Genomic DNA, 104,732 nt, shown 5'->3' on the forward strand with positions numbered 1-104,732 from the left:
GCAATATTGATGTGTAACATAGCATGCTCTATTCCTGTTCTTAATTACACTTTACAGAAGCCTCAGTACTATCCACAAAGGAATTGAAAGTTCCGGGGGTGAATGGAAGCCAAATGTAATTAGTTTCCTGTGTTAAAAAAATTAAGCAGAAAGGATTCAATTAAGGACACAATATTGTAACTACTGACCAGAAGGTGGACTGCAATGAATCACTGGCTTAAAATATAAATGAAAATAAGAAAAGTATTCATTGAAGACCATCAATATAGGAGACATATGAGATGATCCAAGCAGAAAGCCTCCATAAATTGGACTGTAGGTAATTAATGTCTTTTAGTGGCTCATGCAGAACAATTAATAGTCTGACATAAACATGCTATGGCAAACTCTGATCTGTTTAAGAACTTAGGTTGTATTTCAGTGAGTTCTATGTTGAGGGGAAGGATAGGTCTTATTATGAAGCAATACAAACTATTCACTTCAGGCAGCAGATTTCAGAAACAGATCCATTTTATCAGCACAGGAGCCAGTGTAATATAAAACGAGTCCCAGTCCAGAGCAGAGGAAGAATATCAATTTGCTTTTCAGCTGCAGGAATGAAAGTATCTAAACCCAACAAACACTATTTAGGGGTGACCAACTGTTGTTGTTGTTAATTAAATTTCTATACTTCCCTCCCAATATGGCTCAGGATGGTGTACAAAGTGATTTAAAATTAATACATTTAAAACAGTATAAACATTAGCAGTATAAAACAAACAAGGTAAAGGTAAAGGTAAAGGTATCCCCTGTGCAAGCACCGAGTCATGTCTGACCCTTGGGGTGACGCCCTCCAGCGTTTTCATGGCAGACTCAATACGGGGTGGTTTGCCAGTGCCTTCCCCAGTCATTACCGTTTACCCCCCAGCAAGCTGGGTACTCATTTTACCGACCTCGGAAGGATGGAAGGCTGAGTCGACCTTGAGCCGGCTGCTGGGATCGAACTCCCAACCTCATGAGCAAAGCTTTCAGGCGGCTGCCTTACCACTCTGCGCCACAAGAGGCTCTAAAACAAACAAACAATGTAATAAATTAGCAGAATTAAGCAATAGCAGTCTTCAGATATCAGTTCTCTTTGGAGGGGCACTGGCCCTCCTATCTCAAACCCATACAACAGTATTTACACAGGTCACCACTGTCCCCACCTTCCCATCCAACTTCACATTTTCCAAAGTCTAGGCCTGTCAGGCTAGGACTGTCAGGCTAAGACCATAGGGGGCTGCCTTTTCCCCAGCTACCCCCACATCTCCCAAAGGCCAGGCTGTTGGGAGAAGTGCATGGGGGATGGGCAGCCTCATTCCCACCCACCTCCATCTCCCAAATGGCAGGCAGGGAGGGCCATAGGGTAGTTAGCTGTCCCCTTCCCACCCATCCTGATCTCCCAAAGGGCAGGCAGGGATCAGTCACCATAGAATAAAAGGACTACTTGGGAGGGCTGAACTTTCTGGCTTTCAATCCCACGGAGGTGCAGGGATGCCAGACTCCAGGTTGGAAACAAAGAGAAATGTTGTGTGGCGGTAATCACTAATAGCAATAAACCTCAAATAATTCATAAACTTGTCACAGTTTCTTCCTTCAGTGAAAATATTTAATTGATAGCAAAATTTTCTTGAAGAACTGAAAGGCTTTCAGTCTGTATGTTTTTCAGTTCAGTTGAATATCAAAGTAAATAAAAACAGTTGTATGTTACAATAAACACTGAAAACATTGGTAGGCAAAGAACTTACAGAGGGTTTCTTAACTGCAGCCTCCATGTTAGTTTTTTTCAACTTTTTTACCTTTGAGAACCCCAAAAAACATCTGCAAGCTTCATGAAACCCCAGGTCCCAGCTGGTGGCTGGCATCCCCATCACTGTTAAGGGATGCCAGCCTCCAAGTGGGACCTGGAGAACCCTTAGAATGAAAGCTCCTCTCCAGACTGCAGAGATCAGTTCCACTGTAGGAAACAGCTGCTTGGAATGAGGGCAGGAGGCTGTGTAGCACTCTCCTCCTATACACACACAGAGAGAACACAGAAGACAAAAGCATTCTTCCCTTCTCAAATTGCAAACCTTATGAACACAATCACCTCTCTATGTAGGAAATACCTGAGTGTCTCCCTCCTGGGATTGCTCAGAGAAGCCACTGACCAGAAAGTCCAGATTTAAAGGGAAAGGATCCCATCACTGTCAATGAGCAAGTAAATAAAAAGATTCACACCATCCTTCTGCAACAGCTGTTTCTGCCTGTGCTCTAGTAACATCTCTTTAAGGCAATGTCAATATGTACAGCTTGGTGTAGTGGTTAAAAGCAGCGGCTTCTAATGTGGTGAGCTGGATTGGATTCCTTGCCCCTCTAAATGCTGGGTAACCTGGGGGAAGTCATAGCCCTGTTAGAAACTGCTCTTCCAGAGCAGTTTATCTCAGAGCTCTCTCAACCGCACCCATCTCACAGGTTGTCAGTTGTGGATAGAGGAAGGGAAGGCTATTATAAGCTACTCTGAGACTCCTTTGGACAGTGATAAGCAGGGTAGATAAACCAACTCTTCTTCTACTGGGAAGGTGCTACTGGAAAATAGCCCCACAAATAGCCCCCCCTACCCCCACATGTTCCCATGGCCTCATGGTGCTTTTGTGCCCTGTCTACACTTTCCCCATCTTCCATGCCATTGGTCTCAAATTTGTTTTGTTGTGATGGTCTTGGAAAGACTGCAGCAATACCAAGGTGGTAACCAGATATAAAGGGAAAGTCAACATCTACCCAGGCTCACCCAGCATTATTTTTCCTGCTGCAATTGCCTGTGGTGGCCACCCCAAAGCATTCCTCCCTTCTCAGATTTCAAACCCCACATGACTTACTGATGTGTAAACATTCCCAGGGCATAGGCTTTTCCTGGGTGCCTTAGGTTCCAGAGGGCTGACAGGAGACTGCTTCCAGGCCTCCCACAACCCCCCCCCCTCCAGAAAGCATGCAGAAATTGTATCAGAAGAAGGGGCAGATCCTATGTCTTTTAACTTCATAGAATCATAGAATGATAGAGTTGGAATGGTCCTCATGGGTCATCTAGTCCAACCCCCTGCACTATGCAGGACACTCACAACCCTATCGCTCATCCACTGTAACATGCCACCCCCTTAAGCCTTCACAGAATCAGCTTCTCCCTCAGATGGCTATCATGTCCAAGACCAGACATCTAAATGCTCTCTGTTTTGATACTGCTGTTGCAGTACTACACTACCACTACTTGAGCAGAAGGCAGCCAGGGCTACTGGTTCAATTTCCACCACCCACTTTGCTAGCATTGGTAGCCTGTCTTGGTCAAATCATAAAATGCTGCCAATATCCCTTTGTGGGGGCACCATCTCTTATCCCCAGTTGGGAGGGTGACAAGAAACTCCCACAAGAGAGGCAGATGGTAGTAGGGCATGCAAAGGCTGTGAGGAGTTGTTTAAGCTCTCAGAGCTAGAGGCCAAGAAGAAGGACACTGGGACTCCTCCTTTCTGCAGAGCTGATAATGCTGTGTGAGAGAGTGGAGATGTGCAGGGAGCAACCTGACAAGAGAAGGAGCAGTGTGAAATGGAACCTCCTTTCTTCCCAGCCTTGGATGTGTGGAGGGAAAGGACACTCTTCCAGCAGGAAAGTAAGTCGTCTTGTGCCCCACCTTTCAATTCTAGCTCAGGCAGGCTCAGATATTGGATTGCTCATGATGGCCTGTATTGCATTTGAACAGAGTTAACTTTGAAATAAATGTAGAGATGACAGATCTGGCTTTAATAAGATTGACCTCAGTTCCTTGCAACTGCAAATTCAATTAATTTCATTGTACTTTACAAATAGTTCTGATAAATAAGCAATGTCATCACTGAGCAAACCATTTGTATCTTCAAAAAAGTCCAAAATAATCAAAAAGGTAAAAATAAATTCATACAGTTGCCTTTTGATAGCCAATGAACTTCAATATGAAGCAGCAAACATTCAATATCTTCAACATTTTCATGAAAGTTAGGGTATATTTTCAGAAGAATCAATGTACAAAATTGCTACATGTTTAAAATTTTAATAAAAGACATTAACCCACATAGTAATGTAAATATGTTTATGTAATATAAAAATACAATTGATAGTTACTGAAGAAAACATTGACATGTTTGACAAAACAAAATGGTAATATTGATACAATTGCTGTTGATTCAGCAGCATCATTTTCAAAACAATCATATGGTTTAGTGAATCATACTTTAATAAATTAAAATGTGTTGTTGGTCACAACTGCAAGAAATATTTACACTAAAGCCATAGGAGTCTATGGAACAGCTAGTGACACCAGGATCACAGGGACTCCCCCCTTGCTTTGAAGTTTGATAAGGATCTCGATTGTCTCTGCTCCATCTATCTGGAAAAGTATCCATTAGTAAGCCACAACAAACCTCTATGAACAGCTTCAAAGTTTATGAAAACTTTGTGCCGGTTGACCTGTCATGAAGCTTGAACTACCCCAATTGTGTCATGAACTTTAGTTCACTTTCAACAAATAATTATTTGAAAAGATTCAATAATATATAATAAGAATAAAGAGGGTATTGGGAGCCAATATCTCACCCTGACTCAACCCTACCCTGAACCCAAGATGGCTGGGAACCTGACTTACCTATTTAAGGAGGGAGTGGTGGCTGGGACCTAGACAAAGAGCTCTGAACCACCTAAAAGGCAGCCCTGTGTAGCAAGGGGAAAGAGCAGGACAGAGAGGCAGGCAACAGGAGGAAAAGGTGGAGCAGATGCAAAGGTATTGGATCCAAGCCCAGCAGGGGTGGGGCTAAGGAAGACACCATACTCATTAAGGGAGGTACAAAGACTAAGCTCCCAGGAGGTATGAGAGGCCAGAGAAAGACAATCTAAGGAGACGAGGATCAAGTTGCCATCCAGAACCCCTTCTCCTTCCAAATGGTGATTAGAGCTTTGGTGTTAAAATTACTAAAAACTCTAATAGTTTCCACCAGATTTCACCACTATGCAGAGGCAGAAACTTGCTAGCATCTAGAATCTAGCCTGGTCAGTCGTAAATGTGAACAATGTGGTTGAAGGGACCCATCTCCGGTGTCCCCTGCCACTTCCTTGACTTTTAGTACCAACCTAAGTAATCCCATCACCTCCCAGATTACTAACAACTCTGGCAACCACCATGTTACACAAATGAATATCTTTATTCCATTTTTCATGTATGCATGTATGTGGATATCATCACCAAGACAGTCATACACAATAAGCAATAGTCCATTAAAACATACAGGCAAGATACTCCTCCAGTGGGGTGTTTTTTTTTTTTTTTTAGTAATCACTCATTGTTTATTGACATATCATTGTTAATTGTGTTTGAATTGCTCTAGTATATCCCTCTGAAAGTTTCCATTCCCAGTTCTAATATGGAATGAGGTTTACAACTGAGTTTAGAGTATATTTATTCTGTGTGACTATTTTGATATGGAGTCACCATTTGACGTTTTATGTTTAAATATCTATTAATCCTTTGTACCCTACGTTATTTCTAATCTAGTGTATGCTTTTGCTATGATTAATGCTTGGATTGATATCTGAGTTAAACAAACTTTAAAAATAACTTTCCTGATCTGACTGGTAAAATGTGGCATGTGAACATTAAAGAAAACATAGATGAGAAGTGTCAGCACTATATATATGTGTGTGTATATATATATGTGTGTGTGTGTGTGTGTGTGTATATATATATATATATATATATATATATATATATATATATATATATATATATATATATATATATATATATATATATATATATATATATATATAATGTTTACATGTTTATATATATGTTTATATATATATAAACACAACATAATTTTATTTTAGTTAAAAAGACTCAAAATCACTAATATTATTAATATTATAACATTATTAATCCTGGAATAGCTGCAACAAAACTATACTTTATGTACAGCAACATGAATAAAAACCAAAGACCTTTAAGTCTTGCTTCAGTACAGTTGCTGCTGTCCAATATGGATTGCTTTCCTTCGGCCTTTATTATCTACAACTAAAGGATAAAAGCCTAAAAGAAAGCATAAAGATATCCCAGGCACTCCTTTGCAGAGCAATTTGATCTAAGTCACATAGAGTTACATACACTTTTCTCCTGACAATATTCTCCCCATAAGAACATCTTTCCTCTTTGATTAATACAACCACATCCATCTATGATCACTTTTTATTTGTTTAATTAATAATTCTTCTTGCATATTAGATTCTGATGCAAGAGAAAGGTTCATTTCACAATCTGCTTGTAGCAACATGATTCAGTGAAGATAGAAGAAACAAGTGGAAAACCACAAATGAAAAATGGACTCCTTCATTTATGATGTTTGCCATTTCAGCAACGGATACCTGTATCTGGGGTGAACTAGATTATTTTCTATGGAACAAGATCAGGAGAGATGAAAACCACCTAGAGACATTAATGACCAGTACCTTCCAGGCTGTCACTGGCAAAATCTGTTTTAAAGCTCTTATCTGCAGTTAGAAACAATCAGTTGTGCAGTCCCCACTAGTAGAGGATCAGAATAAAATGGTATCCCACAGTGTTCTTCTTCCTCCTATGAAACCTTTCAGAGTGGCTGTGCAGTCCTATCATTCACTGGCCAAACAAGGATTGATAGGACTGTTGTTTACATTACATTACCTTACATTAATATAAATCTAGATCACAATAGTGTAGGAAGTTAACAATGGAATAGTTTTATTATATTTTTCTCTAGCACCTTCTCCAGGAAAATTTAAGAATACAATAATTAGTTCATCATAAACATGAATCCTGCCTGTGAGGCACAGCACCCCTGATTCCTTCTAAGGGTTAATGCATATAATAAAAGCTTCATTCCATTTTGGCAGTGTTGCTCATTAGTTCCTTTTGCCTACATCTTCATGGCAGTGTTGCTCATTAGTCCCTTTTGCCTACATCCCTTTTGCCTTATCATCTTCAGGGCTAGGATCAGGATAATTAAGGGATTAAGGAATAGGATAATTTTGTTGTTAGGTGTGAAGTCGTGTCCCACCCATCGTGACCCCATAGACAATGATCCTCCAGGCCTTCCTGTCCTCTACTATTCTCCAGAGTCCATTTAAGTTTGCACCAACTGCTTCAGTGACTCCATCCAGCCACCTCATTCTCTGTCGTCCCCTTCTTCTTTTGCCCTCAATCACTCCCAGCATTAGGCTCTTCTCCAGGGAGTCCTTCCTTCTCATGAGGTGACCAAAGTATTTGAGTTTCATCTTCAGGATCTGGCCTTCTAAAGAGCAGTCAGTGCTGATCTCCTCTAGGACTGACCGGTTTGTTCACCTTGCAGTCCAAAGGACTCGCAAGAGTCTTCTCTAGCACCTTCTCCAGAAAAATTTAGGAATACAATAATTGGTTCATCATAAACATGTGGGCCACAGGATGGGAGAATCAGGAGGGGTGTGGTCATCTTCTAGAGGGTTCTAGCAAAAGCATGCCCAGATTGGTTGGTCAACATCACCTGATCTCACTTAGCCAAGAATTATAATTAGGCCAAGCTTGGATTCTGATAGATGAAAGGTCTTGACTATGATTGGCTCATTTGCAAATGGATAACTATGTAGAGAATGCCTTTGATTTCATGACTGTTTGTGCTATCTAATACTTGTGTTGGACAGTTAACCTAGGTCTATTCCGCACAACTTAAATGTAGCCAACTCTTACCTTTGTAAACACTATGGGGCTTTTCGCACGCCTTCAAAATCGCACAATGGTTGCCAATTGAAAACGCTACTGATTTGCCATTATGCACAACGTCGCTGACAATCTGCCACACACCTGAAACCGATCCGCAAAAAGCGCTTCCTTGTAGCGCTTTCAGGGAAATCCCCAAAAGTGGATTCACCCTCCGGAAAGCACTACACTCCTGCAACCAATCTGCAACACTAGCGGGAAAGTTCTGTGCGTTACCATTGTTGTGGTTTCTACAAAGTCCCTCCCCCTGGCTCTCTCCTCTGATCTTCCGGCGAAGCGATTGCCATTTTTTTTTCTCCGAGCGAGCGAAGTTCAACCCACCAGCAAGCCTGTTTAGAGGCTTCCCCGGCTTCAGTCCCTCCCCAGAGCTGTTTAGTCACTAAGCACAAACAACAGAGAAGCCCGTTTGCTGATGTATTTTCCCTTTATTTTTTACACTGTTTTCGGCCGAAAATCGGGCCCGTGAGGGGGGGGGATTTTTTTTTTCACTTGGGGGGAGCGTGGCAACGATGAAACGACAGCTCAAACACACCTGCCAGCTGATGGGTCTCTCCGTTGCAACGAATCAACACATATTCGTTGCAATGGGTGTGTGTGTTTTTTTTTAAACCTTTCTTAAAGGGAAAGGGGCTGTTTGGGAGCATGCTAACGGCTGCCCATTGGCTGCTTGACGGCCAGGGGCGGGACGAGCTCAGCAATAGCGCTTCCTTTCTAGCGATTTTTGCTGAGACCGGAAGCTTGTGGGAAACGCAACTGGATTCCACTACAAAGTCAGGTATGCATAATGACAAATTGCACTATTTTAAATGGCGATTTTTCGTTCAGCAAACAATTTGCTACAAGGATCCCGGTGCGGAAAGCCCCTATTAATTTAACGTTCCGAATGGCGTTGTAAACAAACAGCAAAACTCCCACGGAACTCCAGCAATAATCAGAATTTTATAGCGCTTAGGGGGAAATCCAGAAAAGTGTATTCCCCCTGAAAAAACCACTACACATCTGAGCACATGCCACAACACATCAGTGAAAGACATGTGTGTTCTCAAAATAGCGGTAGAAAGAATGTCCCTCCCTAGCTTTCACCCCCAAGCTTCCAGAGACGTGATTGCCATTTCCCCTCCCCCCCTTAAATCGCCTTTAAACCGGCGAAAGCAACTAATAAGTGAGGCTTCTCCAGCTGAAGTCCCTCCACAAGCAATTCAGAAGTGCTTAACAGTAAAACATAGCTCCCTTCTGCAATTGTCTTTAAAGTTCCCAAGCACAATACAGCCCCCTGTTCGGCATTGCCCATAATTTCAGCCAGAAATTGCACCCATGGGGGGTGGGGGGGATTTTTTTTTAACTTGAAGAACATGTAAATGATTAAGCACCAGCTCCTACGCCAATGAAAAAGGTCTTGAGACATCAAATGAAGAAATACTCATTGCTACTAGTGTTTTCAGGTTTTTTAAAAAGAGTGTTTAAAGGGAAAGGGGCTTTTCGGGAGCACGAACACTACAGTTCATTGGCTGATTGACAGCCAGGGGTGGGAAGAAGCGCAGAAAAATATTGCCTCCTTTGTTGATTCCGGAGAGACCGGCGAGACCGGCGAGACCGGAAACCTGTGGGGAATGAATAGACTGCTACTGGGACTTCAATATTCCACTAGAATTGAAGGTATGAGGAATGATGAAATTCCACTATTAAATATAGCGTTTCTACATACTGCAAACATTTAGCAACATTGGTCATTGTGTGGAATGGCCCCTAGTTTTCTGTGTGTGGTAACATTAGGGGACTTACACAACAAAACAGAAAGAGCTAATAACAAAGAAAGGAAAAGCACATTATTAGCATTCTCAAGACTCTTACAGATATTTTGCCATAGGATTCCAGATACAAACAGCCAGCAAGAGCCTCAGCTCCCAAGCTGCAATGGGAATTGCAAGGATCAGCATCATCACCTAATGAATGATAGCTTTTCAGTTTGCTAATGTAAGTAAACAGAGAATATCAAAAAAGAGTTATCCCTCCTGCATTATCCTCTCCAAGTCAGTCGAAGAGGTAATTCTCTCCTATATATTTGTAAACATTCTGCATGTCCATTGATCTGGCAGGAGGCAACCAAATTAAACCAGTTTTTCCCCTCCATTTTTCCTAGCACAGGGATTTGTCTAGAATTTGGACAGACATTCTCCCACTCAAGCTGCTGTTAGAACAGCAGTATTAATATTAAATGTATTTGTGTGCCAAGCTATATGCATGCATGGGTACCACAAAGACATGTCACTGAGAAAAAACATATTTTAATGGGATCTCAGGAGGGTGCCTGTGTCCAGAAGTTGCTTGACACAGGACTCCACATTTGTTTACTCACCTCCATGTTCAGGGCTGCTGGTATTCCAACATGCACAGCATGGAATTCCATCTTGCTGAAATCTTATGAGCTGGTGCAAACATAAATTGAGCAGTGCCTATATTTTAAGCAAATGTGGCATGGAGCACAAGAATAGTTGAATTGGCTGCTGGTATTTACAACTCCTGTAATACTTTTTCGATTGATTTGAGAGACTTGTTTTCTGTATTCTGTTTTAAAGATGTGTTGTTGCTACCTGTGCTGGGAAACTATGGAGTCATTCTTGGATTCCTTGACACTGCCCCAGCTAGATTATGCTGGTGTAAGGGACAGGGTGAAATGGGTGGCCTTGTGGACTAGTATATGGTTTGAGAGACTTTTCAAAGACTCTTGTTACTGTAATTCTCAAGTGGTTCCCATAAATAGAACTTGCACAACAGTTTTCACCATGCTTGGCTTGTTAACAGTGCATACTCTTAACTTTGCTGCTACCTACTTTTGTGATGCCACAAGGTGCACTCATTATAAGCAGCTGCATGCCTTTTCCCTACATCTTTGTACTTCAAGGGCTTACTGGCACTAACAAAGAGCCATTTTTGTCTACTTGGACCCAACACACTGTACTAGAAAGACCATCTTTTGTTGATTGGCGGTCACAAATGTCACAAGCGGCATACCGCCTCTTTGAAAACAGCGAGTGTAAGGTTCTTCTGAAGCCATGCTTTTATCGGTTTTCCCACTGCAGAGAAAATGCATATTGAGAAATAAGTGTGCCTGGTGCTTTCCAGTGCAAGATCACATTGTTAGAGAGGTTCAGAAATGCTGGACGCTTGGCTAATGAATACAACAGTATGACTCCTGCCCCCCAAAATTGTACCACAGCCCACAGCTTCAGCAATTAAAGCTTCCCTGGGGTCTGTAGTGCTATAATTCTGCTTCTTCTCAGTTGACTCCCAAACAGTCATCTGTGGTGACGGTTCCACAAGTTCAGCTCTTGCTGCTGGTGATGATATTGCTTGGCATGATGCTGATGTGCTGTCCATGGATGCTGCTGATGCCGTTCCCTTCTTGGACAACACACACCGAAGATGATGCATTCCTGACATTTCCCATTTGTCCTTCGTTTCCTGCCTCTTAGTGCTATGTAAAAATTTTTGAGGGGTTCAGTTTTGGGAGTGAAAATTGCCATTATGAAGGGGGGAAAGTTTCTGCCAAAAGACCCCTCATAGGAAAAGTGTTGCTCAAGACACACACACATCCCTTGTCTAACAGGCACTTGAGAAACAAATAATCTGAAAGTTTCCACTGCAGTGAATGCTTCCTTTGGTCTTAAATTGCTGGCTATGTCCACTTTCCTCTCACTGATTGCAGTCACTGAGAAACTGAGCAGACAAGATAGAGTGGTGTGCTTCATAAAGTCTTACTTCAAAGTAAGTGTGGTGATTGTTTTAGGAGTCATGGCACGGCTGATGGTGAAATTGAGCAAACACACAATCATCAGGCACAGATGGGATTCTAAGTCAAGAAGGTTACCATGCTGTTATCAGAAGAATCCCTAGCACATTTTAACATGTTAATTTTACCCTTCAAAAAAAGGCAAACAAACCAAAACTGGGGAAAAGTTGTTATACATGTCCAGATTGTAGTGGGGAAATTACTGTAATCAGATAGCATTACTGATGCCAATCACTTCTAATTAATATTAATATTTAACGTTGAGGCAGTGCTACAAAACGTTAAGTTGTTGAGAAATGCGATTTCCAATTCTTTGCTTTGATTTTTTTACACCCATCTACCTAAGGACCTCTAGGAAATACCACAACGAGTGGAATATTTTGTGCAGAGAAATGCAAAACAATTTTATTTTCACTTTATTATGCCAATATAATATAATTGCAAACATATATCTGGGGCCCAGTGACACTTCTTGGCACTATAGTTCCTGGATAACACCCAGAGACAGCCTTAGCCAGGCTCTCAAGGCTCACTGGGACTTTCCCTTTCCACTGGCTGTCGGGAAAGCTCAGTGGAGGAGTCCTGCGGGAGCTTCTTCAGCACGTTGCATGGCCCTTACAAGCTCTTACAATTTTAGGGAAACATGCACTTTAAAATTAATCTAATATAAACTAATTTAGCTAAAGAACACCATAATGTTCTTTATCCAAGATCCATAAAAGCAACTTGGGAAGTTCTCTCTGGAGATAAAGGGAGAATATAGTTTTCACTGGTACAGAAATTCAGATCAGTCATAATGCTGTGAAATTGGTTCCTGCATATTCATTAGGATACAAGTTTGGAATGTGTTAATAATTCCGTTCAATGGGTTCAGCCTAAAGCAGCTTGCCTCAGGAGAGCCAAAGCCTATGACAAGACATGGTAATGTTTCTCAATGACTGTGGATACCTCCTTGATGGACCTTAATATTAGGAAATGGTTTGATCCAAGTGCCCCTGGAGGCTGCCAAGAGGTGTATCTCTGTGAAAAGAAAGTAGAATTTAGATTCTGGCAGTGACAAGAATTGAATGAAGCACTTTGGGGCTGCAAGATCTGCTTGGCTTTTGAGATGCATCTATGGACTCGTAGAAATGCCTGTTTGTCTTCACCTGTATATTTGGCAATATAGCCACGCTATCATGGGCACCAGCCAGAACATTGCATGGCTGAGGGAGGTGGTGCGGGATCATGGTGACAGCTGTGCCATGGGATTGCCATGAGTTGGATGCAACTGAATGGCTGACAACAACAACAATGTAAATCTCCACTGCACCAAAGGAAACCAACCTAGGAAAGTGCTGTTCCTGTAACTTTTATCATTTGGGCCCATTGGATGTGAATGATAACACAATAATCATTAATATGTCTAATTCCTGTGTAGCCATATCTATGGATATTTAAATTCAGAGACTGGAACCATGAACAGACAAGAGAGATCTTTCTATAAACCTGAAAGAAACCCCAAGTTTCCAGAAAAATCTCTCCTTAACGTTCCCTCTCTCTCTCCTTCTGAGGGGAGGTATTTCAAGCCATAAAGGAGAATGACCACAGAGAAATCTTCCACAACTACCCAGAGAAAAATTATCAATGAGAGAAAGAACAATGACTGTAAGAACAGCTCCACCGATTTGAAATTCTGCCCCTATTAGTAGGAGCGGCCCGTGGCTGAACAGGACAGCAGTTGATGTGGTGATGGGAGGGGCAGAAAGATGGGATGGCATTTAGCCTGTTGAGCGTGGTCACGCTGCTGGGCACATCACCAGCGGCGCAGAGAGGGGGGTGCTTTATAAGCGCCAAGTGAGAGATTGCCCTCTCTGGTGCCTGTTGAGCCAGATGACAGGACCCTCCCTCCCGCCCTTTATCAGGAGTTTGTTTATTTGTCACAGCTATGGAATAGGGGCACAAGATAGAGTATTTGTTTCAAGGACCAGTTTGCATACTGGGACCTGAGGAGGGGGTCTCCGTAGGAGATCAGCTTACAATGAGCATGGCCTTGCCCAGATGGGATGACCAGGGGCTCAGAGCCAGGAGGTAGGGATGGTTGTATGAGGTGGATGCCCAACAACCATGACTGGCCTCCTCCCTGGGGAGGGCTTCAAGGGGCAAGGGAGCCTTCCTCCTGGCTGGGAGGAAGAGGGACCCAGGGCAACCCTTGAACCCATGTTAGCAGTCGGACAGCTGCACGGGGATTATTCTATACCTCATTCCAGGCCAACCCTGGTTTTGGTTTGTTAATAAAGCTGTGGCCTTGTTCATGCCAAAAGCTGACTCACATCTTCATTGGCCATTTACATCATGCCAGTCAATGACATTTTCTTTACAATTATAGCAGGCCCTTTAATACTATTTAAAGCTGATCCTCTTCAGCTCTCACAGAAAATTCGAGAAAAATGGGAGGCTTCCTTAGAAATGCAGGAAGATGCCTGATATAATCCTAAAAAGAGTTACATCCTTCAATCTGAACCCATTAACTCAAGTGTGTTTTAAGATTGCAACTCCCTTTATGATTATACTGCACATTTGTCAGGAATCTGTGTAGATTTCAAACGGAGGCCCAATATTCAAAGTGTTTGGAATGTGTTGTGAAGGGTTTAACATAAAAGAGGCTACAACAACCCACTGATGGTTTCACTGTCTCCTATCTCCTATGAATGCTGGCTTTAAGTTGTTAATCCTACTTTTCTTTGCAAAATCCCCGCTCAGCTTCAGTTGTTGATCATACAGAATTGTCCTTGACAAAGCTTTGCAAATATTACAGCATATAACTGAATGCTCTGAGGTTCTATTTAAACATGCCTCTAAAGCTTCAACATTGGTTAACCCTCACCACATGCACATACACAAATACTGATGCCTCAAATAATCACAGAGAACCTTATCAAGCCTATTCTAAAAGTGATCAATTGGTCTTTTATGGCCATTGCCTGCAGTAATGGCTTTTGTGTACCCTTTTGTGTACTCAGGGATGGAAATTCTTGGCATTTGTGTATCAGGGACACCCCTATTGTAGGGGGTATTCTCCATTCAACTTTTTCTATTCACTAGAAGAAGTTCTTAGATTAAAAATTTAGCCTTATATACTCCTTAGAGTTTCTACAGAAGTACTGCCAATATATTTTCCACTTCTACTAGGAAAAGAAAAATAATTCATAGTGGATTTCATGACTTGTGAACAGTGGTGATAAAAGGAGATAGTCAAGAAATGATTAACACGGTCACATAAAAAATGGAAGGAGAATTGATGGCCAAATCACATAGCAGAAGGAAAAATATTGGATGTTCTCTTAATTTTCCATGTAGCCTTGACCATCACTTGAAAATGGCAGAAGAAGAGGCTGCTGTTAACCTAATCCCTAATGAGCAGTAGCAACATGCCTGCTAAGGGGGCTTTCTGTTTTAAATAAATCTTTAAAAAATCCATCCCATGGTTTATTTTTCCTACATGGCAAATTACAGTGCAATCCTGAAAGCGCTTTCCTGGGAGTAAGTCACATTGAATCAACCTGTGAAGGACTGTGAGTAGATCTGCTTAGAATGGTACTGTTATAATAAAAACCCAGACCAGGCTACAGCGTGGTGCCTAAGAGATACAGGCTGTATCCAACCTGCTTTCGATCCAGGGGTGGGTGGGTGGGTAGGGGCTTTTTGCTCACTATAAAGGCAGTGGTGACTGAAGCTACATGTGATGGGCAAGACTGAGCAAAAAACATGACTAGAGCCAGTCATGGATAAATCCTCTCTTCTGTAACAAATGAGAGCAGAGCAATACAAGTGACCAACGACTATGTCACTACAGAGACCGTGGATATTCTGTTGCAAGCTGTGATCACTTCTATGGTTGCATCCATCTGCGTCTGAATTGCTGTCATGTGCTTGATTAGTGGTGGCAGTGGGGGAGATGATTGTGCTTTGCTACCACAGCTGCCTCCTCTTCCCCACTGGCCTCTTCATTCTCAGCTGCTCTCTCTCTCCAAGAATTAAACAGCATACTGTATTAAAAAAAATTTTTAAGAGGCATCTTGATATGAAATGTGCCTACTAATTAATGTATTCAGTCCTTTATTACAATGTCACTTGGTGTCCACTGGTGGATACAGAGGTGTCCAGATACGAATACATGTATGCAGGTACAGTCTTAGACTATCTCATGAGTGCTGTTGTTTCCCTATTCCCCCCTCCCCCCGAACATCCTGAAAAACCTTGCTTTTAAAATAAGTATGGCTTTGGTATTTTCACTGTTGTTTTTGCAGCCTCACTGGCAAACAAAATCCACATTGAAAAGTGTCCTGATTGGAATAAATTCATTCATGCAAACTCTTGCATACTGTGTAGCCACTGCAGGTCACTTAAATTATGCATCTGACTTTCCAGATGCAAAGAAGGCAGAACTGCAAGTAATGTTGTACTTGACACAGTAGATCTTTTAATGGGTCATGAATATATGACTTCTTCTCTATTGATTGAGAATATTTAGTTCAACAATAGCACAGGTGTAAAAGTGGCAACCAGCTATGCGATATACATTAGAAACACAGCTTATATACAGAGCTAGTACACAATAGTGATTAAGTGTGTCCAACTAGTATCTGGGAGACCTAGGTTTGAATCCTCACTGGAGCCTGGGTAGCCCTGGGCCAGTCCTACTTTCTCAGCCTAACCTACTTCACAGGGTTGCTGTGAGGATAAAAGTAAAGAGCAGAGAATACTGTAAGCTGCTTTGCCCTGGGGGAGAAAGGCAAGGCACAAGATAGATAGACAGACAGACAGACAGACAGACAGACAGACAGACAGACAGACAGACAGACAGACAGACAGACAGACAGATAGATAGATAGATAGATAGATAGATAGATAGATAGATAGATAGATAGATAGTCTGTTTTCTGGAGGTGGGGAATGAGCTTGGAAAAGGGGGGAGGGTGATCAGGCTGTCTTTTCCTGATCATACAGAGGTCGGAGCATTTGTTTGAAAGCCAACCATTTATACAAAATGTCTTTTAGGCTTCAGTTACCTGTCCAGCCTTCTAACAAATCAGGCAGGCAAAAACAGCCCTGTTTGCATTTTCTGGAGGTGGGAAATGAGCTGGGAAAGTGTGTGTGTGTGTGTGTGGGGGGGTGATCAGGCAGCCTTCTCCCAATCATACAGGGGGATGAGCACCTTGTTTTAAAGCCAACCATTTACACAAAATGTCTTTTTGGGGATCCAGTTATCATGTTCAGGGTATCAGAAATCCAACCAGACAGAAATAAACTGCAAAAGAACATGAATTCCAAAGAAAGGGGAAAATTAAAGACATTAAATCTAAATTGGAAAATTTGCCTAACCTGCAGTCAACTTAATTTGACAGAATTATTGTGAATCAAATTCTTGTTCTTCTGAAGTTAATCTTTTTGGTTTGAAATTTTCCTACTTATATCTCAAATGTTGATTTGAAAAAATGCCAGAAACTTATTTTAGATTCTATATGGAAGGGAAGTACTGAGGGCTGACTAGAAACAAGCGCAGGGAAAACATGGGAGGAGTCTCCTGTGAGGAGGGCTGCAAATGCAAGGTTTATCATCCTGCGTTTGCAAGCAGGAAGCCACTCACGTTTTACCCCTCCATGTGGAAATGGTCTTTGAATCCAATCCATGAGGTATAATTTAATCCCGTCCAAGGAATATTCCTTGATACCTACTTCCGCCTTCAAACACTTCAAAAGGATGGCACAATTTAGTGCCTCAAATGCTGCAGGTAGTTCTATGATCTATCTTTGATCTATCACTTTTTGAGACTTAAAATGACCTTGTAAAGTGTTTGTTCTGCCACAGTATAATTTAATCTTGTTAGTCTGCAGCATCAGTTGGGGGAAAAAAATCAAAATTAAATAGTGTTGGAGTTAACATTTCAAAAATCGAATTCACTTGACTGTCATTGAAAAAAAGACATCAGAACATGATTGTAACCATTTTAGAAGGTATCTGGTACTGTTATATGAGACAAAATTAAATTGCCATTTCAGTGTTACAGTCTGCCTATTTATCAAAACCTTAAACTCTGCATCATAGCCTGAAGTGTGCCCAATGTTCTTCAGCTCTTATAACACTCTTAATTCTTGATATCTGCTGTGCTGAAACATAACTGGCACTTGTTCTACCACCTCACTAACAGAGAAAAGCAGAACCTTTCCAAGGCAATTGGTACAATAAATTTTATATATCGATAATTTTTTAAGGACCAACCAAGGTCCTTGTACCAATTGCCTTGGAAAGGTTCTGTTTTTCTCTGTTTATGTTTTGAACCTTTCTTCCTTTTTCGTATTGTAACTACCACCTCACTAAGCAAAGTCTGAGCTTTTCTCCAACCTAAGGAAACTTCTTTAAACTTGTGGCCCTTAGTCCAGCAGAACAGCCGCTTAAGTCTGAAGAAGACTCCTTAGGCTGGATCAAAATTCTGTGCACGGAAGCAAAACTTCCCAGCCTCCCATCTCCTGCTGCAACCTCAAATGGGATAGTGGCCTGCTACGAACAACAGGAGGATAGAATTGTAGGATTACCACAGAATGAGGAAAATTATACTCCACCTTGCAGATGCAAATCTTTCCCATCAGAATGAGCTTCCTAAAATAGGTGTGAGACTCCTCTTTCCTCAAACTGGGTTCTCCACTCTCAGCTGTTCTGCTTGCGGTAGGGTGACTTCCTTCTGATATTAGAATGGAAAAGAGAGGGCATTCTGGCAGCCTGGTCCCATTCTTTCATGGGCTATCTCACTCTGCCCCCTCTTTCTCATTGCATGTGTTAAACCCATTCTTTCCTTTCTGGTCACGGGTTGAAGCTGCCCTTTCATAGCCCCCCTCCCAGCTTGGGCCCAATCTTGTCACAATACTGCCCTCCTCCAGAGGTGATTAAATGAGGGGGGTGCACTCCCTTTTCCTGAGTTACCTGTCCTCCCCTTCCTTTCTCCCTGATGTTCAGGGGTAGTGTTCACCCTGTCTCACCTCTGTTTTCTTCCTGCCTAAGCTTGGCCCTGTTGCTGACCCTCATCTTCCCCATGCCACTGCCAGAATTGGCCAGGTACCAACCTCTTTCTCTGCAACTGCTACGGGCTCTCTTAATCTCCATTTGTCATCATCACTGCTGTCACCTGGCTAGGACTGCCTTTGCCATGAAGGCCCTGGTTCAGCTGTCAGAAGTCAATGACATCATGTCCCAATTGTCTGCTTCCCCAAAGCTCTCCAGGATGGGTTGAGTTGGGCCACCACTTGCCTACATCTTGCTCAGGGGCAGTTGGATCAGGTCAAAGCTGAAGCCTGGCTTCCACCAGTAGAATACTTACTGGGTAGTAAGTCTCATTTTCCATTACACCTTCTTATCACCTAGGTAGTAAGTCACATTCCTATTACATTTCCCATATTGCTACTGTTCCCTCCAGTTTTGTTTTAATTTATTTTAAAATTCATTATCATATACTTCAGAACACAATAAAAATGTGAAACCAAAGTTTACATTGTGAATGACATTTCTTTTTCTTACAGCTGAGTATAAAATAGGGTTTTCAATGTTTTCTAACTAGTCTCCTCCACATTTATAAGATGTTAGATTTCACACCACACAACAATCAAAAGGCATAGGAACCTGACAGAAATGTGGCAATCCTCTTAAATGTCTCTCTCCTGCTACTAACCTGGTTCTGGACAGAGTGCAATATCAAATGATGACAGTTTATATTTGTGAACTGACTAGGGTTGCCATCCCCTTGGTCCCTGTCACCAATCAGCTGCCCAGTGGAGGGACAACAGGAACAGGGAGGAGGTCCAGGCTACATAGCCAGCAATGTGGCAATGTCACTTCCAGTGTGTATCATCACATTTGGCCAAATATTTTATGGTAGAAGCCACTTTTTCCATAGTTTTTGCACAAATACCAGAGCATCATTGTGATGGCACAACGTAATGATGTCACTTACGATTCACACTGGATGTGATGTCACTGCATCACTGGCAACAGAATTCGGACTTCCCTCCTGCTCCCTAAGTACCCCTACCCCCTGCCTGTTGCCAGAAGGGACTTGACGACCCTAGAATTGACCATCACAAGTATCTTTACATTTCATGTTGAACCCAATTTTAATGAGTTCACATATTCATCAAGTGCAGAGAAATCTAATCATGTGTATATAGACCAGATCTTAGACTATTCTTCCCACTACATTGCTCATATTTAAAGAGCCAAGAGAAGTATAAGATTAAGAATTGCATCCATTCTGAAACTCTTAATTATGTGTTGTAGACCTAGCAGAAATTTTACATCCACTAAAATACTGGAATATAATTCTGATCACAAGGCAAAGATTCTCTTAGTATGAGTCTTCTCTTTTTCACCTACGCAAGAACTGATCCCTGCGGTGGATTTATTTGGAAGGCTTTTGTAGCTTCCGTTGAATTCCAATAATTTTTTAAAACTTCAAACAATTTATAGTGTCAACTGGTTATTGACTCTGACCATCTGGCTAATTTTACATCTGACATCAAAAACGGTGAGCACAGATGGAAAAGCATTTCTTCTCCAAACTAGTTTTTCTTCTCTACATTTGTTAAGCCTTACTATTTCATGGGGGAAAGGCTTCAAACTGATATTAAATATTCTGTTTTTATTAAATATATGGTATACTATGGCAGTCACCTACATTTTCAGAAATAGTTTAATGATTTTTTAAATAACATAATTTAGCACTATTTAAACACAAATAGCACTATTTTAGCTTTGTTTTTATCATGTGCAAGCAAGGGAAAATGTGGAATGCCCCTAAGAAATTTTGCCACTGTTATCAAAACTCTTTTAAAAAATGATCCTCACAGTTCATCTTGATATTCTACAATAAACAAATCTAATGCTGTAACTTGATGTTTCTCTATTTAAAAAAAAAGATCTTATTATTTAAACCCTTGCACAGACATTCCTTCATTAACCTCTGGACTTCTAAATGGATGCTGCCAAAAATATAACACACCCAAAGCACAGTTTAAGAATCTGCATCACTTAAAAAAAAAAAAAAACTCTTAAATAGTCTTATCAAAACTGTTTAAAATCTCTTGTGTAACACAATTTCTTACAAGTAAAACCCAATTGCACCCTATGTGTTTATTCTAGTTGCTGAGAATTGCCCAGACCCCCTCCTTCCTACTAATGGGCAAGTAATGATTACTTGAATCATGTGATTAGTCCCAAGTCACTTTCACTAATCCAGAGGTGGTGGTAGTATCAGAAGAACCTGTGGGAAATGATAACTGTGGAACTAACACTTTTAGACATGACTGATGTGACATGGAGCCTGGCCAAGTGTGATTAGACATGCCATAGTTACAGCTGTAACAAAAAGGAGACATTTGAGTCCCTTCTTGTGTGAAGAATTCTGAAATGCTGTGGGGTGAATTCAGGATGGGAACTGAAATAACGATGCCTTGGCACTTGACCAAGAAAAACAGGACTCTGCAAGTTCTAATGAGGAATATGACATCCAACAACAAGGCTTAGCGTAATTTACAGTGCTTTAAATTTATTATGTGTGCTGTCACAAAAATCAACTATTTGGTATGGTCCAAGAATTTTGGCTGTTATGGGACAGGAAAGACCAGGAAAAACTATGTAGATTTTCCCTCGTGATTACAAAAATACTACCAAATAGCACCTTTGGGTGGTTGTTTTTTTCAGTGTCTAGAGATGCTTTTTTTTGGTTATTGATTGATATAATGAATAAAGTCTAATCTTCTAATAAACAAAAATAACAATAGTAATCTGTGTCTTAAAACAGGTTAATCAACTGTAATCTACTATGGATCTGGCCATAGCAGGTACTTTTAGTTAAAATTGTAATAGAATGGTGGGAGTAAGAAGATATTAGAATGAGAGGTCAGCCTGAAACAATAACCAGTCTAAAAGAAATATCCATTTAGAACCAGTGAAGACACTCCCAACTTTGGATAGATGGGCAGAGTAGAATTAACATAAAATTTGATCTAATTAATGAAGGTGCAGTATGAAACATGGTTAACTAACATCTGAAAAGAATGGTTCACAATAAGCTGGTAGCATCTATCCTTTCCTCACTCATATACCAAAAAGCATACATAAAAGCATAGTACAGAAAGGATTCTCTGCATTAGCTCTATAACTCTACTAGATTTTATAGATCTCCAAGAGTCATTCTGCACCCGATTAAAGAACTGGGAGTCTTACCCTTTGCAACGCCATATTTTTGGCATTTTGCACAACATCGTGAACATCCAGCACTACATCTGCAAACCGGCTGCTACATCCTCCATTTTAAAGCGCTTGCGGGGGAATCCACAAAACTGGATTCCCCCTGCCATGTAGCCCTAGCAGGATCAGAGCAGCCAGCAAGACACTCACACAAGACACATGCATTACTGAAGTAGTGAGATTTCCAGCTCCAGTGCCCACCGTCGAGCCCACCTCCCTCTCTCTTGACCCAGAACAGGGCTTTCTTTAAAAAAATAATAACACACAATCGCCCAGGCAGAGCACAAAATAAACTTTTCCCCACCATGTGCCCATAAAGCATGCCACTTCCCCACAAAATAACAACCCCAAAAAACACACACACACCCATTTTTTTTTAAAGCTTGAAGGCTTCAGATTGGAAGGAAAAGGATCTAGGAGTCTTAGTAAACCATACATTGAACATAAGTCAGCAGTGTGGCTTGGTGGCTAAAAAGGCAAATGGGATTTGTGGCTGTATCAAATGGAGTATAGTGTCCATATCATGGGAGGTGATGGTACCACTTTACTCTGCTCTGGTTCGGCCTCTCTAAGAGTACTGTGTTCAGTTTTGGAAATTTTTAAACAGAGGCTAGATAGCCATCTGATGGAGAGGCTGATTCTGTGAAGGCTCAAGGGAGTGTCAGGAAACAGTGGATGAGCAATAGGGTTGTGAGTGTCCTGCATAGTGCAGAGGGCTGGACTAGATGACCCAGAAGGACCCTCCCAACTCTGTGATACTATGATTCTAGTGACAGGGAAGGAGGGGCTGTGGCTTAGTGTTAGAGCATCCACTTTGCATGCAGTAGGTAATGGGATTCCCCATCATCTCCAGTTTAAAAAGGACCAGGCAGTAGGTAATGGGAAAGAGCTGCTGCCATTCTGAGTAGATAATAGTTCTTTTGGTGGACCAAGGATCTGATTCCGTATAAGACAGCTTTGTGTGTTCATGTGACAGGGAATGAGAGTGGCCGCAATGAGAACAAGCACAGAGTCAGTCTCTGCCTCTTCCACCTTCTGTCTACAGGTCTGGCCCAGCCATTGTTCTATGCAAGAGTAGGTTAGGCATCAATGGAGAGTGCACCTTTTGTTCTTAGCTGCAAAGGTGATGCCAAGACATCTGCTCCATGAGAAAGATGCTAGGAAAACATTACGATAGATATCAGAAATCTTTATTGGCACATCATTCGGAGGAGAAAAACTGTTAGTGTTCTGCTACTGCTAGGGATACTGATGGTTTAAGCCTGTAAGTAAGAAATTTCTTAATGTACTACCATTAAGGAGCACTACAAATTTTGTGGCAAACATACTCAACAATTAAACTGATGATAAAATCCAGAAATCCATGCTTGATCATAATAACTGATCAAAGTATACTTGACTGGAGAGCACATTTGCTCCAAAAGTCATGACATAAGAACATAAGAAGAGCTTGCTGGATCAGACCAATAGTCCATCTAGTTCATCATTTTGTATCATATAGTAGCCACCCAGTTCCTCTGGAGGGCCAGCAGCATGGCATAGGGGCCATGGCCCTGATGTTGCCTCCTGGCTCTGAGTTTCATTAGGTTCCTGTATGTTTTGTATGGTTTTCCATGGTGGGGCAAGTCACCATTTTTTGTTATATATTGAACATATGATTTAGACCTGGAGAATGGCTCTGAGAACAAGGTACCACACTACTAAATTGAGATAATCTTTTAACTTTGGCTCTGAATATTTGAAATATATATATTTTAAATCTTGAATCTTGGAAGCATCATTGTTTGTATAGGATTCATGTTTATGCCTACTCCCATCTCAAAAACCTTCCATTTTCTTTTCTCTCTTCCAGCTCCCATAAGGTTTTATACAAACCTGTTTACCCATTTTTCACATCTGATTAATTTTTAAAAATCCTGTGTCTTTATTAGTCTTATTTAAATGAGGACCTAAGAAACTGGTGTTTCCCACTCCCCCATCTATATATTCTGACCCTACTCACTACGGCGTAGTGGGCATAGCAGCAGAATTTGAAGGATCCTTTGGGAATGCAATGGGAGGGGGAAGGCAAGAGAGGAAGTCCCATTCTAACAATGGAAACCCTTCTGTCTGTCAAGATTTACTGCAGGATCTCAGTCTCAGTCCTCATTAAGTCATGTGCAGCCTTTTTAAAATTATTAACAAAGCCATATTTTCCTGCAAACCCAGGGAGTCCATTGAGTATGTAAAAACTTCTGCTATGTCTATAGGGGATCTGGTTTCGCCTCTTTCAAAACTGGCAGAACAAGGCATCCAGATCGCTATTAAATAGTAAAATAAAATATCATTGTATGATAACATACGGACATGTAATATTAGTGGCATTATAGTATTCACTTCTTTTGAGATCATGGAGATCTCTACTGCCTCTGCAACATCAACAGTTCATGCCATCTGTCCTCGTCTGTCCATACTAGCATGTCATTGACCATGTGCTTGGCTGCGATGCCCCTACAACAGCTTGTTTCTCATTCAGGGGTTGTACACTTTGTCTAGCCTTTGAAACCAGGCATTATTTTTGGCCACTAGCAACAATTCCCTCCAGTGTTTAAAAGCAGTGACAGAAGCTTTGACTACCCCTGGATGTCTCTAAAACCCATTGCAAGGAGAACTGCTCCCCCTGATTTTCCTTCCTGTGGCAGAGAAATCAGAGAAGAAAGAGATTCTGTCTCTGTCACCTGGTAAGATGAGAGGCTCTTATTCCTTCCACGTTTCTTTGCTGCAAAGTGCAATGTGTGGGGAACTTGGGGAAGGAAGAAGAGGACCATTGTTTTATACATATAAAACCAGTTTGTTTTCTGTCTGAAGCATGCCTGGGAGCCAGCTTAGTACAGTGGGGTTAAGAGCAGTGACTTCTAATCTGGAGTGATGGGTTTGATTCCCCACACCTCCACATGAAGCCAGCTGGGCAACCTTGGGACAGTCAAAGCCCTGATAAAGCTGTTCTGACCAAGCAGTCCTGTCAGAGCTCTCTCAGCCTCACTAACCTCACAAGTTGTCTGTTGCAGGAGAGGAAGGGACAGAGATTATAGGCCACTCTGAGACTCCTTCAGGAACTAAAAAGTGGGGTGCCAAAAAGAACCCCTCTTCTAGTTGGCAACTCACATATTAAAAATTGCTCTTAGTAATTAAAATTGGCTTGTGCTATTTAATCAATTAACTCCTATGTTTCCAATGGCAATACTTGCAAAAGGGGAATGGCAGATGCTCAACAATTTTTCCCATCTGGCCTAGGTTTTGAACATTGCTGCTTTCCCTTTTCTTCCTCCTCACAGTTGTTTAAGCACAGTTTAGATAGGACTCTAATGGGCTCAGAGGGCTCCGTATGGTGGGAACAGGAAAGTCACTTTGTTGTCATTGTTCAGTGTCCCCCTTCACCACCTTCAAAAACACACAAGGAAGCAGGAACGGGAGATCCTTTGCTTTCTGTGTTTCTTTGCCAGTCTCAGCAATTGAGTGGACACCATGTGGCAGCGGGAGAAATGAAAATGTCTAATTTGTAGTCCTGATACTGTGTGAAGAGCAGCAGGGAGCCAAAATCTTTTCAGTATGCGCCTACAGTTTGGTAGCTCTTCTGAAGTAGCAGGAGTCTCAGCACAATGTATAGGAATCTGCCAATTTCTGATACTCCCTGCTGCAACTACTGCGGTTAAGTGCCAAAATGGAAACATGTTAATGGCATATTGCAGGTACCATGAAATGTCATTGCCTTTAATTCAGACTTGAATTTTGCAAGTAGCCTCTGCATCCTTGTCGAAAGCAACAACAGCTGTTTTTTGCAGACATCTCCTTCCTAGCCTGCATGGTATATTTAGCTGTTTTCACAAAAATGTTAACAGCAAACCCGAATAAAATTAGTAGATATTAATCTGTCTTTCAGGTTCCACTATCTAATTTTTAAAGATATAACCTGTTCACTTTAGCCATTCTCATCTCCCTGTTGATTAGAACTATAGTTTTTCATATCTAAGCAAAACAACCTGTTTCTTGAATTGTTAAGCATTATAATGGGCTCACTCATTTGTTTCACCCACTAATTCTGTAATTCATTCTTAGAAAAGCAATCTCGTGGGTCCTTTAATTTGTTCTTTATAGATCAATAATCCTTAAGGCTTATCGTTCTCCTTTGTCCTTCTGTGCTAATGGATAACTTAATTAACTTGTATTAGGAGTGCATAAGTGACCAATTTCCATCACTTTGCCTGATTTCCATCATGCTAAGCTTGCAAATCTTGGTCCTAATTTTCAGAGAGCAATCTCTCCCCCGCCCCCCATCCTTCATGAAAACATGTCACAAATATTATATTATACAAAGGCAGATCTGTAGGCTCAAAATACAAAGGCCAAGGGGCAATTTTCAATTTAAGAATAATCTTGAGAAATGAAACTTTAGGGAATCTGGACTAACTGGGTCTATAATTATAGCTGGAAAGAAATGTACACACGATTACCCATCCATTCACACTCACTCCCTTCTCCCACCACGGTCTTCATTTTGTATTCAGCCAGCACCAGCCTCTTCCAACTCTCCTAGAAACCTATAGAACAAATCACTGCAGCAAGGGGTGGCGATGACTTCCACAACTCATATCTTAGAGAGAGTAACTGGAACAGGCTTGGAAGTTAAATTACCTTCAATGGATTTATGAGAGTGCAATTCTGTTTGGGATTGCTCAGTTTGTGTGAAATCAAATGCAAGACTGGGAAGCAGGTTCATTCAGATGCCTAACAATACACATGTACAGCCTTTGCAGGGGTATTCAAATTGTGGTTCCATTTGTCCATCATTGGACCTAAAATAGATTGGAGTGGTTGCATTCATTTTTTCAAAAGTTGCCTAGTTCTTTTAAAGAAAAAGTTCTTTTAAAGAAAATAAAATACAAAATCCTGCTTATAATTTTTTTAGCAACAAAAGAACAAGAAAATATACAAATATCAATGCACAAAAATCTGCAGCTGTAATATTTCTAAGGAAGCTTGTGGAATTATAGTAGACTAGAAACAAAGCCCATTGCAAGTTGGAGTGCAATGGGCACTAGGATGGGCTTTGAAGGGGCGGGGCAGCCTGCCTCTGCCCCCCGCCTGCCCCCCTCCCCCCGAATCTGGTGGCCCCCTTCCCCCTGGTCTTGATGCCCTCTCCCCTCTCCGGTCTCGATGTCCCCCTCTCCCCCAATTCTGGGTGATGGAAACAGTACTTTTGTCCCAGGTAACTTCCCCACCCCCAGCCAGCCAGTGTCCTTCTACCCTCCCCACCCCTATTTACAGTCAGAAGATGCCTGCATAGGATGTCTTCGGCAAGAACTTCCCAAAGAGATCAATGTCTGATTGTGATTGAAGGGGCACTCAAAGATGAGAATGGTCTGAACAAGGTGGGAACCAAGATTCTGCATTTTTAAAAGCCTTAACTCCTAGCCTACTTTTTCTGTCCCATGTCCTCTGCTCCCTCAAACTGTAAGTGGGATGACTTTTATCTCTTCATCATGTGCTCTCATGACTGTTGCTAGGACTCATTGTCTTCTGATTCATTTTGCAGAGAAGAGAAGGAAAAGCTATACTGCTGCATGCTGTGTCCAAGAGTTTTCAGGAGCTCTGAGCCAGTCTGGGAGCCAATGAGAGTGGCACAGCATGAGACAAGATTCCCCCCCCCCCAACACACACATAACTAAGGACTGGTATGAATCACTTTGCAAATGAAAGTTTGTGATGAATTTTGGACAGTTCACATGAACTGAAGAGCTGCCACAAATTTTAAGACAGTCCATGGTGGTTTGTGGCAGTTCACAAAGAGCATGAAACAAGAGTTTAAATGGCTCACAGCCAATTTACCCTTTGCTTTCTTTTCTTCATGAAAAACAGCTGAGTAGTGGAAAGCAGAAAGCAGAATTTTAAATGGCTCACCACCATTTAAACCTCTGTTTTCTGTTCCTCACCACTTAGCTGTTTTTCACAGGGAATAGAATGCATTGATTTATATGGCTTGGAGCCCCAACATTTTTCATTGGAAACCCCTGCTTTCTGCTCTCTGCAAAATGTGGCAGGGAGTAGAAAGCAGAGGTTTAAAGTGATCCATGAAACTGTCACCTCCAGAATAGATTTCTATAACTCGTTCTGTATTCCTTAATCTGGGAGTTATAGCCAGTGAAATTATCGGCACATAGTTTACGATGAAAAAACAACCAAAAACTCTTCTAGGTACAGAAATAGAAATTGAATGACCTTTCCCATGTTGGTACTTGGAGAAAAACATGCTTTCTTTTGCTAATGTTATTCCTCTTCTAGTTCCTAGGGAGGGGTCCCCCCCCCTTTTTCAGAAAGCATTTAAGTACTTTGAAAATCATTTAATTTTGTTTTTCAGGCTGTTAAAGCTTTTAACCTTTTAAACCACATATCACAAACTACATAAGCACATAGCAAAAAAAAAAAAAACCATGCTGAGCAAAGGAAGACACAGAAAATTCCACTTTGATTCTCAAAGCCACTCTGGGATTATAATTTTCTGTAGATATCCTACAGTTCTGTCCTTAGCAACTAACAACTAGGTTAATCATTTTAAAAGCCTATAGAATAACTGCTAGGAGACATGGGGGAGCTTCTTGCCATAGCGATGGATGTGGGTAAGGGATAGAGGCTGCTGGGGGACCAGTCTGAGTCTCCCTGAGGGGCTTTGGCAGCTCCATGTCCCTACCCCTCCTCCTGCTGTGCCCCTGCTTGGAGTGGCATGTGGGTTGGCATGGGGATGCCCTTGATGGCATGGACATCTTGCTGGACACTGCAGCTGGCAGTGGGTGGAGGGGGGCTCACTCACATCCATGTTCCTGTCCATTGTCACCCTCCAGATTCCTGTGCACCACTGAGGGGTGCCTCTGGCGCTAACCAGTGATCCCTCCCTCCCTGCTGACAGGTGGCCAAAGTTGGTACAGGTGACTGAGGTTTGTAACAAGAGGTGTTCTCTTTAAAGGGGTATGAGTACCAGTGGAAGAGTATCACTCCTGTGGCCCACCCCTCTCTGCAGCCTGCCAGCGATGGATGCTTGGCTTAGCCTCCTCAACTCATGTCTCCTGTTGATCCTGCCTGCCCTGTCTACCATGGTGCCCCCACCTTGTAACAATGTCAGAAGGGAACACTATGGTGGGATTGCCACATTGCAGCAGTGAATGTTGAACTGATGCAAATTTACATTAAATAAATAAATAAATCATTCTTCTGAGCTAGTAAAAAAAATTAAAACAATATTCTATGAATTGCTAAATTCTCATAGTGACCATAGGATTTCTGTTTCAATATTTGCAATTATGAATTTTTATTACTAAAAAACTACCTAACAAAGAGTTGTGGATTGAGATGAACAGTTCTGGATTTGTTTGATGCATAATCGAGGGACAATATCAACCTATTATCCTTATCCATTGTTGTTCCTCTATATAGTTATGAAACAGCCTAGGGGGTGTGACGTGTCCGGCTGTCCAAGTTGGAATAGGGCCAATCAGGGTGCAGCCAGCTTTGCCCTAATTGGCCCTGCTCCTGCAGTTCCCGCCCTCTGTCCCTGGACTCTAGCCTCTTTGCTCTCAGATGCCTCAGTGCTTGGAGCCAGCAGCAGGTAAGGGAAGAGGCCCTGGGCAAAGGATCATGGTGGAGGGCCTCCTAACGAGGGCCTCTTGGCCTGCTAGGCTGGGCCTGCTGACAATGGCCTTCTATTTAGAGCGAACATTTGTAAGATGCAGCATCAGTGGCTCATTTCACCCATGAAGACTGCAATAATGTATAGAAATAGTAATGACTGCTGTTGGTTTTATGGTCAACAGGATGCTAACTTCTTGCATAAGCAGTGGCCTTGTGTTACACCAGACATGTTCTGGGAGCTGAGAGTGAATTCATTGTCCTTGGCCTTTGATTTAATTTGAGAAAAAGGTAGCAATTGTTTTGCATAATTATATAGTCCCTATTCCAGAACAATATCAAATTATTGCCTTATGTTTATTGACTGCTCTATAGCTGGTTTTTTTGCAAAAGTTTGGAAATCAAAGTCCAGACCATGGTAAAATAAATATAGCAAAGGAAACATAAACTACAATATTTATTGCAGGAATCTGAAGTGATAGTGAGGATGACAGGAACAAGGAATTTTGTGTTGCTGAGTAGGGGTAGTCAACCTGTGGTCCTCCAGATGTTCATGGATTACAATTCCCATGAGCCCCTGCCAGCAAACACTGGCAAGGGTTCATGGGAATTGTAGTCCATGAACATCTGGAGGACCACAGGTTGACTACCCCTGTTGTTGAGGACTGAAATGAGTTCATAAACTGGCTATTGTATCCAACTCCATATGTGATACTGGTATTTTTGATTTATTCAAAACTGTAAACATGAATGTACACGTTTAATGAATGAAAACAGTTACAAAAGTGAAGCATACAATATTTCTCAGCTATCAACTGTGCTGTCTGAAGCAGTTTGGAAATACAGAGAAGTATGATTAGGTGTTACACTGTATGTAATATGTAGTTTGGCCAGCAGAGGACCTCTTTAAGTATGTAGAAGAGCTCATAAAGAATCATAGGGCCATTCCGCACTCGTTCAAAATTGCACAATGGTTGCAAATTGAAATCGCTACTGATTTGCTGTTATGCACAACGTCGTTGACAATCTGCAACACTCCTGAAACCGATCCGCAAAAAGCGCTTCATTGTAGTGCTTTCAGGGAAATCCCAAAAAGTGGATTCACCCTCCGGAAAGCGCTACCCTCTTGCAACCAATCTGCAACACTAGCCGGAAAGTTCTGTGCGTTACCATTGTTGCGGTTTCTGCAATGTCCCTCCCCCTGGCTCTCTCCTCTGATCTTCTGGCGAAGCGATCACCATTGTTTTCTCTTGGAGCGAGTGGAGATCAACACACCGGCAAGCCTTCGTTGACCCAGCGAGGCTTCCCCGGCTGCAGTCCCTCCCCAGAGCTGTTTAAAGTCACCAAGCACCAAGCAACACACAGCCCCGTTTGCTGGTTTATTTTCCCTTTATTTTTCACTCTATTTTCGGCCAAAAATCGCACCCATGCGGGGGGGGGAGCGTGGCAACGATGAAATGGCTCGGGGGGAGCGTGGCAACGATGAAATGGCAGCTCAAACACCACCTGCTAGCTAGATGAGTCTCTCCGTTGCAACGAATCAACGCAGATTTGTTGCAACATGTGTTTTTTTTAAACCTTCCTTAAAGGGAAAAGGGCTTTTCGGGAGCATGATAACGGCTGCCCATTTGATTGACAGCCAGGGGTGGGACAAAGCTCGGCAATATCGCTTCCTGGCTAGCGATTTTTGCCAAGACTGGAAACCTGTGGGAAACGATAGAAACGCAATTGGATTCCACTACAAAGGCAGGTATGCATAACGATGAATTCCACTATTAAAAATGGCTTTTTTTCATTCCACAACCAATTTGCTACATAGATCCTGGTGCGGAATGGCCCATAGAATTGGAAGGGGCCATACAGGTTCTTATAACTGCAGTTTTGCCAAAGACCAAGCCTGAGGTCTGAGGTTGGGTAGAAGCAGGCAATAAAAATTGACCAATGTGCAGCTAGATCCCGTCTGCCAGATCCAGTCAGTTTAAACCAAAACTGACCAATAGTGCACACTGGTGGGAAGATCCATTGTTTGCTACTGCATATATGTTGGAGGGTTTTCAGGGACTGCTCAATTCAGTTTTGGAGAAAGAGTTGGCCTGCCATTACAGCATTAAATGACCAATTGTCCAAATAGACAATGTAGTTGGCAACCATATTAGAGATAACTTGAAGCTCTTGTTTGTTAGCTCATATTATGATCAACAACACTGCTTTCCCACATATTGTGTATTTTTCTTAAATATGTTCCCACTTCAGAGATGGAAATGCATTCAGTTTTTTTTTTCATTTCTACTGAAGAAAAAGGTTGCTTAACAGTATTTAGTAAGGGTGGCCAGTTAGAATATACTCTAATCCTACATAAAAATGGCAAATCCTGATGCATATCCAAGGTTTCTTGTATGCTTAGTTATAAAGTATGAATGAATCTCTGTAAACAGCTATGGCAGTTATATCAGATTTGATAGAATCGTAACAAGCAGACGTTGTTGTTATCATTTATAGTTGGAATTGCAATCAGCAAGCAATTTGGTGACGTCAACTCTGAAGGGTTGTTGCTATAAAGTTGTTAGGTTGCCAAGCTGTACCTATGCTTATCTGGCTGGAGGACTGGGGCAACCAAAGCTAGGCAAAGTCCCCAGCCCAGTCCTCAGGGGATTCTGCTGTTGCTGCTGCTGCTGCTCTGGCAGGGCTCAGTTGAACTCAATGAATATCCCTCCCTAAAAGTATCTGCCATTCAACTTCAGCAATGGGTACCCATTGTGATAGGGAGGGATTCTTTACTCCTAGGCCACATTTGAGTTCCAATTACTCCTTATTCTTAGCACTGGTGGACAAGGAGGTAGGTAGGAGAAAAGTGGCAAAAGAACTCCATGACTGAATATGCATGGCAGAGGCTGTGCTGGGCTGCTGCCAGTTCCTAGTGGCTGTGCAGCATGCCCCACCACTTCCCGTGAACGCATGGGGGACACAAGCAAACCTCCAGTTGTGCTGTATCTTGTTGTTTCTTAAGGAATGATTATGTGGTTGTGGTACAATTTCAGCACTTTGCCTGCTAATTACCATATTGAAAACCGAAGTACCCAAAACTGATTATAGGACTGAAAGGTTGATTATGCAAGATCAACCCATGTGAGTCAATAGCAATAGATTCTATTCTTAAAATTTTCCTGCAGGTTAATGGGGCTTAGTAAGTGGGAAAAAATTACATTGCTCTGGGAGTACAGTCATTGGGGGAGAGAACATAAATTACTATACAGCAATTTCTTGACTACTCCAAGAGCGACACTTAATTAAAACATGTTGTTTATAAAAACACAGCCATACTGCATGTGATCATGTTTTACTATAGTACAAATAGTTCACAACTGTACTGGTTTATTAACTTTCAGATGGGAGACTATAAAATATACAAGCAACTTCTACAGTCTGCATAATAGCTTTTTTTAAAATAATGGAATAATTCTCAAATATTGCCCAAGATAAATATCCTATTCCCCAGCAAACACCACAAATTAGTTTTTAAAAAGAAAAGATAAGAATTTGCCATGTCTGGGTTGTTCTTTTATACTCTGCTGTTTGTTGTACCTGACCAAACATCACCAAATGTTTTCTCTGGAACATTCCTGGCAAATAAATCATTTCCTCCTTTAGACTTTCTCGGGCTTCGAGAGATGGGCACAACATTTAAGGGTGGTATGCAGCCCTCCACACCTTTGGAGAATAGTGGGTCTTCTTCCCTGTAGTGCCAACTGGGAACAAATCCCTCAAATGGTCTTGTCAGGGGACCTACTTCTGGCTTTGAGCATATTGGCAGCCAGGTTCCATCACCAAGATGGCTGCCTGCGAGACAACAGCCTTCCCATTAAGGGAGTGCTGGGTGCAATCCTAGACTCAGCATGACTGCCAGGTGATACTTGTACTAGGAGGCTGCTCTGAAAAGTATAGAAGAGGAAGCAGAAGCAAGGGAGCTTTCGCTGGAGCTGCTGGGAACAGCGGTCACTATAGCAAGCCCCAGTGATCAAGCAACATAATAAATTGTCTTTATGTATATTGCAGCTTGTTTTCTTTTCTGTGGAAAAGTATATTTGTATTGCCAAGGTACTTTGCCTCACTGAGCTTCTTTAACCAACCAAATCCATTAAAAGAACCCTTGCCTCAGACAAAACCAGCCTTGAAAGTGAGTTTGATGTCCTGGTTAAGAGTGGTCGCCTCTCATCTGGAGAACCAGGTTTGATTCCCCATTCCTCCATATGAAGCCAGCTGGGTGACCTTGGGCCAGTCACAGTTCTCTCAGGGCTGTCTCAGCCTCAGCTACCTCACAGGGTACCTGTTGTGGGGAGAGGAAGGGAATGCGATTGTAAGCTGCTTTGAGACTCTTTTGGGCAATGAAAGGCTAAGTACCAAAACCAGCTCTTCTTCTTCTGGCAAAACACCCCCTGTTCCTCCAAAAAAAACAGGGTTGAGAATATGTCTCATTGTTCTATACCAATCTCTTGTGCCAGAATGTTACTAAGTTTTTCATATCAAATATTACAGTAACCATGTTTCATTCCATATCCATACCTCACCTCCCCCTTACTCCTTTTTGGCTTTGTGACCTTCAACATATTTTAAGCCTATTATTTAGTATGCTTCAGTTGGTAGCAGAAGGAGGCGTCTCATAGAATTCTGACCTTCAAAGCAGAGAAACATTTTTGTAAATGTATGGGCAGTGAATCACTTGGCTTTTTTCTCCTTAAACATCTCATTTAACTGGTCTTCATCTATCCCTCATTAGCTACAGTATTTTTTTTAATGTCCAATGAAATTCTGTCCAATGAAATTCTGTTAGGACTACATGAGTGATAACAGAAATTTTAAGTTGCTCAACTAAAAAATTCAAAAGCCAACCATAATTTATAATACATTTCAAAGGAACACCAATACTGTGCACAAACCCATATAAAGCAAATTCAGAGTTTCCCCATACCCGAGACAAAAAGTTAGGAACAGACTGATTGCCAAGCTTCGGTTTTCCAACCTTTTTCTTCTCTTTTTGAAATCTCTGAAAGTTCACTTTGATTTTATTTTCCCTTCAATTATTATTATTAATTATCAAGTAATTATTGATAATATGGTATAGCTAGCAAAACCACATTTTACAACTGGGACTCTGCACACTCCTTCCCCAAATCCTAGAATTCACAGTGATGGTTAGTGTAACAGGAATTCTGTTTGTTCAAGCAACAAATAGATTGCCAACACTGGGTTGGGAAATTCATGGATATTTTGGGGTGGAGACCGGGAAGGATGCGGTTTGGAGAGGGGGGTAAGAGTCCAGGAGGAATGTGAAAATACCCCCAAATAGAAAATATCCCCAAATACTGTCAAGGTATTTTTTTCAGTATTTTTGTTGTTGTTGCTGTTTGGGTAAACGGAATGCAAATGCCTAATAAATCCATTCAGCTACTAATCCTCAAGTGTACAGGATTCAAGTGTTGGCATATTAAAGATGTATGTTCATGTGTGTCCACCCTCAGAGACTCGGCTCTTTATATTAAGGTTTCTTGGTGATGGAAAAATTCTAATTGTATTGGATACTCAAGGCCTCTATTTGGCTTCCAAGCTCAGCACTGCTGCTACAATGTCTGGAATGCTGCTTTCCCCGGTAACTCTGGCCAGCATGCTGCAGTAATGGGCAAGAGCTCTCTGCAAGACAACCTGTAATGCAGCAACAGTAATTCCAACAAACTACCTCAAGTACATGATTGATCTATTATTCTGTTGGCTGGAAGCCTACAAGCCTTGTACTCTTCTTGGGGATCAGCATTAGCACTTCTTGTAATGCTTTTATACATTTAATTAACTAAACGACAACAGTGGTTCATTGAATGACCTTAACTGAACCCTTTTCCTTTCCTGGATCCCACCAGTTTTTTCGGTGAACCTGGAATGTTGTTGTTTTTTTTTTTAATCCCATTGTGTATCATTTTATGAATTTCATTTGGAGCTGTTTACAGCATGCTTGTACAGCAAAGAAAGGCAATTGTAGCAAGTGAATCCCTGTCATGTAGGTCAGCAGTTTATAGACACAAGGAGTCCGTAGACTCTATAATACAGTAGAATTCTGATGTATAAAGAAATATAATACACACTTTCTGAGTGAGACATATTGGTTCTGCAGTGCAACTCATGAATACTTGTCAAATCAAGTATGACTTATAAGTCCTATAAGAAACAGTCTAGCTGTGGAGACATGGCCCAGATTCCCTTTTCATCTGGCTCCAGCAAACAAAAGAAGCATAATTCTTATCTCCTTGTAACATAATCTAGCTACATTAACTGCTGTATAATACTGTCAATGTATTTAATGTTTTCATTTACATTTATAAAATATTCCCAAGTCAAATATTGCTGAACCAAATCATTAATTATTTTATATGCAACAAGGCAAGAAATCAAAACCACTAAAGACAGAGGAGAAGTGGATTGCGAAGGGAGAGACTGCACGGGAATGGGATTTGGGGACAGATCTAATGTTGCCTTCCAAAAATTAGAAGGCTTAAGAACAATCTTAAGAAGAGGTGCCATTTCATAAGGGATCACCCCAAATCCAAAGGGGTGACTCATAGATACATTCAAAGTTCAATTGTGAGGAAAGGGAGTGCATTTTAAGAACATTGGTTGAAATTACTCTCCATCTTTCTTTCATGCTGCAAAATTAAGTGTAGCATTTGGTCAAAAATCCATGATCAGGCAGGGCCAGATTATCTATCTAGCACATGTAGCATGTGCTACAGGCCCTGCACCCCTTCATCCCCATGAATCACGGCCATCGCCTCTTTAAGGACACTCAGAGTGACACCACTTTCCACTGTGGGGGGTCCCTCTGCCCCCAGTCTGGCTGCTCCCACCTAAACTGTGCTCTACTTGGGCCCCTCAAATTCTTAAACTGACTGCTATGGACCCCACAAATCCCTAACTGCTCCCGTGTCAAAGAGATACAGGAGAACCAAGTTGGAGCCCCTTAGACCTGAGTCAATTCTAGCACTCTGCCAGAAATGGGAGTCATTTCACTTTTCACTTGCTAATTTATCAATAATGGATGAGATTTAGCTTTTTAAAAAAACCCAGAGCAAACATGTTCAAAGAAGTCAAACTTTCCTTAGAAAGCATTGTTAAATTATAAATGTGTAGCAATTTTAAGTGAGCATAGAATGTGGATTTTGGTGTTGGAAGCGGTGGCAGTGGATATCATAGACTGCCAGAAAGACAAATAAATGGATCCAAATTTAGACTGAACTCTCCCTAGAAGCTAAAAATCACTAAACTGGGGCTGTCATACTTTGTTCACATTATGAGAAGATGAGATTCACGGGAAAAGACAATGGTGCTAGGAAAAGTTGAAGGCAGCAGGAGAAGTGGAGGACCCAACATGAGAAGCCATGGCCTTCAGTTGCAAGACCTGAGCAAGCCTATTAATGATATTTTGGAGGTCATTAATTCATAAGATGACCATTAATTCAGAAGAAACTTGATGGCACATGCAATTGTGGGTTTAAAAAAATAGTCATTAAGTATGAAGAAGAACTGTGCTAGCCAGAGACAGACAGATAGGGTCCCGAAGAATGTATGTAACTTAAAATATGGGAGGAAAGGTGGAGGAAATCAATCTTGTTTGTGATTTGTGTATAGTTTAATAATAGATCATGCCCTGCCTGCCCACCTGGTGCATTCTCCCAGTTTGGCCACTCCAACAGAATGCTCCTGAGGCCTCAGAAATAGAGGGAAGGGAGTTAAGGCTCACACTGGTCCTCCTCCCAGCTGGACTGCTGCCAAGCCATGAACACTCCTAACTATAGGAGGCTTCTTTTCCATCCTTCCAGCTTGGCCTACCCTGACCCCCAGGAGGTCGGGCACCTGTCAATCAGCCCTGGGCCTCCTCCATTGGCCCAGACCCTGGACCTTTCAGCTCCGGGCCCAAGTATTCTCTTCCTCAGTGTGCATGCATCATTGACCATGGCATCTGGCCTGTCATCGGCCTAGTCGCCTGGGGCAATGCCATACCACCAGATTTGGAGGGCAGCGAGCATTCAGCAAGGGTGGTCCTCTCTTCCAGCTTCCTGCTGTCCCCCATTCGTGCCACTGGGTTCACTTGGCCCACCGTCCGTCCCACTGCCTATCTCGTCATGCCTGGATCCCCGAGCCTCAATAAATCTGACATGTGGGGTAGCAGGTCTTGCTGCAGGTTGCTTGAACTGGTCCCAGCGGCCTCCACCTCCCAGTAAGGCAAGGCCTTCCGAGATGTCTGGTTTAGGTCTGGGAGTGATGGCTTGGCTGTCCCCAGATGTCTGATTAATAATGACAATCAAGAAGTATGTTTAAAGTAATTATCAACAAACAATAAACAATAAACAAATTATCAACAAAGTAATTACCAACAAATTTAGTTCTTTTGTTTAATATTTTTGTGATTCAGTGAATCAAAATTTAATCCACTCTTTTATCATAGAAAAATTCATGAGATAAATGTATTTTATTTTGCTGTACAATAAAATGTATTTAGTGAAAATGTTGTTCAATATCTTTCCTAAGTAGCCCAAAGCAGTTTACAAATAAACTAGCAAAAGAATCAAACATCAAACCAAACCAAATATTGCTAGAAAAGGCAATAACAGTGTTGTTATATCCTTCTTGGCCCGTTAATGTCTATGAACTTAGGGTTCACATTTGTTTAGAATTGTACTGTCAACCAATAATAAGTATCCAATCCTGGCATTTGAAAGAATTGTTGCTTCATATCCAAATTGCAAATTATATTTTTGTTCCTTTCAATGACCAAATTTTCATTTGTTGAAGACTGTATACAGTAACTTTGAGCTTTTGTTGCCATCTTGTGGTTAGTCTTTTTTACATTTTCATGTATACAATCAAATTTGAACCATAAAATATGGACATAGAAGACACCATTGCCTTCTATATGGATATACTGTAAGATATACAGTTACTTTGAAATAGAATGTGCTCCTTTTCAGAATTAGTTTAGGCCTAATTCACACCAATTGCAGGTGAAATGGTGATGCTGTTCCTGAACTAAACCACCAAATTACTTGATTAGGAACCCCAAAGTGGAATGCTTCTCCTACCAAATAAATAAATAAATTCTCGCACACACAAAACTAGCACATCAGTGAAAATGTTTAGAGTAGAAGTCTTATCCCTAATATATGGTTATATATTGTCCTTTTGTTTTTGTGTGAAGAGGCCTCAGTCAAGTATTCCTGTCATCTGTAATGTAAAACCGTACAATTCATGGACATTTTTTGTAGCCTATGTGCTGTTTGCATAAATTGAGTCATGTGGAAGATTGATATTTATTTAGTTAAATTTGTATACTCCATATCCCATCCAACTCAAAAGAGCTTACAATTCCAAAATTTAAAACTTACCAAATACATTAAGAGTCAATTAATTCCAGCAAGAAAAGGTCTGCAGCTTAAATTCCATTGTGTTAAAGTTTCTGGCAACCTGCCCTTGATCCTGATCCAGAAACCGCAACTGTTCCAGAATGCAGTGGCTCCGGTCCTCACAAGAACATTTTGGAGGGCCCACATTTGGTCAGTCCTTAGGCAGTTGCAATGGCTACCAGTTGAATTTTGGATTAAGTTCAAGGTTTTGGTATTAACCTTTAAGGCCATTCGTGGTCTGGGCCCACTGTATCTGAGGGCCCACCTAGCTAAGTATGCCTCCCTGAAGAGCACTTTGTTCAACCAATTCCAACAGGCAGGTGATCCCTGGCCCTAGAGAGGTATGTTTGGCTTCAACCAGGCCAGGGCCAGGGCCTTTTCTGTTCTGGCCCTTATCTGATGGAATGAACTCTTGGAAGAGCTTAGGGCACTGTTGGAACTCGCTCAGTTCAGAAGGGCCTGCAAGATGGAGCTGTTCCACAAGGCATTTGGTTGGGATCCATAAGGACATAACATCTACCAGGTCTGCATACAAATACACCTCCTGGATGTGAGAAGCAATTAGTGGGCAGGGCGCCAGAAGTTTTAACAGATACTAGTGGTTTGACTGGTCTATGATTCTATACTGACTTTTATTGTTATATTATGGAGGACAATATAAATTTTGTATGGTTTTAAATGCTGTAAACTGCCCCAAGCCAGCTATGCCAGGAAGGGTGATATAGAAATCAAATAATAAATAAAATTTAAAATATAATGAAATGCACACACATAAAAGTCGTGCCCCTCTCATTTTTCCATGGAGTTCATTCCAGAAGCTGGGAACTAATATAGAGAATGAAAGGCTCCAGGAGATGCCCAAGTTTAAGAAGGTGGACAAATAGAAGCAGGTAGCTAGAAATGGGCATTGATATTTAGGCCTCAAATAGAAATCAAATATACTGTATTGGTATAAATATATATTATATGAGTGATATTTGGGATTCTCAGGAATACTGTATATCAATTTTAAAAAGAAATCCAGAAATATTTCAGGACGGACATTTTCTGGACAACAGGAGGGAGAGGGATGGATGCAGTTGTTAGGGGGAATATTACTCTGCAGAAAATAAGTACAGAGGCAAAAATGTTTCTTCTTGTCACTCTCATAAAGAACCCTCTTCCCAAATATCTTTGGAACAAGAGATAGTAGGAAAATAGCCACAAGCAGACCCTGCAAAAGTACCAAAAGGAGTCTCAAAGTGGCTTGCGATTGCCTTCATTTCCTCTCCCCACAACAGGTAAGTAGGGGTGAGAGAGCTCTGAGAGAAACTGCTCTGTGAGAACAGCTGTAACAGGACTGTGACTAGCCCAAGGTCACCCAGCTTGCTGCATGTAGGGGAGCGGGGAATCAAGCCAGCTCTCCAGATTAGAAGCTACCATTCATAACCACTGCACCAAACTAGCTCTCCCCTTTACCACCTCTGCAGGACTTTTGAGTCATTTCTTTGTATATATGCGAGAGAAGTTTGCATATTCCAGCAGAATTTTCACACAGCAAATCAGCAAAAGGTTTTCTTTTTTTTTAAAGCATATACAAAGGTTTTCTTTAAAATATACACACTGCAGTAGTCTGCCTCTGGGCAGACAAGAGCATAAATGAGAGTGCTTAGATTTCATTTTAGTAGGAAAGAGCCCACTTGATCTACAAGTGGCAGAAAGCAATCCTTCAATTGGATTCCTCATAAAGAGCACATTTCCACTTTTAAGGGCATTGACTTTTGCTTCTGTTTTACATCAAGGCTGAATTTGTAACATGTAAATTATATGAAGTTAGTTAAAATCAGACTTGCACCCCTGTGCTTCCAACCCAGAAACAGAAACCACGTGCACAGGGCCCGGTACTAGCACAAACCAGGCACACGACAGCCATTACGTTTTAAACGTATCAGCTGTTGTTTTCTGTAAAACAAATTCCCAAATGACTTACAACTTGTGAGTCTGCAGTACTAAGCTACAATAGGGACCCAGGCACACAGAGCTCCACTTTCTGTGTCACTGGAGTGCAGTGTGTAACAGTCAAAGGAATGCAAAATGTTTCAGCATAACAAATCCGTTGTTTCCACAGGAGATGTTTCAGTGCTAACTGGTAGACTACAAAGTGCTCAGCGTCCACTTTGACAAAACTTCTAATGCATTAAAATATGATGCTGCCAAACTTATCTTGAAATATAACTCCACTAACATTGGACTTTATGTCAGGAAACAGGAAAGCAAGTTACTTGTCTGATAGATAGCCGTGCCAGTGAACAAGACCAGGGACTCTCTGTTGATTCTTCTGGACCTTTCTTTCAACCATAGTGACCTGCTGGGCCACCAGGCCAGGGCAGGTGGGGGACAGTGCTTTTCCTGGTGGGCATCTTCCAAATGTTCTTCCTTTTGGTTTTTGGGGCTCCAAGGATTTCATCTTGTCCCTCATACTATTTATCTTCTGCATGAGAAAGGTGGGGTAGAATGCCATTAAAATACTGTTCTCACTGTCTCTTTTCTCTCAGAAAAGCACGGAAGCATTTGAAGTCCTCAGCTAGGGTCTGAAATCAGTAAAGATCCACATGCGGGAAACAAAATGAAACTTAATCCACACAAGGCAGAAATACAGTGAGTGATATAAAAGGAGGGGTACAACCTGTTTTGGATGGGGTGACATTAATTCGTCTTTTGGAGTAGTGCTGGAGTAGTCTAACCATAGTGCATTACTTCTTTAATAATATTGAGTTTAAATTACTGTAATGCTTATACACCAGGAGCCAGTTTAGTGTAGTGATTAGGAGCACAAACTTCTAATCTGGTGACCCGGGTTTGATTCCCTACTCCTCCACATGGAGCAAGCTGGGTGACCTTGGGCTCACCACAGCCCTGATAATGCTGTTCTGACTGAGCAGTAATATTAGGGCTCTCTCAGCCTCACCTACCTCACGGGGTGTTTGTTGTGGGGAGAGGAAGGGGAAGGCGACTGTAAGCCACTTTGAGACGCCTTCAGGAAGAGAAAAGCAGCATAAGAACAATCTCTTCTTCTTCAGCAATATCAGGGCTCCCTCAGCCTCACCTACCTCACAGGGTGTCTGTTGTGGGGAGAGGAAAGGGAAGGTGATTGTAAGCCACTTTGAGACTCCTTCGGGTAGAGAAAAGTGGCCTATAAAAACAATATCTTCTTCTATCTGCACATGGCTCCCTCCAGAAACAGTGTGGAAACAATAAATGGTTCATAATGCGGCAGCTACTGTTCATCCTACAGGGGACTCAATACAGGGAATACATAACTGCAGTATTAGGTCGGTTTAATCAGTAACCAATTTATTTCCATTATCAGTGCTGGTGGTGTCCTTTAAAACCCCCAATGGCTCAGACAGGTATTCCTAAAGAACAGTCTGCTTCATATATGGAAGCTCTAGATCTTCTGATTCATGAGTCCACACTGCCAGATTCAAGGAAGAAGAGGGCTGTTCTGGTGACTGTACCCTGTCTATGGTTATTCATCTGAACTCCTCCTCTTTTCAGACATCAGGTTAACATGGTTCTCTTTCAAACGACATTTGAGGAGGAATGGGTTTCCATTGAACTGGAATCTGCTCTGAGGCTTCTTGATAATTTCATTCCTTAAATGCTAATCAATTTTAAGTGATATTTGATGCTGCTGCCTTTGCCATTAGATTTTGTGAAATGTTTTATTGCTAACTTTTTGTTCCTTGTGAATGCTCTGCATAGCATTTATTTAGCTGAAAAGCAAGACATGAGTGTTCTAAATAAAATGCCAGTTTTAAAAATGGTACCACAGAGATGATCCTGGAAATTATAGGTCAGAATTGGGATATTATTTGGGGCTAAGGTTTGTTCAATAGTGCATTGCTTCTACACCATATCAATCATTTGTATGTGGATTTTCATCAGGGGGCAAGGTAATCCAGTAACAAATGCTTGCTATGGCATAATGTCCAGTGATGTAAAGATACAGCCACAATGACTTCATAAATCAGTATTATTAAACATTGAAATGTACATGCATTTCTCTGTATGCCACAAAACATCTCTTTTATATCCATGAAGAATTTTTTATTGTACTGAGATATGAGGAAAGGCCAAAAAAACAAAACAAAACAAAAGCCCTCTAACATTGTATGCAAACAGCACAAATATCTAGTGGTCTTATACAACAATTCGCCGCAAGGTGGCATCTATACCACATTTTTTAGAAACAGGAGTATGCTTGTAAAAAGGACTAGTCATCATCAATACTGAAATAAAACATAGTTCAGGCTCATTGAAATTGTGTCAGTATTTTCTTATTACTTCAATAAAAAGAAAAAAATGCTATCAAAACTCCTATTGCATCTGTGAGGCTTTCCTGGCATTCTAATGGATAAAAGTGATTTACCATAATTTTAGATGGGTAGCTGTGTTTGTCTGAAGCAACAGAACAAAGTTTGAATATACATTTCTGCACTTGAAAGCTTATACCCAGAATAAATCTTTATTGGTTTGAAAGGTATCACTAGACTAAATTTTTATTTTAACAGTAATTTTGTTAACTTTTGATTTCAAACATGATATCAGCACATATTTCTCAAAGGCCAAGCCCTACAGATCTGTCTTATGGTCCAAAGTAAGACTGGCCTCAGTTTTATATACTGACTTAGCAAGATTAATATTCTAAGTTCGGAGTCCTTTTGGAAAAGATCCTGAGGATATACAGTTCCTCAGTCTGGAAATCTTGCTTACGAAGTCACAACCAAAAACTGAAAAATTATAATTGTAATAATGCAGGAATGAAATGCTAAATACAAACACTGAGAGAATTTCTTGCTACCTGATCAACCCTACAAGACTCCATCAAGGTGTTTAGCTCCCTGGTAGGCACAGTTCAGTGACATCTAGTCCATGTGATTGGAGCTGCCTGCTAATAAGAGTATACTGTTGTTGCTATCCTCCTGTTTCTGTCATTGTGGTCCCAATGAAATGTTGTCCTTGTCTATTGCACTTAGTACGTTGACGAGTAACATAAGCAAGCAAGCAGCTAAAAGAGGATCTTACCATCTGCATGTCAAGAAGGGAAGAAGGAAGGCAAGAGCAGGAATGAAATGAATGTGGCCAGAGCTAAATTTTGTGTTAAATTTTGTAAAACGTTTCAGGGTAACCCGGCATGTTCTCAGAAACATCCCCTTAAAAAACAAAAGGACCTGAGCACAAGCTGGCTTTGTGCCAACTGGCCACTATTTACTGACTCAATCAGGGGCTGCTGGCTGAATACCCGTTTTTCTCCCTGTCTAATTGGCCTTCTTACTAGCTACAGCGACATTGTCAGTAGTCAAACCTGATTGGCCACATGACAATATGACTGCTGCTTGGATAAAGAATGCTGGTGTGAAAAACAAAACATAAGGTGGAGCACTGAAGCAGTAACCAATGGGCAATGGAAACATTTCAGCTTCTGAAAAGCCAGGTAGCAGGAGGTGGATGCTGGATGTGTGTCGAGGGCACAACCTCGTGAATACTCCAGCTGCCTTCATTTTGCCACCTCTTGGGAAACGGCCAAATTTACAGTGTTCATTGTGTAAAGGGGGGAGAAATTTGTGAAATCGTCCGACTCCAGTTTTAGGCTCTGTACTAGACTGAAGGGGAATGCAAACGTTTGATAGCAGGAATATGCATGACAGTAGTATGAATATTTCAACTTCTCCTTTGGGAATTTTCAGGCACAATAAATCAATATATTTAATTCTCAGCTAGACACATCTGAGCGTATTTGAATCCAAAAACTGGAGTCATTAACAGACAAGAAAGCTCTTTCTATTTATTTATGTTATTTTTATTTAATTCATTTGTATCCTGCCTTTCTCCCCATATGGGGACCCAAAACAGCTTGCATTGTTTTCCTGTCCACCATGTTATCCTCACAGCACCTGTGAGATAGGTTAGGTTAAAAGAAGGTGACTGGCTCAGGATCACCCAGTGAGCTCCCATGGCACTGGTGGAGATTCAGACCTGTGTCTCCCAAATACTTATGTGACATTCTTAACCACTATGCCACACTGGCTTCTCTGCAAACCTTAATAACACTCTAGGTTTATAGAAAAAAATCTGCAGAACATATCTATATATCTACATAGTGATATCTGTCTACTAAAGGAGTGATAGTGTGGTTAAAAAAAGAATCAGACTGATACAAAGCTTTAAGAAATACCCTCAATGTCCATTGCTGGGCAATCATGCGTTTTTGTCAGGCTTCTAGGCTTTGTTTCTGTCTATGAAAACAAGAGGAAGCAAACAGCATCCTTCCTGGGCTGCTTTGGCCCAGGAACCTGGGTAGAGGATGCCAGGGCATGCAAAGAGAGAAAACTGAAGGTGAGGGGCAGATAAAGATAGGTGGACTGGTGGGTGGGAAGCAGGGAAGGAAGCCCAGGAAAAGGGAAAGGCTATAGGGACTTTCCAGGAATGGAAAGTGGAAAAAGTGAAGGATATGGAAATGAGATACCCATCATGCAAGTCCTTGTGGGTTCCACTTGTAAAAAATTAATACCTGGAATCGGCTAGTTTTTCTGATAAAAGACAGAAAGCAAATCCTTTGAGACAGAGTTTGCCAAGGAACTCAGCTTCTGCACAGTTATAAACAAGCACAATTACAGTGCCTCTAAAGGGACAATTTTGGATTTGACAGGTCTTTGCCAGACCTGGAGAACTGGAAACTATGGATCCTATGTTTGCCCAATACAATCAATTAATCATTTTCTCTCTACTGCTTCTGGGTTCTTTCTCTGCTGCAAACCGAGAAATTATTGTGTTAGTACATGAGATCACAGCCTCATAAAGAGAGGGCAATTGGAAAGTTCCTTTGGCCTGTGAGGTCCATCATCACAAAGCCAACAAGTTATTGATGAAGTTATTTTGAGTATAAAATAGATAGCACAATAATTATTTTTAAAATGCCTTGCTTATTAGCAATTAATCTTGAATATAGTCAAGAGTTATCCTTCAAACATTGCTAAAAGTATCCCCTCTTGTTAATTATTCTCTAGCTCTTATGGAAATCTGGAATAATGTCTCAGTGTGAAACCAAACTTCTGTTGATAAATTTAATTTTAGGCTTCAGTGTGGCTCAGTGGAAGAACCTCTGCTTTGCATGCAGGAAGTCCCAGGTTCAATCCCTGGCATCATCAGTTCAATGGACTAGGTAGGAGGTAATGTACTGGAAACCTGGAGAGCCACTGCCAGCTTGAGCAGAGAGTATTGAGAGTATATGGACCAATGGTCTAATTCAGTATAATGCATCTTTATGGGTGTCTCTTAAAATCTTCAGGTTAGCTTGAACATGTCATCTGGCCAACAAAGCACTACCACAGCCTCACCCAAAAATTCCTGGCATGTGTGTATGTTGGGATTTCAAAGAATATTTCAAGAAGCCCCAAACTAAGAAGGGATTGACAGGAAAGTGGGTAAAATAAAATAAATGACTGTCATTTGATTTTCTTCTTTGACATGGCACACCAGAGGGAGAAGGTGGAAGAGAGAGGAGGGAGTCACCAATTCTTTTAAAGGACAGAGCAGGAAAAAGCCTGCCCAGGAATTCAAAACACATTGAATAACTGGAAAACTAGCAAGTGCCTCGTTTCTAATGGAGATAATTTGATTATGGATTCCTATATCATTTCCATACAAAAGCAACCCTTCATTAGAATTCTTAAAGAATTGAACAACGCAAAATTTTCTGCACAAAATTTTGCCTCCCCAGGGTAGATCTGAATTTTATGCCCCCTTACCCTGCAGTTTCTGAATACACCTTTACAACAATAGTTTTTTCCCCCCTCCATATCTTGCCATTTTCCATTGAGGAATTCTTGAATTCAAATTGGGTTTCCTAGCAGATCACCATTTTGTGTCATCAATGTAACAAGTCCACCCAGCCTACCACTTTCCCACCCCCACTCAGGTTGTCCCATAAGCAATCCAATTATAACATAAAGGTAAAGGTAAAGGTATCCACTGTGCAAGCACCGAGTCATGTCTGACCCTTGGGGTGACGCCCTCTAGCGTTTTCATGGCAGACTCAATACGGGGTGGTTTGCCAGTGCCTTCCCCAGTCATTACCGTTTACCCCCCAGCAAGCTGGGTACTCATTTTACCAACCTTGGAAGGATGGAAGGCTGAGTCAACCTTGAGCCAGCTGCTGGGATCGAACTCCCAACCTCATGGACAGACAGCTTCAGACAGTATGTTGCTGTCTTACCACATTGCGCCACGAGAGGCTCCTAATTATAACATAGCAATGCTACAACGTGGGGACAAAACAGGCAGTCAGGTTTCATGTAGCCTTCTCCATACAATTATCTGTCCATGAAGTTCCTTTCCATTCCTGTTTCTTTTTCTTTTCTCTTATTTTGTGAGTAGGTTTTGATGCCACATACTTGTATTGATTCTTCATCCCCCCCTCCCCCCTTCTTTTTCATTATAGATCCTGGCATGTGAGTTTTTTACAATGTTATGATATAGCATTATTGCATATAAAAAGGTGCCATTGCTGAAAAGCACATAAGGACACATTTAGAATGCCTCATAATTATTGAACTGGGGTATCTAGTTTGACAATCACAAGGAGGAGCAGAGGAGCACTGAAATAGAGGTCCCCCCCCCCAAAAAAAACCAGCCTTTTTTTACAAGGGTAAACTGTATCATTGCACAAGCCAAAAAATAGTGGTTCTCTGTCACTGACAAAGTACATGAGGACACATTTAGCACATTTCATAATTATTTAATTGGTACACCCAGTTCAACACTTGACAGGAGGAGCAGCAAAACTTTGAAATGGCAGCAATCATACTTTTCCTCATGATTCATCCAGTCTTTTAATGTTATTTCACATGTGCAAAAAAAGAGGAAAAAAGGAGGTTCCATCCCGGCCCTCTCAATTCCCGGCAAATAGATGGGGAAGAAATGGATGTAGTAACATATTTTATTTTTCTGGGCCCCAAGATCACTTCAGATGGGGACTCCAGCAAAGAAATCAAAAGACACTTGCTCCTGGGGAGGAAAGCTATGGCAAATCCAGACACCATCCTAAAAAGCAGAGACATCACCCTGCCAATGAAAGTGCGTCTAGTCAAGGCTATGGTCTTTCCAGGTGCAATGTATGGTTGTGAAAGTTGGACCATAAGGAAGACCGAGCGTCAAAGAATTGAGGCTTTTGAACTCTGGTGCTGGAGAAGACTCTTGCGAGTCCCTTGGACTGCAAGGCGAACAAACCCGTCAGTCCTAGAAGGCCAGATCCTGAAGATGAAACTGAAATACTTTGGCCACCTTATGAGAAGGAAGGACTCCCTGGAAAAGAGCCTAATGCTGGGAGCGATTGAGGGCAAAAGAAGAAGGGGACGAATGAGGTGGCTGGATGGAATCACCGAAGCAGTTGGTGCAAACTTAAATGGACTTGGAGGAATGGTAAAGGGTAAGAAGGCCTGGAGGATCATTGTCCATGGAGTTGCGATGGGTCGGACACGATTTTGCACCTAACAACAACAACAACAACAACAACAGTCATTGATAGAGCAGAGGAAGCCAGGGCCCCATAACCCATTTTCAAAGGGAATGCAGAACAAATGGAGAGGGTCAGATCTGAATTCAAGAAAAAATGTCCTGAAATAAATGCTCTTTTCTCTAAGGGATGCTGCATAGCCAGAGCATCAGAAGGGGGTTCAATTCACCAGGAAACTGCAGCATCAGGTGCTAGACAGAAGCCACTATATTTAAGCAATTGTCCAGACTAACAGGTTGCTTGGCTTCTCAGGTTCCAGATCCACCAAGCCCTGCGTGGAAGGGACTGAATCAAAGGAGAATTTTATTGAAAGAAAGAAAGAAAGAAAGAAAGAAAGAAAGAAAGAAAGAAAGAAAGAAAGAAAGAAAGAAAGAAAGAAAGACAGTAAGCTTTTACAATTGGATATTAGGAGGGAGGGACTTACGTCAGCCATCAGGTTTCTGTGACAGTTTGTGGATCCGTATTATCACCTACCACCATTCATAACCACACTGGATGTGTCACATTTCCCCAGTGGAAAGCCACTGCAATCTTACCCATATCCCAGACAAATATTATGGAGATCACAAGCCCTTAAAATGTGAATTGAAGAGGCACCTGAAATATAGATCTGGGATGCATAAAAAAGGAAGAGGGGACTCAAGCATTGCTTGGTTTTGCTAATTGAAATTAAACTCCTAGTGGGATTATAAACACTTTTAAAGGAAGTGTCCATTTAAAACTTGCCTTCTCCCCTTTAAAATGTGGGAAGCCTGATTGTAATGAATAAAACCAAGTGGGGGAGAAAGGGTTAAATCTTCTCATCTCTCCCCCCCCCCCCTTTGACATTCCTGAATCAAATTTAGGCTGCATGCATAATTTGTCATTTACAGCCTGATGGAGATCTCTAATTTCCATCCAATCTGGTTTATTTTTCTCAGCCTAAAAATCTCATTAAGAAGCCACTATGAAAGTAGTTCTCTAGGACAATACCATGCTACCTTGTCATTGAACCTCCTGAGCCATGGAAAAGTAGGATAGATCAAATTATGAATAGTGCTGTTTCTCCATAGCTCTCTCCTTGGGGAAGGGAGAGGGAGAACAAGGGAGAGTTTTTCCTTCCAGTCCTCTAGTTAGTCCGGCAAAATTAATGCAGCAAAAGGCAGAACTGTTCATGAAAGCAACAGACCCTGCCTACACTTACTTGCTAGCAGGAAGATGTAAATTAATAGGTAAATGGCACTCAGAATAATCAAAGCAGTCCCAATCAAAGCAATATTTTGAAAGCCATTATTTGAAGCTAATTCACCTGAGAACCATTGGAAATGGAAAAGATGTATCAGAAAATCTTTCTGCCTACAAAATTAGAAAGAGATCCCCACAGAGGTCAATGTTTTTGATGTGAACTGTGCATATCCATGTAGGTCAGATGGTTCTGTTTGTTATATTACAGGCAGCAATATAACAAAAGACTTGGGTCCAAGGTAAGCTGTCAAACTGGACACCTGCCAGGCTGAGACAGCTGTCACCACATTTAATAAAAAATAAGCCTGGCTTTTTTCCTTCAACAGCAGAGATTCATCATATGAATATCTTTCTTTGCCTAGCCAAATATTTACAACAATGGCTGTTGGCTGCATATAGAAATGAAAAACAGCTTCATCAGGCATGGTTTGTCAGAATGTTTTATATCAAATGAACAGATGGTGGGAAGCAATGAAATAAAGATGACAATATTAATGGCAGTTTCGTTATCAATTTCATTCTCTTATATACTTTTTATTTTGGCATGTGTGTGTGTGTGTGTGTGTGTGTGTGTGTGTGTGCATGTGCATGTGTGCACATGCATGTGTGTAGAGGGAAACCAAGAATAATTTTCTAAGTACTCTTATTTAGTTTTCATCTTCAAAACTGCTGCTTCATATTGATTGCCAGAGCTTGATTTTAGAAGGCATCCCTGTCATGTCTTATATATTTTAACAACACTGCTATCAAACAAAATGGACTCAAGACACGATTTTAAATGGAGCTGCTCTATAGCTGCTAGTCAGGATATATAGAGCAATGGTTCAAACATTTCTTTTTCTAAAGCATCATCTTTGGATCTTGAATATATAAAAGGCTGTCATGAAAACTGGTAGCTCACACAATAATATTTTATATATTTAACCCATTTACAGACCAGTCTATCAAGGAGTTCAGGATAGTGCATATATACAAATCTTGCCAATTGAGACATGAGACATAATCACTGTGGAACAGATGATCCAAAGTTAAAGCCAAAAAGATGTTCTGTCTCTCATTAGTACCTACCACACCACTGAAAATAAAGGCATACAGAACATGGTCTCCAAATATTACCTTAATCAGCAGGCAAGCAGCTAGGGAAGCAGGCAATCTTTCCATACTTGTTATAAATTCCCCCCTCCCATGTGTGAAATGTGTGAAACTAGTGAAATGATTGGTCCTTGTTATGATTACAGAAGCAGTAAAACCAGTATAGCCGGGACAAGAGAAATTGTTCTAACTATCTGGGAAATGCCTCAAATATGCATAAAGATACAGCTGGGTGGGTGGGAGAGATCTTCTAAAATAAATAGAAGATAATAAGGGCCTTATGCCAAAGCATCCAGGGGAACTGATCTCTGTAACCTGGACTGATTCTGCACTTACTTTGTTTTTTCTGGTGAGAATCCTGCTGAATCCTGATTGATTTGAACTCGGGTCTTCCTCTCCCCTCCCCCCCATTGAAATAGAAAAGTGTTCTGCACTTGGTCAAGGGAGTTCAGAAGAGGAGGGGGGAGCCAAGCACAGCTGGAGACTCTTTCTTTCTTTTCTTAAGGGGGGGGGGGAGAGGACTGGAGACAGTAGAAGACGGAGAAAAAAAACCAAGAGGCAAATCTCTACTGACAGAAGTTAGGGCTTCTGGGAACTTCTGCTGAGAGAAATTAGAGGCTTCCCCTTTAAAGCAAGCTTGTCACCTGGGCATCCTTGGCCAATCAGGGCTCTCTACCATGGAGTCAGCAACAAATTCAAAGCAGCCAGAGCTCCGCATGTTTTCTCATGCTTTCTCAATCCAATTCTTCAAATATTGAGGGTTATATCCAGTCTAGGTTATTGCAGGATAAAGGTAGGGTCACTCTGGATCAATCATGCTTGTCGGAGAGGAAAAATTTAAATCGGACAAAATCAAAATGGAAATCGCATTCAGTGGGGATGGCAGGGACTGAATCGACCTGGGATTGGAATAAAAGCTCTGTACACACTACACCCTGGAGATTAGTTATAATTCCAGGGGATCCCCAGGTCCCAAATGGAGGCTGGCATCCCTACATTTTCCACAACTTCCTCTGGGAGCACTGAGCAGTACCACATTCCCACAAGATGCCCTGCATGCTGCGTGGGATGCCACTTTCTTAGAATACAAAGGTACTTGCCAATAAATTTCTGCAGTGCAGCCAACATGCATTCCCAACCATCCCTCCCCCGGCCAATCTGTTCTATTACATATAATAGCCCTTGTTGCTGTCATATTCACTGGTGCTGGGCCAGCAAAAATCCTAATGACCCAATAACATTTGCCACTATAGACAGATTGGTCCAGTCAGCCATACTATAGTGGTGGATTTAAAGGAAGCTCAACATTAATTCTAGAATCTCCATATCTGTTGATGCTGATCTTCTGTAGCATCAACAGATTTTTTAACATTGCTCATTTTGAATATCCACTAATGAAAAGTTCATTCTCACTTTTGGTGTCTATTTAATGGAGAGATGTCAAAGTCAACGTTTGCGCAGAACACCACAAAACTTTGAACTGGTCCTGTTTAATACTTTTGGAGGTTTATCTTTTTATCTGCTCATTGTATCTACTGGCCAGAGTTCAAAGAACTGCTAAATGGTGTTAGCAATTACACTTTGTTGCAAGGTCAGTGATAAATCACTGATTTATATAGCCACGTTCTTTACATTTATAAGAAGTAAATCCCTAGTTCAATAATACGTTGCCATAAGGATTAGAGTAATGCTATAGGAGGCTGCCCTAGTAATGCTAGTATAGGATTAATGCTATAGGAGGCTGCCCTAGATGATCATTCAGAATCTTCCGCAAAATTAAGCACTTCTTACTGGAACCCATCAAAGTGACAATATAAAATTTATCCTTCCACAACTGCATTTCCTTCCCATTTGCTTCCCAGTTTAATACAATACGTGATTTTGACCTTTAGAGCAGTGGTCCCCAACCTTTTTATCACCGGGGACCGGTCAACACTTGACAATTTTACTGAGGCCTGTGGGGTGGGTGTAGTCTTTTGCCAGGGGATGTTGGTGCCGCCACCTGAGCCCCTGCTCCACTTGCTTTCCCGCAGGCACCCCTGACTTCCCGCCGCCCACTGGGGGACGCTGCCAGCAGCAGTTGTGCAGTGCCATGCCACGGGGGAGCCCCAGCCATGGCGGCCGTTGGAGAGCACCAAACGTGATCAGGTGGCAGAGTGGCAGGGCAGTCCCCGAGGCAGCAGGATGAGGGGGAACCGCAGCCTGGGTTCCGACTGATCAACTGACCGGTCCCGGTCTTCGGACCGGTCCCGGTGCCTGGACCAGGGGTTGGGGACCACTGCTTTAGAGCCTTAAACACTGACCCACAAATTGGACCTTCTTTAGACCTGAGTTAGCAACTTGCCTGAATCTAAACATCAATAGATTAGACAGAACCTGTTGTCATAGGTGAAAGTGGCAGGGAGGGATTTATGGGAAGGCCTCCTCATTTGATGGCCCTGAGGCTATAGAATTCTGCCCCCTAAAAATGACACTGGTGCCATCTGTGCAGGTTTCCCAAAGATATATGAAGATTTTGTTGATGTTGTAGTTTTGGAAAATACTTGAACTGGTAGACTGATCGTCTTGAAAATGGCACCTTCTTTTTAAATTGATCCCTGTTGATTTGTAAAATGTTTTATCCATTTAAATTTTTTTATAGTTTTAGTTGTAAGCTGCCTTGGGAGCCCTGCTTTGTACTAAAAGCTGGTTTTAAAAGTGCAAATAAATATAAAGAAATATAAGTGTACATAATATTGAAGTTCTGTTCCATATTTGACCTTTAGAAATGTCACCCTAATGACTGTGTCTAAGAATACATCTTGGTTAGGATAGCCCCATGGTTTAGAGTCCTTCATAAGTAAAGATGTTGTAAAGGAAGAAACACGTAAATAATATAACCAACTGAAAGGCTTTCCTTCCTTGAATCCTTAGTTCACTTTAGTAAACTTTAATTTATCACGATACTGGGAACAATTTCAAGAGGAACTGAGGTACAATCAACCACATGATTTTAAACATTTAACAAAGACAAAAAAATGTTCTGTTGGAGTCCCACCCCCCTTTTAGCACATATCCTAGTCAACTGACAATGCCTCTTAATGACATTCTCATTTTGCACAAGCAGGCAATTGTTCTTGCTTCCACATGACTGCCATGCTTCTACAAGTGCCAAAATAAATCAAAATCGTTCATTCATGAATCCGTAATAAGGGTCTTAAGTTCAGCTCAGAAAGCAGCCTGAAAGGAAAGATTGCCGTTGTCAAAGGACTAGCCCTCAGTAACAGCCTTCACTGCAGTTTTGAAGCACTCTCCTCCCATATTTCAGCAAATTGTTGTATCCCTCTCTGGTTCTATTCCACTAATAATGAATCGGTCAAGGTCTAGTGGCACAGGGCAAACTCATGCTGTTGAATAGACAGTATCATTTCCTTAATAGGACTTGCTAGGCTGCATCATATATGCAAATGAAATCAAAGGCCTGAGCTTGTTGAAGGCATGTAGGAAAATGAGAAAACTACTCAGTATTGGGTTCTTTAAATTCCCCTAACAACTAGTAAGTCTATATGCATTAGTCCTCAACACAGTGGTAATTTTCTCCTTGGGAAAGAAGAGTGATGCCTAGCACACAGCTTCCCCATATGAGAAGGGAAAAGAAAATTATTCTGATAGGTACACTTTCCCAATATCAGAAGGTGTATTTTTTTCCATAAAAGTTAGCATTTTATTGGAACATGCACGTGCAGCTGCTTTACACTGAGTCAGACTATGGGTCCATCAGAGTTAGTACTGTTGTGTCTCACTGGCAGTGGTACTCCAAAATTTCCAAGGTGGAAGTCTTTTATATGATCTATTACTATCCTTTTATCTGAAAATGCCAGAGACTGAACCTAGGATTTTCTTCATGCAAACCAGATGCTCTACCATTGCTATGGACCCACCACATTGTGAGGTGGATGCAGTGTTAGTTTTGTGGGAAAGAAGCATTGAAATCCCAAATCTACCAGTATATATTCCATAGATACAATGTCCTCAGAAACCTAATGCATATTGTGCTCCTTTTTTATTTATCTTGGGTTTCCTGGTGGTTTGAGATATCATCCTAAATATTTTTCACTGTCTTATTGCCTTATTACTGCTTGAGTGGATACAGTTTAAATGTTTCTCTATCTGTACAAGCATTGTCATCAATCTCATCGTGGATAATGGTAACATATTCTGTAATTGATCTTTTCTATAGCACCATTCCTGGCTTGAACTTGTAAGTCACAGTGACTGTCTCCTTGGATAACAGAGGTTACCTTTCTACCTGACATGAAAATTTACTTTTTACATCTGCTTAATATTTGAGGATTTGCATTATTTGTAAAAGTTCATCTTGAGTACTAAGATGCCATCACAATAAAAATATTTTAAATGATGTAAAGCTATCCAGCTACCATCCGTTGAATTCACAGCATCACTTTATAATTTACCTAGTATAAAGATACTGAAGGGGGGGGAGTGTTTGGATCTTAAATTTTGTATCTTTAAAATACTCCTTTCAATGTTTGTACATGAAGGGAAAAAACCAAAAAAAAACAAAACATATTCTGATGATATATGGCAGTGATGTCAATACTCTCTGGGAATCACCTGGAAAATGATAGTTTTCAACAATTCCTACAGAGGAATGAAATCACTTCTTGGTTTTTCCTGGAAGTGACATCATTCTATTGCCCCACTGGTCCCCTATAGTCAGGAAGAAGGGTAGGCTCCACTCCCTTGTGCTAGCTTTCCACAAGTTTTTCACATGGTAAAATATTCAGATGGAACAACCAAAGAAAAAACTCCAAAATCATTACAACTAATATTAATGAAAGGTTTCTGGCATGTTTTGAGACTCGACTCTTCTTCAGGGGAATATATACAGACATTCATGAATCTGCCAGAAGAAACTTGAATATACATTACAGATTTCCATAGCAGGTTGTTTTCAGAGGTTCAAAACACATCATGATTCTTTTTAAAATATTGATTTGCACCGCTCACAATTTCCCCCCTTTTATCTAGGTATATATTATATTGTGGGTTCAATATTCAGACATGAATGCAGATCTCTAACAACCAGCTCTTTTATTTAGCAACTAGAAAACACTGAACATTGAACAACAACTGAGAACTTATATGCAGTTTGAGATCATCTTGCCAAAACCCTTGATTGGCCCTTAACTGCTGCCTCAGATAGGTCCAAAGAACAGTCCAATAACTGTAGGGATTCAGGGTTTCAGCAAATCAGGACTCAGAGTTCCCAATTCCAGGCTGTGGCTCCAAGCTTGCTATCTCTGTTAGGGCACATATACAACAGTATATCTCATATATCACCAAGATTTGTCTGCAGCTCCATTCCCTCCTGCTGGTCAGAGCCTGTTGAACATCTGTCTGGGCTAAGCTCTCAGGTTCAGAAAAGCTTTATTGGCATAAAAAAGTAAATCCATAATGCATAAAAATGCTAAGCTCTCATCCAACTGAGGCTCAAGTGAAGCTGGGAGCTCCTGGCAAGGCTTTTCCTCTGAGGAGTCCTCCCTAACAGGACCTGGGCCCACAACACTTCCCCGTGGCCCTGCAGCTGACCATCAGAGCACTCTTTGCTTTCCTTCAAAGTAGCATTTGCTGTTGCCATTGATTCTACACTGGCAAATAACTGGTTTGTTTTTTTACCATTGCCACATTCTCCATTTTGCAGCCATATTCAATATGCTTACAAAAAAAGAGTACGCAGCATGCTTGAAATTTCACTAATAGTAGTTTTGTAGGTAAGGTTTCCCAAGAGCCAGGCCAAATTTCTATCCTTGCTAGGGATGGAATGCTGTATTAACTTCTGTGTGCACAGTTTAGAGAATGAAAAATGCATCACACAAACCAAGCCATTAGAAGTCTGTGAACTGGCATGTGGATAGGAGACAAAGTGCCAGACATCTGGTCATCAATTGCTGTCATACTCTTTAGAAAAGAGCTGTGCTCTGTTGCCAAGCTAATGTATACAATTCTGTTTTCAAAAATGGATTAACATAAGGTAACCCTTGCAAAACAAGCCATTTTGATCTTAATGTATGTGTAAGCTTTTTTAAAATACTGTCAACACTGCTTGCATCACATCATGTTTCATCTTATAAAGGACAAGTTCCACTTCCTTTTTTCCAGCCTCAAGAAAGTGCACGTACACATTTGGTATTGTATGTGTTAATGTTCTCGGGGAAGAAGATTAGAAGTACCAAAGCCTTTTGTTAGTTTGCTCAGTGTACATATCTTAAATTGATTACTGGTAGATTACATTCAGTTGTTTCATCTAAACTGCAGCTGCAGACCTGCAGTTGTTACTGGCTTATTAAGATTAATTTTACTTCTGTTAATGTTCCTGTTGCTTGTATTGTTATTGGTGGTACAGATGTAAAGAGGAAATATTATCAAGCAAATAATGTATCCAATCTTGCTGAGTCCTCAATTTGGAATGTAACTATTGCATTTTGTTAGACACTATCAAAAAGGGCATAAGAGCAGCTTTGTGTGTTGGCAGGAGGGAGGATTGGAGGAGAACATTTTAGCTTTTTATTCGTGCTATTTCCCATGCTTTAATTCCTCAGTTTCCAAAACTGCTATTTTCCCCATGGAGTGAAATGAGTTAAGTGTCCTGTCCCCCAGGGTCACTTTCCTGACCTGACTGTCAAAGCTGCTTTTAAGTTCAAAACAAACAAAACATGCATAGAATTCATCTTATAGTCAGTTTTTACCCATAATCATCCAAGCAGTCATATAAATATAGGATTTTGGACTTTGGCTTGAGAAATTCCTGGAAATTTTGTGGGTGGAGCCTGGGAAAGGGCAAGATTTGAGGATGTGAGGGATGCCATGGAATGCACACACCAAAGTTCCCGTATTCTTCAGGGGAACTAATCTCTGTGGTTTGAAAATCAATTATAATACTGGGAGATCTCTAGGCCCCCACCCAACTTTCTCCCCCAGGATATTTGATCCTTCATCAACATCAAGCCAAGGGATGTGGGGGTAGAGGTGATCATTATCCAAGACTGTTTTCTGTTCCGGAGGAACACTGCACCAAACATTACTGGGACTGAATGTGTTGGTCTGACTTGGGGTGTTGGGGAGAGGATAGGAGTCCTGCTGGTGTACTGTTCACCTAGCAGACTCCCTTCAGGGGCTATCAGAGGCAGTAACTTATTTCCTTAGACTGTTGGTCTTGGAAGACTTTAATGTCCACACAGAGACTTCCTTAGATGGTGCAGACTCAGACTTCATGGCTGCCATGGCAACACCAGGTTGTATTGACCCACTCATATAAAGTGGGCTACATGCTAGATTTGATATTTTGTGCAGGGCTTGTTCTAAAAGCATGGTTGCTTGCGAACTGGAGTCATGGTCAGACCACTTCTTCATAAGGGTTGGTTTGGGGTTGACCTGCAGGGGCAATGAGCATATTTATGCTCACCAGCAGAGACTAGTGGATCCTGATGGTTTTCAAAAAGCCCTACAGGATTTATCTCGACCTGTTGGTAGTCCCCTCGATGGACTGAGATTTGGAATAGTGGTTCTCATAAAGCTATCAATCAGATTACTCCCTGATACCCTTTATGCCCTTGTGTCTCTTTGACTCCTCAGTATAATGACAGTCACAGAAATTTTAAAGTTGTTCATACAACTAGAGCAGATTGGCAACAAACATGTTAAGTCTCCTTCTCCAAAGCTGCTAAAAGGTTCTGGTGACCATCAGTAGCTTCTGTGTATTTATGGAAGCATAAATTGTTTTTTTTTTAATTTCACTGGCTGTTATCTGCATTTTTAACTGCATTATATGTGTTCTGGAGGAAGACCCATTTGGAGGTCAAAATACATTAGGTCTAGCATTGAATGGTGTTTATGATATTATTTCAGTTATTAGCCCATGGGCTTTGTCACTATTTTTAACTTTATATATTGCACAGAATAGATGTTAAATGTAATTTGAACATCTATATTTTGTGGACACCTGACCTCTTGGGTCCTAACTAATTGTTGGTTAAGTTTGTTACTTTTTGCTTTGTAACACTATCCCTTTTTTGTTTACTTTTTTTTTCTGAATGGGACATCTGCCCTGGATCGTTTCCAATCAAGTGCAGGCCTGGCTTAGGAACTGACACAGCACTGGTTGCTTTGGTTGACAATCTTTGTTTACATCTGGATAAGGCATGTTGAGCCTTTTGGATCTATCAGTAGCCTTTGATACAGTTGACCATTTGATCCTAATTGACCACCTTACCTCCCTGAGGATAACGGTCATTGCCCTTAGTTGGTTCTCCTTCCTCCAGAGATGACTGCAGAGGGTTGCTGTTGGGGAGGAAAGTTCTTCCTGACAAGACTTAATTGTGGGTCTTGTCAGGCACCCTCTTGCCAAGATTGTCAGGAAGTGGTTTGGAGTTGGTGCCATCAATATACTGAAGACACTCAGCTCTTCCTCCTGCTTAGCACTATCCCAGTGTCTGGATGCTATAGTCCAGTGGTTAAGGGGGAACTGGTTGAAGTGGAATTCATCCAAGATGGAGGTCAAGAAGCTTGGAAAGACTGGGCTAATAACTGTAGGGTCACTCCTGAGACTCAATGGTGTTCAGTTGGTAGCTGTAGACTCTGTAAAGAGTCTCAGGGTAAGGCTGGATTTCGCATTATCATTGGATAAACAAGTGTCCATGGTAGTGCAATCCACATTTTTTTACCTGCTCCAGACCCATCAGCTAGCTCATTTGTCTGGGTCAGACCTTGACACATTCATCCATGTCACCTACAGATCGGATTACTACAATTTGTTCTACATAGTTACCCTTGAAAACACTTGGGTTGCTGACTAGCACATCATGATCAGTTACTCCAATTCTGTGGCAGCTGCACTGGCTACCAATTAGTCTCTGTATCCAACTCAAGATGTTGGTGTTAACCTTCAAAGACCTTGACAATCTGGTATCCTTGTTCCTACAGGACTACCTCTCCCATTACAACCATTCCGTTCCATTCACTCATTGTCAGGGGGCCCCTTGCTGGTGCATGGCCCCAGTATAGCTTGCTTAGCTGTCAACAGGAGAAAGCCCTTCTCAAGTGTAGCCCCTAGCCTGTGAAATGCGCTCTCAGATGACAACCATGTCCTGCTGAACTTCTTTAGATTCCACAGGGCATGCAAGGCTGAATTAGGTTGGCCTTTAAAAGGTAACCACATATTTTGGCTGTTTTAATGGTGGTATGGTGATAGTCATATATGTTAATATTTTAATATTTAATGTTAATATTTTGTAATTATTGTTTGTTTCTTCTTTATTGGTTTAAATGTTGCAAGTTGCCATGGATGAGGGGTGATTTAAAAAAAATCAAATAAATAAAAATAACAAAATCGCTTGTGCATAATCTTAAATCAGCAAACTCTGCATCTTCATTGTCGAGCCATTACATCATCTCATTTTGTTTGGTTATGTGGTGAAAATGCTGAAATGTAGGATGTTGGAAAGTGTTGGGACAAAGGAAGAAGCAAGATCTGATGATATCAGTCCAAAAGATTTATTGTTTGGGGGATGGTTGTGGCAAGACAGTAAAATATCACATTTGTGCCATGTCCATGCTGCTGTTAGACCAAAACCAAAAAAGGAACACAATCCAACCTTTACATGTAGGAATTCAGAAGTTGAGCTGTACAATAAAATAATGTAAAAATGTCAGGATAGACGCACATGAGATACACTCTCAGCACAGAATTATATAATAGCAAAGAGTGGTGAGCCTAGGCATATGCCATAAGAGGTGGTCTCCAAAAAGTCTAAAATTTACATATATTGGTTGGAGCCATAATTTACAGATCCCATTCAACCACTCAACTACATTTTATAATGAGTTTAAATATTTTATATAGAGTGTATTGTCACAGTTCTGACCACTGACGAAGACTCAGTAGGGTCGAAACGTGTTTGGTCTTATGTGCTGTTAGTTCTGTATAGTTTTTATGTAGTTTTTATTTTAATTGTGCACTACAATAAATAACATTTTTACATTGTTGCTGTTAGGCCTAAAATCTTTGTGCAAATGCACAATACCCAAAATAGCAAAAGTTCCAATAGTCCAAAATAAGCCAGGCAAGAAAACTTCTTGATGAATCATAAAGAAAGGTTTAGAAATCAAAACAGAACAGCAAAGATGGCTGAAAGTGTGATCTCCATCCTGCAAGAGCTGGAGAATTTTTAATACTTTGCATTCCCATACTTTTACAGTATCCATCATTTGATTGGCACATGAACAGATGCTAAATATTTAGAATGATATTGGATTTGTCAGATACCAGATCCATTGTTTGGATTCTGCTCTGATAGGTCAATAGAACTCTGACTCTGGTGCTAGGGATGGACATTTAGAACATAATTTCCAAACCGTTTTTATGGGAACAGGAATTACCTTTGGATAGGTACATTCTTTGCCTCCAGTTGGTAATATTGTTTTGTTAATCTGCAAAGTTTCATCAAACTCTTGTTTATGTTGGCCACAAATTATCTCTGGAATCATTCTCAACTAAGACAGCACAGGACTGAACAGAAACCTATAGGGACTGCTTCTTTCTTCACCTCTTTATCTTGGTTGTGGTAACGACACAGCTGTGAGATTCAAGGCACATGAAAAGACTGCCAACCGTGGGGATCCTATTTTGTTAGAGTTGGACCCACTGAGTTCCTATGCCGGTCTCCAATGTTCTCAACTGCTTTTCACCTTACACTTCTTATGGATGCTGCAGGAACATTTATAACAACACAGTCACCCAATCAGTGGACAAAAGAGAGAAAGCGAGAAATAACAGAACCTACTATTTATTTACCGTACGGAACCTGGTTTAACGATGACATGCAGGGACATGACTGTGAGTAGCAACCCCCTCGGTACGCCGCACTGCGCATGTGTACTCTATCCGATGCTGTCTAGTTGTCATAGTCCGGTTTGCGCCTGCATGGCCAAGAAGAGGGGTCTACTAGACCTTCTGATTGGCTGAACCTGTTTCCCCTCCCGCTGCTGATTGGTTAAATGGAAAACGTTATGTTCACTTGGCCCTCCTATTGGTCCTTGCCTCTCTCTTGCCAACCCGCTGTGCCAGGATTGTTGTTGCCTTCAGCGGTTACTACCCTGTACTCGCTCTCTCGCACCTTTCCGTCGCAGCGATTGGCTGTCCGGGAAATCCTTCCTCCTCCTCCTCCTCCGAGGTGTACACGGGCCTGTTACGGGGAGCGAATGAAGTTTTGCGGCTGAAAAGAAGTGGGTCCGTCCCCCGTCCTTGGCCACGCCCCCAGCCCTGATCACTTGGGCTCCCGGCCGTGAGCCACCCCTCTCTTTCCTTCAGTTGCTCTGGCGGCGGGCAGGTCGGGGGAGAAGGAAGGAAAGAGAGAGAGAGAGAGGCGCTTTTTCTGCCCACTTGGGGAGAACTGAGATTCCCTTCCTTGCTTCACAGCTGCCTTAAATTCCCCCCTACCTCGCGACTGTGCACGCGCCTCTAACGGCTTCGGAGTAACGGTAAGTGCTGCGGCGCGGTTGGCCTGTGCGCGCGCATGCATCCCGGTGAGCGGCGCCTCCGGAGCGACGGGACCCCTCGCGTGCTGGAGGGCAGGGGCGGCTCGGAGCACCGGCGGGGTCTCGTGCCCCTGCCCTTCCCCGTCGCGAGGGCAGTCGGTTGTGCGCGCGCACAGATGCCGGTCTGCTGGGACCGAGCCTAGGCGTCCCTCGCCCGAGAGTGTGCCCTGACGGCTGGAGGGACGCTGGTGCCGAACTAGTTGGGAGGAAGGGGTGGTTTAATAAAAAAGAACACGAACCAGTCCGCCCCCCTCTAGAAACAGGCCCCATTTTTCTCGGCTGGCCGCTCGTGACCCCCGCAGCCTGAGGGGGGCTGCACTGAGACCGACTGTGCTGCTCGTGTCTTTCTGAATGGTGAAAGATATTCTCATGTTTAGTTTTTCGTATCCCATCCTTCCGGGCATCTCTATTTTTCTGGCAGGGTGGGGCAGTTTGAAGTGGGCTGTGTTCTCTTCCCTTGATAACGGAATATGGGGATTTAATCCATAATTTTCATTGAGTGGGGGATAAATCTGCTATAATACACTTTTTAGCTAATCCTTCCTCTGCTACTCCCAGTGAGATAGCCAGCGGTCGTCCATCTCCTGTTCTTCAAGTGATGACGTTCCTGAAAATGGGGAATGGAAGGGTTTGATTTTAAATAGTACACAAATTGCTTATGTTTAGCTAAGTCACCTAACATTTAAGGTAGTACAAAGTTCCCTCCTTGTTCTTGTTGCAGTGGGTTCTCTTACCCTGCTGGATGATGTATTTTGAGAGTCATTAGGATGAGGAAAACCTAGGCAGTTATGGGGCAAATAATGACGAGGGGAGAGCTCACATTTTCTATTAAGAAGATTCATTTTTGAAAGTTTGTGAAGAAAATATAAGCATTTTGTTCATTTTCTTGACGTTTCTGTCACTAATGTACAACTCCTATCATTGGAGGACAGCTTGTTCACTTGCTGGTTGCATCCTAACCATCATCCTGGAAACTATGAAATTAAAAAGTAACTCTGGGCTCTCCCTTGCTTTGATCCTTAAACATTTGGGAGAATTTTTTTCTCTTTTATCCCCCTCCTTCAACTTCCCATATTATGGATTTTTTGTTGCTTTATTCCTTTTCCTTTTTGATAAGCAGAGAGTAAACATCAGTTTGAGAAATGTGTGGTGTTAGATTATCATATTTATTTGTCTTGACTGCTCCAGTTGTGTGTTTCAAGGTAAGGGGAGAAACATGCCTTTTAACATCCTTGTGTGCATTTATCTAGAATGCAGTGTTTTCCAGTTGAATTTCAGTGAAAGATAATCACAGTCTCACTTCTTTACATGATAATACCATATTTTAAATATAGGTCAAAGATAAGTCTGAAGGTCTGAAAATTGCCCAAGTGAAATAAGTACCTTGTTTGTAAGATGTCTAGTTATGCAGATCTTCCCTAGACTTAATCATGACAAGACGAAGGTTCTTTAGGTTAGTTGAAAAGCAGACCTGGAAACTTCAGTTCTCCCCTATCTTGGATGGGGTTATACTCCCCTTGAAAATTGAATTTTGCAGCTTTGGAGTAGCCTTAGAAAACCAGGTGGGTGGCTGTAGCTTGGAGTGCATTTGCCCAGCTCCATCTGTTCCTGGGTCAGACCTAGCCTTAGTTACATTTATACTGGATTACTGTGATGCACTATACTTGGAATTGCCTTTGAAGAATGTTTGGAAGCAGCAGCTAGTGCAAATGCTGTGACTAGATTGCTGGTTGGGGCCAGCTATTGGGAGTATCTGCCCCCAATACTACAGCAATTGCATTGGCTATAGATCTGCTTCTGAGCCCAATTCAAGAGGTTGATTTTGTCCTTTAAAACCCTACAAAACAATAGGACAGATGTATTTGAAAGACAATATTTTCCCATACATCCTGTCCAGGAGATAAGATTGTAGGGAGATGGTCTCCTGAATCAGTGGTCCCCAACCTGCGGGCCGCGGCCCGGTGCCGGGCCACGGCTCCCTCTCCCTGCCCCGCCCCCCGCAGTAAAAAACTTCCCAGGCCGCAAGCTTGCGGCCCGGGAAGCTTCTTACTGTGGGAGGGCGGGGAGAGGGAATCAGGGCCAGGCCGCGCATTGTGCATGCGCGGCCCGATGTGCGGGCGCAGCCTGATGCGTGGGCATGGCCCGAAAGTGCGGGCCGATGTGCAGGCATGGCCCGCGCGGGCGCGGCCCGATGCCCTGCCGGTCCCCAGCCTCAGAAAGGTTGGGGACCACTGCCCTGAATGTCTCACCAATTAAGGACACTTGTTTGGTAGTTACATACGAGAGGCCTTTTCTGTGGCAGCCCCACAGTTATGGAGCAACCTCCCCCGAAAGACATGCCTAGCTAAATGAGGCAGTCGATCTAAAGCAGTGGTCCCCAATCTTTTTATCACCGGGGACTGGTCAATGCTTGACAATTATACTGAGGCCTGGGGGGGAGTAGTCTTTTGCCGAGGGACGTCGCCGCCTGATCCCCTGCTCTACTTGCTTTCTCACCGGCGCCCCTGACATCCCACAGCCTGGGCAAATATTTTAATGAGAGAGCATTTGCAGACCATTTGTTGCTTCTGCATCTTTACAGAGGCTTTGGCCTTTTTTGCACTTGTGGTTTCCTTTGCTTTTGCCCTACACTTCCCTCTGGTATATTTTCTCTTCTGCATGCCAACTCACTTTCATTTTGCAGAAGTGTTGGGCTTTCTTTTTTTTTTTCTGTTTTGCTCCCTACCGAGCCCAGTTTGTTTTCCCCCACAGAATTCAAAACACAGATTTAATTTACTCTCTCTCTTTTGCATTTGAAATGCTCATGTTTTAAATATGGTGGTACTACATTTTAACCCCCCCCCCAAAAAAAAAGGAAAAAGAATTTCAAAAGGTCTGCCTGAAACTGACCAATAAGCAGAGACCAACCAACAGTACCAAAAAAAACTCCACCCTTTGATAATCCAGTTTTTCTCATTAGTATGCAGAGTTATACTCTACAATTTGTAGGAGAAAAATGGAGAAAAGAAATGTGCAGAGTGTTGGAACAGGATGAGAATTAAAGGGATACTAGCTGAGCCTCTTGTGGCGCAGAGTGGTAAGGCAGCCGTCTGAAAGCTCTGACCATGAGGCTGGGAGTTCAATCCCAGCAGCCGGCTCAAGGTTGACTCAGCCTTCCATCCTTCCGAGGTCGGTAAAATGAGTACCCAGCTTGCTGGGGGGTAAACGGTCATGACTGGGGAAGGCACTGGCAAACCACCCCGTATTGAGTCTGCCAAGAAAACGCTGGAGGGTGTCACCCCAAAGGGTCAGACATGACTCGGTGCTTGCACAGGGGATACCTTTACCTTTACCTTTAGCTTCAGTTCAGTGATAATCAAAATTAACAAGTAAATAAATGTAACAAATAAATGAGCTGTCCTGAAAAAAAATTAAGATGTCCATGCAGAAAGAGCCTTAATGTCTTTGGGTTTGGAACTCTTTATCATTATCATAGGATGAACTGAAATTATTTTTTCCTGTTTCTGATTATGAAGGATAGGATATCTTCCTACCCTGTAACATGTCTGTTCCAATCTTCTTACTACTTGTTAGCACAGCAGAGTTAACACTAGACTATTTTGGAATGGGCAACTGAAAGGAAATTATTAATGACAGTAACCTGAGGGAAGAAATGTACTTGAATTTGTTGCTTGTTTAATCAATGGCTTAAAGGAAAAATTCAGTGAATTGATCTGCTACTGTTGCAAATGTATAAATCCTCTAAATTTCCAGAAGTAGTTTGTAATTGTTACAAAGAACAGGGGACAGAGTTTTGAGTTCTGGTTTTACCTTTGCAATGTAGCAAATTGTTCCCAAATTAATAGTGAACCAGATTCAGGAAAAAAACCGTATTTGCCTTATCTTTTTCCATCGCTTCATACTTAAGAGATGAAATACATGTGTTCTAATAAGAAACTTCTAAGGATAGTCCAAGCAGAAGTGTGAATAGTAACTATAATCTGCTGATGTTGGGCTGTTTTCAGATAGGAATCTATACATGGCAAAACATGCTGTAGTTTGAGCTTCTGAAATGTGACTTCAAACAGGATTGGGCTACCAAACTATGACTACAGCTATTCACTTTTATTTATTTGTATTATTATTTATATTATTTACAACATTTTTGTTTTGCCATACCACTCCAGCAGGGTCCCGAAGGCAGAACATATCAAACATTAGAACAATTTAAAACAGCATGAAAACTATAAAATAATTCATTAAAACCCCTTAAAAACAACACCAGAAAGAGGAAAGAAGGCCAGTGCTGATTATTTAGGGGATATGACAAACAAAAAAGACTATACCTGCTCAGGGAAGGTGCTGATACAAGGAGATTATTCTCCCTAGGGAGGGAGCTCCAAAGTTTTGGTGCTACAACTGAGAAAGCCCTTTCTTGGATCACTGTCTTTATAGCCTCAGACTAGTAATAAAGCCCGCTGTATGAGGAATACAGGGGGCGCTAGCAACTTACAGTTTGCCGTTTCCCCCTGCGACGGCTCTCTGGGGCGGCAGCTGTGTGTGGCGGCGGCCTGACGCAGCGAGAGAGGCGAAGCGCCTCTCGCCGCGTCAGGCCACCGGGCAGGGAGCCCCTCTCCTTCCCATCCCCTTCAGGGTCAGCATTGGTAATTTTGGGAGGAGGGGGCAGGTTGATGACATATATGATACTAGCAAGAAAGCCCATTGCAACCAGGAATGTAATGGGCGCTAGGACGCAGGGGACACCGGCAGGCACAGCTCTCTCGCTCTGTCGCAGCAGGAGGCAATCAGAAGAAGAAGAAGAGTTGGTTCTTATATGCCGCTTTTCCCTACCCGAAGGAGGCTCAAAGAGGCTTACAGTCACCTTCCCATTCCTCTCCCTTTGCTGCAGGAAATCAAGGCTCGTTAGCAGTTTGTCTCTGTCTGTCTCTTTCCCTCTCAGCAGGAGCCATTGTAGGTAATCAGGGGTCGTTTGCCGTTTGGCAGGGCTCTCTGTCTGTCTCTCTCCCAGGTGTCTGAGAGCAAAGAGGCTAACATCCAGGGAAGTAGGGTGGGAGCTGTAGGGGCAGGACCAATCAGCTGGCTCCACCTTGATTGGCCCTATTCCAACTCAGACACCTCGGACCCAATCCACCCCCCCCCCCAGGCAGTTTCACAAATATTAAGAGGAACAATGGATGTGATATCCATTTGATATATATGGACATATATGGTTTTATCACCCAATACACTTAAAAAAATTATTAAAAATTAACTTCTACAATGTTGATGAAACCCTTCTGGGGCCATCTCAAAATCCCAGGGTTTTTATGAAACTCTGGTTGAGAAAGTTGAGAAAGGTTGGTTTAGTAGAATGTTGGTATGCGCACCAGTATCAATCACCCTTGACTAGAAGAAATCTCTTCCTTGCCCCATCTCTTGCATGTTCTTTTATTACCTTCTCCCTATCAAAACTGTATTGATTGTGGCAGGAGGAGTTGGGAGGGGGGGAGGTGCATCAGGAAGCAGGGGACTCTCCTGAACCAGGGGACGTAACAACTCTATAACTATTATTTGAAGGTACACTTTTTTCAGTGATTCATGTACAACCTGATTGGTCTGAAAAACATATTTTATATTTTTTATGTGTGTATGAGTACAATTTAGACTTCTGAAGATGGCCTCTGAGCTGAAACACGTTTGGTCCTGTGGTTATTATATCTATCGAACTATTATTGAGTGTTCTTTATTAATGAAGTGTACTTCTTCATCCTTGATGTAGTTGAAGGACTGATGTTAATAATGGTTTTATTTAATTCAACAGATGCAGTTTATGTTGCTTTTTAGTCGTCAGGGGAAGCTGAGACTTCAGAAGTGGTATGTCCCGTTGTCTGACAAAGAAAAGAAGAAAATCACAAGGGAACTTGTTCAAACTGTCTTAGCCCGTAAACCGAAAATGTGCAGCTTTCTTGAGTGGAGAGACCTGAAGATTGTCTACAAAAGGTTGTTTTTCCTTATAATTGCAAGTCACAATAAAGGATATATTGTACTATTTAAATGTTTCTTCTACTACCTGTGAAAAAAAACATGCCTTTGTGATATCTCTGAACAGCAATTTGGTTATGTTGTAGGAACTAGGGTAATCATTTCTGTAAAACTGTTTTTTCAATGAGATTTTTAAAAATTGTATACCTAGTTCACAATAAATTAAACAGATTGAAGATCATGTATATTGTAAAGGCATGCTTTAATATGGAGTCTTGATCTGGTTCAGTTTAAGTAAACTAGAATAAAAATTTGCATATTAAAAAGATCTTCAGGTACAGCACTTAATTTTTCTAGTACTTTGAAGTCTAAACTAAGAGCTGTTAAGTATTTATAACAGACCATTGTACCTGAATGAATGAACACTTTTCTTGCTAACTTCAGTGAAATTATTTCTACACTTAGTAACAAGATTAAGTATTACTTTGCGCACTTGTAAATCTCTCTCAGGTCTGAAAGTGTCTAAGTGTCTACTCCAAACTTGTTTGCCACCTGAAATGCACCATGATAAAATGTAGGCAAAATATTGGGTGTTATATTGCTTTATTATGTAGATTTTATAGGATTTTAAAGATCAAGCTGTTATAATTTGAAGTATGAACTGAGAAACTGTGATATTCAGAGTCAGGAAGGATTTTCTGTTTTCAAATTAGACTGCCTAGTGACTTAAGCTTCCAGTCTTCCTGTAGCATATGATTTATATGAGACATCATGAACTGTATCCTTATCTGTTCTCTCCATGTTGCATGCTGTTCTTGATATAATGCACTTAAACTATTGAGGACTGATGGTTATACGACCCTGCCTATAACCAAGGTGGTATAAATTACATTAGCTAATAATTAAGCAAACAGGTATGAACTTTTTTGGGAAAGGTAACTCAGATACCACCTTTGCAAGAAAACTTGGGGAGGCCCTCAACCAACACCTGCATGTGTACTGCTCTCATGCTGCCGGGGTATATTAGTAACAAAGTGTGAGTGAGAACTGTGTTGAACACATCTGGGAATTAGGATGAAGGAAGAGTTACTCTCTTATTTGCCTTCAGCTTGGGAGTGCCTGTGAGACATAGAAGGTGCCGTTAGGTTTAGATCAGGAGTAGTCAAACTGCGGCCCTCCAGATGTCCATGGACTACAATTCCCATGGACTACAATGGGGCTCATGGGAATTGTAGTCCATGGACATCTGGAGGGCTTCAATTTGACTACCCCTAGTTTAGATGATGCTCCACAATGTCCAGTTTTTTCCCTCCATTGATCTTTTAAGCTATGGACTATGATGAGAATTGGACTTATTATGCTAGGAGTGGTGCATAATGTTCATGGAATCATAGAAGTATAGAGTTGGAAGGGGCCATACAGGCCATCTAGTCCAACCCCCTGCTCAACACAGGATCAGCCCAAAGAATCCTAAAGCATCCAAGAAAAGTGTGGGCCATTCCGCACTCGTCCAAAATAGCACAATGGTTACAAATTGAAATTGCTACTGTTTTGCTGTTATGCACAACGTCATCGACAATCTGCAACACTCCTGAAACCGATCCGCAAAAAGCGCTTCGTTGTAGCGCTTTCAGGGAAATCGCAAAAAGTGGATTCACCCTCCGGAAAGCGCTACACTCTTGCAACCAGTCTGCAACACTAGCGGGAAAGTTCTGTGCGTTACCATTGTTGCGGTTTCTGCAAAGTCCCTCCCCCTGGAGTCTCTCCTCTGATCTTCCAGCGAAGCGATTGCCATTTTTTTTTCTCCGAGTGAGTGGAGATCAACGCACCGGCGAGCCTTCATTTACCCAGTGAGGCTTCCCCGGCTGCAGAGCTGTTTTAAGTCACCAAGCACGAAACAACACACAGCCCCGTTTGCTGGTTTATTTTCCCTTTATTTTTCACTGTATTTTTGGCTGAAAATCGTGCCCGTGCTGGGGGGGGGTTAATTTTTTCTTCACTCGGGGAGAGCATGGCAACGATGAAACGGCAGCTCAAACACCACCTGCTACCTAGATGGGTCTCTCCATTGCAATGAATCAACGCAGATTCATTGCAACATGTTTTTTTTTTTTTTTTAACTTCCTTAAAGGGAAAGGGGCTTTTTGGGATCATGATAACGGCCGCCTATTGGCTGCTTGATGGCCAGGGACGGGACGAGCTCGGCAATATTGCTTCCTGGCTAGCGATTTTTGCCGAGACCGGAAACTTGTGGGAAACGATAGAAACGCAACTGGATTCCACTACAAAGCCAGGTATGCATAACAACGAATTCCACAATTTAAAATGGCGTTTTTTTGTCCCGCAACCAATTTGCCACATAGATCCTGGTGCGGAATGGCCATGTGTATCCAACCTTTGCGTGAAGACTGCCAGTGTGGGGGAGCTCAACACCTCCTTAGGCAGCCTATTCCACTTCTGAACTACTCTGACTGTGACATTTTTTTTCCTGATATCTAGCCTATATCGTTGTACTTGTAGTTTAAACCCATTATTGCATGTCCTTTTCTCTGCAGCCAATGGGAACAGTATCCTGCCCTCCTCCAAATGACAACCTTTCAAATACTTAAAGAGGGCTATCATGTCCCCTCTCAACCTCCTTTTCTCCAGGCTGAACATTCCCAAGTCCCTCAACCTATCTTCATAGGGCTTGGTCCCTTGGCCCCAGATCATCCTCGTCACTCTCCTCTGTACCCTTTCAATTTTATCTACGTCCTTCTTGAAGTGAGGCCTCCAGAACTGCACACAGTACTCCAGGTGTGGTCTGACCAGTGTCATATACAATAGGACTATGACATCTTGTGATTTTGATGTGATGCCCCTGTTGATACAGCCCAAAATGGCATTCGCCTTTTTTACCGCTGCATCACACTGCCTGCTCATGTTTAGTTTACAATCTACAAGTACCCCAAGGTCTCGTTCACACACAGTGTTACCTAGAAGCGTATCCCCCATCCAGTAGTCATGCTTTTCATTTTTCTGACCCAGATGCATAACTTTACACTTATCTTTATTAAATTGCATCTTGTTCTCATTTGCCCATTTTCCCATTGTGTTCAGATATTGTTGAACTCTGTCTCTATCTTCTGGAGTATTTGCCAGTCCTCCCAATGTTATGATTTGCAAGGCAATAGGCACCAATGGTACATGGCAAATATAATGGAGTGGGATCACTGGTAGTCACTGTGAACTGAGGTTGTGCATCCAGAGTCCCTCATGTGCAGAAGAGGAGATTGAACCACCATAGACATATGTTCACAAGCCTGTATTTGTGTACCAGCATGATCCCATATGTCTTGACAGCATTCCTTGACAGCATCATGAGGCTTATCTCATGATTCAGACCCTTGAACCAGGCTCCCTCCAGACTCCCAGACAAACGTTCACATCACCTGGCCCTTTTAGCTGTAAATGTCAGAGATTGAGCCTGCAACTTCAGCATACCAATCATAGATTCTCCCACTGAGCCATAATCCCTCTCTGTTTCTTGTAGATGTTAAAAAACAAAGGAGGTATGATAGAACTATTTAGAATCCTGCAGGCCAAATTTGTGGGGACATGCAGCAGTCTCCAGGAGATATTATCTGTTTGCTGCCCTTCAGGAAGTACCAAAACTACTGTTCTTGGCTAGGCATACCTTAATTGAGTGATCCCTTGTGTGGTGCACATCGGCATCCTGATACCTGATGATATGTTACTAGGGTCTGCCTACTTCATGAATCTTGGATATAAAATATAAACAGTCCTGATTGAGGAAGACATGTCATAAAAGGTACTTCACCCTCACATTTTCCCTGCTGAATTTCTCCTCAGTTCTTTTCTCATCATTGGCTAGAGAGAACCTTCTCTAGTTTTGCTTCCATTATTAGGGTTTGTTTTTCTTCATGTTCTCTTTAAAATCTGTTTTGTTGTTTGGAGCCTGCAACCTCATTTCTGAAAGTTTTGTTCAGAAAAGATGCCCCAAACTGATCAGCGTGAACTCTGAAAAGGCATCCTCCTCTTCACATCCAAAACAGTTTGAGAAACTCCCTCTGGTTCCATTGGCTCAATTACTTGAGGTTTTGGAGTGTTCTGTTTTGATGGGCTTAGACTGGAATAACCCTGCATAAGATTGTACTGGACATGCATGTTGTTGACAAATTTTATAAAAACAGTTATTATGAACAATATCAGAAATATGTTATTACTGTTATAGCATTGCTTTTGAACTCAGTTTGTAAACACTGAGGTTTAAAATAAACAAAAAATTGCATGCAGCTTATTATTGTATTTCTATACCACCACTCCCAGAAACTGGCTTGCGGCAGTTCATAACAGTAGCAATAAAGTTCACCAAAAAAAACAGTAAAATGATACAAAATATAAATACAAATACAAGTTCAAGATGGCAGCATTTTAAAAATTGTTCCCCATATTCCAGGCATCGATCTTCATGTATATGTAACGGCTGAGAGATGGAAACAGCCCCCTGGCACAATCTACCACCACAGTAGGAGCCGGGAGGGGGGGGGAGAAGGACCAAATCTAATACCCCAGGCTTCCCACCCGGCCTCAACCAATGCAACCTAGATTTATTTATTATAATTAAATGTATAAAATTACAAACTTCATAACAGTTTTAAAATTGGAAGCAGAACAGTAAAATAGCTTTAAAAAACAAGAATGCATGAGTCAAATATCTGGATTAAAAATATTATGACTTACTGTTTTAAAAGAGTAATGTTGGGGGTGAGGCAGGTCTAAAGTGGGAAAACATTGAAGGGTGAGTTCCTGTGACTAAAAAAGGCCAGCCTCTGATTGTCACCCACCTCACCTTTGCAGACAGGAATAATAAAGGCAGGGCTTGGGAAGAAGGTCTTAACGGGTGAGCTGGATAGTATAGGAAAAGATGGTCCTTTAATACCTTGGCTGTAAACTATTTAGGCCTTTGGACAGGGCAACAGAGCATATCTCTTGTAGTGGTTCTCTCTGTCAGGAGGGGGGAGATAAGTGAATGTTGAAATGTGGAATTATATAGATCATAAAATTAATGATGCATGTTCTGTGTATCAGTGACCACCTAGTATGTTTAAAATAGACATACTGGCTCTGAATTTTACTTGGTTTTAAGCTTTTTTTTTAAATTTCATGGTTTCCCATCAACAATATGTTGTATATTCTTGAGTTTACTTTACAGCTCTTTATATGTGCCCTTGTGTGTGTGTTTTTGGCGTAGTTAACATCCACATAATATGTGAGGGAAATTAACTTCTGCAAAAAAGGAAAGAAAAAAAAAGTCTGTATTCCTGTGTACTAAATTTTACCGAGGGAGGCGCAAGACTGTATAAAATACTTCCTACAGCATTTAAATTGACTTTTTCTTTTTTTTACAGATATGCAAGTCTTTACTTCTGCTGTGCCATTGAAGATCAGGATAATGAACTAATAACACTGGAGATAATTCATCGTTATGTAGAATTGCTTGATAAATACTTCGGAAGTGTAAGTTATTAACTCTTATTTTTAAATATTGCTTATAGGTTCAAATTAATGACCTTTGTTTTATGCATGCACAAAACAATATACTTCTAGCGGGGGGGGGGGAAAAGGAATGCAATTTTTTAAAACACACACACACATACATAATCTGGTGAATTCCATCACTGATCTGCAGCCTAAATAGCACTATGTACATTGCACGTACATGTGGAGGCTGGGTGAGAGGGAGCTGTTACACAAAATCAGGCAAGAAGATCAAACACTGAAGGGTGTTGTGTTGTTTGAAAGCACATGAATAAACAAGAGGCAGTAAAAATATGACAATAAGACTGCAGTCATTGATATACTTACTTGGGATTTAGCTTGGATAACTTCACCAAGGTTTATTTCTGAATAAACATGCATAAGATTGCAATGTAAATTTGTTAATCTTTAGGCTGCCTCTAGGCAGTTTATTGTTTTGTTACAACAGGGTAATGTATATGCCTCATCTGAATACAGTATTTGGGGTTTATTTTATATAAAATAATGTATAATACATATCATCTCCATGCAAAAATGAATGCTATGGATGAAACATTGACTATTAGGTAAAACAAGTGGGAACTCAAGGTCTTGTGGGAAGCATCTCATTCCCCCCACACACTATTTCCTCTTTCCCTTTCATATAGCCCCCCCATAGCCTCTCCCATTTCCTTCCTTCTTTCACCCCTTCCCAACCAACAATCTATATCTGCCTGCTTGTCTTCAGGTTTCCCTCTCCTCCCAGCTGCCTCTACCTAGCAAAAGTTTCCAGTTGTTTAGAGTGGCCACTGGGCCGTGGCCACTTACATGATAAGACTTGTGAGCAGACTCCCCACTTTTACCCCACTTTAAGAATTTGTGAGGGGGGTACCTTACTTTCCCCTCCTTTCCATACTATTTCCTCTTTCCTTCCACTTGTCAAATACCATATTCTTTCCCATTTCCCTGCTTCTTAGGATACAATCATAGAATCATAGTGTTTGCTACCCCTCCCAGTTTACTATCATCTGCAAATTTAATAAGCAACCCTTCTATTCCTTCATCCAAATCATTTATGAATATATTGAATAATACAGGGCCTAGGACAGATCCCTGAGGCACTCTGCTCATCTCTCCAGGAAGATGATGAAACATTTACAAGCACCCTTTGGTTGCGCTCTGTCAACCAGTTCTTGATTCACGTAACAGTAATAGGATCCATACTGCATTTTACCAACTTGACAATAAGAATATTATGGGGAGCCTTATCAAAAGCCTTACTGAAATCAAGATAAGCTATGTCTACAGCATTCCCCTCATCTAGCCAAGGTAGTAACCTTCTCTAAAAAAAGAAAATGATAAGGTTAGTGTGACATGACTTGTTCTTGAAAAAGCCATGCTAACTGTTAGTAATTATAGCCATCTGCTCAAGGACCAACTGTTTGATTATTTGTTCTAAAATTTTGCCAGCTATAGACATCAAGCTGACAGGTTGGTAGTTAGCCGGATCCTCCTTTTCCCCCTTCTTGAAGATGGGGACAAAAGCAGCAAGTATCCAGGTCTCACGGATTCATGCAAGCAGGTGGTATCATGTCACCCAGAGTTTGGAGATCTCCCAGAATTACAATTGAACTCTGGACAATAAAGATCTGAGCCCCTGGAGAGAATAGCTGCCCTGGAGGGGTGGACTCGATGCAATATTATTATTATTATTATCATCATCATCATTAATTTATTTCCCACCACTCCCTAAGTGGCTTGTGGCGGGTCACAATGTCTTAAAACCCCATTAAAACTCCCATTAAAAGACTTAAAATCCATCACAACATGGAAGCAAAAAATTCCCTTCCTACCCCATTGCTAAGGGGGGGCGGAGAAGAAGGAGGTCAACAATGTTCAAGAAGCCTGGGTGGGGAGCCGTCGATGTACCTCGCCAAGTCCAGCTGAGGACTCTTCTTTCCCCAAACCTTGCTGTCCTTAGACTGTACCACAAAATCTCGAGGAATTTCTCAACTTTAACTAGGCCTGACCTCTGTGAGTTCTCTTTCACAGGCCTGGAAAGGTTCCTGCCCTCTTTCCCTGGCTTTTGTAGACAGGACTAGCCACTGTGGGAATCCATTACTTAAACCCATAGGTACTCTGATTTTGGGCTTTTAAAAGCCTTCAGTGGTGGTGTTTTAAGATTTTTTTGAAAACATGGGGTATTTTTCTGGTTTATAGAAAGACTAGCAAGAAAGCCCATTGCAACTAGGACCCAGCGAACTGATTCTCACATTGTGGCTCAGTGGGGTGAATCCCATATCCCACCCCAAAGCAGTAAGCCAGGCCCAGCTCTGTGGCTCCCTCCCTCCCTACTAATGAGCTGAATGTTCTCTGCTGGGTCTTGTGCAGCTGCTGGGGTCTTCTGTTGCCAGCTTCCTCTTCTGCTGTGGCCAAGCCAGAGTGGCTGCCAACATAATCCCTCACCATGATTTGACCCAGGATGGTTGATAATATCCTCCTTCACTGCTGCCAGGCAGAGGTATCTTCCAGTATTCCCTGATGCTGAGGCCAGACCTCAGCTGCTAGTATCTGAGCTGGACTGAATCAGCTCCATTCTGACAAAAATTAATTTGGGGAGGATTTTAAAAAACATCATATATTTGAATTTTTATTTCACATTTTTCAGGAAGGCTGGGAAGTCCCTCAAAGAAAAATCTGTTTAGTGCCAGTGGGGCCCCTGTCCCTAGATGGGGGCTACACATTATTATAGATTTACCAAAGACTTACTAAGAAATTTCCAAAATTAAATAGTACTGATTTTTTAAAAACTATTATGCAGCATCAGAGCAAACCAGTTCATTTTGGAGTTTTGGTTTGGCTCAAGTGTTTGGTTTGGGAACACCTCAAACCCTGAACTGAACCAGAATTATCTAGTTCATGCCTATCCATAGTGTGCAATTTTTTAAAATTCTTCATCTGATTCTATGGCCACTGAAGATTTTCAATAATGTTTCATTATTTTATCTCTTGTTGCCCAACTATGTGAGACCATTTAAGAAGGGAATAAGTAGTGCTGTATTTGCAGCTTGCGGTAGTGGTTAGGAGTGCGGACTTCTAATCTGGTGAGCCGGGTTTGATTCTGTGCTCCCCCACATGCAACCAGCTGGGTGACCTTGGGTTCACTACAGAACTGATAAAGCTGTTCTGTCCGAGCAGTAATAGCATGGTGTTGTCTGCACGGGGCTTTTTACCCACTCCCAGTCCCAAAAAAATCCTGCCATCTACACTGAATTCGATTTCTACTTTGATTTTGGGTGCTTTAATTTTTCCCTCTGAAACATGCATGATTGATCCAGAGTGACCATACCTTTCCCCCGTGATATCCAGAAGTGGATATAACCCTCGATATTAGATCAACCAGCATCAGCTTTCTGCTTTTTTGTGAATTAACTCATTTCTCCATGCCTGGTAGCAAAGAAGTCTTTCCTGATTGGCCAGGATGTCAGTTCAGAGACTTCCTGGTTCGAGGTTGCAAGGATTGTCTTAAAGTGACTGTGCTCCAGAAGCCCTAACTTCTCTCAGCAGAGATTTGCCTCTTGTTATTTCCCTCTCCTCTGCTGTCTCCAATCCTCTCCCTCCACCAAATCCTCTCCCCCCATTTAAGAAAAGAAAGATATTCCTGCTGCGCTTGGCACTTCTCTCCATTCTGAGCTTCCCCAATCAAGTGCAGAACACTTTCTGTTTCAGTTGGGGCGGGGGGGGGGGATAAAGGAAGACCCAAGTTCAAATCAATCTGAATTCAGCAGGACCCACAATGGAAAAAACAAAGTAAGTGCAGAATCAGCCCAGGGCTCTCTCAGCCTCACCCACCTCACAGGGTGTCTGTTGTTGGGAGAAGAAAAGGAAGACAAATGTAAGTCGCTTTGAGACTCCTTCGGGTAGAGAAGAGTGGCATATAGAGCCAACTCTTTTCCTCTTCCTTATTGGCACATGTCTTTAAGTGTCAGTTACTGATCTACTTTTGATAGTTTATTCATTTTACCTTTACTAGTTCCTTTTGTTTTATAATTTGTAACTCATCTCTAAGTGATCACATGAGAAATGATGAAAATGGGTATTTTTACATTGCATAAGAAAAATGAAATCTTATTCTAGCACCCTTCCAAAATACTGAATTTCAACATTGAATTTTTATGCTTTTTAGGTATGTGAACTTGATATCATCTTTAATTTTGAGAAGGCTTATTTTATTTTGGATGAATTTCTGTTGGGTGGGGAAGTTCAGGAGACCTCAAAGAAAAATGTTCTTAAGGCCATTGAACAGGCAGATTTATTACAGGAGGTAAGTCAATGTTCATCATTTGCAAAGCACACTAGCATGCTGTGCTCTGTCTAGGAAAAGCTTTTGTTTCTTCAAAACTGTAGAAAAAGCTTTTCAGCATGTCTAGCATGGTGTTTGTAATTAATGTTCCCCGTTATCAGTATTGCTTTGTCCGTTTCTGACTTAATTTCATGCAGCATGGTAACTCAAAAATAGACTCTGTTAGAGTTTATTTCATGTCGTAGATATTACTGGACATGCAGCTACTGTCTCCATGTGCTTTTTTGTTATCTGCATTTAAATTTTGTCCAATTTAATTTTAATGATTTTCTTAAATTAACTGACTGATTATCACTAGTTTTTGTCACACCTGATGCATGTATGCCTCTTTACTGTTTCATTGCTGAAATGCAGAAGCTAGACTCACTACTTTGACACACTTTCAGGTATAGTTAACATTAACTGTTTTAAAGACCAGTCATGATACTGTAGCTAAAGTAGATGTGTACCCTGTGTTTAGAAAATAGTTATAATATTAGTCTTAGAAATGCTACAAATGAACTAGATTGGGGCAGAAACCTCTCAGTTGCTAACAAAATGCATAAGTATTAGTGCTAGCTTTAGTAACCTGCTTAGTAATAAAGTTAATTAAATTCAATAGTTGAAATTTGCTGGAGGAAATAAAATTCCTAAAATAATACTTTTCTTACCAGCACATTAATTCCATTATTAGGTACCTGTAATTTTGAAATGATAATGCAGAAATTGGTGATATGCATATCTTGTTTGAACTGCAATTATTTGAACTGGTCAAATTAATGTGGGTTAAGGCAGGATATGTTTTGTCAATGCATTGTTTTAAAGTTCTTCTGTCTTTTAAATACTGCATGGATAGGGTTCTGAGTTGTGTATTTATTTTTAATTTCTGTTGATGGTTAATCTTCAGTCTCATGTTCATCAGTATCTCTCCTTAGTGAGATTTTCAAGACAGCAGAACAATTTTCTAATTCCTTGTACTGGAGTAGAAGTCATTCAGATGTGCATTAGATATGAGAAAGTATACTCAGGAAATTTCAACTCAGAATGCTCCTGAGAAATGCCTTATTTGAAAACAGTGTCAAAAATCTTGCATGTAAGTTATATCACATGAATGGTGATAATGTAGGAATTGAAGTTCAGTATCCCTCTAATGCTGGTATGTCTTTTCACCACACAAGACACAATGCAAAAAAATAGTAAGTAATAAGTATGCAAAATTAGTAAGTATGCAGAAAATTAGTAAATAGTGATGAGGATGATCCAAGCTCTATAAGGAAAGGCTGAGGCACTTAAGAATGTTCAACCTAGAGAAGAGAAGGTTGAGAGGAGACATGATTGCTCTCTTGTATTTGAAAGATACACTTGGAGGAGGGCAGGGAATGGTTCCTGCTGACAGCAGAGGATAAGACCCATAGGAATAGGTTTAAACTACCCATGGAAAAGTACCAGCTAGATATCAGGAAACAAAATTTCAGTCAGAGTAATTCAGCAGTGAAATAGGCTGCCTAGGAAGCTGGTGAGCTCCCTTTCACTGTCAGTCTTCAAGCAGCAGCTGGACAGTTACATATCATTGATGCTTTAGGCTGATCTTGCATTGAGCAGGGGGTTGGACTAGATGACCCGTATGGCCTATTCCAACTCCGTGATTCTATAAACGGCAGAAATTATACACAAATAAACCAGGGTAGATAAATCAGGGCACCTTGATTTATCATGAAGTATTTTAAGCATTTTTAAATCTCATTTTTTCACAAAATTATTTATTTTTATTTATTTCATTAGACATATAGGCCGCCATTCCAGGCTGGCCGGCTCAGGATAGCTAACATCAGAATTCCAAATGCATATATAAAAACAACAAGCATATTACAATAAACAAACCCTCCTACCCAAATCCCTATCCCCTCCCCAGCTGCCAATACCCAAGAAGAAACTGCAACCCAGATGGGGAATAATGGGGGACAGTTTAGGAGGAGGAGTCTAAGATGTCCCCTCAGTCTGGCCTCAATGAGAGGCCTGGTGGAAGAGCTCCTACTTACAGGACCTGTGGAACTGCATTAGTCCCTGTAGGACCTGCAGCTCTTGTGGGAGCTCATTCCATCTGACCCTGGTCAAGGCCAGACAAACCACACGCAGGCTGGAGATCACCAACCTATATGTATTCAGAGAGGGAAATGCCCTGTGAAGGGGCGTAGGGAGTAAGATGGTCCTTCAGATACACTGGGCCCAGACTCTGAATGGCTTTAAAGGTCAAAACCAGAACCTTGAACTTGATCCAGAATTCAACTGGCAACTAATGCAGCTGCCTCAGCACAGGCTGGATATGGGCTCTCCATGGTGTTCTAGTGGAAACCCTGGCGGCTGCATTCTGCACCATCTGCAATTTCCAGGTCAAGGAAATTCTGTTTCATTCATGAAGTTTGCTACTCAATCACGTTCTGCAGGTGGATAGGATATTTTTTGTTGCTTTCAAATGATAAACATGTTGATTTGCATTTGTCCTTACATGAATATCTCTATATAATCACTCTAATGGTTCTCTGCAGAGAAGTTTCATAACTGTCCATTCTTTCCTACTCTTCCTCCACTTTCTATGAGTATTCATGCAGGCTTAGGAGTAGTAATGCTTCAGAAATATTTCTCTGCTGTTTTTCATTGTTGAATATTAAACTGTTGCTTTGGTATTGGCGGCCTGTTTTGCTTCCATTCATTCCTCCTATGCTCTGAACTGCTGTGGAAGCACTGCATGCTGTGAGGTTAGCATAAGGATTTCAAATAATATTCAGCATTAGTGAGAACTTTTTGTTAGTTATTAGGGTGAGGTCATGCACTCTTTTAAAGTTTTTGTAGGCAGTTGTCTTCCTATGAAAACCATGCACTCTGGTCCGGAGAGTACAAAAGCTTCTGTCATTCATGATATTTCAGTGCCATTACTTTCACAGTTGCAGAACTGCAGAATACAAATATAGAACATTGCATTTTATTTTGTATGCAGTGGTCTTTGAATTTTTTCAGTAAAAATAAAAGATTTAATTTCAAAAACATTGTGAGCAAAATGTAGATCTTACCAAAATTAATGATTAATGAGGCCTGTTATAACAGCAGGGTTTTAAAAAACTGATTACATCTATTTAAAAAAGAACAACAAACTTTGTGCTTAAGTCGGCCTCTTATTGTTTTACACTCAATAGTGCTTTGTATATTCTCTATATGTCTTGTCTTTTTTTAGTATCAGAATATTTTAATAGTATCAGAATATTTCTATTTACTTTTGTAGTCTTTCTGATGGATCTCTTACTAGTGAGCAAAGCTTATAGCAGTTGAACTAAATTAATTTTTTTGTAATTATTTGAGTCACAGCTTTACTCCCCCCCCCATACACAATAATTATTCAGCACATAGTTTCCGTATATATTCACATATAAGCTGACCTGCATGTAAGCCGAGGCACATAATGTTACCACAAAATCTGGGCAAAATTATTGACTCGCATATAAGCTAAGGGTGGGAAATGCTCCGTCATGACAGGCTCTCCCATCCAGCCTCCCCCCCCCAACAAATACAGAAAAGTCAGAGGATGAATAACTGCTGGGTTTTGTACCCTGCTTTTCACTAACCAAAGGAGGCTCAAAGTGGCTTACAGTTGCCTTCCTTTCCTCTCTTGATGCCAGACACCCTGAGAGAGCTCTGACAGAACTGCTCTGTGAGAACAGCTCTGGCAGGAGAACCAAACAGTACCCCCCAGGCCAGCAAACCAGAGCAGAACAACAGTACTTGAAGTTGATAACCTACTACAACAAGTACAACAGCTACCAAAATGGGAGAATGGACAACTCTAACTACAACTGCAGTGCCCCCCCAGAACCAAACACTGAAATACAGAACTGTAAAACTGAACACTGAAAGAAAGAACTGTAAAAATCAACTTTTAAAAGAAACACAACCCCAAGAAGAAAAGGCAAACAATGCTGCCTCTCAGATAAAAGAAGAAACACTAGGAGAAAGAAACAGTAAATCTCAAAGCACCCCCAAAACCCACCCCACCCATAGAAACCAAAATAATAGTTTGGAAGAAACACTGCAAAAGGCAATGCAACGATTGGCTGGCTGCAGCAGGCTTTCATTCCAATTTCCATAAATCCCTGTGTATAAGCCAAGGAGGTCTTTTTCAATGTGGAAAAAGGTGCTGAAAAGCTAGGTTTATATGCGAGTATATAGGGTAACTTGTATATAATGCATGTCATTAATATGCTTTAGGCTCCCTTTCTTTAACTATTGTGGGCATCTGCTGAAGTGTAATCATTTATTCAATTAAACAGACGATGGGAATTAAAACACAGCTTTTAATTGGGACTTCCATAGCAAATACTATGTATTTCCCCCTTCTGTCTTAGTATCATAATTTCTCTTGATAAGCTTAAATTATGATGCACAAGGACAAAAGGACAACGAACTGCAAACACAGATGTATACAATTAATAAGGCCTTGGGTGAAAAGTAATGAGAAAGTACAGTTTGAAGGAGAAAGCAGCAGGGAAAGGAAGGATGTTTTAACACTTCTCTCACAAGCCATTTTCTCCATGGTACTGTGGCCAGAGAATAGCAGTTAATGAAGGATAAGTTTGACGGTAAAGTTATAGTTTGTTTCTTAGTAACAACTAATAAAAAGGAAGCTCCAATGCTAATTTCTTTAGTGTACTTCTATACAATTCAGTATTTTCAGTTAAGAGATGACATTGGGCTGTGTTTCTATTACACAGGAGTATTTAGCTGTGTCACTTGTAGGCCCTGGCCCTGGTTGAGGCCAGGTGCACCTGCTGCAGGCCAGGAACCACCAGCAGATTCAAACCCACAGAGCAAAGAACCCTGTGGGGGCATAAGGAGACAGGCGGTCCCTCAGATATGTGGGTCTCAGACTGTGATTGGCCTTAAAGGTCAATACCCAAACCTTGAACTTGATCCGGAATTCAATCCGCAACCAATGCAGCTGCCTCAGCACTGGCTGGATATTGGTCCTCCAAGATGACCTATTGAGGACCCTAGCAGCTACATTTTGGGTCAAGGACAAAGGAAGGTGTGTGTATAGTGAGTTACAGAAGTCTAGTCTGGAAGTTAATGTTGCATTGATCACTCTGGCCATGTGCTCTGAGGACAGGTAGGGCACTAGCAGCCTGGCTTGATATAGGTAGAAAAACGCCACCTGGGTTACTCTCATTATCTACACCTCCGTTGACAAGAAGGCATCAAAGATCACCCCCAATTTCCTGGCTGTGGGTACAGCCACAAGATGTGCCCCATCCAGGGAGGGATGACGTGTTTCCTGGTTTGGTCACCTCCTCCCCAAACACAGGACCTCCATTTTGGAGGGGTTGCGTTTCAGGCAGCCACTGCATCTGGTGAATGTTTCGGGGTGGGTGGGGGGGATCTGTTCATCCATCAGGAGCTGGACTGTCACATATTGGTGACAGTCCATCCCAAAGCTCTGGACCAGCTGTGCCAGAGGGCACATATAGATGCACTTCTGTGAATATTCAGGGGAGACAGACATACCTAATTAGCACTATACTTATTCTCCATTTGTGCTTTTTAAATTCATGCTTTGCATTGTAGATTCCTAGAGTACTCAGAAACTTGTATCTGATGTGTATTTCAATAGCTCTTCAATAATGGTTTATAAACACTGCTATTGAAAACAAAATGTAGATTCTTTTCTATTTTGATTTTTAATTATTTATCAATAATTTTAATAGAATATTAATTAAAGCATTATATAAATATTTTAATAAACTAGCTACAATTTTAGGTATTATTAGAATGAAATATTTGCAGATGTTGTACAAAGCTAGAAGTAAAAGACCTGAATTTGAAATTGATCTTCAAATGTTAACAACTTTCTAAATAATTGCTAATCTTTAAAGTTAATAAGCTTACTTCAGGGGTGGGGGCTCCTATATCAACCTGTCCTGTGGTTTTTTTGTGTGGAGTCTGTGCCTCCATTGCATATTTGTTAGCTTCTCCCTCAATAAGGCCGTGTAATGAAGTCACTGTCTGTAACATCCCTCTGAAAGTGTTACAAGTCTGTGTGATAGTGGATTTCCTGCTTTTATTGTGGCAAAAAAGTTGTAATAACTTTTTGAAACTGCAGAATATCAAATTTTCAATTGTGCTTAATTTTATTTGTAGAGCCAGAATGAAGACTGGGGAGGTTTGTCTGAGGATATCTTATGATTAAGGCAGTCTAAAGCCTTAGCCTTTTGATCCGCATCCATACGATTGGTAACTACCAAATCTACCATTTTGGTGGCATGGATTACATGGGTGCTTTGCAGAGAGGAGTTTTGCACGTGTCAATGAAGCCCTTGCCTGAAAAGTAAAAGGGAGAGCACAAAAGTGACTGGTGATGGGCTTAACTCTCTGCAACGTTTGCATGACAGTATTGAAGTGTGTGTTGGGTGCTGTGTCTTCTTTTCCTTTTCATACTAACAGCATCAGTTTGAATTGTGTGATGTATGGTATTTGTTCTGGTGATGTTAATTTGTAGGTTGATAGAATTTATAAGATTTCCAAGCAAATGTTTGATCTTTATTGTAAAAACATGTTGAAATATTATCTGAATATCTGATACCTGCTATGAAAATTGCATTGGCTTTCTACAGAAATTATTCAGCTCTAGTATATTGTAGTTGATACCAAATTATGTGTAATAAAAAAGTCCAATTTATACACATAAGTTATTACAACATACTTTCTGTACACTGTTACGCAAAAAAGGTAAGTGTGTGAGTGTTTAATTAGAAAGTGTTCTTCGAGAGCACACAAATGGAGAAGAGCTATCAGTAATTTTTGTAGCTAAATTATACATTTGGGCTAGAGTATAGTAGCTTTTCCCTTTTCTTTAAGGCCTAATCTAAAGTAACATACTATGTTTCATCCTTTTGCACTTCCGTTTCCCAGATATGTACATACGGATAGGGTTCTTTGGATTTATTTGTTCGCAATTAAAAAAAATTAATTTGGGGGGAATAATGAGTTACGTATCAGAAAAATGATGGAATTATATTGTACAATTTATCAACAAAAAGTGTGGGTTGCTAGGGACCTGGGAAATGTCCACATCTTCCCAAAAATCCTTTCTGATACCAGGAAAGATTATTCTTGTAGTTGCAGGACCCAGAGTTGTACAGGGGAGGGGAAGGGTACATTGAGGAGCAGGACAGGAGCTAAATCATCTTCCTGCCTCTTGTGTCAATGATGCTAATGCTTTTAGGATGAATTTCGCCCCTTTGCACCTTCTCAGGGCAGCCCCCAACCTATGTATCTATTAGTCCCTGTGGGTCCTGGGAACCCAGGAACTATGGGATTATAGTATACCACCATGGGTTATATATTGATGGGGCCTATTGTGAATTATTATGACTCTCAACCAAATAGCATGATCATCTAGAATCAACTGGAGATAAGCAATGTGGAGTCCAATTCCATTCACTGGTTGAATAGTTTATACAAGAACTCCAAAGGGACATTTGGTAATAAGGATTATGCATGAATAAATTGGGAGTACTAGCATTCTCGCACACTGGCCCCCACTCTCTATAGTTCTGTTCCATTTCCCAGAGTTCCTCAGGCTTAATCCTTATTACTGAATGTCCTATTGTTGTTGTCCACTGTTCAGTCGTGTCCGACTCTTGGCGATTCCATGGCACAGCTGCTGCCACAGTCCCTGCTCCTGCACTCAGCCATGCAGTGTTCTGGCCAGTGACCATTCCAATCACATCCAACCACCACACCCTTTGTTGGCCTGGTTTCCTTTTTCTACTGATGAATCCTAGCACAATTGCTTTCTCCATTGCGTTGGATCACATGATATGGGTAAAGTAAATGTGCCAGAGTTCTGTGATTATGCCTACCAATGATATATCAGACTTTATACAATACTAGGGGCAAAGCCCGTTGTCTCCAAGAATACAATGGGCACTAGAGCTTGGCAGTGGGAAGAGGAAGGGGAGGAGTTGTCCAGTCTGTAAGGGCATGGGGTTGTCTTGTGTGTTGTGTGGGAGGTTGTGGTGGCATGGTGGCAAATGAGGCCATGGGTGTGGAGATATGGGTGTCAAGAACCTGTGGTGTGGAATGTTCGTTGATTGTGGGAGAGGACTGACCTTTGGGAATTGTGGCATAGTGGTTACAGATGAGCTTTCCAGAGCCATGTCCTCAGATATGTGAAGAGAAAATCAGACTGGAGACTCTTCTTAGGGGAAGATTACATGGCAACCAATTCCCCCCAGTTCTGCGTCATTTCCCTTCTTGTGTGAATTAGGCCACATTCACCGAAATGCCCCTCTGCCCTAATACACATAGGGTAGTCACAGTACACAGGTGTCCACCCTGTTCCTTCTGTCTCCCATATTTTCACTGTTGGTAAAATGTTATGTGCCCACATGCTTCTTTCATGGTTGCTCCTTAGAAGAACGGATTTTTGTACCCTGTTGTTTACTACCCAAAGGAGTCTCAAAGTGGTTTACAAACACCTTTTCCATTCGTCTCTCCACAATAGTCAACCTGTGAGGTATGTGTGGTTGTGAGAGATCTGAGAGAACTGGGAATGGGCCGCAGTGACCCAGCAGGCCTCAGGTGTCTCAAAGCATTTTCCAATCGTCTTCCCCTTCTCTCCCCATAGCAGACTCCCCATGAGGGAGGTGGGGTAGCGAGCCTCACAGGGAAGCTGGCAACCCTAAGAGGAAGTCTCTCTGTGCACAGCAGTCTTGACCTTAGTAAGGTTTTTAATACTGTTTTTTTTTATTTGCCAGGCCAAGGTTATTTGCCAGTTACTATTTCAGTTACGATGTGTCTCCAGACATTTACTTGTTCTCTATTTAGTTTCAGGCTGTAAATATTTATTTAGATCTTCCTGCACTTTCCAGACTCACAGGACTGATGCTGGTCTGCCTGTCTGAGCCCCAGAATACAAACAGTTGCTGGTAAGGGCTGGCCATAGCCCATAGGCCAGGAGGGGACACCCCTGCAACACTCCCTCCCAACTGCAGGCAAAAATGGCTCATTTGAAGGCTGGACTCTGAGGCATTGTACGATTATGAAGTCCCACCTCCAAACCTCCAGGAATATTTCCAACCCAGGGGTAGCTAACCTCCAGGTGGAGCCTGGAGAGCTCCTGGAATTACAGCTCACCTGCAGAGTATAAAGATCAGCTCCCCAGGCAGAAAGGGCTACTTTGGACAGGGTTGTGGTAGAGAAGAAACATTTAAGGCTTCCCATACAGGTTGTTGTTGAATTGAAAGACTTGAGGCCTACTGTACAGGGTTGTTGTGCAGAGGAAACAGGAGACAAAAGAGCCAGCTTCCTCTGCAGAATAACGCTGTGCTGTGGCCTCAAATCTGCAGAGAGTTGCAAAGAAGAAAGACACATGGCTTGGCTGTGTCTAACCCCTGGCCAGAGCAGTATTTGAAGTGAGAAGGGGCTTTTCTGTGGCCTCCCTGTCAGGCAACTGTTTGACAGAAGGGGAAAGTCCCCCCCCCTCAAAAGGAAGGCCCTCAGGCTCCCCTGCGTTGCTCTTGGAAAGGCCTCCATCCCTCAGTCAGGGCCTGTCAGAGGCTCCTTCGCAGCTGGCCTGAAGGGTGGGGGGGGAGCACTCATCAGCCTCCTGCCAGCTCTGTCAGGGTTCTGAGGCAATTTACAGTTGGACATGACAGTTAGGACAGCCTTGGGGCAAAAAGGGCTGGCACAGACTCTGTTCTCATCCCCCTTGGCAGCCCTGCTGACCTCCTCTCCCTGCGGTGGTCAGGAGCAGACTGGCAGCCAGACTGGGCTGGGTGAATGGAACTTTGCGCACCTTCCCATTGGCTGCTTGGCCCTGGATGGACACTCAGAGGGCCCAATCAGGAGCCGCTTCGCGGCTCCTGATTGGGCCCTCGAGTTTTTATCCTGGACAGGGCCTGCCCTAACTCCTCCCCAGGTGGCCTTACTCTTTTATTTAATAGGACCCTGTCCTATTTAAAGATAGTATTTCCTTATTTGTGACTTTTGCTGTCCATGGAACCCACAGAAGCCTTCTCCAATATCAAACTTCAAAGGAATCGATTATTTCCTTGTCTGATTTTTTCATCTTCAAACTTCAACATCCATAAGTGTTTATTGGAAATATGATATGATCTCAACATACAAGTTAAACAGGAAGGGGGAAAGAATACAACCTTGGCACACTCCTTTCTGTTTTGCACTAGTTAGTGTTACCAAATGGTACATGTACAATGGCTTCTTGGTTTGCTTGGAGTGCCTACATCAGTTTATTCAAATGCACTGGCACCCCAGAATTTTGCAGGGCTTTCAACTATTTGTTGTGAGCCACATAACCCAAAACTTTATTTTAATCAATAAAGCAGATATAGAAATCTTTTCATATTCCCGCGACTTTTCCAAAATCTAGTGTAAGTTTGCTATGTGATCACGTATACCACACCCCTGTCTAAATTCAGCTTGAATCTCTGGTAATTCTCTTTCAATGGTTGTTGCTATGTGTTGTTGTATGATTTTCAGCAGGATCTTACTAGCATGACAAATGAGGGCTAGGAAAAGTTTTTTGAGTCACGCTTTTTGGTAGTGGGATGAACACAGATCATTTCCACTCCTTTGGCTAGTTATTAGTTTCCCAGCTTTTCTAGTACAAAGCTGTAATGGTATTGATTAGTACACATCTCAGCAGTCCCATAGGTGCCTTGTTGTTTGGCAATGGACTGAACACAATTGATTTAAGACTTCCTCCTCAAGAATGGCTGGTTCAAGTTCTATTTCTTTTTCATTTCGAAGACAGCAAACTTCTGTTCTTCATGTGTACAGTTCTGTGTATTCCTGCCACCTGTTCTTGATGCTCTGTTGGTCAGTCAGTTCCTTCCATTGTTTATCTTTGATAATGCCTTGCAAGCAGCAATTGGCATTTGGAACCTCTTTATTTCTGCGAAAGCATTTTTCATGTGTCCCTTTTTGTAACCTTCTAACTCCTTTCATTTCTGATTCCAGTAAGCTTCACTGTCTATTCTTGCTGCCCTTTGAAAATCTGCATTTAATTTCCTTGCTTCCTCCCTTTTGCCTGCAGCTTTTGCTCCTTTTCAGCTATTTTTATAGTTTCATCTAAGCCATTTTGATCTTTTTTCTTGCTTCTTGTGCAGTATGTGTTTAACTGCTGTTTCCACAACAATTTATTGAATTTCCTGCCACAGCATCAGTCATCTTTTCTTTTGTGTCCAGTAGTTACAATTATTTTTTTTACCTCCACTGCATATGTGAATAGAATTTTATTTACATCAAACTTCCTTAACTCTGATGTTCTCTTGATGTTGCGGAGCTTTGTTTTGATTTTAGCCAGTAACAGTTCATGATCTGAACAGCAATCAGCACCTCAATATGTTTTGACAGCAAGGATTGGACCATTGTCAGCTGCATAAGATATAGTCGATTTGGTAATTGCAGGTATTTAGGTGATGTTTATGCTGTTTAATCCAAGTGTTTGTGGTGTGCTAGACGATAACCTGTATCATTTCCTTTTCTCAGTCCAAAGTTGCCAGTTCTGTCTCTCCCTGCTTGTGTGTCAACTTTTGCACAGTCACCCATTATATAAATGACATCCTATTTGGGTACTTGTTTTAAAGTGTCTTGAATAGCAATATAGAAGTCTTCAATTTCCACTTCTGTTGAATCAGTTGTCAGATATTTGGACAACTGTGAAATGTATTGGCTTGGCACAAATTTGGATTGTCATGATTCAGTCATTGATCATTAAAAACTTTCCACTGCTCAAGAAAATTTTTTGCTTGCAGTGAAAACCACATCATTCCTTCTTATGCAGTTGTGTCCTGAATAGCAGATGGTAAAATCCTCAGATTGAAAGAAACCATCATCTGTCCAATGTAATTTACTGATTCCAAGGAAGTCAATGTTCAACCTAACGATTTCTCTTTTAGCAATTTCTAATGTTCCTTGAGTCAGTCCACAGTGCTTTTTGGTGCATCTTCATAAAGCTTTCACCATTGGCAGCATCAGCAACATAGCATATCTTCTTTCTTATGTAGTGACTCATTTTTTACATGTGATAGGCAAATCATAGTAGTTCAGAATACTTCAACATCACAGTACACTTTAAGTGGGTATTTTTGTCTTAAAGTATACAAACATCTAAAAGATAACAATCACCATTAATGTTGGAGGGAGGGCAGGTGAGGTAGTTGAGCATAGGTGAAGAAAGGTTCAGCAGTGGATTGGGAATGTTTAATAAGGAATTAAAACTTTAACACAGAGAAGATAAAATAATTACGAGTAACAATTGTTAATAAAACGCTTGTTTCTGGAAAGCTCTCGGAGTATTCAGGCATGTGATCTGTCTTAAATCTCAATACAAAAATGTGGGCTATGAATAAATTACATAGTGATAGTTGTAAAACTTCCCTGCTGTATGTATATTTTTACAAGTTATTATGCACTGCGTCAGACTTGTGAATGCTTTCAGCTACCTCTTTCAACAGTTCTTACTGCAATTTCTAAGAGAATTGTATAATCCTACACTTCATAATTGAAATGCATTTGTGAGGGATTGTTAGCTATCAGCTGTTCTTACATCTCTGTTCACCAGAATATTGGGGCATTAAAATCTGAGATTGGACCTAACCTGCTTTTCTATTGGTGTGAAAAAAAGGAGACTATAGGAAGGAATCATTGGAGCTACATGTACAGAAGACGTGTGTTGGGAACTGGAATATGGAAGGGAATTGTGTGATTTAATGAAAAAGCTGACTGTATCCCAACCTCTGGGCTGATTCCACATGGAGGTTTTTGTTTTTCTTCATGTCAATAACTGTAGTTATTGGCTGCATTCTCCATTCCTGTTTAAGTTGTGAACTGCCCATTTTTTCCAAAAACACTCTTACAAAAAAAAGACCCTTTTTTCAGTCATTGAAAAAGACCCTCGTCTTTCCTGGCCTTAAGATCATGGTCTGGCAGGGAAGGAAAGCCTTGCAACTGAGTAAAATAAATGACCTCTTACTGTACATTTTCACAGTACATCACTATGATATCCTTGCTGACACCAACAAAACTTTGAGGGGAGAGGGGAATCAGGACAACATATTACCTTACAAGTGACAAGTGTTTTGCTCTGCTTTCTTGATTAGCATTTGTCCTCATGTGCACTTTCCTCTTCCTTCAAGCAGTAGGAAGCCAATTAGTCTTCTCAATATAGATGACTGCAGTGGGATACTGAGTACCTTCCAATAATTCATATTACCAACAGATTCAAGTATTCTATTCATCTTCAGTCTTCTGTGAAGTCCTTCATTGAGACTGCACTTGTGCAGGCCAGCCACTGGAAGTTCTGTTCCATCTAATCTGGTGCTTTTTAATTGTCTAGGGGGAGCTTCTTCCCTGTAGAGCTCAATAGAGGCCATTTTCCTGCCCAATGGTCACATCCTCTTGGCCCATTCTTCCCTCAGTTCTTTCTTTGCTACCATGTGGTTTGAACATGCTTCTCTCCAGCTCTGATCTTTGAAAGTATGCAGAATGTGGTGTTTAAAAAATGTACCAAATATGTCAGATGAGCATTTACTTTGCCTTTTTTGTTTGGGTGATGCCCATTTGCCTCCAATTTTCTTCTAAGGCTCACTTGGATCAAGCTTCATGTCTTAAGGCAAGTTTATGGGAGAAGGCTCTTTTGTGTAGTAACAGTCCATCAGCAAAGCTGCTTTCCCCAGTGGAAGCTGGCTTACCCAGTCCCTGCCATTGTAATCATTGGCAAAACCCGACCATTTTGTGAGTCAGTCCTTGAATGTCTCAGTTTTGGTATCAGAACTGATATCACTGATATCAGCCTCAATCACCAACCCAATCATCAGAGCCACCACCTTAAAAAGTCCTGTTCCAAATCAAGGCATAAACAAAAACATTGCTTGATCTCAAAGACATACCTGGACCGAAATAGTTCATCAGTTCCAGATGAAATGCCTTTTGGTTTGGTGGAATGGATCAAGGTACCTCTGAAAATGCTCTCATCATATGCCTCTCCTATATCTTCTGGCTTGGAGGAAGAAATAGAACCTGGCCAATGTGCACCATGGCAGAGTTCAATATCACCGCCCCTGTGGTGGAACTATTATTTTCCAATACAGATCACAGGAATGGGAAGACTGACAATTAAGTCCTTCCAGAACAGAGACCTTCTTCACGAGGGTGCTGGCAATCCGGTACCCTCCTGTGGGTACTTGTCAACCCCTCATTAGGCATTTGGACTTGAAGGAAGAAATTGTTTCTAGAACTGCCTCCTGGTTGGATCAAGGCTCAGACTCGCCATTAGATTGTTCCCCTGATGACACCATAGGGGATCTGGATCCAATATCACCTACAAGCAGATGACCTGAATAGCAAAATCTCTGGACATAGAATGTATCCCCAATAATCCTAAATCTAAGGATGAAATCTTGAGAAAGCTCTATGCAGAGTCTCCTGGCATAATTTCTTTTCCCATATTGAAAAGTATCACTAATATTTCTTAGGCTCTGTGGCAAAAATCAGCCAACATTGCAGCCACATCCAAGAAGATGGACAATCTGTGCAGAATAAAAACAGAAAGGTCACCTTTATCTGTTTAATCATCCTCCAGCTTCATCCCTCATAACTGAGGAAAAGCAGGTGAGGCAATTCTCAGGCACACATTCTTCACCAGCAGACAGGGAATACCACAAGATCGATGTTCTTAGCAGAGAAGTTTTTTCTTTGGTTGCACAGCTAACTATGGTGCAATTTGGAGAGGATGCCAGTTATTTCTTGGGGGGGGGGGGGATAGATCAGTAATTCTATGCCCCAGAACAGGAGTTAACATCCAGCATAGTGTAGTTGCTAAAGGGTGGTGGACTCTAATCTGGAGGATTGGATTTGATTGCATACTCCTCCACATGGAATCATCTGAATGAACTTGTGTTAGTCACAGTTCTTTTAGACCTGTTCTCACTGAGCAGCTCTCTAAGAGTTCTCTGAACTGCCCATACCTCATGGTTTCTGTTGTGTTTGGGACTCTTTTTGGGTAGTGAAAAGCAGGCAATAAAACCTGCTGTTATTAAGAAAGGAACAGTATAGAACAGTGGTCCCCAACCTGCGGGCCGCGGCCTGGTGCCGGGCCGTGAAGGCCATGGCGCCGGGCCACGGCTCCCTCTCCCCGCCCCCCCGCAGTAAAAAAACTTCCCGGGTCGCAAGCTTGCGGCCCGGGAAGCTTCTTACTGTGGGAGGGTGGGGAGAGGGAATCGGGGCCGGGCCGCACATCGCGGATGCGCGGCCCATGCGGGTGCGACCCGCGGGCGTGGCCCGATGCGCGGGCGTGGCCTGATGTGCGTGTGCAGCCCGCGAGGGCGCGGCCCGATGCATGGGCGCGGCCCGATGTGCGGGCACAGCCGGTCCGTGCGGGCGCGGCCCGATGCCCTGCCAGTCCCCAGCCTCGGAAAGGTTGGGGACCACTGGTATAGAAGGTTCTGAATCTGACCTTGTTACAGGGCTCTGTTCTATATTTTTCTTGGTACCCAAGAAAGATGGAGGCCTTAGACTAATCTGAGTTCTGAAGGGTTTGAATTTTTTTCTGCATATCAAAAAATTAAAAATATTTTCATAATGCTATATATACACACTTGTTATCATAGATACCTGCAATCAGGTTTTCTACCAATATATGGCTTTTCTCTTTGGTTTAGCTATGGCCCTAAGGGTATTTTCTAAGTGTGTAGCAGTAGTGCTGTAGCTACCCATATTTTGATGTCTGGCTTTCTTACTGCACAATCCATCAAGCAAATGGATTCTCAGTTTTCTCTATTTCTGCATTCATGCCAGGAATCGGGCTTAGTAGTCAAACCAAAAAAGTCACAATTACTACTCTCTCGGAGGTTTTGTTAACTGGAGCTGTGTTGGATGCTTTGGTTGCCAAGATCTTTTTACTTATTGAAAGAGCATTGCAAATCAAGGCTTCTACATGGTACGATGCAGCCACATATTCTGCATCTGGTATCTTTGCAAAAAAATGATACAAAGTGTTTTGCATACTGAACATTTCTAGGCTCCACCCATCAATGCAAGTGGCTTCCAAAGTTACTGGTGAGGTTGCTGCTGCAAGGAAAAGCATTCTTCCTTCCACAGCAAGAGCTGGTTGCTCTGACTTCTGGCCTTGCTTGCGTCTGCCTCTCCTCACTCACTCCAGCTAGGACACTTCGTATACATCTTTGATTGCAGGAGTCAGTGAGTCAAACCTTGAGTACTCTCTTAACAAGGAAGCTTATGGCATTCCTCCAGCCAAGTTCCCCTCCCTTTGGCTGCCATTATACTTACCATGATTCAGGCACCCTGCATATAATTTGAAGCCAACTTAATGGCATAACCTCTGTTCCAGGTGGAAGGCTGCCCTCATTTGGCATTAGATGAGAGCAAGGACATTATAAACCCTTCTGAACTACTGTTTATCAAGGGGATAGATTCCAGCTTCAGAATTACAGAAGAGTTGTGTGCTCTGCAGAGTTTGAAGACACCACAACTGCAGAAAACATTTTCTTGGAGGTGTGTAAATCAGTAGAAAATCTTCGTCTGAGTTGGGATAAATGGAAAAGCATCACAACTGATGGTGCAAGAAATATGGTGGGAAGTAAAACTAGTGTAGTTGTAAAAATCAATGAAGAGATACTGAAATTAAATGGTACACTTCCCATGCAGTTTTACTGCATCATCCATCAGCAAGCCTTGTGTAGTAAGATTCTTCAGTGGGAAAGTGTGATGCCTATTGTTGTATATAGCATTAATTACATCAGCCATCATGGCCTTGCTCATCATCATTTTCAAAATTTTCTTTCAGAGGTAGATGCAGAATATGGGGATGTATTGTACCATGTAGAAGTCAGGTGGCTTAGCAGAGGCAAAGTCCTCAAACATTTTTTCAGGCTTCATAATAAAATTGATGTCTTAAGGAGAAAGGAAAAGGTCAAGAAGCATTTTCTGACCCTGAATGGATTTTTTATTTGGCTTCCTTAATGTATATCAGAGCATCTGAACACATTGAATCTGAGGTTGTAGGGAAAAGGAAAGCTCGTGTGTGACATTGTATACTGAGCTGAAAGCTTTTGAAGCAAACCTAACATTTTTGTAACGCAAGTTAGTGAAGGTAACTTTTCAAACTTCTCATGCTGCAGTGGACTAAAATTTGAGAAAGATGGGAATTTACAATTCAATGTTGAAAGACACATCAAAGCACTGAACCCATTGCAGGTGGAATTTCAGAACAGATTCACTGATTGCCATAAGCTTGGAAAGGAAATAAGAATGTTTCAGAATCTATTTGAAGTAGCACCAGAAGATGCAAGAAACTTTTTCAGATGGAACTAATTGATTTGCAAGTCAGTGATCATCTCAGGGACATTCACAATGAAAATAGTCTGTTAGATTTCTGTTCTGGTCTACCTGATATTTTTTATCAACCTAAAGAAATTTCCTAAAGGCATGTTCAGTCTTTGGCACCACATACACCTATGAATAAACCTTTTCTAAGATCAACATTTTGAAATTGAAGTGTAGGTCAAGGCTTACAGATGAACATTTACATGATATTTTAAGAATGTCACAAACCTTGACCAACAGAAAACAGCCACAAAATCACAGTAACTAGGTAAACATGTATAGCTAAATAAAAGGATTCCACAGTAAAATATTCTTCCAAAATGGATTGCATTAGAGTTAACATTTCATTTACCTTTGAATATTTACTTTTGATCTAAATAAGTAGTTTTATAATTTTGTAACATTTTGGTTTAAGATGTGGCCCTCTTTAGGCACTGGGCACGCTAATTCAGCCCCCATGTGCTAAAAGGTTAGGGACCTCTGACTTACATAACTCAGCAAGTGTGCACAGTCTCATTAGTCTTGTGCAGGGAAGCCATTTTTATTTGGGAGATAGCTGTTGCAATGTATGTATTTGGCACTGCCAATACAAGAGTGGATATTTTGAGCAGACTAGGCCAGTTGGAACACAATTGGTCTCTGGGGGAGAGTTATTCAGACCCAGTATTTTAAAGTGGGGTTTCCCAGAGGTGGACCATTTTGCTACCTGGACCAATACAAAAGCTCCAGTATTCTGCTCCAAAGCAGGCTTTGATTAATTTTCACTCGGAGATGCTTTTCAAATCAGGTAGATGCATTCCTGCCATTTCCATTTATTCACAGGATACTGACAAAAATCAGGAGGAGAACACATGGTGTATTATAGTCACCCTATTCTGGCCCAGGCAAACGTGTTTTCCAGTCGTTTTGTTGTTGTGCAATAACCATTGGACAACTTTGATACTCTTACCTAATTCTAATTAATGCACACAGGCCCTGTACTAGAAGGTCCTACTTAAGCAAAAGGGTGTGGTTTTCAAAGTGGTTTAGGGTACAACAATGGATATTCAGAAGACAATTACTTGTGGAACTGAGGGCTTCAAGCAACAGTGAGTAACTATGTGATCCTTCACCAGTCACCTGAGTGTCTTTACAGGATATCCTCAATAGATTTCACATCTTTCCTAATTGCCAGTGCCTCACACCTGGCCCGTGAATGCCAGAATGCTGAGGTAGTGAGATTCAGACTGCTAAGTTGTATCTATATTTTCAATGTGGAATCTTACTTCAAGATTGAATAATGTCCCACAGCTAGCTAGAATCTCTAAAACTGTCTGTGAAAGCTTGGCAAATTCTGAATATCCAGACAAAGAAGAAACAAAAAATATTGGAAGAGGCTACTCTGTCACCATCTCTTCCATATTCCCAAGTGGGCTAGGTCAGTGGTCCCCAACCTTTTTATTGCCGGGGACCACTCACCGGGGACCACTCAACACCTTTTACTGAGGCCCGGTGGGGGGGGGGGTAGTTTACTCCTCTACTCTCAACCACTACCCTAACGCTCTCTGATCGCTATGGTAATGTTTAAACATCCCTCCAAAATAAGATACAGACATGCCACAACAATGAACATAAGGAACATTTTATTTTCATGGAAATTTTAACTCATGACAATGACAAATCAATGGGAACCCTGAGCTTGTTTCTCTGCAACGAGATAGTCCCATCTGGGAGTGATGGGAGACAATGACACCCAAAGTGTGTTGTAAAGGGCCGGGGAGGGGGGGGAGAAGATGTCCTTTGGGGCCCACCTCCAATTAGTCGAAGGACCACATGTGGTCCATGGCGCACGGGTTGGGGATCGCTAGACTAGGGAACAGGAAGCTGACCCTATCATCTTGGTATGCAAATAATCAGGTCTGGAGTTGCATCCCTGGAAATGCACTTAGCAATTTCAGCTTTCCATTGCAAGACAGGACAGGACACTCTTTTCACATCCGATGTCCAAAAGTGTCCTGAATGGTTTATCAAATTTGTTCCCTCCTAGACCTCATGCAGTAGTTTTGTCCCAGCTTATGTTAGCCCCATTTGAGCCATTGGGCTCTTGAAGCTTGCAACTTTTGCCCTTTAAAGTTGCATTTTTAGTGGCTGTCACTTCAGCCAAGAAAGTAGGGGAAGTTAGCAGTTTTGAGAGCTGATCACCCATTTATTAAGTTCATGTAGTGTCAAAGCCTAGTCTACATTTTTTAACAAAGTAGTTATCTAGTTTTCACCTTTGACTGCATTATACCTTGAGGCAGGGTTTCATTCTGTATCTAGTGTAAAATGGAAATCATGGCTAATCAGTAAAAATGGATTAACATCTCAGTTGCAACTGTGAAGTGAACAGCATTTGCACTGGCAACATGACCAAGGATGTGTTTGTGTGTGCGTGCTTGTGTAAAATGGTAATTTATGTGGAATAAGCCTTGTTCCTGAACATATAAAGAAATGCCAGCATACATAGATCTTTGGGCTCATTCTGACCTAGATGTAACCTAAATTAAATTCTCAGTCTGACCATTAGAAGATAGGGAAAATAGATACTGTCCAGGTGCTCTTCTGCTTGGGTTATTAACCCTGTAATACATGTGCATGCTTGATTTTTCCCCCTTGAAGAATCTGGAGTAGCCTTCTCACAATTTGTTTTATGAGTGCTCTGGTTATTTTAAGGCTGTCCCTTGAATAAACATAAAGGAATTTAAGATCTTGTTAATTTGGCTTTGGGGATTTCCTGCTACTCAGAACTAAGTCGCCATATCTGTATAGTTAATTAACTGTTAGCTGACTTGGAATGTTAATACTTTATGAATGTATTAAATATTAATGCAGGTGATTTAAAATGGATTAAGAGGAATGTGGTCGTTGTGTGATTGAGGCATTAATACACTTAACAGGAGTATCCTTTATAAAGTGTAAATGTTAGCCAACCTCAAGTGTAGAGATTGCCTCTAAGAAACTAGTTATTTGTATTGTTGGAGCTGAAAATCTAAGTAGTTCTATTTATTCCACTGCATTTCCCTCCCATTCTTCTCAAATAAGCTAGTCTGAAAGTAGAAATGTGGTTTGAAAATGCCTGTTGTTAATTTGGTTGTCAACTTTAGTCAGAAGCATGCAGATGAAACTCTGCTGCCTTTAATAACTCAGACATGGCCAAACAAAATGTCTAACAGTACCCATGCATGGCGTAAGCTTGCCACAAGTGTTAATTGACGAAGTCTTTTTTTTTTTAATTGCAAGTCCTGAAAAGCTGTATGGAACTAAACATCTATGATGTGATTTTTGAGCCTCAGTAAAAACATGTAATTTAGTACAAAAAGCTGGTTTAGTGTACTATGCAATAGTAGTAATTTTTAAAATCATTTGTAGTTGTGTGCATGGAAACATCTGTACTATTTGTAAAGAATGTACGTATTTCTTTTGTAGCCACGTCATGAATACTTTAATGTCCCAGTATACTAAATGACTTCATCATGCATACAGAGAGGCGATAGAGCTGACTTACTCATGGCAGAACACTTTCCTCAGCTTGGTGAATCCAATCATCTTGAACAAATTAGTGCATATCATGCTGTTGTTTTTGTTGTGTATATTCTCTTTTCCTCTCATTTGCCATGTTTGTTTCTCCTCTTCCATATGTCATAATTTGATATGTCTTGTCAGCATGCCATAATTCTATGTTAAAACATCTGTGACAGCATGTACTATTCAAGTTGAAATACTTTACTAAGTTTAACTTTACACTTTAAATACTCATCCATTGGTACAGCATTCCATTAAACTGAATATACATTCAATTTTTGTAGGATCCATTTGTATGACTTGCCCTAAGATCTAAATTAAATGTTACTTTACAAAAGATACCATTATGAAAACCACTGAAGGCTGCAAAAATGTTACTCAAATCCATATTACAGAAACTACTTTGTAGCAATTTGCCAGTTGACCCACCTATTCAGTTTTAATTGAAATACTTTGATCTTTGCATTTCTAGAATGTACATAGATCACAGTATTTCTTGAACACACAGACCTCCAGTATATGCCTGGGCTGTGTCCTGTTTATTATCGTATTGGAGTAGCTCTGAGTTCTTGTCTCTAGTATGATAAAAGTGCTAATCCCTGCACTGCAGTTATATTCACTGCTTGTTGGTAAACGTTAGAAAAAATCTACAGACCTAGATGTGTTGTAAATAAAAAGGAGCATTGCTACCTTCAAACTTCTGGGCTAAAAATGCACAGAGTACAAACACAGGAAAAATTCTGCTTATAACACTAAGAATTGAGACAGTCATTTTTCTAAAAGGTGATTTCAAAAATAGCTAAATCACCCATACAGGGTAGGAGAAAAAAGATGTCATAGGGTAATAAGCTACTTCTTGAGGTGCTAACATGACATTTAAGTTACAATGGTTATACTGAATTTGCTAAATTCTGGCTTGTATTGGTTAGAAATCATACAGGAACCTTCCTATTATAAAGACTGCCTGTCTGCCCCCTTCTGTCTCTTTGTTTATTTCCAAGATGTTAATTGCTTCTATGACTAAAAATGATAAAAGTTGCTTTGCATTATTTTATGCTAGAAGCATTAAAATGCTCTGCATGGAGTGCTAATGAGGTGTTATGGTCTGTTTATAGCTTTACACAGTTGCATGCTTGTAAATGACTATGCATTAGATTTCATGGCATGTCTGTAATAAAGTATTGCATGCACTTCTCATGTGAATGGCTTTTTTTTCCCTACCTCTCTGCTGTGGTATATTTGCTGTTTGTGCAGTTTATCGTTCGATCATTCTGATCTGCAAACTTAAAACAATTTAAACACTTTCCAAAATGATTAAATCTTATATAAGAGTCTCATTTTCAAACACCTACTAAAATATGTGAACTTACCTATATGTAAATATGGCCACTTTACAATATAGCTTTCTCAGATATTTGTGGTGCTGCCTGCTGACAATATATACTAATAATGCACTAATTTTAGAGTTTGAAACAGCATTTAACTTTTACATTACTGTCTGGTCTCCAAAAATGCTTGCACACAAAGTTAATTTCTCTTAGGGCCTGTTGAGGACAATTCAGAAGAACTTTTAAGCCTTAATAGATCTTGTGAATAAATCTACTTTTATTGAAATGATCAAGGCAACAACTCTTCCCTAATCAGCACATTAGTGAGGAAGGAGAGGGGGGCTTTCTTTACATAGTTCGATCAGTAAAATCAGAGTCCAGTAGCACCCTTAAGACCAACAAGATTTATTCAGGGTGTGAGCTTTCGAGTGTCGTCAGACAGTATGCTTTTCCCTGTGCCGATCCAGTTGTGAGAACTGGAGTCTACCACATGAATGGGAATGAAGGGAGCTGTTCTTCCACTGGTTCTACTGTTAATAAGCAACTTTTTCTATACACTAATTAGCTGGAGAACATGATGTACATTTATTATTGATGTAAACTGTCCCAAGCCTGCTTTCGGAGGGGGCACTCTATAAATCACCAAATAAGAATAAATAAATGATGTAACACTGGCTCATATACTTTGGTTTTCAGTCCTCTACAACAGCTTAAGTCTGTTGTCGGGTGGCAGGTTAATTGCAAACAACATTTGTGTTACGGGTCCTCTTGCACATGTGTAACTATTTTGCATAGGTCAGAATGCTTCCTCTCTTTTAAAATAAGTTTTAGAAGGATGACTTATGAGTAGGTAGTTATTTAATAAAGGTAGGTATCTTAGACCTGACCCCTGACAGTTGCCTGTGAAAAGTGCTTGCCTTAAGGTGATGAAGCTGAAATTAACTGTTCATCTTTAAGCCAGTTCTGTTAGCTCACAATTTACCTTTTTTTGAAATCCATGAGTTCATTAGTTATAGAGTATATGTTGCACACTTTAATACTGCATTTTCCCAGGAGTTGTTGCAAATTGTTAACTTTACAATTTTTGTTTGTTTTTGGTCCATGCCTTATATAGGATGCAAAAGTAAGTGTTCACTCTGTGGTAATACAGAAATTGCTGTGTTTCTAATATAAATTAATTTAAAGAATAGACACGGTTGTTTTCTATTGACTCAGAAATTAGGAGAATAATTTTGTTTCTTCAGTTACTGTTTAACACGTCCAGATCAAGCATATTAAAAGCCTTGTTGAATATTTTAAAAGCCTGAAAGAATGTCGCAGTATCTTGAGACTCTTATTCTAAAATGACTTTATCAGTGACAATGTTATAGAACATCTCTCTTCACTTCTTCCTAAAATATCAGTCATCTTTGGGTTGGTTGCCTCTTGGTTGGATTGGTTTTAGATAATTTTTATTGGCTAACTTGGCTTGCCCGTCCTCCCCCCCCCCCCCCCCAGCTCAGTATTTGGCAGTACTAGTTGAAAGACACTGGATGGTATCCTACTGCTCAGCAAAGCCTTCTTTTGGAGGACGAGTCACTTCCACCTGACAAAGAATCCTTGGGAGAAGTCCACACCTCACTGAGCAAAATGATAGAATAGAACAGACTAACAAACTCCTTTATTACTTCATTATTTTAAGTATGACTGTTTAACTTTATAGAAGTGTATTGAAATATTTTTGGCCATTAGAATTAATTTTCTGTCTGCGGAATTGTCTCCTAAACGTGAAGTCAAACCTTCAAAGACAAATTGCTACAAAATCGTATATATCTTATATATATCTATAATAAAATGATGGTGTTCTGTATCTCCAGTGAATTTTCATGCTACAAAGCCTTCATGTGGAATTTAGCTACTTCCATATTAACTCAGAACACAAGATCTGTTCATTCTCTAATTTATTTTCCACAGGAAGCGGAGACCCCTCGTAGTGTACTTGAAGAAATTGGACTGACATAAGCTGCCACCTTTGCTGATGTCTTGTGTGATGTTTCACATAAATGTAAATGTTCACTGCCTCCATTTAATGTTAGCTAGTGGTGTTTTGATGCTATTTGTCAGTATTACTGTTCTGCTAAGCTACTTCATTCAGGCCTACAAGAAAAAATCTGTTTACTGTAAAATAAAAAAGGGAGAAAGCATTTTAAAAACCTTTTGAAAAGGATAAAAGGGACTTTACAGTAATTTTAAAGCACAGTATTTAAGACCATTGATAAGTCTTAGATGGTAGTATTATTTATAAAATCAAATTACCATCATACAGTGTATCCAAGTGGTATGCTCGTATGCCATATACTGAACATAAACAGTTGTGTAAGGTAAACAAGTGAAATGCGTCAACTTAGAACTTGGTTTTGTGTAACCAAAGACTTTTTATATAAAGTCAGCATTTGTTAAAACTCCGTATAGGTTATTGTGGAAGATTGGAGGGAAACAACCATGTATGGCCACTTAGTATACCAAAGAATCCTATAAAAGTCTGCAAGTTAAACTGTTGTAAGCTGTTACAGTAGCTTCATTTTAGCAACAGATTTGTAAACAATTTAATCAGAATTAAAGTGTATAGTATTAAAAAATCAGCCTCAAAAATGAGTTCATTTACTAAAAAAGGGAACAGTCTGCATGGCATTTCCTTTTGGGGAAAAAACTTTTTTGTTTAGACAGTATAGTTTGATATCACAAAAGCAGTATTAATGCAAAATGATCCAGAAAATGTTGATAGAAATTGAAAAGGTAAATGAGTGGATATTATAAATATGACAATGGATTTTGTCTGACCATAGAAAAAAAACTTTGTCTACATTTACCAATATCATGATTGCTATTACTTTACACCAGATCCTAAGCAGCTACTAGGAAAATTTGGATAATGTTTAATTAACACCATCTCACATAATGTTGCATTTAGTTGGAAAATGAATTATGCTAGAGAAACAAACTTTACTCTGGAAAGTTTTAACTGGCTGAGTGAGTCACCCTAGAAAATCAGACTACAACCCTGTGGACCTTCACTTGGATGTAAGCCTCATTAAACAAAGTAAGACTTGCACAGGATTGGGCTGCAGATATTAGAAAGCCATACTGTTTACTGTAATGCGCATTTTGCTGTGTCTTTTGTTCAGTTAGTACAAGTCCTCAGTACAGACTACCTGTTCCTGAAAGCACTTCCCTGTGTATATGTATGTGTGTTTTTACAACTCTTTTAAACATGCACTCTTCAATTGACACGTGACTATTAAATTAATCCCTTGTGGCTCTGTTTGCTATGATTAGCATCTTCTAAAGCATCCAAATGCTTTGCTATAAAACAATGCCATAAATATAAGAGTTCCTTCATATCTGGGACTGACCACACCAATGGAAGTCTTCGGACAGTGTTTGCATAAAGCACAGTGCTACATTTTACTCATGGAAAGGCTGGGAAAATTGATTTGAGTAACATTAGAATAGCCCCTCTGTGTGATGCTGAAATTACTGAACACTTCAAAATGTTGACCAGAACATAACTTCATATGTATCCAAAACCATGTTTAAGGTTTACTTGTCGCCTTGTACGTGCTTAGTTGGAAAAGCTTTGTTGTGATTGTGACAAACTTTGAACGCTGTCTTAGTATCACACCAGTTTAGTTGTAATAAATGTTCATTTTTACTCCATTGTTATGTCTGTCTGTTCAAAGCTTAATTAAGGAAGCATTTGTTATGGTAGGAATATAATCTTGTTTGTGAAGAAAAATAGAAAGAAATTTTTAAAAGGCAGTACAAATTTTAATTCTAAAGGATGATCAATGTAATTATATATTTATATTTATTTATCTTTAAATTTGTAGAACAGTTTACATAAAATCTAAAAAAGCCCATTAAACAATACCCATACAAGACCAAGATGATGGTAAAATCACAACTACAGGATAACCTACTTTGTTCCCACCCACCCCGTCCCCCATACACAACAGCTACCAATCCTCCAGGGGGCAGCATCAAAAAGTGTGTTCCAGAAGGTTTTTACAGGTCTGCACATGGTGGGAGCAGCCCTTCCTAGCTTGACCTCAACCAAATACCTGGCGGAAGAGCTCCATATTACAGGCCCTGCAGAATGTTGAGAGCTCCGTCATGAACTATACTTCTGTGAGCTCATTCCACCAGGTGGGGGTC

General features: G+C 41.2%; 1 protein-coding gene across 5 annotated transcripts; it reads left to right on the forward strand.

Annotated features, from left to right (window-relative positions):
- The first annotated feature begins 62,080 nt into the window (after window positions 1-62,080).
- On the forward strand, window positions 62,081-104,229 carry AP1S2 (adaptor related protein complex 1 subunit sigma 2). Of its 5 annotated transcripts, none has more exons than XM_077343171.1 (6): window positions 62,503-62,786; window positions 68,233-68,411; window positions 73,805-73,913; window positions 78,100-78,237; window positions 84,439-84,531; window positions 102,492-104,229. In XM_077343171.1, exons 1-5 carry the CDS (start codon window positions 62,784-62,786, stop codon window positions 84,481-84,483), a joined length of 474 nt encoding a protein of 157 aa, XP_077199286.1. In that variant the 5' UTR covers window positions 62,503-62,783; the 3' UTR covers window positions 84,484-84,531; window positions 102,492-104,229. The 5 variants fall into 5 exon arrangements, with proteins under 5 accessions (XP_077199285.1, XP_077199286.1, XP_077199287.1 ...); XM_077343172.1 differs by lacking the exon at window positions 102,492-104,229 and adding an exon at window positions 99,115-100,400; XM_077343170.1 differs by lacking the exons at window positions 62,503-62,786; window positions 84,439-84,531 and adding an exon at window positions 62,081-62,375.
- The last annotated feature ends 503 nt before the right edge of the window (window positions 104,230-104,732 follow it).

Source organism: Paroedura picta, chromosome 6, assembly GCF_049243985.1.
Source record: "Paroedura picta isolate Pp20150507F chromosome 6, Ppicta_v3.0, whole genome shotgun sequence".
In the NCBI taxonomy this organism is placed as follows: domain Eukaryota; kingdom Metazoa; phylum Chordata; class Lepidosauria; order Squamata; family Gekkonidae; genus Paroedura; species Paroedura picta.

Bases quoted from the DNA above. Each gene is read 5' to 3' on its own strand.
- AP1S2 (XM_077343168.1), top strand. The intron at 68,412-73,804 runs GTTGTTTTTCCT...TTTTTTTTACAG, and splicing joins CTGAAGATTGTCTACAAAAG to ATATGCAAGTCTTTACTTCT. The intron at 78,238-102,491 runs GTAAGTCAATGT...TATTTTCCACAG, and splicing joins AGGCAGATTTATTACAGGAG to GAAGCGGAGACCCCTCGTAG.